The sequence below is a fragment of the Pleurodeles waltl genome, chromosome 7, assembly GCF_031143425.1.
Source record: "Pleurodeles waltl isolate 20211129_DDA chromosome 7, aPleWal1.hap1.20221129, whole genome shotgun sequence".
NCBI lineage: Eukaryota > Metazoa > Chordata > Amphibia > Caudata > Salamandridae > Pleurodeles > Pleurodeles waltl.
The window spans coordinates 1,384,760,579-1,384,904,757 of record NC_090446.1 but is presented as its reverse complement, the minus strand read 5'-3'; the positions used below and the strand labels follow the sequence as shown (position 1 = coordinate 1,384,904,757).

Below are 144,179 nucleotides of genomic sequence, written 5' to 3'. Positions count from 1 at the left end.
TGGGGTGGGAGTCGCCACGAGAATGCCGGGGAAGGACCCCCAGGAAGTAACAACCTCAGCATACAGGGTGCATGGTCGGACAGTGTACGGGGCATGTGCTCTATCCGCGACGTCCACAGTGCAACATCTTGCGACACAAGCCAGAAGTCCAGACGGGACCACGCGGCGCTATAAGTCGATATACAGGTGCCCTCCCTCAGGTCCCCATGCCTACCTCGCCATACATCAACCAGAGCGCCATCCAGCATTATTTCCCGTAGGGCGGAACCCGCCAACGGATTCAATGTGCGAGCTGCCCCCTTCCTATCTACTTTGTCATCCAGTACTGCGTTGAAATCACCTCCCCATACAATTGTATCGCATCCAGTGGCTTTCACCTGCCCCCAAAGCTTATGGAAGAAACCTGGAGAGTCTGCATTAGGCCCATACACAGCCACGAATACTACCGAAACACCGCACACAATGCCCTGTACCCAAACATATCTCCCTTCTGGGTCACATTGAACTGCGCCCTCCCGCCAGTCCAACCCACGTCGTATCAGTATCGCCACCCCTCGGGCATAGTTGGAGTAGATAGCTGAATAAACATGTCCCCATCTAGTGTGACGCAGTCTTTGGGCAGGGGCGGTGTTCAAATGCGTTTCCTGCAATAGGCAGACATCCACCCCATGCCGCACCAGATATGCATGTACCAACCTAGCCTTCCTGTGGTCGTTGAGCCCCCTAACATTCCAGGTGAGACAGTTCAAGGTTTTATCCACTCTTGGCATTTCTCTAACACATCATGTAAAGTGCAGTAAGACATGTTGACCATGACCAGGCTGTACGTTCAGGACACCACACAGGTAGCATACAATAGATATTGGCAATAAACAACAAAATAATAACCCCAACTAACCTCCCCCCACCCACTCCAACCCCCCAACCGGGTCGTAGATTAACCTTCCCCATACTGTCCCCAAATAGACATTTTAATAAGCAAGGGAACATTCCCGAGGGGGTGTGGCAATGCCGGCTTCTTCCCCGTGCGAAACGGGGTGGCCGGAAGATCTGCAGGGGATCCTCACCGCTCAAAACCTAATAATTAGATCTATCTAGAATAGCAGATGACAAGGTTGAACAACAGGCAACACAAGTGCGTCTCCCTCTCTTGCGGGTAGAAGACACTTTTAACTAGGAGCAGTTCCCCACAGGGGATATTAGGTTGGATCAACGTTCACTCATTGTCGCAGAGTCTGCTATCCCCTGTCTCTGCAGCGCCCCTGGAGCGTTTTGCGGATTTGTGTCCCACATGTTTAGCGAACTTCATCGCCTCCTTGGCATCAGTGAATATGTGGGCAGACCCCTCGAAGGACACCTTCAATTTAGCCGGGTAGAGGAGGGAGTACGGGACCTGCGCCTGCAGAAGAAGTCGTTTTGCAGGCAGAAACTCTCGGCGGGCGACCTGGACAGCCGGGGTGAAGTCAGGGTAAAAGGAGATGTTGTTTCCCTTGTGCGTGATGGATCCTCTCTCACTTGCCATCTTAAGGATCAAATCTCTGTCTTGGTAGTTCAGGATTCTCGCAATTATTGGTCGGGGCGGCGCATCCACAGGGGGCCTCTGGCCCAGCGACCTATGCGCCCTCTCCACCGCAAATACCGCCGAGAGGCTGGGATCAAACAGTTCGTGTAGGAGTTCAGTGATATATGTTTCCATCTTAATTATGGCAGTGGTCTCAGGGATTCCTGTGATGCGTAGATTATTGCGCCGGGACCGTGCTTCCAAGTCCTCATTCTTTGCATGGATTATTCCTAATAATTTGTCCATGTGCAGGAGTTGGTCCCTTGTTTCCACTTGAAACTCATGACATTCAGACTGGCGAGCCTCAAGCGTGTCCAACCTCGTCTCGTGTGTGGCCACCTGGGTTTTCACAGAGTCTAACTGACTGGCGAGATTGTCCAGTTTAGTATCAATATTACGGAGGCTGGAGCGCATCTCAAGCATCAACGTGCGCAAATCTTCGCCCTGGTCGTCTGCGGCCAGGTCGCGCCCCTCCGCCGCCCGGGGCCCCTGCTCCAACTCTCCCTGACGCGTCGAGCGCTTATGATCAAAGTTCAGCTTCGGCTGTATAGCATCGTGCTTCCCCATGGCAGAGAGATCCACCCGGTCCTACCACGAGCTATCAGCTGAGTCCCACAGCCACCTCCGTTCCCGCGTAGCCGCAGTTGGGTACCCCTACCTCCTTCACGGCGCTAACACTGACTGATTCCGTTTTAGCAAGCCACGTTGTCGCCGCTAGCACCTCCACTGGGTTCCCTTAGATTGACTCTCCTCATCTGACCAAAACTGTTGCCAGGGTGTAAGCCGATGTCCATTCAGTCATTAACTAGCGCAGGTCGGCGGGGGGGGGGACCTTCCGTTCACCCCCCCGCACTCACGAGGCAATCGGACAGGTCCACACAGCCCCTGTCCCCACTATCCACCTACCGCCTTTTGCCCAGCTGTGCTTGCTCACAGGTCCTCAGGCGCCTCACCTCTGCTTCTTCGATGCACGCTACTTATGGCGCCGGGCAGACCAAACTCCTCCACCTTCTCAAAAGTTCCAATTTCCTCCACAGGGCGCCCCAGGCATCCGCAAGATTCACGCCGATGCTCAGCCTCTCTCCAGTCCACGCGCCACCTTACTCTGTTTTCAGCACTTTTGGCCCCAAAATGGCGGCCGCCACCTCTGAAATCCGCCACATCAATTTTCGCCGCAGGCCCAGCACTGATGTTCTTCAAGCCGCCTCCGTCCGACGGAGCGCAGCTCAAATGTCACCTATATAGTTGCCATCTGGGGGCCCGCGTCTTGTTGGCGTCGTCTGCACTCTCGAGCAGCACCCCGGGCCCAGAGCCGCCGCTCAGCCGCGCGGCCCCGCAAGCTTACATCCCAGGCAGCCCGGGGGCCGCCCCAGCACCACAGCTCCGGCAGGATCCCCCGGGCAGCCTTTAACAATGCCGGGGCCCTCCGCGCCCCGGCGCCGCCACAGCTCAGGCCTCGCCGCCGGTACACGCCCCCGGCTCGAGACAGGGCTCCTCCGCCAGTGAGCTCCGTCAGACGCCACTGCCAGTTCCGCACACAGGCCGCACTGTCCCCCAACTCCTCACAGGCGATTAAAAAAAAACAAGTCTCATGCCGCCACCGGCATCGCACCGTCATCCGCACATTTACACATGTTTTGGCAGTTTGGGCTCGCCCCGATGTTAAGGATTATTAAAGGATTTCAATCCGGCCGGCGGAGCACACTCAAAGAGCGGCCATCTCGCTGCTCAGCAGGCCACGCCCCCCACAAGTCACCTTCTTAAACGTGACTTCTTTCAGCTAGGAGTGAGTGATCTGCAAAAGTAGGCATACTCAACTGCTAAATGTGCAACGTATATAGCCCACACGCGTCAAAACAGAAAGAACTCACCAAAACCTAAAGACACGTTCAGTAAACAGATTCCACCTTGCTGAAACCAGACTTTACAGCTGGAAGTAACATATATCTGTATTTTTAAAGACCAATTCACTCAATCAGTGAATTGCAGCTCATTACACATACTTGTGTTCCTTTTGAGCGTCACTCCCACATATGTTGTTATTTGCATTTGGACAACACACGGTCTGCCATTAGTATGGCCGCCTTGTTCTCTCCACATCGTCTATGTGGTCTATACCAACTCTTTCTTCACCCCGGCTTTTCAGCACAGTATCTGGGAAAGCAGCGATATTTCAATGCTTTCCTATTTTAGCACTTTTGAAAACTATGGGCCAGATGTATCAAAGAGCTTTACCCATTCTGTGTCTATGGGAAAATGTGTTCGTACATATGGCCCGATACCTCTAGTGCACCATAGCCAACAAGAACCTTTGTGTAATCACTGCTACCATTGATTTTCTGGGATCCCCAACAAGTTCTTCCTTTAAAGTATCCCACACCTGCTCCTACGCTGTTGCTCTGGATTCTATTTTCTCTTTCAATTTCCAGATACACCAATATTCAATTTAGTAGCTGAGTCATCTCCTTAAATGCGCTCCATCCAAAACAGCTTCAACCACCTCCTGTGAACAAGCTTGGTGTTCACTTCTGCACTGCTTTTGAGCACGTACTGGTAAATGGCATGTTTTGTAGTGCAGTATCTCTTGCCTATGATTTATTAACCAGCATTGCCTTTGCCCCTCAGTCTTTACTCTGCAGGTAAGCATAATGCAGGTAAGCATATGTAATAGGCTTTTAACTTTACCACTCATCCTTTACCTAACAGTACCTTAGCATGCATATAAGTATGCACATGTTTTATATAACATCATTCGTACGTTATTTACAGAAAACGGGGTTTAGTTGTGAGCAGAGGTAAAGGAAAGTAAGGGTAATTTTACAGTTAAGGGTGACTGGAGGTAAAATGAGGAAATGTTGATTTCAGGGTTAAGGAGTGGGTAGAGATAAAGGGAGGCAAGGGTGATTTTAAGATTTAGTGGTGGGTAGAGGCAAAGGGAGGTAATGTCCATTTTGTGGTTTAGGGATAGCTAGAGGTAAATGGAATTTAAGGGCATTTTAGGTTTTAGGGGTGGGTAGAGGTAAAGGAAGGTGAGGGTGTTTTTACAGAATAGTCTCCATCGCTGACAAACTAAAGTTCCACACAACTCTAAATGAGGCGGACAGAACTTCAATTTGGCGTAGAGGGTGCTCCGTCACCTTTGCGATGGAGTCCCCTCTCGCCAAACTCTAAAACATACACTAAAATACTAATACTGTATTTCAGGAATGGGCCAGATAGACACATAATTACACATTTATTTTTAATAGTTATTAATAATCCAATCAATGGTGAAGCTGGATCGTTAATAAATGTTAAGGAAAAGTAAGTGTTGGAAAGTTTCCTTCTCCGTACCTGAAGTTCCTAGAGCAGCATTTCCCAAACTGTGAGTTGCGACCCATTGCTGGGTCGCAAGCTGATTTATGGAGGGTTGTGAAAGTCCAAGCAATATATAAAGACGCATTTGACTTCTGTATTTATCTTGTCATATTTGCTGTGCGTCAAGGAAATATGTCAAATGTCAGGCAATGTCTTCTGGCCTGCTTATTTTTTTAACATGGGGGTTGGAGTTTACAAACTCCTCTCACTTTGCAGTCAGAGAAAGAAAAGTGAATTATGTGACAGTCTTGGTGGGGTACAAGGAGTAGTCAAGGAAAGGAGTAGGATGTAATTTTTTTGTAACACACAACAAAATGTAAAGATGTGTAAATGAACTGTACACATTCAGCAGTTAGGAAAGCACAAATGAAGCACTTTTTTGTCATTTTAAAGTATGTTCGAAACAAAGATTTGAATAGGATCATAACAAATCAAGACACTTTACTTGGTCATGCACAAATGATAAACATTGTGAGAAACCGGATTTTTGATTGAGGAGTGTGATAGCCCTTTTTAAACAACAACCACAGTCCTTGTCAGGGTGAACTTGTCAGGATAACTAAATAAACCTGTCCTTAACCCCCTGGTAGTGTGGCAAAAGAGCAGTCAGGCTTAACTTAGAGGATCTGTGTTAAGTATTTATGTAGCACACAGATGGTAATAAAGTGAAAATGCACCTAAGAAAACTCCCACGTGAATTTAGAAACATACAGTAAACTTTCGTAAATAAAATGGGACCAAAAATGACAAAAATCCAATCAGTAGAACTGAAGATATTTAATTTCAAATTGCACCGTGAAGCAGAAAGTGCTAACTGTGGGTATCTTGTTAAGCTAGACTGGAGCAAAGTCTCAATTTCAGGCCGACCCCAATGAAGTGCACGTCAGATACAGGGAGTTAGTCCCACTGAAAAAGTTACCTTCTGAAAGTGCGGGACACAGAGTTAAAAACTTCAGGATTTCACTGGAGGAGCTCAACTGATGCCAACCAAGTATCCAACCAGGGAGGCACCTGCTGGTAGCATCAGGGCAGTCCTCTGAGATGCAAGGCAAGCCTCAAGCAGCAGGCCAGTCCTCTGAGAAACAAGGTAGGCCTCAAGCAGCAGGCTAGTCCTCTGAGAAACAATGCATGCCTTAAACAGCAGGGCAGTCCTCTGTAGTACAAGACAGCCATTCTGTAGTCTTCCCCACATCCAGGGGTGTACCAAACAGTAGGTTTGAGGGTCCACTAATTATACCTGGTGCCAGGTTTGAAGTGTAACAAACATATAGAATGTCCCCCCACAGATGGTTCTGGAGTTTCCTTCCTCCCTACCAAGGTCCCAAAGTGTCTGGGGTGGCAAAAACCTAGTGTAAGCTCTATGTTAGTGTGCTAAGGTAGCTCCTCCGAAATGGAAGTGGGGCATGGAACAGCTCTGCCCCTACCATTCTGGGAAGACAGCCTTCTCCCTGCTATACCCAGGTTCTATTGTTCACTGTCTGGGCCCAAGAAGCATTCCTGATGAAGGAGCAATTAACAGGCTTAGGCTCCTAGAAGGCCTCAGGAAATTTAGGGCAGGGAAATGCCAACTTTTTAAAAGTGGCATTTTCCAAATTATAACCTAAAATCCAACTTTACTATTAAAGAGGATTTAAAATTACAATTCATTTGAGTCCAAACATGATATTTCAACTTGTTCCCAATCACAAGGCATTGCAGTAGGGAAAATGTATTCAGAAAGTTTTTTACAATCAGAACATGTAAAACCTAAAAATGCATGTCCGACTTTTTAAATACAATGCACTCTGCCCTATGGCTACTTAAGGGCCTACCCTAGAGGTGACATATATGTATTAAAAAGGGGGGTTTAGGCCTGGCGAAAGGAATATTTTGCCAGATTTAACTGTCAGTTTAAAACTGCACACAGGCTGCAATTGCAGGCCTGAGACATGTTTTTAAAGGACTACTTAAGTGGGTGGCACAATAAATGCTGCAGGCCCACCAGTAGATTTACTTTAAGGGCTCTGGGTACATATATTACTACTTTACCAGGAACTTAGAAGTAAATTAATTATGCCACTTGGTTGTAAGCTACTTTTACCATGTTTTAAGGAGAGAGCACAAGCACTTTATCAATGATTAGCTGTGATAAATTGACCAGAGTCCTAAAAGCTAACAAAAATGGGTTACGAAAGCAGAAGAAGTAAAAGCAAAACATTTGAGGGAGAACCTGCAGAGAGGGCCAAGTCCAACTTTCACTGAAACCTGATTTCCCCTCTTTATCATTTATGTACAATACAGGTCTATTACTAAAACTGCATGTCTGTGCAAATTTGGAGGCCATTTCTGTGGATAATGTACTGCCTTTAAATAACAGTGTGCTACCACATGATGCTTTAGTTACATTAAAAAACTGTCTGCCTCATGTCCATTAAAGCTAGGTGTGTCACAAAAGTTTTTCATTCTACAAATGGGGCCATGGTTCTAAAAAGTTTGGGAAGGGCTTTCCTAGAAGATCATTTGCATTGGCTCTAGTTTCTCCCAACCAGTATTTAGACTTGAATAGATGTGAAACGCCTCTCAAACTAACAGCTGACCTGAATGGGAGAGATGACTCATCTGAACCCCCCAGAATACGCAGGATTCTGTGGGTACCCTAGTGGACATTACACTGCCAAAGTCTGTGGGAGAACACTAAGATTAACATAGTGTGTTGCCCACACACACTCCAGCCCTCAGAGCCCAAGTGGGCTTTTGCCATCTTGAAAAAGTAGGCAAGGTTGGTCCCTGGAACGTTTACTCAGCTGGTTAGGGCGTGCCCAGGAGTCATTTCCATCTACTAACTAGTGGCAGGTATACATGTGGCACCCTCAGCCTCCCATTTGAGAACACTTCTTTGAAGAGGACTAGACCTGCTGTGTGTGAACAGAGAGAAACACTGAAGGACTGAACCTGCTGCCTCTTGTACCAAGACAAAGAAGTGGACTCCAAGGGTCATAAGGTGGCCTTCTGTTGAAGCTACAGGGATACAACAATCTACGAGAGGCATTTTCCTGGAAGTACCCAGGTGCTTTGTGTTTTTGGTGCTATTTCTACTTAAAATTGTAAAAATGCATAACTCTGGTTCCCCGTATTGGACTTTTGTCATTTTAGTGTCATTTTGTTCATAACATTTTACTACGTTTTTCTAATTCAGTTTGGGATCTTTATTGGTTTGAACTTTATCACTGTTTTGGTACTGCATAAATACTTTACACATTTCCCTAAATTAAGCCTGTCTGTTCTGTGCCATAGTCTTCAGGGTGTTGAGCTCAGGTTTAGTGACTTTTACCGTGTCAACGTTTGTGATTATTTTGTTAGGTGGGTAGTCACTTGTCGTAAATAATAAAGCAATTTCTTACATGTCTGCAGCAGAAAGGGAACCAAAAAGGTGATTTGCCAAAGGCCACACAATTTGGGCAAGTGAGGAAGCTCTTTATTCTGAGGTGTGCAGTTTCACCACACAATACCACATTCCCTCCTCTTTGAGTTGTTATATTCCTTTCCCTGGTGAAGTGAAAAGGATGAACATATTGTCTGGTGTATTTGTATGATAGGTTAGAAGTGGCCAGGTCAGTATCAATTATTATTCCAGTGTGCACATTATCATGATGGGCACTGCTTCTTCTATCACAAGATTAATGTTTGTAAAGTGTTTTTAAATTCTTTTTGTTAGATTAATACATTTGTTCAGACGTATATAACTAGTGAGAAACTAAATTGTAATTTCTGTTGCACTTGAATTAAATATTGAGGTATTTAATCAACATTTGAAGTGCCTCTTTATTGGTCTATAAAATGTATTACTTTGTACAACAACACAGTTTTCATAAGCACTTTTCAATGTACTATTTGGACGTGCTTTTGAATAAAAGTGTTTAGGGTCACATTCATCCAATAGAGTGATTTGTTTACAATGTAGCACACTATTTGTGGGTAGATACCATACATGTAAAATGTGTTTAGTCAAGCGCATCGACAAACACAGATAATGCTTTGACACACATACACAGACACAAATGCACACCTGCCAAATATATGTGCATAGAAGCTCCAAACTATGGCCCTCATTCTGACCCTGGCGGTCCATGACCGCCAGAGCGGAGGGCAGCGGAAGCACCGCCAACATGCTGGCGGTGCTTCCGGGGCAATTCTGACCGCGGCCGTAAAGCCGCGGTCAGAAAAGGGGAACCGGCGGTTTCCCGCCGGTTTTCCCCTGCCCCAGGGAATCCTCCATGGCGGCGCTGCATGCAGCGCCGCCATGGGAATTCCGACCCCCTTCCCGCCATCCTGATCCTGGCGGTAAAAACCGCCAGGAACAGGATGGCGGGAACGGGTGTCGTGGGGCCCCTTGGGGCCCCTGCACTGCCCATGCCACAGGCATGGGCAGTGCAGGGGCCCCCTAATAGGGCCCCATAATGATTTTCAGTGTCTGCCTAGCAGACACTAAAAATCGCGACGGGTGCCACTGCACCCGTCGCACACCAGCAACTCCGCCGGCTCCATTCAGAGCCGGCTTCATCGTTGCTGGGGCTTTCCTGCTGGGCGGGCGGGCGGCCTTTTGGCGGTCGCCCGCCCGCCCAGCGGGAAAGTCAGAATGACCGCCGCGGTCATTTGACCGCGGTGCGGTCTTCTGGCGGTCTCCACCTGGCGGGCGGCGCACGCCGGGGTCGGAATGACCCCCTATATGTGATGCTATTAGCCAATATTGTGTTTTTGGCCAACAGCAATTCATGTGCTAGGATTTTTAAGCTTATACCTATTATGTTAAAAGTAAAACTACAAATCTAAGATTACAGAATCTGGGACAAAGAAACTAGAACAGGCTGAAAGTATAACACATGTAATGAGGCATGTGTCTTGCATTCTGACCAATAAAAATGTCTTAAGTAAGAATGTTATTTTTTTTAATTTACCCTGCTCCTCTTGAACAATTGCATAACCTGCGTTTACGTTTTACTGAACCATAGAGCATCCCAGGCAATAAATCACTGCAATGGGATGTGCAAAAGATGAGCGGCTATCTGAAACAAAATTACACAATCCACGCTCTGGCTCAAACTGTTTCTCTAAATGGTTCTATTTCTTTCTATTACTGGACAAATGAAAACATGAAATGCCAAAGGAATGATATTGTGCAGAAACAAAATCTCAATTCCAAAAGCATAAAGCTGTCAGCTTATTCAATTGCTTCACTGTCATTGCTTCACACATATGAAAGGGATTTCTCTTCAACCGGCGCATCTACCAGCAACCATGTTTTTTTTTGCATATTCTCAACACTTTTTTGTGGCCGATGTGGGAGGATTGTTCAATAAAGCTTTTAGTTTTAGTGCAATTATGGTGCATTATCTTCTGAGTAACAGCCCTTCTTCAAAGACTGCCAGCTCCTCCTGAGTACTGATAATAACGGTCAGATCCTTCCATGCACTGAAAGTGCAATGTCTGTTGTCTTTGGACATCTTCTTCTATTTCGTCTCTAAACATGCTGTGCTAATTATTTGGGGACACAGATCCTAAGTCATGGATGATGACCAGAATCTCCTCCACAATCCTGACTGCTTTGGGCAGAGCCCCTTTGACCACAAAGTTCCCAGTCTTATTAATTCTTACTGTCCGATTATGATCTGCTGTGGTGACAGGTCTTTCAGGCCAGGACATAAGGCGGGTACAATACTTCACCATGAATTGGTACTCTATTTACTGTCCACAATGTGGTACACAATGATTCTGGTCCACAATTAGATAGACTGTATTGCCACAGATATGAAAGTGGCAAGATCAACAGAGATCTGCAATGGCTTCCTTTTCTATCTGAGAATATCCCCACTCTTTGGCTATAAGAGCCCTGCTTTGATGATTAAGGCATGTAGACAACAAAGGGAAAGCTGGGTGAACAGTGGCAGCACCTACACAAGCAGTCTTGTACATCTGCAAACAGGCACAGGTAGGCTTGGCTAGAGACTGTGGAACATGGGCAGTTGGAGGCTGGGGCTAAGAAGGCACGTTCAGGCTCAACTGGGAAGAGAGTAAATCATAAATTGCTGGGCAAGATAAGGAGCAGCAGCAATATGGAACTGATGCCTTTAAACGACTTCAGTTACTGGGTTTGCATTGCCATAGTGTCTCACACTGAGCGTGTCCTTAGATCCTTGTTATTTCCCCCATTTATATCTATCTATGGGTTGATTCTCATCTTCTGAGATTCCTATGTATTTTTACAAGTTCTGTGACTTTGAAAGTAGAACACCAGTCGCTATTCACGGACCAGAGAAGAGCATCCAGGTGCTTCGAGAGTCCAGTCACAGTTTGTCTATTTGAACACTTGGGTAACACGAATGCCATCTTCTAAGGAAAGCATTATTGCCAATAATTACTTACCTGATTCGCTATCGCTGGTCACGTACTTGAGCTATTAAATGTTTACCTTATGTCAGATTTATGAGGTCCCAGCGTAGCTGTAATCTGTGTATTTTGTTGTTGCTGCTCAGGTTGCCAGAAATGATTGCTCTTCCACATCCTTTCTCCTTCATGTGGTGTATTTTGTTAATTAATAGACAGTATACAAATAAATAAATAATATGGAATTGTGCCTAGTTACTCCTTTTGTCACGAATTCTCATTCTTGCCATTTTTGTATCCATTTACTCATTAACAACACTCTGCCTGGCGCTATGTACCATAACACGATGACTGCACTTAGGTGGTCATCATGCATGACACGATACCACTTCCCATATAGACTCAAAACAGAAATAAAACCCTTCCACTCACACATCGTACACAGTGTAGCTTCCTATGTGTGTGGGTAAACAATTCAGTGCCTCTTAGTCGGGTAGTGAGTGCTACACAAATATCATAATACAACACAATACATGTACCATTCCTGTATTCCGCCCTGCTCGTTTTAATCCTGAGAGGTGAAAGCATTCCTGAAGACCAGACCACCCTGTGATGTACATTATTATCTACTTAAACAACATTCTGGGGTTTTTAGGTACTTCTGAAAAACATCTAACCCACACAAAAATTGTTTTAGGGATTGCGAAAGAACTCCTTGTATGTTAAATAAGTGTGTCTTGGAAACTGTTAGAAGTGGTGTTTCTGGTTGGCTAGGGTCTGCACCTAAGCCAGCCATCTCCTGCTGTGACTGGCAAGCTTTGGTTCGACTGTTATTTGTTGTTGCCGTCCAGCTGGTACATCATACTTTTCGTATGCCCTTGGCCTTCCAACTCATCAGATCTACCACCCATCATAACATTCAGACAAAATGATACTACACCTACAAACAGATGAAACCTCAGACACTGGGCTGGGTACCAGCACAGTTATCAAGGGACAGCAGGAGGCATTCAGTGGTTCTGCAGTGGTCCCCAGTGCTGAAACCTGACAGTTTGTGCAGCCTCAAAGTGGACCCATCTTAGAGTGGAATTCACGTGACGGCCGAAGCTGTTACTAACACCCATGGAGCTAGAGGTCTCTTGTCAGGAGCAAGCAATTTTGCTTATTAGATTGAACCAATAAACATCTAGGTCAAGTAACGTCACACCACTCGCCTTCCCACGAAACGACAACCCCTCAGCAAGTGCCTCATGGCAATGGATGAGGCCAGTAGTATGCTGGAGTGAATTCTAGTATTAGCCACTTCTGATTTGGCCTTAGCCCCTCTGGACACATTCTTCGGAGAGCCCCATAAGTTTCAAAATGTCCTGGCCTAATGTCAATTATATTCTTTTTAGCAAAACCTATAACAGTTCAGTAAAGATCCCAGTTAGATCACCCTTGTACTCTCGTACCTTGCTTAAGACAATTTGATGTAGGCTATGCCTTTTATTTTGATTGGTTGATTGAGACCCATTTTGTCCAGCTGGACACAATTCACAGCACTGTTTTTGGAAAGAGATGTACAATCTAATCTGCTCACACATTCATATTAATTCTCAAGCAAGGCAGCCAGGATCTAGTGAGCCACACCAGGGCATTTTCATCAACTGGTTTCAGAGGCGTCTTGGACAGACGAATCAGTGGCTGCAGCTTTTTATACGGGACTCCAAGGGGAGTAAGGATTCTTTATAGTTAGTAGTGAACAAACTGACCACATCCTCCTCCTTAATCGACATAGCACTGCAGATCGATGCCCAACAATGAGTCAAGAAACTACAGCGATAAAATTATCATTGTCGTATCAAACCACCTGAAAACACTGCAAATACTGATAATAATGAAGAACTCTTGAAAAAGGAGTATCATGAAAGACTTTGTACATTGAATAACGGGAACAACATAAAAAACAGGGCTTTGCTTTTACTCTGGAAAAATAGGACATTTGGTGAAAGCTTTCACACAGTTACAGGGAAATGAATCAGCTCGTCCCTGAATCATGGAGCTTGGACAGGTTCATGAATGACTGAAATGTCGGTTACAGACAGAGATCATTACTTTTTACAATTAATGATGACCACATCACAAGGGCCAGTCATGATTCTGCCTTTTGTGGACTCCGGGGCACCAGGATCATTTATGTACAATCTGTTCCAAACAAGTCAACATTTTTCATATTAATGCAAAAACAGAAAAGGAAGAAATTCAAGGAAACTGACAGGATTGTTCTCACATTGAGCTGTGTGTTTTAAGACTCTTCCTTTATACATTGCCACTCAGATGGAACGGTTAAACCAATCACTTGAACAGTATCTGCATTGTTTCCTATTGGATTGCATTAGCTACATTTTCCTAGATTAACTCCATGATTTCTTCTCTGGGCAGATCACTGTTTTTCTATTCAGATGGTTTTCATTCTCTGATGATCCTTCAGAGAGTGCCTCTGTTATCAGTGTCAGGAATAAGGGGATTTTGGGGACCTCTAAAAATGGTCACCATACAATCTATATTAGAAAGTTGGGAAGGCTATGACTGACCAGTTTATGGTGGCCTAGGAGTCAGGATCATCACTGGTGGGGATGGACAGGTGATTCCAGGTAATGAATGATAGCAGGGCTTCATTAAGCAGGCCAGTGCCTGGCAACTTTCCATGTTGTATTGGCTTTGTCACTATCACTATACCATTACTGCATCACTCGCCAGCTGTTTTGTTTCTCTTCTCAATTCCCTAACCTTCTTGCCTGAATTCTGACTTTATCTCTGGATTACAGTTTGATATTGTTTGCTTACTTGTTGCATGAACTCTGACTTGCCCAGGATTACGATTTGGTTACTGAACGATTGCATAAACTCTGACTTGCTGCTGGACAGTGTTTTAGTATCTGTTCCTGTGCTCCAGCTCCCTCCAAAAATTCCAGGTTCACTTTTGACTGAGGATTCCACTGTTGATGTTACCAGCTTTCTTCAAATGCGGCTTAGGTTCCCTGGTACCTGCCATTAGAAAGCCAATAAGCATTACCATTAATACCTTCTTTTCTAAGATCATTTCACAGTTTATGCACCATAGTAAGACTGTTTGTTTTTCATACCCTTAGTATAATCTGATATTCATTTTTGAAAACAACATTATGTAAGTGTTAGAAATAGGGTCTTTGATTGGCAGTCAGGTTACCCCCTGTCCAAGCAAGGACCCTCAATCTAGTCAGGGTAAGCCACACACACTCCAAATCATCCTGTGCCCACACTCTGATAGCTTGGCACTGAACAGTCAGGCTTAACTTAGAAGGCAATGTGTAAAGTATTAGTACAATAAATCAGGCAATAACACAGTAGAACACCACAAAAATACACCACACAGTGTTTAGAAAAATCTATCATATTTATCTGATAAGATGCAGGTCAAAACGATCAAGATTCAGTAAGTATACGTTGAAATATCACTGTAAAAATGATATAAAAGTGTCTTTGGTCTTTTAAAAAGCACAAGTGTCTCTTGCAAGCACAAAGTACCTGGTTTGTGTTCAAATTCTCCGCAAGGGACCGCAGAGGAGGAGTTGCGTGGAAAACGGGGAGGTGTGCGTCGATTTTTCCGGCACACACAGACGATGCGTCGTTGAGTTTTCACGCAGGGCAGGATTTGCGTCGATTTCCGGCACGTAGATTGGGATCCTCTTCGGGTTGTGGGGTATTCAGACGCCTGGGGACGATAAGTTGAAATCCTGGGCGTGCAGGACGAAGTCACAGGGGCTGCATTGATCCGGTGGGCGTTGGGTGGAAATTTCTGCCGCACAGCAGGTGCTGCATCGATTCCTCTCAGGAAGTTGGGCTGTGTTGTTCCAGCTCAGCTTTGCATCAATCCAGTGGGCTGTGCGGCGAATTTCCGGCTGCAACACTGGTGCTGCTTCGTTCTTCTCTTCGGGAAGTCAGGCTGCATCGATCCGGTTCAGCGTGCAGTGATTTTCTCACTGCGATGCAGGCTGTGCATCGTTTCTTGTAGGCTGTGCGTTGATTTTCGCTGCACAAGGAGTTCTTTTGCAGAAGTGAAGTCTTTTTGGTCCTGAGACTTCAGGGAACAGGAGGCAAGCTCTATCCAAGCCCTTGGAGAGCACTTCTCAGCAGGGCCAGAGGACAGCAAGACAGCGGGCAACAGCAGGACAGCAGTCCTTTGCAGAAAAGCAATCAGGTGATCCCTTTGTCCAGCCAGGCAGTTGCTCTTGGCAGGTTGCAGGTTCTAGTTCAGGGTTTGTTCTCCAGTGGTATCTTGTCCAGAGGTGTCTAAGTTGGTAGGGTCAGAGACCCTGCTTCAATGTCTAAATGTGCCTTTGAAGTGGGGGAGACTTCAAAGAGTGGCTTAGAAGTGCACAAGGTCTCCTTTCAGTTCCATCCTGTCTGCCAGGGTCCCAGTAAGGGGTGTGGCAGTCCTTTGTGTGAGGGAAGGCTACTGTCCTTTGACATGTAAGTGTGAGGCCCTCCACCCTCCCAGCCCAGGAAGACCCATTTAATATGCAGATGTATGCAAGTGTGACTGAGCATCCTGTGTTTGGGGTTGTCTGAGTGAATGCACGAGGGAGCTGTCAACTAAACCTAGCCAGACGTGGACTGGAAGGCACAGAAGGGTTTAAGTGTAGAGAAATGCCCACTTTCTAAAATTGGCATTTCTAGGATAGCAATATTAAATCCAACGTCACTAATAAGCAGGATTTTCTATTACCATTCTGGCCCTACTAAATATGACCTGGCTACTCCTTTCAGATCCGAATCTACCACTCAAACAGTGTATGAGGGTAGCCCTAATGCTATTCTATGAAAGGAACAGGCCTCACAGCAGTATAAAATTAATTTAGGAGTTTTACACTACCACGACATATAAAACACACATGTTCATGTCCTGCCTTTTATCTACATAGCACCCTGCTGTATGGGCTACGTAGGGCCTACCTTAGGGGTGACTTATATGTAGAAAAAGGGGAGTTTAAGACTTGGCAATTACTTTTAAATGCCAAGTCGAAGTGGCAGTGAGACTGCACACACAGGCCTTGCAATGGCAGGCCTGAGACATGGTTAGGGGGCTACTTATGTGGGTAGCACAACCAGTGCTGCAGCCCACTAACAGCGTTTAATTTACGGGCCCTGGGCACATGTAGCGCACTTGACTATGGACTTACAAGTAAATAAGTAAGCCAATTGGGTATGAGCCAATGTAACCATATTTTAAGGAGAGAGCACATGCACTTTAGCACTGATTAGCAGTGGTAAAGTGCACAGAGTCCTAAAGCCAGCAAAAATGAGGTCAGAAAATGAGAAGGAGGAAGGCAAAAAGTGTTGGGGTGATCCTGAAGAAAGGCCATTTCCAACAGTAAGTAAGAGAAACATGTGGTTGACAAGATCACAACACTCCAGCTGTCTCTTCTCTCACTTTCTCCCACCTCTTCTTCCCTCCACAGTTCAGTTCTGCTATTCATGTTTGCTCAGCACAGGCACAGCTTCATTTTGGGGAGTGGGACAGATAGCCTTCGGTTCCGATCAAGAGCTGCAAATCCTGCCAGGAAATTATACTCTTCTACATGCATTCTGAATACAGTCCCTTGCACATGCCATTACAGATATTCAGGAGGAATGATGGCTCGTTATAAACAAGCCTATTTATTTAGTCTTTGGAACCAACTTTCTCCCACCTCTGGAGATTCCAGGAATCCAGCTCTCAGTTCTGCCAGTTCCAATTTTACTGTAAAGACCATGTCAACTTCGGTATCCTGCCACTCCAAGGCATCAAATCTAGCATCAGCTGACAAATTTACAAGACACCCCTAAGGACTTCAGGCCTTTTTGGTTCAATGTAATTTGCATTTCCTAATATGTCCAAAATGACCAACTCAATCTTCTAAAAATGTCCTGGGTCATGAACCATTACAAATTCCAAAGTTCCTTCACACACTTCTCCTTAGGTTAATGGTGTGCCACCTATGCCCTTAATTGGTTCAGGAATGTATTTTATTCTTATTGAATTATCATGCACACACTACTTAAGGTCACTTTAATTTTATCATATTTGCCCAGGAAGTTTTAATGTGGACTACACTTTTAATCCTCAGTACCAAGTCCTTGTCTCCAGCAATGCACAAGCTTTTATAGACCAGTTTAAATCAGTGTTTGGAGGCAGATTACACAAGTAGCAAATTCTAGTTTATTAACTCTCTGACAGGGTTTGAAGGATATCATCACTTACATCAGCCAATCTATTCAATATTACAATCAGAATACGTGTGGATGGATGAGGCATTCGGCTGCTGCTTTTTATCAGAGGTTATGAGAAGAACGTAAGGATGCTCAGTTATTGGTAGTCATTGAACACATTAAAGGATTTTGTGTTTCAGACTGATCACAAGTAAGAAACGTGTGCTGTTGAAAGAAGCGGAAACTGGCATGGAGGGATTCCACATGCTTTAGCTGATTTTGTTCAAACTACTTCCACTGAAGAACCTGTACAGATCGACAAGCGTCTGTTAAAAGTAGAGAGTATTTTTTGCTGGAGGATAGTTTGGCCACTCCTTCCGGTCCAAAAGAGTGGTGGATATTACAATGCACGAGAATGGCACGCTGTTTTATGGATCTTCAAGTAATATCTGCATGATAATTCCATAAGAAGAAAAGTCCACACTGCCAAGATTTTCACTAAACCAAACGTAATGAGAGTTTATCATTTCCTCGGGATGAAGATGGGTGATAAAGGGAAAACTGCTTTCAATACTAAACACAAATATCTGGTCATGCCGTTTGTTTTCAATTTCTTTCAACATTTAGTAGATTACATCTTAAGAGATGTTTTGAACAGTTTTGTCATTATATACCAGGATGACACTCTAAGTTTCTCCCAAGATCTAAAAGTACATTGAAAATATGTACAAGAAGTACTATGACGTCTATTATCCCATTCCTTATATGTCAAACTATATAAATGCACCTTCAAAGTTCAATCAGTACATTTCATGGGCTTTGTCCTGTCAGATCCGTTTTAGGATCCGTATCAGTACGGATCCTAAAACAGTAGCTGTGGTGGCAGACTGGCCTAAACCTCACAATGTGAAGGAGCTACAGATGTTTTTACGGTTTGCTTATTTTTATCAACATTGTTGAGTGTCTGATCAATTGAAATCTACCTTCAATATGATTCCCATCCTAAGGCATGCTAATGAAAACCTACCATTTATCATTGAAAATGATGCCTTGGAGATCCAGGCCCTCATTACGAGTCTGGCGGTCCTAGACCCGCCAGACTCGGGGTGGTGGTTGGACCACCGCCAATGCGGCGGTCATGCCTCCACATTATGGCCATGGCGAACACGCCACGGTTGGACCGCCAGCACCACCACTTTTTTGCCAGCCGATGGCCGACTGTGCAGGTGGTCTTAATCCGCCGGGGCAGCACTGCCCTGGAGATTACGAGTCCCCTCTCTGTTGACTTTTACATGGTGCTTGCACTGCCATGCAAAAGCTGGCGCCAGGTAAAACGAGCCAGTGTCAATGTTGTAGGCTATTTCCCGCTGGCCCATCTTAGATTCATCATTCTAAGTTGAATAGGTGTCTGCGTTGACAGTTTTGCTATTCGCATCAACTTTATCTTACTCTGAGAGCTTGTATCAGGTTTTGCGGGACATTCAGCTTGTTAGGCTTCAGCAATGATTAAGCCTTTTAAAGGCTAAGTATTTGCTGTCCTTTGCTTGGCACACAATGACATATAACACGTCCACTATCCACAACCAGACTATTTTTGGATGTTCACTTTCCTCCCGTTCTTGACCTTGTGCCCTTACCCAAAATCCAATACCCTGTCCACAGGTTTCTGCTGATGGAGATGTTAGCAAAAGTTGGTTCCATGATCACCAACCTTGCAGGTAAGAGTTTGTGAGATCTCTTCACTTTCATACAACGCTTTCTATGATATTGCTAGTGTTCTGTAACATTTTAAAAAGCATAGGCTGCTCATTATCTGTACAATGCAGATATAACAACTGCCATCTGTCTCCTTCAAAGCTACAAAATACTTGTGATCCCAATACATTTATAGTTTCCATCATGACACCTTAGATGCAGGAACGATACAGACACAATGAAGGAGGAAGAGTGAGGTGATCTTCTTCAACCATTCCCGACATGGTGTTGTGCTGGGGTCTTTAATGTTCTACTCTTGCTGTCAGTTGCTAGACAGTATAAGAAGAGCCCTTAAAATGTAACCTTGGTGGAGTGGTTCCTTCACCTCTAAGAAAAGGTTTCTCTTAGGTTGGAACTGTCCCTGAAACACACAGAAATATATGCTATTGCTAATCAGAATTAGTAAACCCCCCCAAAAGGTGCAATGATTTATAAGCACACATGTTTCATCACACTCCCCAGTGTCTTCACTTGTATGTGTGCATGCCTGGTCATACAGCGAACGTACACATTAAATGTAAGTGTGCATGCATCTTTTTATTGCAGATTAAACATACAACAAACAAACTAAAAAATAAGGAAAACAGTAGGTCAATCTGTACATTAATAGAGGTCCAAGTTACATTGTCAATTGGGGATGTGTAACAATCACCGTGCCATAGCAGTCGCCAACGATCATTGTTTAGACTAGAGTAAAGTGGGGTCAGGATAATGTGCTGTGAGGGTGTAAAGGTCCGAATATAGGTTTTCTGTCCATACGGATGACTTATTTGCAGCAAAGCCAGTATAGGGTATACTATAAGTGAATGGAGACCTGAGAGTACACTGGTTATGTGAGCTATATTGTTCATGAGACAAAACACTAAGCATCTATCATCGCGTGTCAGGTGTCCCTTGTTAGGTGGTGTATCATCTAGTTGTTGTTCTAAGCATGGTGAGTTTTGCCAGGCCTAACCCTTTAAGGTGGGTGATGAATCTGTCAATAAAGAGGACTACAGTATGAACATAGCATGCCATGCATTTCTGCATGTAAGGAGTGTGTACAGGATTGATGTCAATGCAGGTTCAGTGTCTCCTACCCCCCATATCACATGCGATTGCCTCCGGAAGGCATAATAAGAAAGGAAATTACCTGGTCCAATGTTATAATTACTTCTAATACCTTGGAAAGATAATAATGGGCCATCATGATATAGGTCACACACACAGGTGAGCCCGCCTCATGCCAGGGCGTGATATTGTCTCTAAATTTCAGGTGGTTAATGCCCAATAATTGTTACAGGGGAATGAGTGGCAAGTATGGAGCTGGGAGGCCCTTCCTATTCATATATTGCTGGTAGAAGTGTCATGCCGTATGCATCAGGCCTGGTTCGTGTGAGTGGCAGTGTTAACCAGACAAGCCAAGTAAATATGTTAGTGGTGCCCTGTATGTTTCTGATTGAGGTCTGCTCCGGGCTAGCGGTCTCGGCAAGCCAGCGCATCGGCCATTGAAGTTGAACCACGGGGTAATATAATTCAAAATGGGGGACCCCTGATCCCCTTTCTGTTAATGCACATTGTATCGTCGTTAAGGCTACTCGTCGGCAGCTGGACCCCAAGATCTAGCAATATTCCATTAAGGTTGTGAAAGAGGGACCTGGGCAGCACTATGGGGAGTGCAGCAAAGAAATACAATAATCTCTGGAGTATTAACATGTTGGCAATCGCAGTGCGGCACAATAGAGACAGGGGTATCAAGCGCCAGAAGGGAAGGGATCCACTTATGGATCGGATCGCACGTCCTAAGTTGTCTTCTTGTAGGGCATCCTCAGTATGAGAAATATGAATGCAAAGATATTTAAATGTGTCATGGCACCATTTGAGGCATGGCCCAGGAGTACCTGCCTCTCTGCTCTGGTCGGGTGTGGAGGTTAGTAGAAATACACAGGACTTATTCCAATTGACCCGAAGGCCAGATATGAACCAAAGTCATCTAGTAGTTTCATCAGTTCTGGGAGGGACGACTCCACATCGCGTAAGAACACTAACACATCATCGGCAAACAGCGATATTATGTGATAGGTCGACAGGTTTAGAATCCCCCAGTCTTCCGCTCACCGGTGCAAGTGTGAGGCAAGGGGCTCCATGCAATAGCAAATAAAAGAGGTGACAATAGGCACTCCTGAAAAGTGCTGCGTTGGATGGGAAAGCCGTCTGAAATAAGGTGGCCCGTTTTAGCCTGAGCGGTTAGATTAGCATATAAAGTGCGTATCCACGCCACAAAAAGCTAAGACCAAAGCCCATGTGTTCTAATGTACACAATATATAATTCCACCTTAAGGTACTGATGCCTTTTCTATATCAAGGGACACTGCCACTTTGCCTCATGCTTCGGGGTGTGTGTCCTGGATCAAGTGTAGTAAACGGCTGATAATGATGAAGGTGTTCCATCCAGGTATAAAACCCTATTGGTCAGGATGTATAAGAGCGCTAATAAAAAGGAGTAATCTATTGGCCAGGATCCTTCCCAGTACCTTACAGTCAAGGTTTAATAAGACTAATGGATGATAGGACTGCATGTCTAGTGGGTCTTGACCTTGTTTATGGTGGGCTGCTATTTTGGCTTCCAGCATCGAGGTTGGTAGTTGGGTGTTTGAATGGGCCTCATGGTATACTTCTAACAAAAGAGGGGATAATATTGCAGTGAATGTAGCATAATATTTGATGGGCAAGCCATCGGAGCCCGGTGCTTTATTCCTGGCGATTTGTGCCAGTGCTAACTTGACTTCTTCTAATTGTATTGGGACGTCGAGTTCAGCACACTGAAGTGGGGATAGGCAAGTGAGTGATAAGTCGTGCAGGAATGTAGATGTGTTAACCGGTGTAGGATTGGGATCCGCCGCATAAGTGGTAGTAATCATGAAATTCGGCAGTTATGTCTTTTTGTGTGTAAGTATGCATACATAATGCTGAATGCATGTACGTACATCATAAGTCATTATATGGCTGCAATTTTTTAAACTTTAGCATTCCAAGAGGGCGGACTCATATCTTGGAGCAATAAATTAAAAACAAGAATTGGCAAATAGGTCTGACATTTTATGAGTATGTGCTTCTGTTGTAATGGCAGTATATTGTTGAGTGATAGGGTTGAATGCACCTAGTTGACAAGTATATGTTAAATCCTAGAGCTACGCAAAGGATTGAATCTACTCCTAATGACAAATTTACTCCTGATGACATGTTAGATATAAAAACATGTTAGCTAAAGATTATACTGTATACGTCTCTTTTTAAGATATGCACCCTACATTTTAAGCTTCACGAAACAATATCACAATGTAAAACTTTGCAGCCAGAATTACCTGTCTAGTGTCTATGTTTAGTGCTAATACATAGAATACATTTAATTCATACCTCCTGAATAACATCTCACTAATATTTTATCAAGCATTAAACATAACATGAGTACAACTTGGCTAGCAGCAGTAGAGATGCCCCTAACACAAACAGGTACATGCCAGGTACTTGCTCCACACACACACACACAAAACCACACACTTGGTGAAGTCAAGTAGAAGCAATATATCCATCATACAATAACACATAAGCATATGCAGCAGTTGTGCAAACATCCTTCACGTTCACAGAAGAGTAAGTGCAAATAGAATATAGACTGGAAGCGACCATTAGAGTGTGTGCACGTGTGAGAATGAGATTTGTTAAGTGGAGGGTGAATAATTTGTGATGCAATAATGCACTTGAGTTTATATTGGTGCAGGTGTGCAATAGTGATTGTGTGTGTGATATGTCATTCCATGTGATCTGTGTTGCTGGGGTTTTGTGTGCCATAGATGTATATGCAAATGTGTGTTTTCATGTGTGAGAGTGGGAGGGTCGTTATAAGGTAATGCATCAGAAGATTTTCCTTGCTCTGTGTACAGCATTCTGATGTCTCCAGAGCTAGGTATACATTTATATTAATATCCTAATGTGATTACATAAATCATCTATTGCATATCTATAAGAGACGTCCAACGTCTTTGAATGACAACGCTATTTTCAGTGAATATTAGAATGCATTAAAATGACATAATTCCGCACTTTTGCTTTGAATATTTTAAGGCAAATATTAAAAAATCCACATCTTCTGCTTGTGTTTTGGTAGGGCTAAATACTTGGATTCAGCTGATGAGGCCTCTGGGAAACTGTGGCAAAGTGGCAATGTCACTGGGAAACATTTTGTTTTGTTTAGATTGTCCGAATAAAAGGAGGAAAAAGGTGATACACACTTAGAGCTACTCTCACGTCACACAATGGAGACTGCTTTTTAATGTAAACCTCCACGCCACCTGAGTGTAGTTATTCAAACATGTAGCCTGCACAAACCTGTCGTTATATTTTCTGACCCACGTTATTTGGTCTTAAAGGCAAACACGCTCTTATGACCCCTGACAAAAACCGTTTGCACACTCTGGACTGCATCAAAAGGGCCCAAGATAGTCATCACTTTGGAATAAATGTATGGGGAACTCAATTGGACTCTTATTCTTCAAAGAACGCTGTGTTTTATTGCAGAACTTAACATCCATTTCCGTAACAATGCATACACATATCGTCACCTGATTAATTAGGATAGTAAAATGGACTTCAAAGGGGATGCACTGACACCATGCTTTATAGCATCCCAAATGTCTTTAGAAGCTGTCCAGGTATATCTAAAGGAGGAGCAACAGAGACACCTAGTCTAATTTTCACAGCAAACCGAATACCTCAAAGCAGTGTTTCCCTAAATAAAGATGTCTTTACATTTTCTGTTTATTTTGTAAAATTTGCTGGTATGTCTTCTAGCAAACTGCTTCTTATTGTTTTAACTTGTGGATTGCTGTCTACTTTCTGACTGCAAAGAGACTGAGTACCCTCTAGCTAAACTCTAGAACATGCAATGAAATACTAATAATGTACCTCAGGAATGGGATCAGCTAGAACAATAATTAAGGAACAATTTTTAACAATTATTAAAAATCAAATTCAATGGTGAAGCTAGATCTCCAATAAATATTACGGAAACTTAACTTTTAGAAGTTTCCCTTTCCCTGCCTGGCCTCCCTAGAGCAGCATTTCCCAAACTGTGGGTCACGACTCACTGGTGGTTTGCGAGTTGATTTTTAGTGGGTTGCGAGAGTCCAAGCAATGCAGATGCATTTGAAATCTTTATTTATCTTCTCACATTTGCAGTGTGTCAAGGACTTAGGTCAAATGTCATGCTATGTTTTTCTGACATGTTACACCTTACTTTTAAGAGTGTTTGCAAACTCCTCTTATAAACATAAGTGAATTATATGACAATCTTGCTGGAGTAGAGGGTTGGTGAAGGGAAAGGCTGTAGGGTGTCACACGGCATAATGTAAATAGCTGTAAATAACTATGCATTAAGAAGTTAGGAAAGAAAAAATAAGCACATTTCTTTTCGTAATTCTGAAGTGTGCTAGAAACAGAGATTTTAACGGGATCAAAACAAATCAAGACACTTTAGAAGGTGATACACAAATGCTAGATAGTCACAGAAATCCGATTTCCACACATTGTCATTTGTGTGCTAGATAGTTTTACCAATAAAACTGTATGCCTGCTAACATTTAGGGCCTGATTCTAACTTTGGAGGACGGTGTTAAACCGTCCCAAAAGTGGCGGATATACCACCTACCGTATTACGAGTCCATTATATCCTATGGAACTCGTAATACGGTAGGTGGTATATCCGCCACTTTTGGGACGGTTTAACACCGTCCTCCAAAGTTAGAATCAGGCCCTTAGTGGCCATTTCAATGGAAAGTGTGGTGTCTGTAAATGACAGTGCTCTACCACAGAACACTTTCATTACAATCAAATATCGCTCGCCTCATGTCCATTAAAGAGAGGTGGTTCACGAAAGTTTGTCTATCTATAAATTCTAAAAATAGGTTTGGGAAGCTCTGCCTCAGAACAATTGTAATTGGAAATAAAACACACAGCGCTGAGTCAGTATTGGGATAACAAGTTGGAATTGCTTTCGAACCCACTGTATTAAAGAGGTTCAAGAGAAAAGAAAATGTTCATAGTTGAGGGAACATGTACCCACCTTGCTGAAGGGCTGTTTTTGCACAGCAAAAATCTCCACCGTATTACAAATACTGCTGTAAACTCTGTTAGTGTGGACATGTGAATAAAGACCTGATGCTTACTTAACACTGCAGTTTGTGGATAATTTTAACATTGTTTTTCTTGACTAGATTTCTTTCATTTCAATCAGTAGTACAACAGATGGCGAAAGGCTGACTCAAAACACTAGAAACAACCATTGAAAAAGTCATTATGTCTGGTGTTGATTGCCACTCTTTTGGCTTTGTCAATTCTTGTTTTGTCATTTTTAGGTTTTGCCTACATAGCACTTGCAAAATAATTTCTAAAGCAAAATAAAACTTATAAAGGGCTTGAAGCCCGCCCATTACTTACCTTTACTTACCACTGTCTGGCTTCCACATTGCTGCTATGTCGTGCCTCCTACATCACTTTACTTACCCATTGGTTGGCTTCCCCATGGTCTAGTTTGCTTGGTTCTCCTGGGCTTATGTCTTTCTTCCTGCAGTGGAGCCTGGACCAAGTACTGCTTCCTGTGGCCAGTGACTTTCCAATGGCCTGCAGGCTCCTGCAGGTACTCTTTTTCTTTAGTTTTCGGTATGCACTCAGAGTGCATGCCTCTGCAATCCCTCTCCTTCATCCCGACCTTCTCCCACTCTTCCCTTGCCTATTCTTTCATTATCGTATCTTTGTTTTCTCTCTCTTCATTCCTTTTTCTTCCCCTTCTCTTTCATCCTGTGTCCTCCTCCTTACCTTCTTTCTCGCTGCCTTTTACACCACTGCCATTCACCCCACCCCAGCTTTAAGTACTACATTTCTTTCTTGAATTCCCCTTCATTCTTTTCAGTAGTTGTGAAAACAGGTGCCTTAATTAGGCATGATTCGGCAGAGAGATGGTGAAGGTGACTGTCGCATCCACTGTCATGTTTTATTACAAAGCTCTGAGGCAGAGGAACCTTTCTACACAGGAGACTGAAACCATACCTAAACAAAAACATGTGCCCGATAATTGTTTTCTAAGCGAAGTGAAGCTCTGAGCTCACAAGCCTAGAGCAAACTGCTGATACTCCTTTCCCGTAAGCAAGTGTTAACAGTCAGCCTTTTCTGCTAGTGTTGTTGTAAACAGACGTAACAGCCACTTGTGTTCCAGTATAAAACTTGCCCAGCCCCCAGCGTGCAGTTGTTAGTGGTGGCACTGTGCGTGCAGCCCTTATTAGTGACCCCATCGCATGCATGTAGTGTTAAGTGGCTTGTCTCCTCTGTGTAGCTGCTGTTTTCATCCCTCCCATGCTGGATGTATCCCGGCCCCTGGAAGCAGCAGCTCCACGTCCTCACTGCGACCGATAAGCATGGGCAACTACTATGACCCACTTCACCCTACTGAGGAAGAATTTGCAGGGGCTGGCGCTTTCTGTCCCTTCCCCGATTGGTTTACTAACCCTTCGCAGTCTATAAAACCAAACACACTATGTTCCTGGTCCTTCTCTCTCTTTCAAAGTAACACACATGCAGGGGAGACACCCCCGCCAGCAGAAGTTGCAAAACTTTTACAAGAAAACAATAATAAAAACACCGCCAGCAGAAGCTGCAAAACTTTTACAAGAAAACGATAATAAACTATGTTTATTATCGTTTTCTTGTAAAAGGGGAAGGGCCACAGGCGATGACAGGGGCCAAGGGAGAGTGCACACCACTCCCCCCCTCAGTGAGCACGTATGTTTGGCCGGCTGTCTTGGACCAGCCAAACACACATGCTCACTAGGCTCTCTCCATCCCAGAAACGCAGGCACTGCGTTGCCAGGTTGGAGACAGCAGGCAGAGACTTCCACTCTGCCTTGGAGCACCCTGGCTGGACACTCAGTCCATGCCTGATGCTGCTTTCATGCTGCCAGTGTTAGGATTGGACGCAGGGCAGGCTGGAGGCCTGTGCCTGCAGTTGAGGAGCGGAGCGGAGTGGCGCGCCGTGGCAAGAAAGGTACGTTTAAAAAAAAAAAAGATATATTTTTTTGGATCGTGCCGTTCCCCCAGCCGCCCCTTTTCCCTACTGCCACTGTATACATGTGTGTTTTTGCCGTGTGAGGGCTTCATGCACACAGTGCATTTGGCTTGAGTAAAACGTGTCACAATATTAACACCTCGCAGTGTTGTTCCTTGTGAAGCTGTTTAGCGAGGATCATTGTTATGCTTAAAAGCGTTATTAAAGAGCTTTTTAAATTGACATTTGCTTTGATGGTAGTACCTATTTTAGTGGTACTAAACACCCGATCCCACACATACCTCCTTATCAAGAAAACCCACAATAGTGGCACTTTATTTTGTGGTGTTTTTAAAGGAACCGTCAAACTTGGGGTTTCATTTTCTTCTCTTCTTAAGCCATCCATTTTTATCCTCACTTCGTCTGTTTTGTTCCCATATAGCCCCCGCCTCCACCCTCGTGCTGCTTAACAACATCTGGATGCACTTTTTACACATATTGCACAACAGCATGAACTGTTGTGTAACATGTTTTACAAAGAAAACAAAGCGCTACGGCTTGGGCTGTTGTGCAACATGTCTAAAAAATACTGATAAAACCAATAGATTTCGCAGAGGCGAAACATATTGGCTTTGCAAATGCTTGTTTTGAACAAGCAATGAGTGTTTGCCTTTGCTAACATTTCATAGCGTCTTTGTTTATAGTGACCCTAAAGACCAAGTTTTGTCATGGAATGTACTAACACTCCTGGAATGAGTAAAAGAGTGGAAACTATTTGTCTATCAGTAAGCTCTATCATCTAGTTATAGGAAACCAAACTTACCATGAGTATCTGATCTCCAACTATGTCCTGTTTGCCACACATCCAATACCCCTGGAATCTTACTTTTATGTCTATCTAATGGATGTCGTGATATGTGCAAATCCCTAACTTGATGGTAATTCCTGAAAGTAACTTCCTCCACATGGGTGCCCACTTGGTTTATTAAAGTGACAGTCATATAATAGTGGACCAAAGATAGAGCATGGAAAAATGAAACAGGTCCTCAAGACCTCTTTTCAAGATCACAACCTTTCCAGTTTATCACGACTTGAAGTTACCCTTTAAAAAACAGTAATTCAATATCTCCTCAACCTCATACCCAAGGTTTTCATTCACAACTACCAGACAGAAATAAAAAAAGAGTGTAAAGTTTCATAGGGATATGGTCAAAGTAGGGAAATATAAAGGACAATGTATATACCAATAGCCAGGTAACTGAAGTTGAACAGCCACGGTATAAACTACAGCTTTGTAAGAAACTGGATTATTATTTGGGTTGGGTGACAGACTATTTCAATGAACAATCACCACTCTTGTCAGGGTGAATCACTAAATTAACCGGGGCTCAGCCTCCTGGTAGTTATGGCACACAGCAGACAGGCTCAATTTAGGGCAATGTGTAGAGTTTTTATGCAATGCTAAAACAGTAATAAAGTCAAAAGACAAATAAAAATCCTAAACTGAATTGGAAATAATAGAATAAAATGTAATAAACAACATGACATTAAAATGACTACAAGCATTGGAAAAGCCAACAGGTCTTGCCTATACAAGAGCTATTGGCTCTGGCAATGTGTTTGCCATGTTGTACACCAGTGTGGCTGCTTTTCAGCATGGCTAAAAACTAGTGGTGTGGGGTATCAGAGTGGAGTGGGGGAGCAGAGTGTCATCGAGTGAATTTGCTGGAGTGGAGTAGAGTGGAGTAGGGGAAGTAGAGTGGCGCAGAGGAGAATAGAATTCAGTGACAGAGACTGTTGTAGAGTGGAGTGGGGGTAGTACATTGGAGTGAGTTGGAGTGAATTGAAGTAGTGGATGGGATTGGAGTAGAGAGGGGTGAACTGGATTGGAGTAGAGTGGGGTGGAGTGGATTGGGGTGGATTTGAGTGGGTTAGATTAGATTTGATTGGGCTGGATGGTTTAGATTGGATTGATAGGGCTGGGGTGGTGTGTATTGGATTGGAGTGGGGTGGATTATATGGAACTGGAGTTCGGTGGATTGGAGCAGGGTGGACTGGATTCACCGGACTGAAGTAAGGTGGATTGGACTTGATTGAGGTGGACTGGATTGGAGTGGGGTGGTGTGGACTGGGGTAGAGTGTGGTGGATTGGAGTGAGTGTGGGGTGGATTGGAGGGAGTGGATTGAAATGGGATGGGGCGGATTGGATTGGGGTGTGGTGTGCTGCAGTTGGATGGATAGTGGTGGGCTGCATTGAGGTGGGGTGGATTGTAGTGGGGTAGACTAAACTGGGATGTGGTGGGTACGGTGGATTGGAGTGGGATGGGGTAGACTGGATAGGTGAGGGGTGGATTGGAGTGGGGTAGGCTGGATGGATTGGAGTGGAGTGTGGTGGACTAAACTAAGATGGGGTGGGGTGGTTTGGGATAGAGTGGGGTGGATTGGAGAAGAGTAGCATGGATTGGAGTGAGGTGGATTGAAATGGGGTGGGGTGGACTGGAAGGAGTGTAATGGATTAGAGTGGGGGTTGGTGTAGGGTGAATTGGAGTGGGGTGGATTGGAGTGGGAGATCGGATTTGAGTTAGATTAGATTGAGTGAGTTGGATTGGACTGAGTGAGGTGGATTGGGGTGGGATAGGGTGGATGGAAGTGGGTTGGGTTGCACTGGACTAGTGGGGGGTTGAAGGGATTGGAGTGGGTTGGATTGGATTATAGTGGGTGGATTGGATTGGTGTAGAGTGGTTCGAAGTGAGCTGGATTGGCCTTGAGTAGGGTGGATTAATGTGGACTGGATTAAAGTGGATTGTATTGGAGTGGGATGGATTAGGGTAGTGTGGATGGAGTGAGGTGGTCCGAGTAGGGGTGGACTTGACTAGAGTGGGGTGGATAGGAGTGAGGTGGATTGGACTGGAGTGGGGTGGGGTGGAGACTGGAGTGGATTGGGGTGGACTGGGGATAGGTGTAATGGAGTGGGGTAGACTGGACTGGAGTGGGGTGGATTGGATTGTAGTGGGTGGACTGGAGTTGGGTGAATTGGGATGGATTGGATTGGAGTGGGGCAGATTGTTTTAGATTGGAGTGGGTTGTTTGAAATTGGTGTGGGGCAGATTGTTTTGGATTAAAGTGTGGTAGATTTGAGTGGGGCATATTGAAATGGATTGAAGTGGGGCAATTTTGTTTGGATTGAAGTGGGGCAGATTGGAGTGGGGTAGATTGTTTTGGATTGGAGTGGGGCAGATCGTCTTGGATTGGAGTGGGGCAGACTACAATGGGTCATATTATTTTTGATTGGCATAGGGCAAATTGGAGTGGGACAGATTGTTATGGATTGGAGTGGGGCAAAATGAATAAAGGTGGATTGGATTGTAGTTGGGGTGATTGGGTTGGTGTGGGGTAGACTGGATGGGAGTGGGGTTGATTGCAGTGGGGTACACTGGGATGGAGTTGGGTGCACTGGAATGAAGAGCGACAGATTGGACTGGAGTGGAGCGTATTGTTTTGGACTGGAGTGGAGCAGACTGGAGTGGGGCAGATTGGAGTGGGGCTGATTGTTTTGGATTGGAGTGGGGCAGATTGGAGTGGGACAGATTGTTTTGGATTGCGGTGGGGCAGATTTGAGTGTGGCAGATTGTTTTGGATTAAAGTGGGGAAATTGGAGTGAGGCGGATTGGATAGGGGCAGATTGTTTTGGATTGGAGTGGGGCAGACTGGAGTGGGGTAGATAGGAGTGGGCCATATTGTTTTGGACTGGAGTGGGGCATATAGTTTTGGATTGGAGTGGGGTACATTGTTTTGAATTGGAGTGCAGCAGATTGCAGTGTGGCAGATTTATTTGGATTAGGGCAGATGTGCATTGGAATGGGGCACATTGGAGTGTGGTAGATGGGAGTGAGCATACTGGTTTGGATCGGAGTGGGGCAGATTGTTTTGGAGTGGTGCAGATTATTTTGGATTGGATTGGGGCGAACTGGATCGGGGTGCATTGGAAAGAGTGGGTTGGGTTGGAGTAGATTGGATTGAGGTGAGTGGTTTGGATTAGAGTGGGGTGGACTGGTGTGGGATGAGGTGGGGTGGACTGTAGTGGGGCAGATTGGAGTGGGGTGGAGTCTGGTGTACTGCATGATTATGTGTTAAAGCATCATTACAGAAATTACACATAATAAAAAAACAATGTCGCTTAGAACAAGATAATCGCCATCTTTTGAGAACATCACACACGAGCAAAAAAAACATGAGTGCAAAGTGTGAAAAGATGAGTTGGCAAAATGAAAGAAAGTTAGCTATAAAAACATAAAACTTTGCAATTTTGTTTCTCCTGCTGGGCACGTTTTTGTCAGTTACAAGCATCCTGTTTGCATGGCACTAGAAGTTAAAAATAACCCAAAATAGTACCTCAATCAAGTCAGGAGCAGCGGACGGGCACTGATTAAGTGGAATCAATCAGTGCTCAGTCCCTACTTCACACAGAGAATTGGAAATGATGCTTTGCATGCAGTGTTGAATTACGAGGCTGGAAAAAAGAGTGCCATGCAAGCCAACAAATGGTAAGCGACAGGCGGGCTCTAAGCCCTTTACTGTTCATAACAGAGCCTCACAAGTTAGAAGCATGCGCTACCGCATGCACTCACAGGCCCAACCCTAAAAATCCAACAAGCATTTGCAATGCGATGGGTCTTGCGTTTGCTCAAGTTAGAGCTATTAGCATTGTCAATTCCTAACTAGACTATTCTTGCCACTTATGTTGAAAATGAAAAGTAAAACAGTTGACATAAGTGACCCAATTCAAAGTGTCATGGCCGCCATGAGCATGAGCGCGAAGGAGAGACCCAAAAGGAAAAAGAAGTTTGCTCGCAGTCAAACGTATTGCAAATCGTGCAATTATCCATGTAAGAGTGGCAGTCTGCAAGGCAGTAACAAAACCACCCAGAGGAAGGTTAAACGTAAAGCACTTACCAATGATAACAAAGGATTTTTGAAAGGTAGCCCACGAACGAGTGAAACGTATGGGAGTGTGGTGGGGGTAGTTAAAAGCCCACATTTCTTACAACAGTTCAAAGTGCTTGTGCGCTCAACCTAAAAAGGGGAACTGGGATATGAATTTTTAAAGTTTTAAGTAACAATAGTGCCAAAAATCACAAACCGCCAATGATAGTCAATGGTCACAGTAAACCAGGACCTTGTGAAGATTTCAGGCCAACAGTGATAGAGCACTGGTTGGATACACCAACAAGGTTCACCCTGGTCAATGATTATACCTTCTGACTTAGGCCCTTAGTCCGCGTTTGTCAGAATGAATGTGCTAATTATCGCATCTGATAAAGTAACTATACCCCGGGTTTGTTGTTGATTGCCTATGCCCGTCACCTATCAGAAGTTTTTGGGGAATAATTTTGGTGCGTACCGCACCAAAATCCATATCCTAAAGTAGATACTGTATACTTTCCCGTGAAATTCCAGCACGTTTGACCTGCTGAAATTTAGCAAAGGGTGGGATATTTAACACACCTACTGATTACTGGGAGTGTTTAATAACACCTGATTCATAATTGCTACCCCTGTCAAAACAGGTGTTTGTGCAGGAGGTGGTAAACACTGACCCACTAATAATCAGGGCCATAGTATTTTAAGTCCCATCATCCAAAAAAGGACACTTCTAAGGCCTCCGGGGCCTAAGGAGAGGCACTTATAAGCTCACAATGTGTCAGGTAAAGCCAAACAGTAGGGTTCAGTCCAGGTCCATTTACCACTGGTTTGCTGGGTACTTTGAGGAAAAGGCCTCTTATAGCTTGTTGTCTTCCTATTGCCACACAGGAGGTGAGCCAGCTGACAACTGTAGTCCACTTCTTGACCTGGATATAAGGTCCAGTCCTTCACAACTCCTCCCAGGTCACAGACAGGTCTAGTCCTCATCTGAACTTCCACAGGTCCAGAAAGTGTTCTGAAATAGGAATCTGGAAGCTCCACATGTATGTCTGGCACAAGCTATTGAGTGGAGGTGGAATAAAAACTTCCTGGGGCCACCCTACCCACTTTTTCATTAGTTTCTAATTGCCTTATTACAAACAGGCCCAAAATGCCATGCCAGGGAATTTTTCAAGAGGGTGAAAGTCTTTGGCTACACTAAACGTGGTCCCTGGGGGCTTGGAGTGTGATTTGGAAATCACCAGTTTCCACACACATCTAACACTAAAATCCAGTTTGAGGCAGGCATTATACCCACAAAAAAAGAGAAACGTCTGTTAGGATAACAAGGTCCTTCAGCAACCAGACAGGCGATCTACAAGAATGGTCTTGGCATCCTGTTCTCACCCTTTGAAGTGTGCCACAGGTGTTACCTGTGGACCCGAGGACATGTAAAGCAGGATTTGATATTGTGGGGTCATAAGATGTCCACAGCCCCTACTACTAATATTCTTTGGAGTAGGCCTTTCTGCCAATTCAGGCAGATTATGGGGGCATTTCACACCTTGTGAACATCTATTCAAGGCTGAGAAGTGGCTGAGAGAAGCTGGAGAGCCAACGTAGATTAGCCACCAGGAACTTCAGGCAGGGAAATGGTGACTTTTTAAAAGTTACATTCCCTTAATAGTTATACAAAATCCAACACCACTGCTGAATTGGATTTTTAATAACTATTTAAAATAGTAGTTTATTTATTTTTTCTAGCTGGTTCTTTTACCAATTAAGCTTTATTATTGATTTAGAGTTTTTGCTGTATGGCAGCAGCACCAGAATTCCTATAACGTGTTTCTAGGAATCATTTACTTTGCACAGTTAAACTCAAATCACATATTTGGAAGCAGACTTAAAGGGCACATAGGAACCATGCAGCTCTCTTGCTCCATCACTCCATACTGCAACTCTTACTCCTTATAAAGTTGCTGCGATTTTTTAATCCTGTGTGTGCCAGCCCTGCCAATTTGTTAAATGGGAACTTTCAAAATGCTGCTTCTTCAGTTCCAAGTGAAGCACAAGTAGCATATCTTACAGAAAAACACTTACATATCAAAGCGTACTGGATAGGTTCACAGTGCTGCTTGCGTTACAGAATACTTTGGATGATTCTATGGTCACAAAATAGAACAAATGAGTCAGAATGCAGGGCTCCTGTCTTTTAAGGTGTTACAAAACGTAAATGTCCAAAGACAGAAGTCAGACTAAAGAAATACATTGCTTGCATATGGACACACTCCCACTGTAGTGTACACACCTCGAAAGGCACCCTTTCTAAGTTAAAATGCAAACAAGCAAAGCACACATTCTTTTAGATATTGGGCACTGTTTCACTAGGGCACTTCTAAATACAGAGCAGTTGGCTGCGCGACATCAACATTTACACATGGCAATAATATTATTAATCACACTGTATGTATGCATTTTGAAAATACATCAGTGATAAAGTGCAATACAAAGCATACCTTCTTCCCATCATAAACGTCAGTCTAATCACACAATTCAAAGCACTGCATAAAGACTACTATTTGCAGCTTGCTCAACTCACCCCTATTTTGGAGTGCCACTGTTTCTAAACTCCAGGTGAGTTGAGTTGGAAAGGCTGGCTAGGAATGCATCACTTTTTTAAACCCAAAATCACAGTGAAGCACATTTTTCTTAAGTGTTGAGAAAGTATAATACATTGTATATATGTATTTTGAAAACTTACATTGATTAGCGCTATTAGAAAACTTTAAAGGCTTGGGGTATATGATACGTACTAGAACAAATGAATAATTACATACTACCAATGTAAGAACAAGAGAGCATGATGAAAGCCACGCTCACAAGAACAAACACCATGCTATTATTTATATACTCCATCTTCTGTTTCAGTGATCTTGATTTGTCTTTAAAATGTACCATGTTGTGTTGCGTTTTTTGATAAACAAATTTTACTGAGTTTATTGAAGAAAAACATCAGCAGCACAGACAGCTGCAATGAACAACACAGCAGTATAGTCATGCAAGAGTAGTGCCCACTCCACGAGTAGACATCAAACATGTAGCACCAAGCTATACATTTCACCCAGCTCAGAGCCCAGAGGTATTAAAAAAATCTGACCCAACCATTTCCCCCACACCCGCACATGCTCATCGGGGCAGCTCTGGGCCTCATAAACCAGCTGTTCTTGCCTTGCACACCAGTCCACTCCGTGGCGCCACTTCTAGAGAGTGGAGGGCGCAGGTGATCTCCAGCTGGTCGCAATGTCTCTTTTGGCCACCAACAAGGCTGTACCCAGGAAGGTGCAATCAGCTCAGGTGTTTCCAACCCCATCCATCACACCAAAAAGGATCACCAAGGGGGACAATGGGACCTCCCACCCAAGTGTCTCGGTGAGCTCACTCATTATCGCCGACCAGTATATCTGGATCTGGAGGCAAGCCCAAGTCATGTCGTAGAAGTCAGCGGGAGGTTCAGCACATCTGGAGCATGCAGGGGGTGGTAAGAGCCCTGCTTAGTGCAATCTGGATGTGAAAGGTAAGCTCCATTAAAATAGAACGTCTGTATCAATCATAAGTGGGAGGACATAGTGATAATCCTAGGGGCAATCAAGGCATCCCGCCAATCAGCATCTTCAATGGGGCCTAGCCATTATCCCCATCAGGTTCTAACAGAGTTCAGCTCCCCTGAGGTGTTAATTATCAATGATTTGTATATCTGATATACTCTAACTTCCCCCAGTGCTCCTATCAGAAGTTTAGCTTCAATCAGACTATACTCCAGCAGTGAGTCTACCTGCGTGAGATGCATATGGACGGCATGACGCAGCTGGAGATATTTATAGAACTGGGTGTGTGATATTGGTATTCTGTATGGAGATCCTTGAAAGGACCGCATGTGCGAACCAGCCCACAAATCTCCAAGCTGGGGTATGCGCACCAGATCCCATTTGCCAAACCCTTGCAAGTTAGCCACTTCACGTAACCATGTACCATGCCAAAGGAGCATAGGTTGGGTACGGGTGTGAGCCCAGTGTGTGTGCCTTAAGGCTGCCTTCCAGGCCAGGAAAACCATCCTAGTCACTGTGGCCATGCTGTTAGAGAGTGGGCAGGCATAGAGCAGAGCCAAGATGCGGGAGAATGACAGTTGGGCGAGTTTGAGTCAGTAAGCCGGGTCAGACCACCCCCGTTAAACCAATCATGTGTGACCAGAAGTTGGGAGGCCAGGAAGAAGAAATAGAGGTTGGACATGCCCAACCCCCCAGTCATAAGGGCCTTGCTGGTAGTAGTGGAGTGCTATGCAGTGTCGAGCCCCACGCCACAGGAATGCTGATCTGTCCAGGGCCATGAACCAGGCATACAGCAGAGGGACTGGGATGTTTTTGAACACATATAGGAAGCGTGGCAGAACTGTCATTTTGTATAGAGCTATTCAACCCAAAACCTTGAGGGGGAGGGTCCGTCATTGCGTTAAGTCTGCGTTCGCTTTCTGCGTCAGAGGCCTGAGATTCAGAGGCCACGTGAGGTCGGGGAGAAGGGAAACCCAGATACTTAAAGTTAAGATGGCAAATAGGTACTTCTTGCCAATCAAAGCAGTATTGGGATGGGGCCAGAGGCACTAGAATCGAGTTGGATGGGTTAATACGGAGTCAGGAGGTGGCCTCAGTGGAGGAAGTGTAATCACCTGGGGCGGCTGATGGCCGGATTTGCCAAATATAAGAGGACGTCATCAGCATAGAGAGCTATGCGATCCTCGTGTCCCTAGTCCCATTGCCATCCATGTGTGCCACTGGCTCGATTGCTAAAGCAAAAAGTAGGGGGCGTAAGGGGCAACCCTGTCGGGTGCCTCGCCGGATAGAGAATGGTTGTGAAAGGGTGCTATTGACCTGGACCCGGGCTGTAGGGTTGGTGTGCAAGGCCTGTACCAGTCTGCAAAGCGAGGCCACACACCAGCCTGTCGTAACACCAACAACAAATAGTCCTGGGCCACTGTATCAAATCCCTTCTCAACGTTGATGAGTAACAGCACTAGTTCGGAAGGCAGGCAGTGAGCTAGGGCCACATGAAGGCAACGAATACAATGCCTCGTTCCTCGTGTGGGCATGAATCCACACTGGTTGGGGTGAATAAGGTGTGGAGCACTCTTTTGAGTCAGGCCGACAAGATTGTTGCATAGATCTTCACGTCTCCGCTGGTGAGGGAGATTGGTCAGTAGTCGGAACATGACCGAGAGGGAGGATGAGTTTTGGGAATAACCACTAAGGTGGCCGTGTCCATGTGGGACGGGAAGCTGCCCAATCGATCGACCTCTCCATATAGGGCTAGAAGGTAAAGGAGCAACCCCTCCCGAAGTGTCACATAGTATTCGGTAGGGAAGCCGTCCGGGTCAGGGTCTTTCCGGCAGCCACAGTGGATATTGCTGAGGCTATTTCTGTTCTGTACTGGGTTCACCCAGTACCTGGGTGTCCACAGGGGACAATCTGGGGGAGAGGTACCTCTTCAAGAAATTGAGCAGAGTGGGTGTGCTCGACCATCTGCGAGGCAGCATACAGCGTTTGATAATATTGGGCAAAAGCACCTGCCACCCCTGAGAGCGTAGTTAATTTTTACCCCTTCCTCATCAATAATTTCGGGAACTATCCTAGAAGTTTGGTGGTGGGACACTAGCCAGTAGCTTCTCATTTTTATCACCCCAAAAACACATTCGCGCCGTGGATGCCCACCATATATGTCTGGCGGCCTTCATAGCCTGGTAGCATATATTTTCCCTCAGCAGTGAAAGCTGACGGGAAGCCGCTTCCCCTGGAGTAAGGGCCAGGGTACCCTCTAGGGACAGAGCCTGGGCTTCTAGCCAGGTAACGCCTCTGACCTGGCCCGCTCTTGAGACTGGAAATAGAGTTTGGCGTGGCCTCACATTACTGCCTTTCTGGCTGCCCAAAGGGTGCCCACAGAGGCAACAGTGCCATTGTTTATGGTAAAGTAGTCCTGGGACTTCTGCAGAAACTAAACACCGCCCCTGTCTTTTAAGTACCACGCATTCAGCCGCCACATGGACCGCATACCCGTTCGGTTGGGGCCACTATGGAGAGCCAAAGGTGCATGGTCGTATATGCCCATTGGAAGGATCTCTAATTCCACAACAGTCTGGGGCAGGCATGAAAAGAAAGTCTATACAGGACTGCGTGTGGTGTGCTGCTGAAGTGTGTTTGAATTGTCTACGTCTTGGGTGCCAGATCTGCCATACATCGCAAAGTCCCAGGGAGGCAAGCCAGTCAGAGAGGCATTGGGCCATGGTGCGTCTAGCTGCAGAGGGGGGCTAGAAGTGTACAATTCTGGATAAGGCACCGTGTTAAAGTCGCCCCTATCAGTGTTATACCCTGCGGGAGGTCCAGGATAAATTTGGTGAGTTTACCCAAAAAGGATCCTTCACCACTCGGGTGACTGTCAAGGGGAAGGAACGATGCAGAAGTATGCCCACTCCTCTAGAGCCTCGGGTGAACCCTGCATGGTATACCCTGTCATACCCTTTATACGCTAAAAAGGGGCAGCTGTCACCCAAAAGGTAGGTCTCTTGAAGCAGTAGCATGTCAGAGTGGTGTCGCTGGGCAAAGGTCAATACCGCTGTACGCTTTATTCTGTCCAGGAGCCAACTGACATTCTTTATATGCACCACCATGGGTGCCTGTTAAGATAGGTAAGTGTGTCAGAGGGCAGGTCCCCCCTTCCCATAGGGACCCCTGGAGGGAAGACCAAAGGAGCATGTCATTTGTTCCTGGCCAGGAGTCTGTGCCATTACCTGCAAAACGTTTCAGACTGAAACAGAAACAAATATCCAAACCATCAACAGTGGAACGCAAAAACCCCAGAACCACCCATCCCCCAACTTCTCCCTAGAAGCATCTGTCGCCCCCATAAAGCAATTCCAACCACAGAACAAGACAGAGAATGATGGTTCGTAGTGGACCCCTCCATTAAGTAGGATATGACATAGCTATCAGATCAGAATAAATGTGTTCAAGTGTGTTCTTTCACATGAGTTTAGGCCAGGGGGGCTCTGGGAGCGGTCCGTGTCACTGGGCATCTGTAGCCGATCCAAAGATGGCCCCTCCAGGCGGGTTACTTGGGTTGGGTCGGAGACGGACCCCTCATCTGCCCCTCCTGCATTCATTTGCAGCACCACTGCTGTTCGACACATCCAACAAACAGAAATTTGGTGACAGGTGTACTGCGGGGACTGAAACATTTGACAACTTCTTGACATGCTAGACAAAGAAGATGATAAGAAAATCATTAAATATTTGAAAATCTTTGCAGGTGACGGAGTTAATTACTAAAGAAGGTTTCACAGACTGATGGAACATTGTACCAAAAGGTGAAAGAAGCAATGGAAGCCAAGTTCTATCCAATACGGAATGGTGATTCTTCAACAAAGTATGACAACAGACTGGTGAAAGAATGGATAAGTTTGTTGAGAGACTTGATGCACTTACTAAACGTTTCAAGTTCTGTCACTTTACCGATTAAGAAGCCATGTGCCTCAAAATTATCGATGGCTGCCTTTCAGATTCTTTTTAGGAGGAGCATGTTGAGAGAGACAGTCTAGAGAAAATGCTGATGGTCACGAAAGCAGAGGAACTAGCAAAACGACATGCTGCTGACATGGAAGCAGGGACAGCACACAATGAATCAGCGTTGACCATGAAAGGCAAGCACAAGCACAAAACAGATGCACATAAGTCGACGTCACCGAAGAAAATAAAACTATGCTCTGATGTGGATTTTTGTTTCCCCATGGAGGCAAATGTCCAGTCCTAGGACAAATGTGTAAGGGTTGTGGGAAAGAGAACCACTTCATGACTGTGTGTTCTGCTACGGAGAAATCAAGTGCGTCACAAGGAAAGGAAAAGATGGATGTGAGAACGTACCACAGACACTCTCACCATGCCCACAAAACTAAAAAGCAACATGTTATGACAAGTAGAGGCCAAGCAAAATCAGTCGTTATCAAGTCTGTCGTACAAAGTGTATTCAATGTCGCTATCGAGTACCAGCAAAGACGATGGGTACGTGCTGATGATGTTCACCAAACGACTGCGTGCACATGTGGAGTTAGCTGCCTGGGAGGAAGACCAAAGTCTGAAGACAACTCACCAAACAAAGCGCCGATCTTTTTTCAGAGACTATCACAGAATTACACTGAAGGTGAACGATCACCCCATATCCTTCATCATCGACAGTGTGGCATTGATTAATATGCCAGTAGAAAAATTCAAGTCTCTCACCCATGCCACGCCTCACTCCTTCATACACTAAGGTATACACCTGGGCAGCTTCTAAATCGCTACAAAGACAAGGGTTGTCCACAGTGGCAATACAACACAAAACGATGCCAGTACGAGCCACCATTCATGTCCTACAAAGGACCTTGTTCTGTGCATGTTGCTCAGTTTTGCCACAGCGCCTGATATGGGGTTAATGTCTCTCGAGTACAACCTCTGTGCTCGCCTAGGATTATGAGCTAATTCCCATTGTTGTTTCATGGTTTGGGAAAACTCAAGAAAATTAAAGTACAGCTTCATATCAACAAAGATGTTTGTCCGGTTGCCCAGCAGCACTGTAGAGTTGCTCTTCATCTGCAAGAAGATGTAGAGAACGAGTTGGCAACACTTTTGAAACATGACATCATTGAACATTTCGCAAGCGCCAGGCGATGGGTTTCACCTATAGTAGTTGTACCAAAAAAAGGACAGTAGTGGAGTAGTGAGCATTTGTGTTGATATGCGTCCGCCTAACAGAGCCAATGACAGGGAGAGACACCCTGGTCCCCATACAGTAGACATGCTTATACAACAGAACGGAGCTAAAGTATTTTCCCGTCTTCGCTTAAACAAAGGATACCACCAACTTGAGTTAGAAGAGAACTGCAGATAATGTACCACTTTTTCCCACTCATGTTGGTTTGTTCAGATACAAGAGATTGAGTTTTGGAGTATCTGCGGCTGCTGAGATAATTTATGATGTTATTTGCAGAGTAAACCCAACCTATTGCACATACTTTCAATTACAGTGACGACGTACTGGTCTTTGAAAGAACCCAGAAATAACACAAGGCCCTCATTCATACTTGCTGATGCAGATGTCACTTTGAATGCAGCGAAATGGGAATTTCACAAAACCAAACTTACGTTTTTTGGGCATATATTCTCTGATGGGGGAATGACTCCAGATCTAGACAAGGTGCAAGTACTGTCATCCACTTGCCCCACCCCCAAAAGATGTTACTGCTCAAGATACATTCACAATTTTGACACAGTGAGTGCCCCATTGAAAGTCCTGACAAAGCAGAATGTCCCTTTTCAGTCGTCTCCTGAATGTGATCAGAGTTTTTTTTAAAGAAATAAAACAGGCAATTGAGAATGCAACTGCAACTGAAATGGCCTTCTTCAACCTCAAGCTCCATCCCAAGGTCACGGTACAAGGAAGCCCGTTGGCACCTGAGGCGCAATCCTTGCTCAACACGGCCATCCAAATGCTCAAAAACACACTGTGGCCTATGCCAGTCGAAGCCTGTCTGAAACAGAATGTGTCTCATCTGGTGAAATAGAGCCTCTGGCTGTGGTTTGGGCCTGCGAACATTTTAATGTATTCCTCTATGAGAAACGATTTACTATCATCACAGACCACCCTGGTCCCCATACAGCCGACATACTTACGCAATTGAATGGAGCTAAAGTATTTTCCTGTCTTGGCCTAAACAAAGGGTACAACCAACTTGACCTAGAAGAGAACTGCAGATAATTTACCACTTTTTTCCACTCACGTTGGTTTGTTCAGATACAAGAGACTGAGTTTTGGAGTATCTGCAGCTGCTGAGATATTTCAGGATGCTATCTGCAGAGTAATCCAACCTATTGCAAATGCTTTCAATTACAGCGACAACATACTGGTCTTTGGAAGAACCCAGAAATAACACAACAAGGCCCTCATTCATGTGTGCGAGTTACTTGCTGATTCAGATGTCATTTTGAATGCAGCAAAATGTGAATTTCACAAAACCAAACTTAAGGGTTTTGGGAACATATTCTCTGATGGGGGAATGACTCCAGGTCCAGATAAGGTCAGGGCTCGAAAAATCATAAAATTGTTACTAGACCTGCTGGTCGGGTAACTTAAATAAGCTACTCAACCTAACTGTAATGTATTTGACCTGTAAACGGGTCTCAAATTGTGTGATCCTACGCAAATAGTTTACAGGTTGCCTTTTTCTTCACTCTCACATATGACTGCACCTTCAAATATGTGAGCTCAGCATTTTTGCAGTACAAAGAAACCTCTTTTGTTTGATTAAGTAGACTAAGGTATGCTACATGCATCACAATAATCTAGCCCACATACCCATGACACCTATCCCACATAACCTAGGACTTCTTTTAGTTTACTAACAACATTGCCATCATTGCCATCACGGCAGGAGTGTTTCTCAGTTTGCATAAACACTCAGTTTTAATAAATATATTACTAAACCATGATGTGGTAACATATTGTCATCTACACACGGTAACTTTCCAAGAAATGTCAAAAAACCTCTCCACTAACTTGCAGCTTTACTGATAAAACTATATAGTGTATTAACAATCTTTGAAAATTGGGTTCAGGAAACATATCCTTTGCACATCAACACATAAAGTATTCTGATTTGTTTTCATCTTACTAAAATATTTTTTCATCACACAGAAATATAAAAAAAGGGCTTTCACAACTACTGAAATATATTTTGAAATGTTTGCTCAGTTGACTTAGTCATTTAAATGTTGTATGTTAGGAAAAACCTGACACCCTATATCCTTTTATTTTGCATTCTAAGCAGCAGGTCACACAGTTTGCTTACAAAGTACTGGAACTCGCCAGTCAGACGGAAAATTAATTGTAAGAAAAACAGACTTGTGACCTCTGTTTCTGAACACAGAGCAAATGTGACATAAGAACAAGATTTAAGGGGTATCTTTTATTGCCCCTCCTCTTTTCAACTGAACAGAACACCTGTTCAGGGTCAACACGCCAGAAGGGACGAGTAAGTAGTAAAAAAGATCGACCTGATCAAATAAGACTTGTCAATGCGAGTGGTTGAGTGGATTTTTCGAGCCCTGAAGGTGCAAGCATTGTAATCCACTTACCCCTCCCAAAGATGATAATGCTCAAGATAAATTAAAAAAATGTCCACAGTGAGTGCCCCATTGAGAGAGTTGACAAAGCAGAATGTTCCTTTTCATTCGTCTCCTGAATGTGATGAGCGTTTCAAAGAAATAAAACAGGCAATTGAGAATGCAACTACCTCAAGCTTCATACCAAGGTCACGGTAGAAGGGAGCCCGGTGGCGCTTGAGGCACAGTCCTTGCTCAACACAACGGCCGTCCAAATGCTCAGAGACACATTGTGGCCTATGCCAGTCGAAGCCTGTCTGGAACAGAACATGTCTCAGCTGGAAAAGGAGTCTGGCTGTGGTGTGGGCCTGTGAGCATTTTCATGTATTCCTCTATGAGAAACGATTTACTGTCATCACAGACCACCAGGCGTTGCTCACTATTCTTGGAAATCAGAAGCCCTAGATGCCTCCTTGCATCGAAGGTTCAGGGTTGATGCTTCAAGAGTATGCCTATGAGACTGTACATGAACCAGGGAAGGATCAGAACCCAGCAGATTAGTTTTCATGACCACTGCTACATCTTCTTAGTTTGACATCCAGGACGGCTGAAGAATATGTCAAATTTATTGTGGGGTCCATCATACTAGCAGTTCTGTCTGTGGACCAAATCATTGCTGCCACAAACACAGACCAAGACATGACTATTGTCAAGGAACTCATTGAGACCCAATCAAGGAGGGGACACGCATGGCCTTTGGCTGATGATACTGAATTCTAAAACGTACAGGATGAGTTGGCCATCACATGAGAAGGCATACTACTGAGAGGCTCAAGAATCATCATACCTGAGAACTGAAGGCAACGGGTCATGGGTTGGCTCATGAATTACATCATGGAATTGTAGCCATCAAAAAACTTTGAGAGACAGCATGTGGTTCCCTTGACTAGAAGTTTGAGTACAAAAGGAATTGAAAGCATGCCACATTTGCAATTGCCTGTCCCCCCAAGCACCCAGTGACTATGTCTGACCTTCTTGCCCATGCCTGAGAGAGAGTCGCACTTGACTTCTTCAAACCATAAGGAAAAAGGCAACATTTCATGGTAGACAAATATTCATGTTTTCCTTTGGTAGAAACACTGTTCTCAACAACTTATGATAAAGTCAGAGAAAGGCTTGATGACAGCTTTGCAACTTGGGGTATCCCTGAGATCCTCAAATCCGATAATGGCCCACTCTTCAACAAGAGTTCAAAGAGTTTCTTGTACGACTCAACGTCAAACACCAAAATAGTACAACCCTCTGGCCCCAAGCCAATGGTGTAGTTGAACGATTTATGACCACCCTCAAGAAGGTAGTTCAACAAGCATTCCCGGAAGGAATCAATTTGAGCCAAGCTGTGTGCCAGGCCCACCAGGCCTATCAATCAACTTCTCACTCTACAATGGGTGAGAGTCTAGCTAACTTGTTGTTTGTGAGAGCTATCAGAACAAAACTACCTGGATGGACATCCAGATCGATCAGTGAATCCTGACAAACTTCGTAACAGACGCTACTCAAATGAGCAAAATGAAAGCGTATGCTGAGCAGCACCGACACAACCAGATAATAGTCTTGAACAAAAAGAGACTGGGTACTGGTAAAGGTGAAACAAACAAAAGATTGAGACTCCTTTTACCACTAACCCGTTACAGGTGGTGGCATGCAAGGGACACATGGTGACAGCACATTATCCTAGGAAGTCCATCACTCGGGGGGACACACTCTAAACACCTACCTCAACACTAGCCAGCTCCTGCAACTATGATGTGGGCGACCACACCCACAGGTCCGGCTCCTGAGCCTGTGCCACTGTTGCCTCGATACTGGTGGACCTCGGCTCACACGAGCAGACAGACAAGTGCGGGCTCCGCGATGGATTGAGATGTGATTTAAAATGATGCCTGCCATCTTTTGTTTAACAAAGGGAGAGACGTTTCACATTGATGAGATACACACTAGGATCCCTGTGGTTCTGGGCTGACTCTGAACAGGAACTCTGTGACATGCAGGGAGGAACATGGGGAGAGGGTGTGTCACGGTGTGTTTTTGGAAAGTATGGGCTAATGAGCAGTGTGTGAGTGGATTCTGGCGAATAAAGACATGCTCAACTGCAGCACCCGTGTGTGGCGGAATCTACTTGCATGCTCCGGGACTGGGGAAGACTCTACGCTTACTATGGCGGCTTGAACTTTCAGATATCTGGATACGTTTACTTTGTGAAATAAAATTAAAGTTCCGCACAGAGGCTGCTATATCAATGGATAGGTGGCTATCGACCTACTGCTGAAAATCGACCTCTTAGACACGTCGAAGTCGTTGACTTTGCTTTTCCTTTCATAACGAATTGGTCAGAGTATTACTTAGAGCGTGCTCTGAACAATGCGCTGTGGCCCAGCCCACATCAGCCGTGCTCAATTTATAAAACACAGAAGCTACGAAAACCTACATAGAGCAACAGAAAGAAACCGTTCAACCACGACTAAGTTCGAAAATCGAGACAAGAGTGAAGAACCCCAGGAGCTGCGCCTCTAGAGCATCATGGCCCGGTGACGCAGGGTACAGACCGGGTGGCTCCTGGCGGCGGATGTCTACAAAGCTGGTCCGCGGTGCACAGGAAAGAGTGCTGGAGGGCCACAGGAAGCGACGCGTGCGTACTGGCCGTGTGGCTCCCGTGAGCTGAAGTCTACCCACAACACCGGTCCCGTTTGCCTGGGTCTTCGTGATCTTCCATCCGCCTGAAGCCCGGATGCCGCTCACTGAGACGGAGTGGCAAAAGTCATCCAGTAAAACGTCGTGAACCTATTGACAGACGGGAGGTGCGAAGCAGAGAAGGTGTGTTTTTGTGCTGTAGGTACCTGTGTTAGGCAGGGAGGAACCAGGCGTCCTGATTGAATCCTGTGCACGCTTGTAACGGAAAGCAGCAGCTTCTCGCTGACTGACACAATAAAGCAAGCCCGTCTTGTCAGTCTTCTAGTATGTGTAACTCTTCATCCAATTTCCATACAGAAATAGCGCGTTTGTAGTGAAATTAGGACTAATTAACATTTTAGTATTTTTCCACGACGGCCTTCTGTTGTTGCATGGTTTCACTGTCGATCCTGATCTTAAACCTCCTCATATTTTTGTATAAGTAATAATGGTAATGGCATAATTCCCATCGTTCTGTGACCAAACAAGTCTGATCTCCCCCCCCCCCCCCCCTCAGGTTCTAAAATCACTAATTAATATAATGATTTAATTCTCCCCCCCCCCCCCCCACACACACACACGTTTTCATTCTGCGCATTAATGATCAGATGCGGTACTGTACGTTATACTTTACTGTTTTAGTTTGAAGCATTCTCCTATATAAAGCAAAATTAGGACCTTGTTCACGTGTATTGCCTACTCCCCCCCCCGTTTGAAGATTTCTCTAAGAATTGATTCTAGGGCGAAAGGTCCCTTTCAGAGGCATGGTTTGCATGAAATCTGCGCAGCTCCCTCTGTGCCTGCTCGTCACAAAGCCAAAAACAGTGTCTTTCTTTCCCCCCCGCTGCATGTTTAAGCTTTCAACTCTTATTTCTAATGTCTGACCTCTCGCAACTTTCATTTAAGCACACATCGGATTGCTCAGAGCAGTGGTGGCCCTAAGCCTTTTGAACCGGCGCAACACCGAAGTGGGTGTGCGCGGTAGCTGCTGTGCATGTATTCAGAATCCTTGTTGAACAGATTGCACCCAGCAGGGTGCCTGTCTAGAGTATAGCTACTTAGGAAATGGCTCTGCTGCTCCAAATAAAATGACCGGCTAGGTATTGGCTATTTCTCAAATCGTGACAAACCCACGAATCCGAGCACGCTGGTCTGCGAGTGACCGGACTTTCAAGATGATCCCGTTCTCATCCAAGAGAGAATGGTGGCAGAACTCTCATCGTTACTCCCTCATCCACCTGCTTATTCATCTCAGTGAGCTAAGCTTCTGCTCCAAAGATCTGGCTCTAATCTGTATGTCACTCATTCTTAACTATACATGTTCTCCAAGAGATGAGAGTTTACACAAGTATGTCCTGCTGAATTTATTCTGTGTGAAATGGAAGATTGCGCATGCTGGTTTCTTTGCGAGAGGGACGCTTGCTTTCCAACTGCCATGCTGTACCTGCTCTTTGCGGAAGCAAAACTTGCACTGCTGCTGCCCAATTTCTACTTTTCCTGTGATTGGAAATTTTGCACTGCTACTGCTCTAGCTGTACCTGTCCTCTGAGGGAGGGAAACTTGCACTGTTTATGCTCAAGGTGTTTCAGTTTTATGAAGCAGTGATTCCGGTGCTATTGCCTCATTTTATGAAAAACAAAGGATACATTTCCATTACATGCCCTGCTTAGCAGAGACTGTTTTATAATATTTGATGTGAGATATTTATATCCGTAAGGAAAGAGTGATCCTATAAGAACAGTATTGACTGAAAGAAGCAGAGTCCTTTGCTCAACCCTCCAGTGTTTAGTCTTGTGGAGGAGACCTAGCTGTAAAATATTTTTAGGTCACCCAAGCACAGTTTAGCAAAGGGAGAATGTAACTGTCACTATAAGGGCCATGTATTCACCCAAACTACATAATCCATAGCTAAGAGAATATATAACGAGTGAACAACAGTTTTCTTTAAAGCTTCCTAGTGCTAGATGTTGAACCTGCTGATGAAGCATGTCGCACTAAGTAGATGAGGGCTCATTATCTTGTATGAGTATATTAATATATGGTAATTTCATAAGAGGCTTGGCATTATGCTCCAGGAGTTTTGCACTTCTTGCATGTTTTGTGTGCTTAGAGTGTACAACAGATCTTTAACTCTGCTCTTTTTAATGTGTTGGGCTACTGATGTACTTGTCCTCTGCTTGTGAGAGAATTGCATGGTGTTCCTTCTGCTACTGCCTATCATCCTTCCCTTATTCTTTGTATTAGGGAAGGTTGTGTTCTGTAGCTTGGTATAAAACTTTCCACCACACAAGGTAAAAACGATTTTCATTGCCAATGTTTATTTTAATGTATGGTGTGAATGGAAGTGTGAACTTTTACAAAATATGTGAGCAGAGTTTACTTTTGCTTTTAAACCTTAAGGAGTTGTTTTAAATGGTATATTAAAATTTGTGAAAACTGAGCTGACCAGTTGCTCCGTGTTTAACACCTTTAGATAAATTCTGGCATTTTAGCCAACAGCACTTGGTATGCTGGGGTTTCAAGTTCGTAATGAGTGTTAAAACAATAGAACAAGCTGTTGGCTGAGAAGAAAGGACTGGTTGATAGTATCAAATGTCACAACGGTACTTCGCATGCTCGTGAATTAGAACATTTAGTTCAGAGACTTTTCTTGTAGATCATCACTGGTTAAACAGCCCATTTTGTGAGAGGGCAGAGGTAGCTTTTCAAATGCAGATGCTAGCATCTCTCGGCTAATGACCCAACATTAACAATCCTTCGAAAAACAGGTGGTTTAAAAAAAAAAAAAAAAAAGTTCTTCAACAGAACATGTGAACAGCGGCATCTTTTTCTGAGTCCGTCCTGGGCCTAGATGTTGGTGTGATTTGGGTGGCGCATCTGCATCAACATTGTAATACGCCCTGTTTTAAATGGGTGCTGGCCTGCGAGGGCAGCAAGTGCATCAAAGCCATGAGCTAGCCAAAAAGTTGCACCCAGGCTGAGTAGGGGGCAATTCCTATGCCACTAATCTTTCCCTAGATTCTTAGTCCCTTTTTAGGTCTCGCCCAGGCAGTGTATGTGCTGTCTCTTCGAAACATGCTGTTTCTTACTCTGTGGAGTAAGTGCACTCCCATTGCTGCCCTTTGCTTTTAATTGGTTCTTTGTAGTGCCTCTCATAAATGTGTGTTGTGTGTGGGGGGTGAGAGGGGGGAGAAGTGTTGTTTTTTTATATATATATATATAATATATATATATTTTTTTACTGGTCACTTAGTTGTATTTGTCCCTCCTCTCGTTGCTTGGTTTCCGCCCATGGATACTGCCCCCGTTACAAGTGTGATTACTTTATTCTTCATGCCAGCCGCTACAGCACTCCCCCATTCCCACTTCACTCCAGGCTTGTGGAACTCTGCATTCATTCTCAAGCAATGGCAAGACTTGGAACACAGAGTTGAACCACTGTTAGAAATACACCAGCCTTGAATTACAGCTTTGATTTTTGCCCGGGGACAAATAGTGTCCATCTTAGAAGTTCGCCTCGTTCTTTCTGCAATATTTTTAATTTACACCTGCCAAAAAAATATGCATTTTGTTAATTGCTTTAAAAAAAAAGTGTTCCATCATGGAGACGTGGCTTTTAGCCTGATCTTACTATGGCCACAGTTGGGACCAAAAAAAAAACAAGCTTTCCAACATGAAGGTGTAACCTTTCGCCTGATCTTACTATAACCAACGTTGGGACAGTGCTGTGCCCATATGCATTGTAGATTTGGAAATGTTTTTCTGGCCAGCTTCCCTGAATACGCCCAGAGAGAGCTGAGACAGTTCTGTCCCATACCTTTCCTCCTCTCTGTGGTTTCAAAGATCTAAAGTCGCCCAGTCCGACAGAGCAGGGGTCTGTACTGCCCTGTAGCTTTTCCTTTCGAGTTGTAACATCATGTGGGGACACCAAAGTTAGGTGGTCGGCTTGCAGGAGGGATAACAGTGGCGTGGAGGCAGTGATGGGGATGATAGTGCTTCAGCACTGCTTTTTCTGTCATTGTTGCAAGGGCGAGGTCAGCCCGAAGCTGCTGGTAAGAATATGTGGAGGAGGGATACTTATGATAGTTTATTTGTTAGTGTTGTGTGCAAGTAATAGCCATGGGTTAAAACCTCTGACTTCTCTAGGGGAGGAGACCGTGACTGGAAAAATATGTGTACAAGAGATAGTCTGATCCCACCAGGGTCCAATGCCACTTAGCTCGGTGGGTGAGTTCGACCGTTTCACAGAATACGGTTTAATCTTCAGGCCATAGGTTCAATATCCGCAGGGCTGACTCTTCATTCATCTTTGTCTCATAAAGGGAGTACCGTTCAACCGAGTGATTCTCTTCTAATAATTCCCAGTATTGATCGTACTAAGAACTACGTGTCTTTGGCACCTAGCGAACAAGTGCTTTAAAAAAAAAAAAAATACTCAGTCCTCCAAAACATCTGTTCTAAAACTGCGCTTATTTCAGAAGAACAAGAACTGGTTTGAAACTGCAGGTGATTAATATGTCTCTCTCCCAGATTGGGTATTATTACATTGTCAATGGCATTTTCTTTTATTAAACCTGGGGATCGCACAATTTTATCTTCCAGGTCGGTCGTCCTGTCTTGCTCATGTTATTGCTTTTGAATGTGTACACTGCAAGCAGACACTTAAATTGTCCATCTATACATGCCAGATGCAGTGTGGGTCATCTTAATAGTACTAGTGCAATAGCTTAACTTTGATGCCAATATCCAGGCATACCCGCAGGTCACATTTATATTTAGCCCGAAGATGTTCTGGTTGGCAGGTTTATGTCCCAGAACAGCTTAATTTGTTTAATAAAATCATAGAAAATTGCCATAATGTTCGTTACTCTTGGCTCTCTGGATACTCTGTGATAGTGTGTATTTGATCCTTTTGTGTATTCCACCACGGTCTCCTTGTGGTGTTCCGCAACACTGTGGTACAGTGTAGATATAAATAAGAAATTGAAAAGAACTTGATATACCAATCGTTTCGTAAAATACTGATGTGTGCAGTGATGTTCTGACAGCCCCACATTTTTTTGTAAAACAATAGCAAACTGATCCTTTGCTAATTTCGCAATTTTTCCCCCCCTCAATTCCAAATATTAAACTTAGCCCTCCAGCCATACAACAGTTTGGTGGAATAGGTGAAGACATTTTGAAAGGTCAAAGCATCAAGGAATTGCCATTTCAATAACCTTTTGAAAAACGGTTTTTTTCAAAGTTCTTTGCTTATGTATTCTAAAAGAAAGTATTTTTATTGCTGAGTTATGTTTACATAACACACTTTATTCATATCGGTCAAAACAATCGAAATTAAATATGGGGGAGAAAGGCCTTGAAGTCCGGGAAATGCTCAAGCATTTTTACTCATCAAAAATAATTATTACAGCTTCTTGGAACTTCAGTCAAGCACCTGTGTTGTGTCTTAATACTTTGACTAAACAGGGTCCCTAAATGTCCTCAATTACAGCAACCATTGTTATTATTTAAAGGGACAATGCATAACCTATTCGGCACACCCATTTATTTTACAAATCATAACAAAAAGGAGGAGGAAATTGAAGTTTAATCTATTTTGAAAAGCCTCCAGAATCCTAAAGTGGCACTTGGAATATCGGGCATTGCCACAAATTCCATTGCATCTGGTCCGCGTGGGCCCATTTCACTTGGACACATCGTTCTATGTTAATTGTGGACAAATTAAGCCACACTCGATCATTAGCAAAAGGGCTTAACTAACTGTCCTGCTTGGAGATGGGAATGGACAGCCGCCATTCTCATGCTTTGTGTTCCTGCATTCTTTCATAATAAGCCGCAAACATTGCAGTTGGTTATCGTGGTGTTTTTTTTTTTTTTTTTTTTTTTTTCTCTCTCTCCTCAACCATGCCACTATTTGGGGGAAAATAGGGTTTCGGGCAAAGCTTAACTTTATTGCTTTGTTTACATGCCCAGGACTAGTCATGTGCACTTTAGATTGCTGATATTGGTGCCAATGAGAGAACTGGGAATCGGATGGATTGTACTTCATGGAGGTGACGTGAAAGAACTTAGGTGATTGCCTTTGTATAATATTATTATTTGTTTTTTTATTACATAATTTACGTCATATTGTACTTGTCCCAGGATAAGGTGCTGCATATCTAAATACTTATAAGGTTCAAAAGGTGAGACCTATTGGCTATGCCAATGCTTGTTTTTCTCACTGCCATAATGGTACATTTTATGGATAGGTGACAAGTGGCCATTCCATATCATAGGATAATTTAAACCTGTTATGTTGTAAAATTTATAGAGCGCATAGCTACCCAAAGGCCTCCCAGTGCTTCCACAAATCTTCCACAACACTCTCATAGGGCAGAAATCAATACAGCCATGTTTTCAATCGCTGACTAAAGGATAATTCCTGGTCGGTTTGGCGTAAAGACAAAGGTAGTGAATTCCACAATTTGGTGCCAAGATAGGACATAGAGCTTCCGCCCCATCTGGCCTTTTTTACCGAGGGAATTGCTGCCAAGGTTGCTGAAGAGAACCTGAGAAGTCGAGTAGGCTTATAAATGGTGGCCAAGGTTCGCAGATATGGGGGTCCTTTAGCATACAGAGCTCTATGAATATAACCTAATGTCTTAAACTTTATTTGTTGTTCCAGTGGGAGCCAATGTAGAGCTGAAAGTGCTGACTTGGCTGATTCATGCCTTGGTATGTTAAAGAGAAGTCTGGCAGCAGTGTTTTGCACCACTTGCAATCTTTCACATAGTTTGGAGCCCCAAGGAATAGGGCGTTTCCATAATCTTGTCGTGAGCTAGTTAATGCCTGTATAATTAGTCTCTTCACAGTGAATGGAAGGATTTTAAACACTTTTCTGAGGAGTCTAAATATGCCAAAACAGATGGCTGATACTTTCTTCGCCTGCTGATCCATGGACAACCACGGGTCAAGCCAAACCCCAAGGCTCTTAATATATCCCTTGGGGGCTGGAAGATCTCCTAGTAAATGCAAAGCAGATGGACTGGCGTTTGATTGGGCCTGGTGAGCTTGAAACATAACCTGTTTTATCTCTATTCAGTTTAAGTTTGCAGTCAGGCATCCAGTTGGATATTGCCCGTAGACAGGGACCAAGTGCAGCTTCAAATGAGTTCTGTCCGGTGGACAGAGAAACCACCAGCTGGGTGTCGTCTGTGTATGATACTAAGGCAAGGCCATAAGGTTCTACTACCTTCGCCAAAGGCAGCATGTAGATATTAAACAACGTGGAGCTAAGAGATGACCCCTGTGGTACGCCCCAGCTGCTCTTAAAACAGCTTGAATAAAAAGATCGACTGAGTTCCTGGAACGATCTTGTTTTCAGAAACTCAGAAAACCAACTTAAGGCAGTCCCTGTGACTCCTATTTCCCCCATCCTATGGAGTAAGATACCATGATCCACTGTGTTGAAAGCAGCACTGAGATCAAGCAGCATGATTGCTGAGGTCCGACCTTGATCTAAGCACCTTCTGAGCTCTTCCGTTCCTCCGATCAGTGCTGATACTGTGCTATGCATGGGTGTAAAGCCCTTCTGAGAGGGATGAAGTATATTGTTGTCTTCCAGGTAAGTGGACAGCTGAGTGTTTACATGCTTTTTCCCGTATTTTGGCAAAGGCTGGTAACATGGAAATTGGTCTGTAATTATTTAGAATGGAAGGGTCTAAGTTAGACTTCTTGAGCAAGGGTTTCACAATCACATGTTTCCACTGTGAAGGAATAGTGCTGTTATCTAATGACTGATTCAACAGATCAGTCAAAATGGGCATTGTTATTGCCGATCCTTGTGCTAAGATCAATGGAGGTGACGGATCAAGAGAAGATCCAGATTTAAGGGTACTTATGGCTGTTAACTTTTTCAGGGTATAGAGGCGGAATTCGTGATAGTGTTGCTGAGCTTTGGAACATTGTCCCTCCATGTTTGGGGGACTATTAGGGTCTGTCGGAAAGGCTGAATAGATGTCAGAGATTTTTGTCTGAAAAAAGGAGCCTGCATTATTACTATGTGTATAGGAGGCTTCTACCTCTTCACTTTGTGGATGAGGGAAAGCAATCTCCATGCAGCTGAAAGATTTCTTTGGGGGTGTTGGCACTCTTTTCTATTTTGGCCGTGTAATAGGTTCTTTGTGCAGCTTTGATTTCCATATGAAACCGTCTGATAGCCTTCCTATGTGTCTTTTTTTTTTCTCCCCTCCCCACACCTCCATGAGATGTGTATATTCTCCATCAGTCATGCACAGTGTCTTTGCTCTCCATTGCATCAGTCTCCCGCATGTAGCCTTTCCCCACCCTGTTCTTTCTGCTTCTCTGTTCGTGCACCGTGCTGCTCTTCTGCTCTATCATTCTCCTCACCCGGTGTGGTCATTTTTCTCCTCCCTGTGAGCACATGTGCGCACGATGATAGATGAAGCCTACTCACTCGGTCACAAGGCTCTAGTCAACCCCCAGATGGCCTCTCATTTGCTGGACTGGACACACTAAAAGAGCGGCATGCTATGCTGTCTCTTGCATATTTGGCTGCCCTGCAAATTATTTTACTTATCACCCCCTAACCCTCACCTCCAGTGCATGTGTATGGCCAAGCCTACTCTTTAGATAAGTGGGAAGCGATAATCCTAAAAAACAGCAGTAGTCTACCACCTCAATCAGCAGGGTTTAGAAGTATGGAATGTGTGTCCTGCCTTTCCATTGTCACCCGTTTCCAGGTTATAACCATTGTTGGTTATTTCATAGTTGAAGTAGAGCAGCAATGCCTGGCTTTCCTTAAGGTAATGACTTATTTGTAAATGTTACAACAAAAATCCTCAAGTATCGCATGCAGCTTTTCAGATCGCTGTTAAATTTATCTAGCAATATTAGAAAAGATTTGACCTATTTCTGTATAGTCCAATGCACAGAACCATAATATTGCAATAAATATATATATATATATATATATATATATATATATATATATATATATTTATTTATTTAGGTTGCACACCAACTCAACACACACGGAATCCCATAATTAGAAACACATTACCAATTGACTCGAAAGAAGAGCATAGTTGATCTGCACTCCTTACCTAAGATGAAGAGCCCTTCACAATACTGTAGCAGCCCCTGTGCATAACCTAAAGTCTTTCTTCTAAATCTTGAGACCTGTAACTGATGAATGGCATGAATCTGAGAGTTTCACCTACAATATGCCCCCTCTCCCATCTTAATTCCCACGTGAGAATAAAAGGAAAATCAGACTGAGTAAATCCGTACCCATAATTTATGCTTATAAAACTTGAATAGAGAAATCTTTTAAAAAAGAAAATAGAAGCTCATCCTTACCATGATTAATAAAGACCTCACCAGACTTGTATAGAAAATTACCAAAGGATACATATATTAGGTTCATCTTCTAGTTTAATTTTTTTTACAACCTGAACAAAATACTACAGTACATTTAGAAAACAACATCTGCATTAATTCATAAATTAACATTCAGGTCAACCCCATAAAAATGTTCAGAACATCTTGGTAAGCAATGCTCAAGTGGGATTAGATGACAGGTGCTCATAGGCCTTACAGATGTTAAATAAAAACCTAGCCTATGAGTGACATTGGAGTAAGCTAAAACGCGGTCCAGCTGCTCCGTCTTGCACACCTCTTACCGAGTTGAGAAGTGTGCCTTTTAAGGAACACTTTATAGACCTGTTGACTCATGCAACCACATTTTCTACACCCAGTTTTAAAGGCACTAAAGCCCACACTAGTGTTCTGAAACCTGTTCAGGAAATGAATCTGCTCTTCTGCTTTACACTGGGGATATGAACATCTTGACATGTTTTAATGAGCCTGTGTAGTTAATCTGGTATTCAGCTGGGGATCTGCCAGCCACTAATGGATGGGAAAAGTGTGGGTAAAGAGGAGGAAAATGGTAGGATTGCTCAGCTTCTCAGAATGAGGACCGAAGATCGCACTATAAGTTGGGAAACCATAGCTTAGATTCCCCCCCTCCCCACCACCTTCTGTTTGGAACCTGTCATCCAGCAGTCGGTGTGTGACACATTGAAGATGGTGTAAAGGCTGATGCCTGTTCCAACAACGCAAACATCACCAGTTGATAAATGGGACTGGCTGGTCATGTCTGTCCCCACCCCCCAAAAAGTCTCTTTAGTTACAGATCCTATTGATAGTACAATACAAATTGAAATTTATGACTGAGTTTAGATCAAAGGTTGTCAGTCTATAACAACTTTATTTATTTTTGTTAAACAAATATGAGGGGGTTAGTTTTACACCTCAATATTATCTGGAGATAGCAAATAACTCATTGCACACTCCACATTAAAAAATACATAAAGGGCTTGTGGGAGGGTTATGGCTTCCTACTCAGAAGCCATGTAGTCTGGGTACCTCTATTATGGATGGAGCCTAAGGTGCATCGACTTCCTATCAAGGTACTGTGATGGCTATAGACTCAGAGAGGCTGTTAGTAGTTCTGTTGGCAGTCTGGATTGCCACGTGGTGGCCAGGAGGTCAGATCATTGGTGTGCAGGTGTCTGGAAGGCTTGTTCACAATCCTATGGCACTCCTGTTTTGTTGCGGTTTCCAGTTGGTCCGTTTACTCTGTAGCTCAGTTTTCCTGTAGACCTGGGCTGTTTCGTCGCTTTTAGCACGGTTTCTTTAGGATTGATGTTGCATTTTTCTTTTAGAGGTTCTTGAAGGTTGGTAGATGGCGGTCAGCATACAGGACCTGTTGAAGCTAGTTAACATCACGACTGATCAGCATGCTAGAGTTTGGTGATAGACAATTTGCTTAAAAGGCTCTAGAAGACCAGTATTTACCTAGGTCTGTGCAGGTGTGGAAGCAAACTCCAAACAATCATTATTCAAAGTCTTTTGCCATTTCGGGAATTTGTCATTTTCGCATGCTTCTTCCAAGGCAAACTGAAAAGCTTATATTAGCTGCCAGGCTTATGTTTCAGGCAGCTGCTCTAAATGACACCTGGTGGAGGTAATGCTTACCCCATACCCTGGTAGGAGACCCGATGATGAAGCTATCTGCTAGGAGTACACTAGTGGAGATAATATACACCACTGGTACACTGATGGATGAGGGTCTCTAAAAATCTTTTTGGTGAGACTGGATTCTAGCATGGCGAGGTTTCACTGTCCTTTGATTTTTCTAATACACATTTGTGTCTGATATGATGTAGCTTGTGCTACATGGTGCATCACTATATGTGAATGGTTGTGTACTGTTTTAACTTTAAAACTAAATAGGAGAGCTCTCAAAACAAAGGAAAAACTAAGACTGTTTGGGAGCTGCTAGTTTAAGAATTGTGGCATCAGCACATATTGGTAAAATGAATGGATTTGGCAATTTCATTTTATTTTTTGTTTCTATAGGTTGCCAACAAGCAAAGATGAATAATATGGCAGATAACCACAAAGAGTGCTGGGACTCTCTTGTCCATGCTGCAGAGCAGTACCGCCGGCAAACAGGCAATGACTTTGTTCTAATTACTGCCTACAAGCCCAAGCTTCAGCCTACCTTTGAATATACATCCCATGGCAGTGGTGCTCTTTCTGATGCAGCACAACGCTACATAGAGGACATCGCTGTTGTGCACAAGACCACAGTCCTCACAAACCCGGTGTCCATCCGGCAGGTGAACAAAGAGGCAGCAGCAACAGACAAAGACTCCTACTCCAAGAGTTACCCTTCAATCTACGGCAGATCTGGCTTCTCCTCTGAAGATGAGCATCTCAAGCCTGATACCTGGCTTTGTGGCAAAACTGTGGAGCCCGAAGCTAGACTGGATGAATCTGACGAAGATGATGTGAATGAAACGAAACACTCAAAGACTGGAGAGCTGGAAAATCCCAGTGATTCAACCGGTGAGTTCTGACACAGCATTGCTTTCCCTAAGTTATCAGGATTGTTTTTGTAAGGCTGTGGAATCTATCTATCTTAAAGTTGACAAACCTGGTATGCTTTCTTTTGTATCTTGTGTTCCCTTGTAGTTGGTAAACTTTATTATAGGCATTATTATGGCCTCTAACTATAGCTTTGTGTCTCTTAATACCCTCTCCTGGGGTCTGCATTAGTCTCACTAATAAGCATGGCAAGCTAATACTTTCTTTTCTACACTGAGCTCTGTTTCTGCATTTTAGCTCTGACCTAGTTTTAAAAGCGATGTTTGGTTACAGACACAAGTGAATATTTAGTATGAGGCGATCTGGTGAGTGCTGTTGTGGAGGCTTCACTTACTTGGTCATTGAATGTGAGGCTTTATAGTATGTTCACCCCCCCCCCCCCCCCCCCCCCCCCAACCCGGGATGCGAAGGTTACCACTTCATCCTTACCATTGCGTGTCTGCAAAAGTACAGCCCAATCCATATGGACTGCACCTGTGACTGAAGAATCCTGTGTGCCAAATGACCTCAAAGGAATAGCATTTGCTACATCCCTTTTGATAACTTCAAATTTATTTTCTTCCTCCTTGCTCCACACACATCTTCATTCTTTTTGAGCAAATTCTTCAAATTGCAAGTTCTTTCAGCACTTTGAAAATAAAGCAGGAATAAAATTCTACGATGCGGAAAATTAACCGAACCTGATCCATTTTGGTGGGAGTGGGAAATTCAGATATTACCCTTACTAAACTTTCTTTTGGTTCTACACCTTTCTTGAGAATCTTATAGTCCACACATTCAACTTCAAATTTGCACTTGTCTGCCCTTAATGTCATGGCTTTTTTTTTTCTCAAGACAGATAAGACCATTTCTATTGACTTGTTGTGGGAGGATACATCATGACCGAAAATTAGGTTGTCCTCCTGGAAACATCAAATGTTAGATCTACCCTTTCACACTGCCTCCACTGCTCTCTGAAAAGCTGAGGCAGCTAAGCCAAACCAAATGGCATTTGTTTGAATGTAAAATGTTTTTACACTACGGCATCATGAACAATGTTAAATGCCCCAACTCATATTTTAATGAAATCTGGGTGTGGGCAGCAGTCTTATCTAAAATCGTGAAAACCTTGGCACCATTTAAGGAGGCCAGCATCTGTTAACTTTGGCAAGGGATGCCTTCCCACCCAAATTATTTCATTGACATCCTTTGAGTCGATGGGCACCCTCAATGACCCATAAGCCTTCCTTGTTGGTACAACTGCAAGTAGCCACTCTGAACTTTCGATCGCCTCACTAATGCCCCGATCAAACACACATTCTTAAGTTCTTTCTTGAGCTCCTTTCTCATGGTTAAACGCACATGCCTCACTATGTGCCCCACAGGGACAGAACCTGATTTTAACACAATCCGATGAGAAAAGCCTTTGAGTCACCCAAGTTTCTCTTGGAAAACGTCCGGGAATGCTTTCACCCATACACTCACAACTGCCATACACGCTTCCTTCAACACCTGCTCAGGAATGTTTAGGTTGAGGATTATCCCCAGTGTACTTTGCTCTAGGCACCCTAATATTCATGACCCCTCCATACACAGTAGCCTGCGCCTTGTTCCTTTGAACTCCAGCACAGTATTAAATTCCCCCACTAAGTCTACGTATCTTCCTCCATACGCAACTGGTCTCACACCAGACTTTTTCAATGTAGTGTCTTTAAAGCTCTTCCATTTCTTCATGCCAATCAAAGTGAAAAAGGATCCGGAGTCAGCCATCATAGCGAAAGGAACATCATCACATTCACAAAGTAAAATGGCCTTTTTACATTCCTAGACCCAATCTGCAATACATCATCTTCTAGATGTTTCTCTTGTTGTCTGTGGATTCAGTCACATTAATTTGTTCAGAACATTGTTGTCACTGCTAGATTTGCACACTTTGGTAAAATGTCCCTTCTTTTTACAAGTCATACACCTCCCTTTTTTTTTTTTTTTTTTTTTTTTAAATCCACAGCAGGACAGATGAACATTTCCCAAATGATTCCAATTTCGAAACTTTTTTTTTATTTTTATATATATATTTTTTAATAAATGTATTAACTTCTGTGACATCGTAAAGTTCTAAATATGTCATGGGAACGGGTGGAATGCTGTGGGTGGCAGTTGGAGAATCAAAGGGCTGGACGAGATAAAGAAACCTCTTACCTGTATTCTCGTTGGAGTGATCATTGCTACAGACATCACATTTTGGCGACAGGAGATGGGATCCGAAGGAGTCACTGCAACAGACCAAGAGGTGCATTGAGAAACTTCTGGTCTCAAGGTGACAGCGGATGGAAGGTGTTGGATTTTGAGGCTGAAGGAGAAAGCCCTAAGTCACACTTTTTTTTTTTTTTTTTTTTTTTTTTTTTTTTTTTTCTTTTCCTGTCAACATATACTGGCAATATCATTAGCTGTTATGTTTAATTTTTTTAAAAATCAGGTGGTTGGGATTTGTTTATTTTTAAATTTTTTTAAAATTTTTTTTTCTTGTCAACATATACTACCGGCAATATCGTTAGCTGTTATGTTTTGTTTGGGATTATTATTATTATTTTTTTTTTTCATTATTGATTTTTTTACGTGCTATTTAAAAAACAAAAAAAACAAATGGAGGTTGATTAAAATTTTTTTTTTTTTTTTTTTTTTGGGGTTGAATATGCAAAATGTTACTTGCCCTCCATTTTTCCTGGTTAGTCCAGGGGAACCTCCAGTGAAGTGGCAAATTTTTTGCAACACTATGCAATAGTGTGTGGGGCGAATCTAGGTGCAGAGCAGAAAAACGCTTTACTTTGTCTGGGAGGGGAAGGTCAAGAGGTATTGGAGAGTTTACCTGATTTAGTTGGTAATGATAAGAATTCTCTAAATGAATATGAAATTTGTATTATAAAATTAGATCAACATTGCTTACCCATATTAAGCACTATAATGGAAAGATACTATTTTGGGATGAAAGAACAATAAAAAGACAAATCTGTAGAGGATTTTATAACTTCTCTAAAAGTTGGCTTCTAGTTGCAAACTTGGAGCTCTTACTGAAGAGAGAATTACAGATCAATTTGTGATGTAGTGTGTTCATGATAAAATAAGAGAAGAGTTGGGGTTGAAGGCTGAATCACCATTTGAGGAAGTGATAGCTATTGCCAAGTGTGTTGAACATATGATGAAATGTGTGGGAGAATTGAGCAAAAAAAAAAGGTGTTAAAAAAAAAATTGGAGGAGAAAGCGAATGAGGTGGTTTGTATGGTGCAACACAAACACAATACCTTAAAGAATAAAGTTGAATCTAATCATCTACAAATGATGGGTGTCTTTAAAGGCACTTGTTTTAGATGTGGAAGAGTAGGACGCAAGTGCAAGTGTGTGTCCGGCGTTTCAGGTGGTGTGTAATCGGTGTTGTAAGAAAGGGCACTTTGCCAGATGTTGTAAAGGAAGAGTGTAATATGTGACTATTTTATATCTTTTGCTTAACTGTGTACTTATTAGTGTAGTGGGACTTGTTCAATGTTAAACGCGTTCTCTGTATGACTCCTTATTGTTTTCTGCTTTAGTATTTATGAATTCTAAGTTCCATGTGACATCGGTGCCCTCTGGTTCTGGAGCCTGGTGTGAAGGCAGTTGGAGTTTGGCTCTGGACCTGTGAGGGTGTCGATGTCTGTCATGGATCCAACAAATAAACTTCAACTATATAATTTAAACTGGAGTGTGAGTGGAATCTCCTCCTTCCATTACTGACCCTCCATACTACATTTTCGTACCAGGAGTGGGGTGAGCTTTGGTTGGATCCACTGACCTACCGGACGCGTACACATCGGCTATTTCCTGTGTTCCTGATTCTGGGCAAAATTTTGACGTCGACGCTGTCTTACTTGTCCCTTCCGTTCCATGTTTTGATAAGGTGAGCCTTATTGTGAAGAGAAAACTGCAATAGCGCTCGAGCGTTTTTGGGATCTTGGCGCGTGTGACATTCCATGTGAGAGTCGAGCGCACTTCAAAAGAGATCGATTAAATGAAAAAATAAAAAGAGGAAGTGCGCGATTAAGCCCGCGTGCACTCGTGCGCAACGACGGCATGCACTCGTGCGCACTCTTTAAAAAAAAAAAAAAAAAAAATCTCAATTTGAGACACGTGCGAGCTGTGTGAGCGTGCCACGCCCATTTGACGCCACTCGCGCTGCCCAGAAACCAGATCTTGGAGTCACGCTATTTTTCCGGAGACGCTTTTGTTTCGTAGCAACTTCCTGTGCTCAAAGCGTCTGTTTTGGCGACAGCTCCGTGTTTAAAGATTTTGACAAATTGGTTGCAGCTTACACAGCCTAACGCAAGGAAGTGCCACTGACATTAAGAATGCAACATTTATAACGATCTAAGAGTATTAAAAAAAATGTATATTTTCCTAACGTGAATGAAATATATTTGAAATTCATACTTTTTTTTTTTTTTTTTTTTTTAATCTGCAAATTAAGCGTCTTTATTTCCAAGAGCATGTCAACGAGCCAACTGGTAGTGCAACCGCCTCCTTTCCTACAAAAAGCTGGGAAGCCGGAAATAAAGTGGAATGAGTGGCTTAGAATTTTTGAAAATTATCTATTGGCGATAGATGCTATGAGATATCCACCAACTAGAAAACTGACACTTCTTTTTAACCATCTTGGAACTGCTGGTCAGCGTGTGTTTGACAACCCGCCAACTATTCCGCCACCCGTGGGCGAGGACATAGTTTGGGACGTCTACATTGAAGGAAAGGAGAGACTCAAAAAACAATACTCAGATGACTCAAATGTCCTGCTTGAGAGGTTTAATTTTGCTATGTGCAGACAATCTGCTGATGAGTCGGTTGATGAATACTTGGCTAATTTACGGGTGCTTGCAGCAAGGTGTGATTTTTGGCAACATAGTAGATACGTATTTGAGAGACCAATTCGTTTTTCATTGCCATTCAAAGAAGATACAAGAACGTCTTTTGGCTTGTCGCAACCCATCTTTAGATGAAGTTGTGGACTTAGCGAAGGCCATCAGGAGATCTATTCTTACTTCTAGAGTAGTGAGTGGACAGGGAGCATTGTGCGTGCCAAATGATCAAATGAATGTTGGAAAGATAAGTGAAGAACTAGGAGTAAATTATGTTAAAGAAAGATCGTTTAAACAAAAGAAACCTCTCTCTCAAACAGTTAGGTTTTGTTACCATTGTGGTTCCCATAATCACATTTGTAACAACCCTACCTGTCCTGCAACAGGAAAAAGGTGTTTGAAGTGTCAAAAAATAGGCCACTTTCAGGCAGTCTGTAGACAGATGAGCCATAATGTTAATTCTGGGAACAAGGTGAGAATCAGTAATGTTTACACGCCTGACTGACGAATTAGCCCATTGTTCAGGCAGACTATCCAACATGATTCTCAGTCAATTTTCCAAGTGATGATAATATAAATTGTGACATGGGACATGTCAAGGGTCCATTTTGTGAAGCTGTAATAGACTCTAAGGAAGTGCTGGTTATGGCTGATTCTGGAGCACCAGTTACTATTTTAGGTGATCAAACTTTCTTTCATTTGTGGGAAGGTAAACAAAATTTGGAAACTGCGGACATTGCACCTAAAGCGTTTGGGGATCAAGACATTGATTTTGTTAGGATTTTTTCCATGCTTCTTTAGAGATTTTGAGAAAGAACGGTGTATACAAAGATTTATGTAGCTGTGAAAGGGAGGAACATTGTGGGGTGGAAAGACCTAGGACTGTTGGGAATTATATTATGCCCTCGTCAAGAGAATCCCATTATCTTAGGTCAGAGGTCTAACCACAGTGATGGTAATTCGGTCTTACATATCACACCCAACAAGGGAGTTCCTGAACACTTTACTTTGAAGTTCCCAGATATCTTTGCTGATAAAGTGGGTACAGTTAAGGGGTTTGAACACACCATTAGACTCCAAGATGGAGCTATCCCAGTTTCACATAAGGTTAGACCAGTTCCTTTATCTATCAGAGATCAACTTAAAGCATTGCTTGATAAATTAGTTTCAGACAGTATCATTGCCCCTACAAATGCCTCATAGTGGGTTTCTCCTATTGTTACGAAAAAAGAAAATGGTGGTCTTAGGCTATGTGTTGATTTTGAGATCAGTTAATAAGAACATTCTGGTAGATTGCCATCCTCTACCCCACATACAGGAACTCATAACCACTTTGGGAAATTCTAAATTCTTTTCTACCATAGACTTGCATTCATCTTACCATCAAATTCCCCTTAGTGAAGAATCTCAGGAATTGACTACATTCATTACCCCTTATGGAGCTTTTAAGTTCCTCAGATTACCTTTTGGCCTAGCTTCCGCTGCTAGCGTATTACAGAAAATGATGGATACATTACTTGGTCAAATGAAAGATGTTTGTGCATTCCAGTACTATATTTTAATACACACTGAAACCATTGAAAAGCACGAAGAAGTACTAGATAAAGTGTTTAGCATCCTTCAAAGTTGTGGCCTGACTATCAAAACTGAGACATTTAAATTATTGGTTGACAGTGTGGACTATCTTGGTCATTCTATTTCAGCTGAGGGCATTAAACCCAAAATGTGTAATTTGGAAGCCATAAAGAAGGCTCCTCCTCCGTCCAACAAAGATGAACTACGTTCCTTTCTTGGACTCTGAGTATTATTCGAGGTTCGTGTCTGGTTTTGCTTTATTAGTACAACCCCTTAGATCACTGTTAAAGAAGGGTAGTAAATATGTTTGGTACAAACAGTTAGATGATTCCTTTGAGCACATCAAATAAGTGGTGTTGTCTGCACCCACATTGAAATCTTTCATCCCCACTGCCCTGTCATTTATCACAGTGGATGCTAGTCTTAAAGGACTAGGAGCGGTGTTTGGACAGTGGCTTAACGGCCAAGAACATACAGTTGCATTCGCTTCCAGGACACTTTCTCATGCTGAAAGCAACTACAGCACTATTGAGATGGAAGCCCTGGCTTGTGTCTGGGCTGTCCAAAAGTTTAGAACATACATATGGGGAACCCATTTTGAGATTTACACCGATCACAAACCACTAGTGTATTTAATGAGTGGTAATGGTCTCGGTAAAGCTTCTGCCCGACTTGTAAGATTGCTATCCAAATTACAAGAGTATAACCTTGAGGTGAAGTATGTACAAGGTGGAAAAAATATTAGAGCATATTGTTTATCCAGACTACCCCTACCACACTCTACTGATTCAAATGACGACCAAGACACAGAATGTGCAGTGGGTGCTTTAGATCTTGTCTCTGCATCTGATGGTTTGTTTACACAGGAAGAATGGAAATTAGCCATGTCAAATGACAACTTACTATCTCAGGTTTTACATTACATTAGACATGGTTGGCCTAATAATAAAAAAATACTGTGGTGAAATGAACACAGACAAACAGATAGCCATTGAATTATCTTGTGACAATGGATTCTGTATGAGAGGTTCTGTCTGTGTTCCACCTAGTGTATTGAGATCGAAATTGATTAAAATTGCGCATGAGGGTCACCTGGGTGTTTCTGCCACTTGTAAGACTTTAAAAGAAAAATATTGGTGGCCCAACATTGATAAACAAGTGGCAGACTTTATTGATCCATGCCCAATGTGTGTAGTGTCAGATAAACACTGGAAAAGCAGTGTCAAACCTTTATACAGTGTTCCTTTGCCATGTAAACCATGGGAAAAAATTGCCATGGATTTTTCTGGACCTTTCAACATGCTGACAAGAGAGATGAGCTATCTAATTGTTGTAATTGACTACTTTTCAAAGTGGATTTATTTTGCCTTTGTTGAAAATGCTGATACTGACACTGCAATACAATTCTTGTCAAATTTGTTTATGCTGGAGGGAGCTCCGTCGGTAATTGTCACCGATAATGGAGTACATTTCACTTCGAAGAAAATGAGAAGTTTCATGGAGAAATTCAATGTTCATCACTTACAGGTAGCCCAATATAGTCCAGATTCTAATGGCCTAGTAGAGAGGGCCAATAGAATTTTTAAAGGAAGGCATCCAAACAGCTTTAGCTAATAATTACAATGTTCATGATTTTCTCAGAGAGGGTTTGGGCTTACTCCAATACTCCTCACTCCACCACAGGGGTTTCCCCTTTTACTCTTCTTAGAGGGAGGGAGTCGAGGTCTAAACTAGTGCCAGCATGGTTGACCGACTCCTTAACTAACAAATTGGGCAAATCGGATGTAACATTGAATGATTTGAGAACCCAAGTATTAAGGAAACAACTTAAGGAGAATTTTAATTCCAGGAACAAGGTTAAGGAAACGGAGTTAAATATTCATGATTGGGTGTTAATTAAAAAACCTCAGAGTCTCTAAAGGAGAATCTATATACTCTCTACCTGTCAAAGTTCTGAAAGTAACTAAGGCTTTGGTTCTATTGGATGGCAGAGGGTGGTGGAACAGAAACAGTGTCCTTCCTATTTCTGCCAAACAAGCAGACATTTTCAACGAGGTGTATGCGAACATGGAGGTAGACATCTCTACTCATGCCTTGTTTCATGAGGTTCCATATACAAATTTGACCAAGTCAAGTAGTGAAGACCGATCACAAGCTAATGCTCCGAATGTCACTGGTGAGTGAAGTGTTCCCTCAACTTATCCACGGTGATTGCAGCAGGGATGTTCTTAGCTCTTCTGGTTTGGAAAGTAAACAGAGTAAAAGAATTAAGATGCCTTCCAAATTTGACGATTTTGTTTTGGAATAGTTTTGGAATAGTTTTGTGTTTTTATTTAATTTCTTTACTATGTTATTGTTGTGAAGGGGGAAGATGATGTAATATGTGACTATTTTATATCTTTCGCTTAACTGTGTACTTATTAGTGTAGTGGGACTTGTTCAATGTTAAACGCATTCTCTGTATGGCTCCTTATTGTTTTCTGCTTTAGTATTTATGAATTCTAAGTTCCATGTGACATCGGTGCCCTCAGGTTCTGGAGCCTGGTGTGAAGGCAGTTGGAGGTTGGCTCTGGACCTGTGAGGGTGTCTGTCTGTCGTGGATCCAACAAATAAACTTTAACTATATAATTTACACTTGAGTGTGAGTGGAATCTCTTCCTTCCATTACTGCCCCTCCATACTACAAAGAGGTAAGAATGACCAGCGGCAAGAGATAGTTTTGCAAGTGAATAATGTTACTAATGGGCATCCTTCATACTTGGTTAAAGTGGAAAATTATAAAATAAAAATGAAGTTTGATTCATGTTCACAATTAACTATCATATCCAAAAAGGAGTTTGATAACCATTTTGCTGGTAAGATAGAGCTACACAGAGCAGATGTGAGACCAGCAGCATATGAACTAACGCCTATAAGGTTATTTTCTTGGCTTGTTAGAGTACAATGGGAGGTTCACCGATGCTAAAATATATGTAGGAGATAACTTATTGAGTTAGCCACATCAAGGGAGTCTAGGAGTCATGCTCAATCCCTATGCAGATCCACCGGTACAAGTTCAGGAGGTTGTAGGTGTTGAGTACAAGTTTGTCGGAAGGTTTGCTGACTTACTTAGTGACAAATTAGGCAGTTGACCTGGTTACAAACATCATATTAAACTGCGAACAGGTGCTAAGCCCACTGCAGCTAAAGTGAGGAGAATGCCTATTAACCTACATGAGTTCAAGAGGAAATTACAAAACTTTCAGAAAAAGGCACTATTGAAGCTGCAGAGGCTACGGAATGGTTGGCTGCCATTGTGATAGCGAAGAAACCTAATAACTAAATTTTGGTTATGTTGACTTGAGAGCACTTAATAAGGAGATTATTGTTGACCGATTTCCTCTACCTAACATTGAGAAGATATCAACTTTAGGTGGAGCTAAATATTTTACAACATTGGCTTTAGCGTCGGGCTATCATCAGCTGCCTCAGTATTTCAGAGAATAATGACAAATATCTTGAAAGGCGTGTTAAGAGTTGTGTTATCAGGGTGATGTACTGATCTTAGGTAAAACTATAGAAGAACATGAAACTAGAGTTGTGTGTTTTGATGAGATTACAAAAGGGAGGTTTGACGTTCAGAAAGGACAAATGTAAGTTTTGTGTAACTGAAGTTCATTATTTGGGACAACCGATCTCAGGTCAAGGTATACAACCAAAGAAGGAGTTAGTTGAAACAATTTTGAATCTTAAAAAAACAAAAACCTGAATCTAAAGAAGAATTGACATCCTTTTTAGGAATGGCTGACTTCTATAATAGTTTGTAAAAAATATTTTGCAAGTAAGACTAATTATCTAAGGAAATTGTTGGCTAAGAAAGAAGAATTTGTATGGTGTGTGTGATTAATTTATGCAAGTAAAATTATCTTGCAAATGCACCCAGTGTACAAGCATTTAACCCAGGTGGTGACACTGTGGTAATAACTGATGCTAGCAATAAGGTTTTAGGAGCAGCATTAATTCAGATTAAAAATGGGGGGGGGGGGAAAAGTCTTATAGCATGGGCATCAAGTTGTTTGAAAGGTGCAGAGGCTAATTATATGGTGATTGGAAAAAGAAGCTTTGGCCATATTTTGTGCTCTGAAGAAGTTTAGGAATGTGATCTGGGGTTCACATTTTAGAGCGGTCTGACCATAAACAATTGAAGGAGGTGTTTGACAAAAAAGGTTTGGATTCTATATCTTCGAGAATTAGAAGATGGGTGGTTGCTCTTCAGGAATTTGACTTCACAAGGAATGTATTTCCAGTGTGAATTTTTTTTTTTTTATTTTTTTTTTTTACAGCAGATTGCTTATCACGTCTAATTGGGAGTATTGACTCCCAAGACGCACAGGAGGAATGGGATGAATTAGTTGCACAAGATTTTACAGTGTGTGAGGACGTTGGGAGCTATACAAGAAAATGAGTGAAAAAGTGAGAGATTCTAGGACTCTCCTTCTCAAGGTTATGGAGTTGATAAGGACAGGGGATGTTGATAAACTAAATAAACCTTGGGCAATTCTCAAAGAAGAGTTGTCAGTGAAGGAAGGCGTATTGATGCCTGGCACAACATTGGTTCCACCAGAGTCTATATAGCCCATGAAGGACATTTGGGTATTGATAAAACAAAAGAACGCAAACGTTCGGATTTCTGGTGGTCTGGGTTAGATCTAATGGTGGAACGGGCTGTGATGAGTTGTATTCCTTGCAGTAGAAGTGATAAGGTACATAAAACTAGTAATGTACCCATGGTTTGTAGAGCATTACCTAAGTATCCATGATATGAAGCAGCAATTGATATTGTGGGACCATTACATGGAGAGCATCATACTCCATATCGGATTGTGCTCTTAGATCTGTACTCAAGGTGGGTGGAGGTAACTTGTGTATGTGATATTTCAACATTTACTGCAAAGAAGTTGTTTTTTTTTTGTAATATTTATTTATATATATGTATATATATATGTTTTCCACGTTATATTCTGTTGGATAATGGGACACAGTTTTGTTCACAGGAAATGGAACATTGTTTGAATAGTTGTGGTATTATTCACAAAAAGAGCTCCGTGTATCATCCACAAACTAATGGTGCCATTGAGAGACACAACAAGACATTTAAAGGAGGTATTCAAATGGCAGGAGTAAATAATTTAGATTGGAAAAATGAACTACAAAAGAGAATTAATGCCTATAGGACCATTACATGGAGACACAACGGGAAGAACTCCTTGTTGAGCTATTTAAAGGAAGAGCAGCAAAATCAAAATTTTTTGTCCTGGATGGATTTCTTTTGAGAAAGGGTTAAAAAGTAATGAAATTGGTGAATGGAGGGAAATAAATTTTTCATTCGCAAAAAAGGAAGATTTGATTATGATACTCATAAACATGTCGAGTATTGTATTTAGAACTGGAGATTGGGTGAAAATCAAAGCACCAGTAGGATGCCAACAATGGTCGAAATTCACTAAATCAAAACTGGTTATAAAGGTATTTAAAAATGGAGTTAAAACAGATGATGGTAGGATTTGGAATTTGACTCGAGTGGTTTCCTCACAGAAATATGCAAAGTTGAAAGACACAATGCTTCTGCGGAAGGAAAACATGAGGTCAGTAGGAAGAGTTCAAAAACACGAACCTTTCCAGAGTATTTAAATAATGACATTAAAAGTTTAAAATTCTGATGGCTTAGTAGGGTGTACAACTAGATAACTAAAAGTATGTATTCCCATAGGTTTATTATCTCTATATATTTAAATATAGACTTTGGTTCTGTAGTTTTTTCATTTAAGTTATGTTAAGGTAATTGTGGAAAATATAAGCTGCTGATGTAAAAGAGTGCTGTGTAAAGAGGGAGAAGTGTCACATGGTAATGTTCTAAATATGTAATGGGAAGGGTTCTAAAAATGTCATGGGAACGGGTGGGAGGCAGTTGGAAAAGCGAAAGGCTGGATGAGGTAAATAAAGAAACCTCCTACCAGTATTTTCGTTAGTCATCATTTCTTCAGACATCACAACTTCTTTTAAGTTTGCAGAGTCCCCTCCCTGAATAGCATGTACCAGAGAACTCATGACATTTGTTCCATTAGTAGTTGCATCTATACTTCTGGCAATAGCCTTGCTTGGGGGTTAGGGCATTTGTGGTCAACAATTTTTCTTGGATATTTTTGTTATTTTCCTACAATCTGGTCCCTGATTACCTACTCCTCAAATGCTCCATAACCATATGTGGCTGCCAAAATTCTCAGTGCTCCAACATAAGATTCGATGGATGCATCAGGCAGCTGGTTTTTAGCATAAAATGTGTGCCTTTCCATTATAGAATATATTTTTTTCTTAAGTCTGAAATCTAAAGTCTTGATGGTGGTTGCATATTCATCTGCTGCTTTACCCTCCCTCTCACATGAACATTAGGAAGATGTTTTAGCACTTTCCTGCCTTCAGAACCCAGGGAATGCGCTAAAATGATCATATTTTTTTTTTTTTTCTTATTTTCTTTTTTCTTGTGTGTAAATATCGCTCCTCCTACAGCTTCCAAATAAGCCTCACCTTCTTTCCACTATTCCCATTCAATTTGGGGAGACCCTGGGGTTGACAAGAGGCAGGAGTAGGAACAATGTTCGGCTGCATATCGCCACAAATACTACTTACTCTCCACACTAACTGGGGTGTAGACAAATGAAAAAATTATCTTGAAACTCTAATAAATTTGAAAAAGCATAAAAGGTGCTCAACTTTTTATGTGTAAGGCATGCGACTCACTGAGAATTAAGGACCTGCACAAGGATACTATAGTGTGCTAATCATCGTGGTTCACAGATATCTAAAAATAAGTGTTAGTTGAACTGTTGCTAAATAGTCAGTAAAAGTGTGAGGCGGAAATTTTCTTGTGAAGGGGTGCGGATCAACACAATACTCTGTAAACAAGGAGTCGCACTTTTTGTATTTTTTTTTTTTTTTTATTATTATTTTTTTTTTTTTTTATTCAAAGGTGAGTGAATCTCCACAATCTGCCTCTTGAGCAAGGAGCCACAATTTACTAAAAGGTGAGCGGCTCACCACGGTCCACATTAATTATAATTACTGGCATGCATGAGGACTGCAGTGCCAGGAAGGTGTTGCCAGGTGAATAAGACACAGATTAGCAGGGTCCAGGTCATCAAGAAAACTCCGGCAAGAAGCGTCCTTCTTGTCCCGGAAACTCTACCAAAATAGGCACGTCTCACACAGGTCATGTGATGTGCATGTGCAGAAATGAAAGCGTGAGCACTGCCAAAAACCGGGCTGGAATTCAACTTACCCGTTTGTCGAGTCCTACTCCGCAGTGCCACCAGGTGGGAGCCTTCGCTTGTGACCTGTGCTTTGGCTTTGCAGTCAGCAATATGGAAATCATGGCAATTTGGAAATCAGGTGTGCTTAGGCAGAGGAGTTTTAAGTGCGAAGGGTCTGCGTGGTGAGCCTAATTTTCTGTGGTGGCCATCACCTCTCCAACTCAGCTGGAATCCAGCCCGGTTTTTGGCAGTGCTCTCGCTTTCATCTCTGCACATGCACGTCACATGACCTGTGTGAGATGGGATAGCTGCACTCTGAGAATTGAATACTGGTATAGAGTGGTATGTAATGAGGTAAAGCAGAACTGAGTTTCCCATCTTTTCAGACTAGTGGATGAAACCTTGTGTGATGCATCTGTTATGTTATAGTGACTTGTATAGTGCCATTGGTGTGAATTTGTGGCCATGCCAGTGCATCTTTAAGCTTGGACTTATTATCCGTGCCACAGGAAGCAAAATAACCTTGTTGTAGACAAGCTCCAGTAAAAAACTAACTGAAGGCAAGCCACTTTAATCCAGGCGTGATGACACCAACTGGCTGCAATAGCACGGGCCAAGCTGGAGTCACTTACTTGCTTTATTGCTTTAACAGGCTTTTCCTACTACCATTTGATACTTCAGACAAATAATATTGTAATCACATGTGGATATATATAAAGTGAGATCTAAAGCTTTTCAGAAAGTAATAGGGTCCTATTTTTAATTAGAGGTGGAAAACCGAGGATAAGTTGAATATTCTTTAGAATGGATCGAATAATGACTTGGATACTTAACGTATACTGCACAACACCACCTGTCTGCATACAGCCCCCTCACTGGAGCAAGTTAGGGAGACATAAGTGATGGTGATAACCCCACTAGTGGGGGGGGGGGGGGGGATACATTTCAAGATCTTGCCTGGAGATTGTGAGGAGTTTGAATAATTTGGAACCATTCCTTCCTTCCTCTCAAAGGACTATTGTTTGTTGCAGACTACCTTTCTTTTCAGCACTGTTCTTCAGTGACACGGTTGCATAACAAACTGCCTCGGCCTGATAGTTGACTTGCTAGTCAGATGACAGACTTTTTTTCACTGTCAAGTTGCCTCGCACGAATACTCTGGGCTTACTCAGTGGGGTATGAATGTATGTATATTTTATTTTGTATTCTTTAAAATGCAATGTGTGTTGTGTATATCAACTTGACCTTTTCTTGGACAATGAAGAACTTGAAAATATGTTTCCTTTTGAGAAATCAGTATTGCTGCTCTATTAGCACAACGTCCTGCTATCCATTAGTAGATTAAATATGGGCCTTGCTCCTTCAACCTGCTGTATGTCCATTTGTGGACTTCATAGACCGGTACTGTGACAGTGGTTCAGAGGGGGTGGGGCGTGCGCGTGTGTGTGTGTGTGTATGTATGTGTGTGTGTGTGTATATGTGTGTATATATATATATATATATATATATATATATATATATATATATATATATATACCAGTGTCAAAACTTGGGTTAGGTTTTAGTGGGTTGATGGTAAAACAAAGACACTGATACATTTTTTTTAACGTGCCAGTTTTAGATATCTAAAACACTCTGGCCTGCTGCATTCTTACCCAGTTAACAACTCAAGCCAGAAAATCTGGTGGATTGTAACCCAAACGAAACCAATGTTTTACTTGAGGATGGTGTGTACTGGGCAACAGGAGACCAGAGGACTATTTGTATCAGTGAGTTTCTAAAGTCTTTTATGATTGCCTAATCTAGGGAAGATTGTATTAATAATGCAACTATAAAAACAAAACTGTTCTAATGAAAGATTGATAAACAAAATATTTAGAAAATTGCAACATTGTTGATAGTGTTCATTGAATATTAAATGATGTAACCAGTTTATGCTAACCAACCCATCCTTTCTAGCCAATTGTAAAAATGTTCTTGGCATCAAGGCGCTCATCTGAATTTCTTAGTTGACATCCAACTTGCATACCTTAGCTGCGTAACTAAGTTTTCAGTTGACTGCGGTGTTGAGAAGGTTGTTTTGTCCCATGTATGGAGTGCTCGAGCCGTGAAATGTGCATATAAGGCCCCGACTGGGAGCCAATTGCCTTCACCCGACTTGCTTGAATCTCTTAAGCAAGTTGATGTTTTAGGGGCAGTCTTTGACTATGTCGGACTTAAACTCTTTACTGGTGAATGATTATAAATTTCAAGAATTACAATATGAACAGCATTGCATATATACTAAAATATATTCTACATTATAAATTGTACTAGTGCAAATTATGTGCAATGAAACTATAATAATGCAATATTTTATGACATACTTGTGCTATTATCACTAAATGAAGCATGTTTATAAATGCACTAGAATGTATGTGTGTGTATGTATGTATATAATGCATTGCAGGAGCACATAAGCAGAAAATGCAAAATGCACGTCCTCCCCGGAATGATAGAGCAACAATTCCAGTGAATGCGTTTGTATATAAATCTGTGTTCGTTGCTAAACGAACATCAGACAAAAGCATTGTGCCTAATTTAACTTTGCGGCATGGTACAAAAATTAATTCAAAAGGGTTTAAAAGGCCAAAAAAGGTTGCTTAAAACTGAAATGCAAGCAGCAGCAGCCTCCTGATTTTGTAACTTTTTTTTTTTCTTTATTTATTATTTTTTTTTTTTTTGGTTTCGTTCAATTAATTTTGAAACTGATGGAGACTTTCAAGTCTGCAGTGTTGCAGAGCGAATTCACAGGCCGAGTCAATAATATTCACTGAGTCTTACTTGCATCAGGAAAGTTGGAGATGTTGGAACCAGTTTCAGTGATACTGGTACTCTCTAGCTGTAGATGGTGATGCTGGAATGCAACTGAAGATTGAGGCTGTGGAAGTTGAGTATGGCAGCAAAGGAGCAGCTACAGCAGTTGGATCGTTCTGTGAAGTTGCACTGGACGCATCAGAAAATGGTGGGATGGGTAGTCCCACACACATCGGTTACGGCACATGTTAGTACAAACAAAGATTCATGGAAGTCAGTTTGACTGTAGTCTATTGCACTGCAAAATTCCTGGTGCTCTGATTGGTCAAGTTAGTGTTTGGCATGATCACAGGAAGCACCCCTTGTTCCAACTGAATGTCTAGGATGACTGAAAACCATTAAAGCATGGAAACATAGGTCTCACGTGAGGAGGTTAAGGGTTCCGAAAGTACTGAGTCCAGTATGTACTAGATTAGCAAACAGTTCTCCTCCCAAATAGAATGTAATAATTTTGTGGCACTAATATTCAGTAGGATACAGTGAGTCGCTCCTCATTTTGTTCTTGTTTGATTCTATAGAATTATAAAAATGCATACTGACAATAAGGATTGTCTTTGATATTCCACCAAATACGCTTGAAAGCAAAAAACAAAAAAGGCACAAATTGTACCAAAAATACATTTAAAGCCAGTCAGCTAGCTAGTTCAAATCGCTGGAAAATAGATTGCGTAAGTTGCCTCGTTTCCGAAGCTGAGTGGGTGGTTGGAACTGCAAATGTCTCTGCTGCAGAGGTCGGGGTTACCACTTTTTAGTTCAACAGCTCTTTGCTTAAGAAACCGTCACACTACGTGTTTATCATGTCAGTTTTCAGCCACTAAAGAATATAGACGTCTTTTATGGGAAGATGATAACATGTAATTCCGCAGCATTTCACCTAGTTATTTGTTTTTATTTTTGTCTGTCAATAGATAACCTACAGTTACATTCAACTCACTGCAGTGGTCATTTGTCCAAAGTATATAGGTATCCATATTTAAGTGTGTGCTAGGAAGGAATGAAAGGCAGGTGTCGCAAGGAGATTATAAGTAATGCAAGGGCTTTAATTGAGATGATGGGCTTAAATGGAGCGTAGTCTAAAAAGCGTAGTTGGTCTGAAAAGCGTAGTTATGAATCCTTTCCAAGAGGCGTTTTCTTTTATAAAGAAGGGTGTGCCTTAAGCATTTAAACTACACTCCATTAGAGCCTTAAACATTGACAACCTATATCTACAATATATTTAATTTCATTTGTTATTTTGTAACCTTTTGTATATTAGTTTACTTCACAATGTGCAAAACATCCCCAGAATATATCTTGCCACATTATTATGTCATTGTTTTGATAAAATAACACAATCTTTACAAACACCACACTGATCACACATTCAAAGTAAATACTCAAATTCGCACATACTGTCAAGCATCTCAACTCCCCAGAAGTCTTCTTAATAAGTGACCGTTACTTGGGCCCTCTGGCTAAGTCACAATGATGGAAGACTGGAAAAATAATGATCTCCTTGTTGGGTTGTTAGACTTCTGGGGCGGGGTTGATGCTTTGTGATTCTGAGTATTTGGTTTGAAAGTGTGATAGTTGTGGAGTTTTTAGAGAGGAGTTTTTTTTTTGTTTTTTTTTTTTTTTATATCAAAACCATTAAATAAAAAGGTGGCAAGATGTATACTGATGTTTTGTGCATACAAATGAAATAATAATGATGATGTAAGGTACATATTCTGATTGTCAGTCACTCCCATTCATCCTTTTGCACCACTTTCCTCTGCAGGTTCTCACTGTTAGACACTTGTGCCTTTTTCTCTTCCACATCTTTCTGAAGACCTCCCAGCTGTATGTTTCACACAAGGAATAATCGCATCTCTTTCCTCTTCTGCATGCTCTTGTCAGTCTCTCATGCGTGTACTGTGCTTCCTTCAGTGGTGTGTAATAAAATAGCTACTTGTCCATGGGACACGTTGCTTCATACCTCTTCTTGTCCTGTAAAACAAATCTACTTGTCTTTTTGGTGCCATGTAGCGTGGCAACAAATTATGGCAGCAATCTTATGATATGATATAAGAGCTCTGACTATAGCTTCTTTGATTATGCCAGGGCTAATATTATAGTAGGACTTTAATATTAGGAATGTCCTTATTTTGCCACCTTTCCGCAGATCTACTTACTGGGGCTGGAGGTAACAGCAAACAGTTCCAAGGTTGAATGCCCTTTTGAATCTCTGCAAACCTACTGACTTGCTTGTTTGGAAATTTTACTCCTGACAAGGGCAGAAGTAAAGCTTTTTCCTCTGTTTGGTGGGGGGGGGGGGGGAGTGGTTGGCAGGAAAGTGAACTTGTAAACGCTAAACGGACTTTCACAAGTAAATCTACACATGCATATTTGCTCATGCTAATTCATAAATATTTTCTACAAGTAAGATTTCCTGGTCTACTTCTGTAAATTCTTGTGAGTTAATGAAATATGATGATCTGCACTAATGCAAAGACCTATACCCTGGGTGCACTTTTGTGATTTTCTTTAAGAATTGGGCTTCTAATTATGCCTGGCGTTAACCAAGACCTTTTTTTGTTTTGATTAAAATGCTATTTCTTTTTCTCTATGCATGTATCGGCTGGCTTCACTGAGAGTGATAGCAATCTCTTCATTCACAAGGAGCATAATCCGCACAAAAAGTAATTTTGTTCCGTGCCAGGAACTAATTTGTTAATGTGTGCTTTTTGAGACCCAAAAATATTTTTACTGTTTGCCAATGTTTGATATAATGGAGCGGGCTCAGCAGCTCGCGCAACAATAAAGTTTTACAAAAGCCATGTCAAAACAAGACCCGCTTTGACAAAATCGAGACTTACCACCAGTGTCAGATCTATTGGCTGTGCCAATGCTGGTTTATTTTCATATTTGTTGAAACTGATTATTAATTTATTTTTTTCCCCTCTGAATATTTTTTTTTAAGTACTAGCATGCATCAATATATTTTACTAAATAATTGCTTCAAAGAAATGGCACCTAAAATTTCACATTAGTTTAGCAGTTTAAAAGTTTTTTTTATTTTGTTTGCTTTTTGTTTTTCTCGTTTGTTTTTGTGAACCTTTATTTTTAAAGTAAAGAGTCCTCAATCTTGCTTTCAAGCTTTTGCTAATATTTGCAGCATTCTGGGAGCATTATACATAGCCTCATATTGTTATGCCTTGCAAACATGTGTACACTTTTTAATATTTTTTTTTATTTTTATTTATTTTTTTAACTGGAACCAGTCAGTAGCTCAGTCTGAGCTTAGATTTATATAGCGCGTTCATTCTATTAATAAAGGCTTTGCATAATTGAACCTTAAATACAAGCTCAAACTTGTAACGTATAGAGACACAAATATGACCAACTGCAGACAGTTCCCTTCCCTGCTCCATAATGTGGTACTGTAAACTCTCAGCCAAAGGGTTGTGATGCAGGAGGTTGAGCCTCTTTGTCCTAAGGGCAAAGTAAACAAGATTTCATGTTGTCATTGACCTCAAACAATATGTCCTGGGCGTCGGGCTGTTGGAATTCCACATCCCTGTTTGTTGAATTTCCTTCACTTCATGATCCCCACACATACATGCAACATACCTCCTCACCTGTTGGCGTTTTCCTTTTATTTGAGCCTTCTCAATATTTCCACAGTGTTTGTACCTCCTTCACACACACCTTTGCATAGAATAACAAATAGAGCTGTCACAAATGACTGTTGCGTTGCAGAGAGACCAAGGTTTGAATAAGCATGTGTTCAGAACACCTGAATGACCAGCACTTTGATAAAATTGGACTGACTTCAGCCTAATTCCTAAAGGTCTCATTTGTGATCCTTTGTAAATACCCATGCACAACATGCATTCACACAGGCACCTGGAGGTGACCATATGGTGTACAAGAGATTACAGGTGCTTTCAGTTGCTTACGGTGTGGTGTCTGTCTGATTTCACCCAGAATGTTTGCATGCACACACAGACTAATACTTTCTCACTCACACTTCCCTGTTTTGAAGTTCTTAAAAATGTTGGTTATGTTACAAAATATTTTGTTTTAAGTACAGCTAACTACACTGTTCTCACTTTCCACTGCCCCAAAGTCCTCCTCTCCTACTTCTCGAATAATGTATTTTACTTTGATATGCCAGCGTGATTTTTGGGCCATCTGAAGCTCCCACTCCTTAGTCTTACTGACCATGCTAAGCACCAACCCTGTGAAAAGCAAACATTTTTTTGGGGAAAGCAAGATTAGGTTTAAAAAAAAAAATTAAAAAAAATGAAATGCTCACGGAAACTTGATAGCTGACATGGACCACCTTAAATTTTATGATTGTCATTCAGAAATCAATTGTTTTTTATATATAAAGCTAGATTCTTGACGTAGAGGCCCTGATTTCAAGTCTCTTTTTAATTACTGCTAGGGCTGAGGCCCGGAGGGACCTACCCCGCTTAGAGCCATGAGTAAGACAGGACTTCAAAGAATTACAAGTGTCATGAATTCTCATGACCTCACAAAGCATTAGGTGTCTTAAAGGTTTATTGCATAAAGATATGTTCATGTTAGCAGGTTTGCCTTTAGCCAAGAAATTACATTCAAAAGGGACACTAAGCTTGTTCTCGGAATGTGTATGACTTCACGTCATCCATGAGATGTGCATTTCTGCATATAAGTGAAAAGCAGTGATAGGCCAGTACATGACTCCATGGAATAGCCACATGAGTTGTGGATGTTCAGCCACAGAAAAAAGGCTTCTTCTCGGTTTCATCAAAAGAAGGCTGTAGATGTCTCTTTATGAATGAACAGTCTTGCTGGAAGATTGTAAGTGTAAATGGATTGTTATTTGGGGTGGTAGACTGCCCGCTTCAAGGAATAATCACAGTTGTTGTCATGGAGAACCCTCTAAACCACTAAATTAACCTGAGCTCAACCCCTTCGTATCTATGGCACATGGCAGAAAGGTTTAATTTAGGGCAGTGTGTAAAGTATTTATGCAGTAGCAGAACAGTAATAGTCACAAAACAATAAAAAACCCATACAAAATTAGAAAAATGGAGCAAAATGTAACAATGACAAACTAGAACTGGGGGAGGTGTTTTATTAAAAAAAAAAAGTGCCAAAGAGCACACAGTCCCAGTGATGATCACAATTTAGGTCTGATTTGAGGCTGTCCATGATGGAGCGCAGGTCAGACAAACCAATCTGCTTCGCCCTTATCATAGACCAGTGTGTTGGGCAGAGGCCGACTCCGGGTTGCCACTAGTAGTGGGGACCTCTGGAAAAAGACCTCTTGCAGCTTGTAGTGTCACTGTAGCCATGCAGGAGTGTAGTGATTTTACCCTTGGAGTCCACTCCTTTGGCCTAGGTACAAAATGCAGCAGGTTCAGTTCTTCAGGGCTCCTCTCACGTCACCGACAGCAGGTCTAGTCCTCTTCTGAGATTCTACAGGTCCAAAAAATGTTCTTAAGAGGGTTCCTCAGATGTCACCATTATCCCTCGCAACAGGTAAAGGGTGGCTCCTCCCTAACCAATGGTTTAAATGTTCCCAGGGGTAACCCTATCCACTTTTGTAGACGTTCCCGTTTGCCTTACTGCAAACTGGCCCAAAACGCTGTGTCTGGCCATTTCCAAGAAGGACAAAGTCTTCTGCCACAATTATTTTGGACTCTGAGGGCTGGGTGTATGTGGGGGGTAGCCTACTATGATAATCCTAGTGTCCGCCCCCATCTAAAACTAAAATTCAGTTTGAACTAGGTACTGTACTCACAGCAAACCCAGAGAAACAGGTCAGATAGGGCAAAAGCAGGGTCCTTTAGCAACCAGACGAGGGCTTTACAAGAATGGTCTTTTGTATTCTGTTCTCTCCCTTTTAAAGTATGCCCCAAGTGTTACATGTGGCTCAACATACCTGAAAAGCAGGAGTTGACTGTGCAGTGTTGCAGGATGTCCACAGCTCTCACTTTGAATATTCTGTGGAGTTTAGAAGAGCTGTGCCATCTGATTCAGGTCAACCTATTGTTTGTTCCTGCGAGGCATTTCACACCTCTTTAACACCTCCTTGGCGCTTACCACAGGATAAGAGGTAGCAGAGGCTTATGTTAATTAGTCTTCTGATTGTTCCAACAGGTAAAGTGTAACATTCTAAAAGTTACTTTTCCTTTTTCATAGTTTCATTGATCAGACTTCACTATTGAATTGAGTTTTAAAATAACTGTTTCAGTATGGGTGTCATTATTTTTCTACTGGTCCCAGTCCTGATATACATTATTAGTAATTTAAACCATACTCTGGTTTTCTGCATAGGATAACTAGGCCTGCCACAGGGAGATATAGCTTTTTCGGCCTTCTGATTTTTGGGACATGCTAAAATTAATTTTCTACATGTCCCACTTTTATACACCATGCACCCTACCTTGTAGGCTACAAGGCTACATTGGGATAATTACTATTTAAAAGTGAGGTTCTTACCTGTCAAATGAGAACTCTGTTTTTCTACCAAAGGTTTTAAAGGAGTAGACGTGATAGAAAAGAGATGTGTTTAGATAAAGTTTAAAAGCAATAACTTTGAAAGTAGTTTGCATCATTTCTCTTTCACCTTTCCAGTTTTCCTGTAGTCTTTCTATCAGTAGGCTTGTTATTCTGATATACTTTACTGTTGTAGCTCTGAGCCTTCTATTCTTCACAGGATGTGGGCCTAAAAGAAGATAGTTGTAATAAATATCTGCCATTGCTTTCATCATGTATTTTTCCACAGGAAAGAAAGTGAACGAGTAAGGAAAAGTGTAGAGTGCATTTGGTTTACAACCCAGATCTGACTGGGTGTCATACTTTACAAAAGGTAATTTAGAAATTATAGGACTAAATGGTCTGCAGTCCTAGCTACTCTTCAGAGGCAGCTTAAGACCAGACAGGCATGCAGGCAATACAAAACAACATATTAATAGCAGGGAAAGTATTCCCTAAGTAAATTCATGGAACACCAAAATTATACACCACCTGTTTGAGCATTGCATTGTCATTATTTTGTTGAATGATTCAATTCCTTATTGGCACAGAGACAACAAATACACAGGAGGCTTACAGAACGAGGTTGGCTACCTCGCTGAAAGACCTGCAGAATTTCTGGAAGTTCAAAGGTTCACTTCCAATGGCAAAAGTAATGTATCTGCCTCACTGGTCAGGTAAAAAGATCAAACCACTTGATGTTCCGTTAATAGTAGGATCCACTGCCAATGTGCAATGTGCGAGACAATGCTAATCCTTCTCCATCATAATGCTAACCAAACTAGTAACCTTGAGTGTTCAGTAAAACAAAAGCCTAATCGCATTTAGGAAGGAATCTACATTTTGAATGCGATGCTATATTTCAAATAGACTATTAGTGTAAAAGGGGAATTATCAATCTGTGTGAATTATGTGTAATACATATAGTACTGTTATTTATGCAGTGAGCTGGTGTCGAAAGCTTTTGTGAAACTCTGCCGCTGCCATCCTCTCGAGTTAATTTAACTCCAGCATAGCACCAGTGCCTCTTTCAGAGGACTGTAGAGCCATTCTTAATGCTAAGGTTTTTTTTTTTTTCTTTTTTTTTTACCACCATATTTTATTGTGATTTTTAATTTTCAATCAGACAATAGGCAAGTATACAAAACATCTCCCCAAAATACAAATAGTTGGCCTACATCTGCAGTTCCATTGGCCTACATCTGCAGAATATCTGACCTTAAGGGTCATACACAGTAAATCCCTAAATTTGTACTAATCATTAACCTCCCTCCCGTGTCCTGCCCCTGTTCCTCCCCTCCACCCCCCAGATGAGCACTGTGACGTGTTGCAATTCTTTTAAAGGAGCTGCGCATGTCATGACAATCTGTGGTCAGGTACCTAAAGCTAAGGGAAGTGCACTATTTCTTATTCTACCCTACCGAGCCCATATTTCATGCCCCAGGGAAGGTCACCCACAGCCAGAATTTCCTGCTTCATTCTTGCCCCTTGGCCCGTGAGTTCATTAGGAGGATGATCCAAGCTGGGTTTCGGCCTTAAGAATTTCAAGTAACATCTCCCAGCCCTCTGCAACCTCTGGGGGTCTGATTCCTCTCTTGGCCTCTCGATGGAGAATATTCCCCTCGCTACCTGTCCATTTAGACAACTCACATTTCTACTGGGACGTTCTGGGTCCCCTTTGGGTTTTTCCAAGACATCAAATCAAATCAAATCATTAACATTTATAAAGCGCGCTACTCACCCGTGCGGGTCTCAAGGCGCTAGGGGGGAAAGGGGGGGGTTATCGCTGCTCGAACAGCCAAGTCTTTAGGAGTCTCCGGAAAGCGGAGTGGTCCTGGGTGGTCCTGAGGCTGGTGGGGAGGGAGTTCCAGGTCTTGGCCGCCAGGAAGGAGAAAGATCTCCCACCTGCCGTGGAGCGGCGGGTGCGAGGGACGGCAGCAAGTGCGAGGCCAGCGGAGCGGAGGGGGCGGGTGGGGAAGTAGAAGCTGAGGCGTCTGTTGAGGTATTCCGGTCCCTTGTTGTGGAGGGCTTTGTGTGCGTGGGTGAGAAGACGGAAGGTGATCCTTTTGCTGACTGGGAGCCAATGCAGGTGTCTCAGGTGTGCGGAGATGTGGCTGTTGCGGGGTACGTCGAGGATGAGGCGGGCCGAGGCGTTTTGGATGCGTTGCAGGCGGTTTTGGAGTTTGGCGGTGGTCCCGGCGTAGAGGGTGTTGCCGTAGTCCAGGCGACTCGTGACAAGGGCGTGGGTCACGGTTTTTCTGGTGTCGGCGGGGATCCAGCGGAAGATCTTGCGGAGCATGCGGAGAGTGAGGAAGCAGGCGGAGGACGCGGCGTTGACTTGCTTGGTCATGGTGAGAAGAGGGTCCAAGATGAAGCCGAGGTTGCGGGCGTGGTCTGCGGGGGTCGGTGCGGTGCCGAGGGCCGTGGGCCACCAGGAGTCGTCCCAGGCGGACGGGGTGTTGCCGAGGATGAGGACTTCGCAATCTCTCGCCTAGCTAAAGAAAAGGCCAAGTCCTGAAATCTATCGGAGACTTTATTTTTAGTGGAATGTGGAAACCAGCCTAATAGGCAGTGACCCATAGTACCAGGGATCTCTTTCTATGAGCCGCATCAAGGTTTGGCGTACCTCTGTCCAGAATGTTTCTAGCTGGGGACAGTCCCAGAACATGTTTGAATTCTACCCCCAACGAGCCACATCGGGGGCAACTCTCGCTCTCTTTCCCAAAGTTTTTTTTGTTGATTTGTGCAGGTGTCAAGTATGCTTGGTGGAGCACATAAAAATGTATGAGCTTGAATCTGTCATTTTAGGGAGACCCCTCAGAATACGCCCCCATTCTTTGGAGATATCCTGGTTTAGATCTTTCTCCCAAGTTTGTTTAAGAAGGGTCAGGGGGACAGTCCTGTCTGCTCGCATCAAACCATAAAGGGTTGAGACTGCTTTATGTTTGCCAGTTGCGGAAGCCAGATATGAGCATGCCGCCTGTATTGGAGGTTCTCCCCCGCCAATGCCTACGAATACTGTCCGCTAGTGCCCCATGTATTAAAAAGTGCCCCCTTCCCCGGTAGTCAAAATTACACCCGGAGAGTCTCAAAGGACATCAATGCTCAATCCTTGAATATTGCACCCACTCTGAGGATCCCGGCCTCCACCCAGGTCTTGAGTTCATTCCAAGTACCCCAATGCGGTAAGGCCCGTAAAGATAATGGGGGAGTTATGGCGAGTAGGGGGTCCCTATTTTAATTTTACACAGAAAAGCTTTCCAACACGGAGTCAGGATTTTTAATTCAGGAGGGTCATGTTTCCCATCCCCGGTAGTTCTTAATAAAACCTCGAACAGCCTGGGCCCTGGCGGGGTGAACGCCAGGGCCTGTTTCTACTCTGCTCGATATCCATTGTGTTAACCATTGGAGTTGAGCCGCCAAATAGTAGGTTTCAAAATCTGGGACTGCAAGCCCTCCGTCTGTGGATTGTCTTTGGAGTTTAGCCAGGGCTACTCTCCTCCGCCCTTCGCCCCATATGAATGACACTACCATTGTTTCTAATTCTTTAAAGATGGCTCTGGGAATCCAGATTGGGAGCACTGTGAAATGGTATAGTAGTTGTGGGAGCACGATCATTTTGAGAATCGCTGTTCTCCCTGCTAATGATAATAGCAAGGTCTGCCAAAAGGACGTACAGGACCTTATAGAACTTATGGAGCAACCAATGTTGCCCTCTAGGATGTCTTGGGGGATCATGATAAATTTTTAATCCCAGATGAGAGATCGCTCGGGACTCCTCTGACCAGGTCTAGGTTTGGTGGGGGTGTCCTGGACACTCCCAGAGGGAACAAACCGGTTTTGTCCCAGTTTACCTTCAGGCCTGAGTATCCCCCAAACCGAGACAGCATTTGTTGCGCTCAGGATAAATCTTTTGGACATCCTCCAGAAATATTAAGAAGTCATCAGCTAAAATTCCCGGACCACCCTCTCCTGCTCTTGCCGCGGCAGCCAATGGTTCCATTGCCAAGGCAAATAAAAGTGGTGATAAATGGCAACCCTGCCTGGTACCCCGCTCAACCATGTAGCTTCTGGATATTGTCCGTCCCGTGCGCGCTCTGGCTGTGGGCTTGGTATACAAGAGTTTCACCCAGGAGAGGTCCCTCGTTTAAGCCTGGCCATCACAGTATAAAGGAACTCCCGTTCCAAGCTGTCAAAAGCCTTCTCTGTCTACCGCCAGGTCTACAGTGGGAGTGGCTGTGGATGACGGATGTCTCATGATTGCCAGTAGTCTACGAATGTTGCCTGCTGTGTTTCGCCCAGGAATGAAACCAGCTTGATCTGGGTGTATCAGTGTAGTCATAAGTGGGAAGAGTCTGGTTGCCAAGATCTTACTGAGGATTTTGTAGTCCAGGTTTAACATGGACAATGGTCTATAGGACCCCATTTCCGTTGGGTTTTTACCAGGTTTCAGGAGTGGAATTATGACCACTTCCCGGGCTGTTGCAGGTAATTCGCCCTGCTCTTTGGAAAGCCTATACAAAACTGCCAATCTCATTGAGAGTATGTCTACGTAAAGTCCGTCTGTCCCCGGGGTTTTCCCTCTAGCCAGGCTTTTTATGGCCTCCCTGATTTCTGTCTGTGTGATGGTGAACCCCAGGTGAAAGTGAACCTAGTTGCAGCTCGGATAGGAAACCCTCAGTGGCTTCCCTGACTTGATTGAGTCTACTCTTATATAGGCATCCATAGAAGGTTGTGAAGTGTGAGTTGATTTGTTCTTGCCTGTATATGTGAACCCCCTTGTCAGTGGCGAAGTCCAATATATCTGGGGACCTGTGTGACTGAGATACAACCCATGCAAGCAATAGGCCGCTTTGTCTCTCTCTCTCCATGTGCTTGAGTGAGGTAATTTCTATAATCAAGGCACCGGAGGCGTTCTGTACAATCTGCCACTTCTGCTCTAAAGTCTAGTATAGAGTTCTGTAGGTCTGGATTCCCGGGTCTACTTTTAGCCTCCCGCAACTTGTCCTCAGCCCGTTATGTGTCCCCGAGTAGAGTCTTACGCACCCCCACTGCCCCTGCTATACACTTCCCTCCTACCACTGCCTTAAAGGCATCCCATTCACTCAGGGGGTTAATAGCGGATGCTTCGTTATCTTAAAAAAACGGAGTGATATGTTGCCGCAACTCTCCACGGAAAAGCGAGTCCTCCAGAATTTTGGGTTTGAGCCTGCAAGTGGGGATGCAGGGGAGAGGGGACCCCCACCTCCATGTCAACAAACGGGGGTTGTGATCATTGTAGTAAAGTACCATCTTGCCTGGCATCTTACCCCCATATTTCACTGTATATATGTTGTTTTGGTCTGTGTCACTGGGACCCTGTCAGGCAGAGCCCCAGTGCTCATACGTATGTGCCCTGTATGTGTTCCCTGTATGATGCCCAACTGTCTCACTGAGGCTCTGCTAACCAGAACCTCAGTGGTTATGCTCCCTCTGCTTTCCAAATTTGTCACTAACCGGCTAGTGACTAAATTTACCAATTCACATTGGCATACTGGTACACCCATATAATTCCCTAGTATATGGTACTGAGGTACCCAGGGTATTGGGGTTCCAGGAGATCCCTATGGGCTGCAGCATTTCTTTTGCCACCCATAGGGAGCTCTGACAATTCTTACACAGGCCTGCCAGTGCAGCCTGAGTGAAATAACGTCCACATTTATTTCACAGCCATTTACTACTGCACTTAGGTAACTTATAAGTCACCTATATGTCTAACCTTCACCTAGTTAAGGTTGGGTGCAAGGTTACTTAGTGTGTGGGCACCCTGGCACTAGCCAAGGTGCCCCCACATCGTTCAGGGCAAATTTCCCAGACTTTGTGAGTGTGGGGACACCATTACACGCGTGCACTGTACATAGGTCACTACCTATGTACAGCGTCACAATGGTAACTCCGAACATGGCCATGTAACATGTCTAAGATCATTCTGGCATTGGGGGACAATTCCATGACCCCCCCTCCCCGGGTCTCTAGCACAGAACCCGGGTACTGCCAAACTGCCTTTCCGGGGTCTCCACTGCAGCTGCTGCCAACCCCTCAGACAGGTTTCTGCCCTCCTGGGGTCCAGGCACCCCTGGCCCAGGAACGCAGAACAAAGGACTTCCTCTGAGAGACGGTGTAACACCCTCTCCCTTTGGAAATAGGTGTGAGGGCTGGGGGAGGAGTAGCCTCCCCCAGCCTCTGGAAATGCTTTGATGGGCACAGATGGTGCCCATCTCTGCATAAGCCAGTCTACACCAGTTCAGGGAGCCCCCAGCCCTGCTCTGGCACGAAACTGGACAAAGGAAAGGGGAGTGACCACTCCCCTGACCTGCACCTCCCAGGGGAGGTGCCCAGAGCTACTCCAGTGTGTCCCAGACCTCTGCCATCTTGGAAACAGAGGTGTCTGTGGCACACTGGACTGCTCTGAGTGGCCAGTGCCAGCAGGTGACGTCAGAGGCTCCTTTTGATAGGCTCTTACCTCTCTTGGTAGCCAATCCTCCTTCCTAGGTAGCCAAACCTCCTTTTCTGGCTATTTAGGGTCTCTGCTTTGGGGATCTTACCAGATAACGAATGCAAGAGCTCATCAGAGTTCCTCTGCATCTCCCTCTTCACCTTCTGCCAAAGGATTAACCGCTGACTGCTCAGGACGCCTGCAAAACCGCAACAAAGTAGCAAGACGACTACTAGCAACCTTGTATCGCTTCATCCTGCCGGCTTTCTCGACTGTTTCCAGGTGGTGCATGCTCTGGGGGTAGCCTGCCTCCTCTCTGCACCAGGAGCGCTGAAGAAATCTACTGTGGGTCGACAGAATCTTCGCCCTGCAACCACAGGCACCAAAAGACTGCATCACTGGTCCCCTGGGTCCCCTCTCAGCACGACGAGTGTGCTCCCTGGAAATCAGCAACTCTGTCCAAGTGACTCCCACAGTCCATTGACTCTTCAGTCCAAGTTTGGTGGAGGTAAGTCCTTGCCTCCCCACGCTAGACTGCATTGCTGGGTACCGCGTGATTTGCAGCTGCTCCGGCTCCTGTGCACTGTTCCAGGATTTCCTTCATGCACAGCCAAGCCTGGGTCCCCAACACTCTAACCTGCAGTGCACAACATTATGAGTTGTCCTCCGGCGTTGTGGGACTCCCTTTTGTGACTTAGCGGACTCCGGTTCCCTCTTCTTCCAAGTGCCTATGCAGGTACTTCTGCGGGTGCTGCCTGCTTCTGTGAGGGCTCCCTGACTTGCTGGGCGCCCCCTCTGTCTCCTCCTCCAAGTGGTGACATCCTGGTCCCTCCTGGGCCACAGCAGCACCCAAAAACCTCTACCGCGACCCTTGCAGCTAGCAAGGCTTGTTTGCGGTCTTTCTGTGTGGGACACCTCTGCAAGCTTCATCGCGACGTGGGCCATCCATCCTCCAAAGGAGAAGTTCCTAGTCCTCTTCTTTCTTGCAGAACTCCAAGCTTCTTCCAACAGGTGGCAGCTTCCTTGCACCCTCAGCTGGCATTTCCTGGGCTCCTGCTCCCTCTCGACACTTTCGCGACTATTGAACTTGGTCCCTCTGTCTTACAGGTACTCAGGTCCGGAAATCCACTGTTGTTGCATTGCTGGTGTTTGTTCTTTCTGCAGAATCCCCCTATCACGACTTCTGTGCTCTCTGGGGGTAGTAGGTGCACTTTACACCTACCTTTCAGGGTCTTTGGGTGGGCTATTTTTCCAACCCTCACTGTTTTCTTACAGTCCCAGCGACCCTCTACAAGCTCACATAGGTTTGGGGTCCATTCGTGGTTCGCATTCCACTTTTGGAGTATATGGTTTGTGTTGCCCCTATACCTATGTGCTCCTATTGCAATCTACTGTAACTTTACGTTGCTTGCATTACTTTTCTTGCTATTACCTGCATAATTTTGCTTTGTGTACATATATCTTGTGTGTGTGTATATATCTTATCCTCATACTGAGGGTACTCACTGAGATACTTTTGGCATATTGTCATAAAAATAAAGTACCTTTATTTTTAGTACTTCTGTGTTTTCTTATGATATTGTGCATATGACACCAGTGGTATAGTAGGAGCTTTACATGTCTCCTAGTTCAGCCTAAGCTGCTTTGCCATAGCTACCTTCTCTCAGCCTTAGCTGCTAGAAACACCTCTTCTACACTAATAAGAGATAACTGGACCGGGCACAAGGTGTAAGTACCTCTGGTACCCACTACAAGCCAGGCCAGCCTCCTACAATCAAAGTGTGCAGGTTAAATATTCTGCATTGTGTACCTGCGGGTAGACCTCTGGCGTGCAGAAGAACGCACCCAATCTAACCTGCAACTCGTGTAAGTGAGAAAAGAAAGAGTAGTCTCTTTCATCTGGGTGTAATCTGCGCCAGGCATTAATCAGCCCCCAGTTATTTTGCCAGGTTGAGAACTGCCGAGCCACCCTCACTAGGGGAGAATCATTCAGCCGCGGGTGTGATCTGTCCATAGTAGGGTCTCCCACACAGTTGAAGTTGCCTTCCCCCCCCCCCCCCCCCCCCCCCCCCCCAAACGCCACTGAGGATTGCAAATATGGGGCTAATAGACCAGATATGCGCGTGAAAAACTCTCCCTGGTCCGAGTTTGGTCCATACACATTAATCAACGCCATCTCTCTGCCCCCCCAACCTGCCCCGAACCGCCCCAACTTGGCCCTCTGGGTCTATGAGGTTATGTAACCCCTGGAAGGGGACCCCGGCCCGAAGCCAAATTTGGGTACCTCTTGCGGAATATGAGGTGTAATATGCCTGGCCTCCATCGCTTTTGGAGCGCTTTTCCTTCTGCTTTTGTCAAATGTGTTTCTTGGAGCATTGCTATCTGAATTCCCCTTCGCGGTAAATAAGAGAAAATCCTGTATCTCTTAACCATAGAGTGCATGCCCCTTCTGTTCCACGTGAGGCACTTATAGGAGTTTAGCATTACCATTTCGGAATTTCCCCTCCTCCCCTCTTGGCTAGATACCTCTTTGTCTATGCCAACACACACTCCACCCATATTAGTAGTCTCAGATGTCGGCTCCAATTTCCTTGTGAATTCTTTTAGTGGCTCACCTATCCCCATAAATGTTACTCAACCGGTAACAACCCAACTCCCCATCCCTGGGACAAAAGTAGGAACACGTCTCATCCAAACTAGAAGGAATTTAACCAGTCTATTAGAGTAGGGGTGCTCTTAGATCAAACAAAAAATACCGTAACACCATCTCCCGCCTCAGGGGAGAGTAGTACATGGGGATTTTGTAGTCCCTGTTCTCCCACAAGCTCAGCAGTTCTCTTGTCACAGGACTAGATAGCGATCTCGATGCAGGCCGCTATGGTCGCGGTAGTCACGCCAGTTTTCCATCCTGGAACTTTTTGTTTTTGTTTTTTCAGTGGGTGAGTCTAGGAGGGATTCTTTCAGATGATAGTCTGAGGTGCCCGGCGTCACGTCAGGGCCGGGCTTGTCTGAGTGTGAAAGTTCTGATTCCTGTTGCGATTCTAATTCTTCTTGAGTTTGCTTATGAGACAGGGTCAGAGCCACTCAAGGAAGCCGCAGCCTCCATCGCTTTTTGTCTCTTTCAGCATTTCAATAGAAGACGGGCTACCCATCCTACCGGCTTTACTGTCTGCTTTTCCTCTTTCGTTCGAGGCGGGAGCCCCCTGATATGTATGCACCCTCCTCTGGTGCCTGCTTATCGATCCATTGCCAGGCCTTTTCTGCCATACTGAAAAATTGGATGCCAGTTTTAGTCACCACTCTCAATTTGTCAGGGAACAGCATTCCATATTAGATTCCCATTTTGCGGAGTTTTTGTTTGGTGTCCCTGAAGGAGGCTCTTTGCTTCTGTACTTTGGATAAGTCTGGGAAGATACGGTTCACATGGTTGTTCAGCATACTGTCTCCTCTTTTCCTGCTTTGGTTCAGCAGATAGTCTCTATCCCTATAGTGGAGTAGTATGACTATTATCGGTCTTAGGGGGGCGCCCCCGGAGGAGGGGGGCGGGCTGGGACCCTGTCCGCTCTTTCAATTGCAAAGGGAAACAATCCATCCTCTCTCAGCCAGCGTTCAAGAAATTCCACCAGGTTGGATTTTTCAGTGCGTTCGGGTAGGCCAATCATGCGGATATTATTTCGTTGTGATCTGTTTTCCACGTCTTCTCGCAGTTCCAACTCTCAAATCCATTTTTCCATTTGTTGTCATCTTGGCCGTGTCTTTAATTTCAGGTCGCAGTTCCTCCAACTGCCTGCCCGTGGCCGTCCCTTTTTCAACCAGACGGCGGTGGTCGTCTCTGAGCACCGTAAGGTCAGTGGCCAATGCGTCAATTTTTCCGTCTAGTGCCACCCGGGAAGCCGTTATGACCTGCAGTACGTCCTGAAGGGTAGGATCTCCTCTCCTTTCTTTGGGGTGGGATTCAGGGCATCTCCCTGGTCTGTCATCTCTCTCTCGAGGTGGGCCCATTTCTGGGTTCTGTTTCCCTTTTCCGGCCCATTTTGCCCATCTTGTGCGCCATCCAGCGTGCTCACCATGGGTGACTTTGCCTCTGTCCACCCAGACCCACCCGTGCAATAGATCAGGGCGAACTGCAGAGGGATCTGTCCCTCTCCTCCTGGCGAGCCACCCTCGCTTGAAACTACAGGAGGGGCCCAGAAACCGTTCCGGCGTATCTACGCTCCACACTTAGTGCCGTCTAGCTCTGACAGAGCTCCCGGTCAACTCCGCTCCAGCTCCACCCCCTATCGTCAGAGGGGTTCTATCTCGGGAAAGGAGAGAGGGGGGGCCCTCCCCACCGTCCTCTGCTGGCACCATTCTGCAGGCAGGGCCCTCACAGCAAGAGGGGCTGCCCTGGGGCCCCCAGGGGCTGTAGATGGGCGAGAGCCCTCTCACCAGGACGTCTTTGTTCAAGGATGGCTCCTCCCGGGGCTCCGATCATACCCCGGCCCCACGGAGCAGCCACCTCGCTCAGGATGGTCCCAGGACCCCTCACCTCGGTGCCGTGGAGGAAAAGCACCTTCCCGCAGTTTCAGGCGGTGTCTACATCAGTATTAATATGGCGGCCACCATCTTGGTTTTTTCACGGCTCCGAGCCGCTCCGTTTTGCTGCCTCAAACTCGGGCCGTGGGTTGTAAGGCCGTCGGCAGCTCGACCGCCAGCCCCCTCGCACCCTTAGCCCCACTGCAGGCTGGGTTGTGGGACCACCGAACTTCAGGATTCCTTGAGATGGGGAAACGAGGACGGGAGCCTCACAGAGGCTGCTACCGTCAAGGCGTCCAGCCACGCCCCTCCCCTTAATGCTCAGTATGTTAAGCGAATGATGGTAACCGCAAGAATATCCGTTCCACTCCCATTGTTGGTTTGAATGTGTTTCCCTTTCATGCCAAGGCTCATTTCTCCTTCATTGTGTTTGAGTGGGAAAGTCAACCTTTCAGATGCCAGTTCATATACCCTTTTTTTTTTTTTATACAATCCGTTCAAGGAGTAAGATTTAATTCCCAACATTAGACATGGGTGGCTTAAAATGCATACTGTCCAAGAACAAAAGCTATTTCTAAACAGGAAGTTTATTACCATGCTAGATTTGCTATAGGAAAATAATTTTAAAGGGTTAATCACTACTTGATAGTCCGATAAAATTAGAAGCGGATTGATCATTCTGGTCTGCTGCAGTTTACACTTGCTTGTCTGTTCCTGGCCACCTAAACTCTCCTTTAATTTATTCTGTAGACCCAACTGTCCGTTTTCAATCGCCATAGTTCTTGCCCATTACTAACTCAAGTGATTTTGATTTCTTTACACACCAGCAGGTCTACCTCCTCTCACATATTTGCCACCCAATATTTTAAAGCACTTCTTTATGCTATCATTGTTTATTGACCGTCCTTCTCAGATTTTAATACTCCATCTGCGAACAAAGATTTGCCCCATCAGTCTTCCCAGCAGCTGAATTGTCAGGTGTATGAAAGTATTGCATTTGCACAGAATTCCACAAATAGTCTGACAGAATTGTCTTCCCCAGACAGAGCCTTCATGCCTATCCTCTGCATATACAGTTGGATTATTTGCCTAGAGCTTTGATAACGCTTGTCCCCTTATTGTGAGACTGTTTTTCAGTATTCTAGGTTCAATCACTGTTTTAGATTTGTAATACCCTCACTTTGCACATGACTACTGCTCTGATCTTTCTTTGTTTTTGATGCCTATGTAGTGATTTTGTTCCTGGGATGCAACTGTCTGCTTTAAGAATAATTAAAGCCCATACTTACTCCTAAGCATCCTTTAGTTTAATTGTTTAACCAGTTGGACACATTTCCATTTATTACAGATTGAAACACCTCAGAGAGAAGGCTTTGTTCTTCTGTGGCTGGCTGTGTGTTCCCTCATTTGACAGTAAAGGAGACTAGCTCCTTCCCTCAGTCTGAGGCAACTCAACGTTTGCATTAAGCATTCATGTTTTAAGCATTCCAGTCTTAAAGTATAGAAAATGTTTTGGTAAAATTGTTGGTGACGCGCCAAAGTCAAGACTGTGTTTATCCGCGATTGGCCGAGTGCAGGGAACAAAGCTCCCCACTATGGAACAGTGTACCTATTTATAGTGTGATTAGCCATTTTGGGAGATCGTACACTGGACCAACAATCTCCCTAATCCTCGCTTTGTTGATACGAAAGACCATGGCCACAGGTTTAAAAAAAAAAAAAAAAATGTCTAAAGTAGCTAACAAAGCAAAATTCTGAGACCTTAACTGTGTGCTTTACCATGCCTTAACTGTAATAGTGTAGGGAAGAGAGTTGTTTTGGTTAGTCTGTATATTAAATTTACATTTTGTAGCAGTGGTGAGCTTTCTTTTTTATTTGTATTTTACTTTTAACGGATTCCCTTCTCTTATACCTGATGCTTCAGCCCTTTAATCATTTATTCCATACCTGCTAGAGCAAATCCAATACTTCTGGGATGCCTGTACCTAATGCATTGCCTGTTGGCACAAGAGTGATGAAAGGCCTTCTAAATTGTCAATGTAATAGTGGCTTGCTGGCCTTTTTTCTATTTATTATTATAATTATTTTTTTAATATAGTTATTCCACCAGCTGCAACTACTGGTTAAACAGAAGAGCTGGCTAGTTAAAAAGGGTGGAAAGCTTGACTTTAGGCACTTGCTGACCCAGACCCGTCTTTGTTTTAGGAATGTTTGTTATGGATGAAGATTCCACTAGTCAGGAGTGTGAGCCCTTCTTCGAGTCTGACCAAGAGGAAAGCACAGACGGTAAGTGGAAGATATGCTTATTCTGGAGTGATTTTGGATTGGTTAACAGCAGCTTTAGAAGCATGTGATGTTATGCTATTGAGTCTTCCTCTTTTCTTGTTTCTAAGATGGCAGCCTGAGTGAGGAAGTCCCTGGTAACCCACCCCCTCAGCCTTCATTTCAGCAGTATGCCAAGTCACTGCCAGTGTCTGTGCCAATCTGGGGATTTAAAGAACAGAGCAATAACCATAAGTCCTCGGATGAAGAGAGTGGGAAGGTAAAGATTCATTCTCTATTTGGTAGTGTTGAAAGGGGCCAGTAGGTACCTCTAGGACATTAGAGAGGTTAACAACGTAACATTCCCTAGATTTCGTAACTGAACATTTAAATTATGTTAGGACACACAGGTGAAGAGTGTGCTTTTTTTTTTTTTTTTTTTTTTTCTCCCTCCAGCAACCTTAAACAGAAAACTAACTTTCCCTAGAACTATCAGCAAAGGAACAAGAAACCACTTCAACCGGTCAATTGTGTATTATATAGTCTGTCTTCCTCCACTGCACCCCATCTTTCTTTGTGTGACAGTGGCCATACTTTTTGCAGTCTTCACTCCTGTTAGGATAATAAACGTGTCACCAATCTACACTTATAATCTGTGTTGCATGCAGTACTGAAATTAATTCATTTGCAAACCTCTAAATTCTAATAACACAATTCATTAACATCATAAAAAGATACCTATAATTTGCAAGTCCTCCACCTGCACCCTGTGTGCGTAACCTGTACCAGTCCCTTTATTGTGGGTAAGATCCAATCCCTGTGATTGTCTGGTGGGAATAATCCTCTTCTCTGAGTTTTTAATAGATCTTAAACTTTGTTACAAAAGGCAGGTAAGTTTACATTCTATGCCTCCACCACTAAGGATGCCATATCGAAGACTGGCTTGAAATAAAACCTCTTGAACAGAGTCTGAGGACCGGTCCGCAGCATTGATTAGATCTTCCAGTCGCCCAGATCTTACAATCTTTGGTGCACAGTCAGAGGAGCAATGGCGGCCATTGCTCCTCTGACTGTGCACCAAAGATTGTGCTATCTAGGCCTGCATTATCCATCGTACCCGCCTGGCTATTTTTTTTGGGGGGGAAACCGCCTTGAAGGCCTTTCAAATAGAAATTAGAGTTAGAATTGTTGCCACAACTCTAATATGTTCTGATAAGCCTTAAAGGCATCTTGCCCCACCATTTGGGCGTTTCCTCCAAAAGGTGAATATGAAATTGTTCTGGAGTGTCACTTCGTCCTCCTGGAGATATGAAAGGTTACCCCTTCGGGGGTAAAAACTCTACCTGACCTGTCTAGATCTCAAACATCGGATACCTTCTGGTATGACACCAACATAATAACATGCAAATCTTTCCAGATAATTCCTTTCTGGAGGCATACTAGTAATTTTGCAGTGACAGAAAGAGATTGAGTACTGTGTTGACAACTCACAGGAGACTTGGACAATTTAATGCCCCTCATCAATTTACTTAACAAATAGTTGTTGTTTAGCCTTCCCCCCCCCACCCCCCTCCAGAGAACTGTCCTTTGTAAGGTGGCCTGCAGAAATAGCTGACCTGAAGTTATTAATGGCCCTATAGGCCATGCCATGTGTGACCAAAGATAAGGTTAGAACTTGGACAATGTCGGGACCCCCAAGGGATCCTTACACTTTTGCAGTTACGAACTTACCCATCACATCCAGGCTGATCTGTAGCATTTGACTGTGCTGTCTGCATATGCTTTAGTCGGTAATCGCTTAGCCTTTTGAGAAAGTTGTGGGATTCTCTTTCCCAGCAGTCCTCCATGCCATGAGCTGTAATTGTCCCTGCAACACCAAATGGTGATGGCTCCCAAGAGGCTCTCTGAGACTAGGGTAGACAAACTAGAGAAACCCAGGAAAGTTCCATCAGAACTGGGAACCAAACTTGCCATCTCCATATCTGCATGACTGGCACTAGGACGGCCCCTTGTCTCTGCACTTATGTCGATAGTTGCATAATCATTGCAAAAGAGGAAAGTATAATACCTTTTCTGAGCTCTTCCTTGTAGGAAGGCATCCGTTGCTGCAGCGTGCGGATCCAGTCTCCAATTGAGATACCTGTGTATCTGATGATCCAGTCTCGACACAGAGGTCCACCATGAGGGCCCCCATGTGTGAGCTATCACTGAAAAGACAACTGGATCCAGTTTCCGTAGGCTCATGTTGTGCTAATTTCTGGAACAGCCTATCAATTTGCTGGCTTTGACTGGGGAGATATTCTGCATTGGCTGCCACATTGTAGTCCAGGCAGAAGATACAAATGTCTCTGGCTAGGTGTGCTAGGATCTTCGATTTAGCGTTCCCCCGTCAACAACCACCCAACTCCCCACCCGGCCAAAACCTCTCCGCTGCTGATCGAGATGGTTGATATAACAAGGACTCCTGGTTTTATGATGTCAAAAAAATATATATATTTTGTATTTGCTGTAAACAGATGGCCTTCTTATTGGTATTTATACATAACTGTTTTGAGAATAAATAGTCATAATATGATATATTTCCACATTTATTTAACTCTTAGACATGCACTTGTGGATGCCTGTCGCGTTTTAGTAAATTAAGCCGCAAATATATAACAAAACCCTACACCCACCGGTACATATTAGTGGTATCCTACAAATATGTGTTGACATATGCCTGTATTTAAGGCAATCTCATCCTGTTTTTCTCTCAAAAGAAGCACAATGTTAAGTATTTTTCTGCTTTTGAAATAGACAGGAAACGCTTTTTTTTTTTTTTTTGGCCTGTATTTCGTTGTAAAAAATGAAAACTGGGAGCCTTAGATAAACCGCACTACCAAGATGTTGTCCATCTTCAGCAGGGTGCAGCATTGCACCTTCTGTCTGGTCCAGCATGTATGGCGAAAGAACCAACCATGAGTTCCAAACAGTTTATATGTAACTGGTGCTCTTTGGCTGACCACATTTCTCCTTTGTAGGACTCTCTATCCTGCACCCCAACCTATTTCACTGGCATTTGACTCGATCACAATGCCGGAGTCTGAACCGGAGGTTGCTTTTCTGTTTTACGCCTTAATATGAGTCTGCCATCATCTCATTTTCTCCTTGACTTCCTCAGTCAGAGGAACCATCTCAGAGTATGTTAATCCTTTGCTGTGGTGTGGTGATGGGCCTGGAGTCATTGCAGAGCCCTGTAATGGAGCATGTACAGAAATATTGCTTGTATCGAACAACAGCAGACCTTACCAGGCAGGAGATCGGTCTCAATTCTGTAGAGTGCTTTGAGAGTGTTTTGCGTAGCGCCTGTCTAATCTTCCTGGAGGATAAGCTCAACATCTTTTCTTTGGGTCGATGACAAACTATAAATATAATTTGCTGAGTTGGCATGGGAAGCCACTTCTTGTTGATGGCAAATTCTAGGTCTTCCAGCAACTTTACCGTCATCTGAAGGTGTTCTGAAATTCTCTCAGGGTTACGGGTCCATAAGATGTCGTTTAGGTAGACTATTAGGCAGATTCCCTGGTATTTCAAATGTACTACTACTGTTTTCAGTAGTTTCATAAAAAATACAGCACTGAAGACAGGCCGAGTGATACTGTCATGAATTTGAACACTTAACCTATGCAAAGGAATTGCAGAAATCGGAATTGTATTTATTTTTATATTTTATTTAAATACTTATAATAGGGGCCTATGACATATAACAATTTTTATCCTGACACAACCGCCAAGAGTGATTGATACTTTTGTTTTTTGGGAACCTGTATTTACTTCCCCCAAGTAAGCAGCCGTACTAGCAAAGATTTCTGGGGTCATGACGACCTTGCCTGTCAAGGAAGAGTGCAGACATTGTGCTCTGAGGCTTGCTCTTGCCGCCTTCTCTAAGGCTTTACGGAGATGGTTAGCCACTCAGGTGGCCACCTTGTCTGTCGGCAACTGTTCGGAGGAGCTTGGGTTTAGTAGGTCCTCCAAGTCTAACATGTCTGAGTTGGAGGTACTAGGTCTCTAAGGGTTAGACTGTGGCGCCTCGGGTTGTGTGCGCCTTGAGACCTCTCCCTCTGAATCCCCTTGGGAGTTGTCATTATCAAGATCGAAGAGGTGTACCTCGTAGAGCCTGTTTTGCACAGTTATTCCTGGAACCTACAGAGTTTGGGCACTGTCCTCGTCTGTGCCCAGAGTTGGGCAATAGTGTGATAAGAAATGTAGTCTTTCGAAGGTCCCCAGGTCAATCCCTTGCTCACTTTTCTTCTTTGCTTTACATTGGCAGTTTAGCATGCTGCCACATAAGCAGTGGGGAGCCGGGGGGGGGGTGTAAGGGAATGCCCAAGGTTTAAGTACAGGGGTTCTGGGAAAATCTAGGCTAGCTGCATGAGCTTCCTCTCAAGGAGCTCAATGGTGGATACTACTGCTTGGTGAAAAGGGGTGTCGCCCACCTCGCAGAACTCCTCATTAAAAGGGAGGATGGAAACGGATTCCTCCTCTTTGTGGGCGTCCTCTGCTTCTTGCAGCACGATTGCCTTACAGCACTTATGTTTCAGGACCTGCAGGGTCTCATACGCTTACAAGTATGAGGTGCTGGAGCGAGCCGGCTAATGTAGTTAGTCCGCAGGACACTTGAGGTTCTAGCCCTCGGAGTATTCACATTTTGGATTACTTTGGGCAGGCCTGGGTTTCGTCCCAGCAGTGCTGTGCTACGTGGGGGGGGGGGGGGCTAGAAATTGACCTAAGCTCTTCGAGCCTCGACACCCCAAAGTCACGCGAGGACGGACCCCTGGGGGCGTTTGGCCTCCAGGCTGCGTGGAGAGGTCCAGGGCTCCATGGCGGATGCTGCGTTCTCTTGAAAATCCGGCGCTCTGGCTACGGAGCATAGAGACTCCATCTACGGGAGGCGCGGGCCCGACTGCAGTCCTCGGCCCCGCTGAACCCGGAGTTTCCAGCAATGCGTTTGGAGCACTGAGTGCCCTCCTATGTGCCCTGGCTGTGTAGGAAAAAAAACCTCTGTTTGGCGCAAACTGAAATAAACATTTATTCTACAGCAATTACCGTCAAGTAACAGCGCTCCAATACTCGTCTTAGGGCTGCTGGAGCACCGGGGGGGGGGGGGGGGTTAGGGGTTAGGGCGTAGAGGTGAAAGACAGTCTATAGAATACACAGTGGGCTCTGATTGGCTGAAGGTTTTTTTTTGTTGTTTTTTTTCTTGTTCCTTTCCTGGTGGTTCATGGGAAAGGTAGGTTTCTCTTATGTTAAAGAAAAGTAGATTTGAGAAAGAGCATAAATCACTGCCTCTGGTCCTGGCACGGGGGGGGGGGGGGGGGCGGAGAGGGGCGGTTAGGGGTCGAAGGAATCTGCCCATATTAACACAGTGTATGATCGCATCACTCCCAGGCAACCTCTCAAAAATCCAGTACTTACAGAGCGCTACTCTAAAGCCCCTTAACGTCTCCAGTGATTTCAGATGATCACCGGGCACTGTACTAACCGTCTCGAACGCGATGTGAGACAGTTGCTACCCCTGTTTGAGCGAAGTAAATCTGTGTAAGGTGTACTTCCGATAACGGCTCTTTATTCCTGTTGCGGTGCTCCGAGGATCCGTTGCAATTTCATTTTATTCTTAACAAACCTGAATCACCATTACCAGATCCTAATCACAGTATAAAGAGATCTGTTTCTGACAGTCTATGCAAGAACTACTATAACATTTGAGAAGATTAAAATGCGTATATGCATTTCTATTTTAATCTTTTCTGTGTTATTAATTACGTAAGCAGATTCCTTGCATCATTATTAATTCAATCACTTGCTGAAAACATGCGGATCTATAGTGGATATTCACGGTGGAAGGAAACTGCACAGTGATATCACAATGTAGTGATCTTACCAGATCATCCAGATTCACCCTATCCTTTACTTTAGTCTCTGTTTCTGAGCTTCAGTAATATTTCACATCTGAGCACTCTACTGCTAGAAGTATGGAACCGGCCTACGCTGCTTATCCCCTTGGGCATGTACGTGGCAGGTCTATGTAAAGTTTTCACAGGTGTCAAAAGTGGCTAAATATGTTTAGTGAAGATAGTGGAGTCTGATAGATTTGAAATATGCTATTCTGGATACACTGGCCATAAATCCTCAATCTCTCCTTTTTCTGTTTTTGGGGGGGGGAGAGAGAGGTGCTGGCTGCATCTAGAGAGGTAGCAATCCATGCAGGATTCACGAGGGTGCTGCTGGCAAGGACTGGCTGCGCAGAGACCGATCGATGCTTGCTCAGTTGTGGCCTAAAGGGTACCTTCTTGAACACACTCTGGGCCTGCCAGGGACTTGGCCCTTTTGGCTGGTGGTAAACGTGCTATACAGACATAGCAGTCTTACAGGACCCTCTCGTAGAAAAACTGGAAGCTCTTTATTTGGGGTGAAGTGACGTTGCAAAGATATTTTACAGGGTGAGTTTCACGGTTGCCAGGAGAGAAAATGTTTGAGTAGGACTCACTGCACCCTCTGGACTGGTGTTCACTGATGGAGAAACACATATTTACCTTAGTAGAGGGTGCCCCACATAAGGTGTGTCTGGTAGATACGGAATCACGTGAGGGATGGTCTCTGACTGTACAATGGAGATGGAACATGCCGAGATAGTCGCACGGGCCGGGCACACCAGCTACGTAAACCTGCACTACTATTATGTCTGGCAAAGTGGGGGAAGTTCATTAAAAAGAATATTTAAAAAATTGCATAACCATTGGCAGGCAGGTGGGGTGGCAGTCCGTCCAGATTGTCCTTGCATGGGGTGTGGGGGCTTTGGGAGGTGTCCTAAGGTAACGATCTCATACCCCCGCCATGTACTGCTAATAACTTCAGATATCAGTGTTCGTGAAATCTTTTATAATATCATTACATTTATCAGTTTAACGTTAGCAGTCTCATTGATAAAGTTGTGCATGGTGGGGGTGCGAGTAATAGTTACTTTAGGGCATGAGTTAGTTACTTGAGATAACCGTAACTACTGAATTTCTGTGGTTTTGTGCGAGTAAATTCAGAACCAAACTAGAAGGTCCCTGTAGCTTTTTTTTTTTTTTTTTTTTTTTTTTTTTTAAAGGGAATTTTGATGGTTTTAGTGTTGTTGTTTTTTCAGCAGGGGGAGGATCTGTGCATTCTTGAGGCTGTCCTGGAAGGTGCCATGGATTGGGGTGGTGACAATGTGGAGAAGGGGTGTGAGGACTTCTGTTTGCAGAGACTTTGTGATGAAGTAGGGAAGCTGGTCTTCTTTGTACGATGTGGCTTTAAATACTTTCAGACTGTTTGAGAGGTCTGTGTGGGATATAGTGTGACTAGTTAGTGGCTTGCTGGCTGGTTTTAGACTATGGTACGGGTGACTGAGGAACTGGCGGTGATGCATCTGATTCAGCTGATTACTCTCTCTGAAGAAGAGGTTTGCATCTGTAGACTGATGGTAGGGTAGTAGGTACAGCGATAGTCTTCGCATACTGTTTGACCGCTTTAAAGACTGCTTTGCATATGTGCACAATGCCAAAAAACCCACCTTTTGAGAGGTCTATTATATCAGATTGCTTTCGTGTATTAAGATATCTATCCACAACTCGACATTCGAACTAGTTTGACATTTCTGAGGAACCCCAGTGCAGTGTGTCAAAATTATCCTTTGTGGCTCATTTGGTGAGTTCTCCTTTCTTTAAATATTTTGGGTGGTTGGAGGGGTGGGGAGTTGGTTGTCCATCGCATGCTGACTGCAGAGTTTGACAATCAAAAGTACAAATAATGTTGTAACTCATACTGCTCCCGAGGCTTCCGGCACTTTTCCCATGCTGCTCCCCCGCTCCATTGCACACAGGCTCCTCTGCAGCTTCCTTAGATCCATGCATCCCTCAGTGTTTTCCTGCAGTTGCCCAGTATCAGTATTTGGAGTAGTGCTCCCTAGACTTGCTGTTGCTGCTCAAATCAGTGTGCTTGGGGTTGAGTGTAACTGCCTCAGTGTTTTCTTATGGCCAGAATCCTATTGACCAATTCTGAAGAAGGTGAGGCAGGACCATCCTACTTGTTTTTGTTTTGTCTGTGAAAATTACAGCCATCAGTGTCCCCATATCTGCACAGTAGATTTAGAGCTTCGTGGCCAACAGTGACACTGATATAATGAATGTAAGGAATGGGGTCAACAGAGGACACCAAGATGGGTCCTGTCCACAAACGTGGCATGTCAGCCCCACCTGGTGGTCATGTCGGCCCCACCTGTCGATGTTTAGTAGTCTTGGTTGAAGATTGTGCTTGGTTATGGTCAGTGTTCTGTGCACCGTTTATGGGCCCTGCTTAACACTGGCTGGAAGTGTGAATCCTGTTGATGCACTTTTAGACTGAGTTTGTTCATTGTCCAAGTGTAGTCTGATCCTTCCTGCAGACAGCCACAAAGCTGGCCTGTCACACTAGATCGTTGCAATACAAATTCATGTTTGGAACGCTGTAAATGCTTGAGTTGTCGTGGAGTGCGTGTTAGAGATTTTCATGTGCAAGACTTCAGTTACACCACAGGTTTTCATGGCTTCTCTTACATGGGCAGCATTGGCACCCTAAATGTTTAGTCTATTTCTAGGTAGCAGCTTCAGCTGTGGGTGAATAGCAGTCACTTCGAAAGCTAGAAGTCACCCCGACTGACTTGTCCTTGGAGCAAAAACTGTTAGAACTTTCTGTAGTTCAAGCTGTATGTGTAGTGACCAGAGCACAACTCCTGTCTTCTAGGTTCCATCCCCAGACTTGGAACGGATTGCTGCCAGCATGCGTGCCCTGGCTGTTGACAATACTCAGCTGTTTGGTGACCTCCCACGACCTCGGCTTAACACTGGTGACCTCGCACGACCTCGGCTGAGTACTGCTGACCGCCCACGACCTCGTGTGAACACTGGTGACTTCCAGAAGAAAGCCTATTGGAAGATTTAAGAACTCCATGACTCTCCAGTACACTACAGTCCTTTAACCTTTGCCTCTTCCCTCCAGTCCTTACTCTCCCAAATGTACCCTGAAAGATTCTCAGCAGATGAAGCTCAGTGTCTGGCTAGGCTTGCTGTTAAAGGGTCGGGAACCCTGTCTTTGTTTGCTTTTTTAAATTTGTTAGTTGTTACAACTTTTTTTGTGTTTCCCCCCCCCCCCCCCCCCCCCCCCCCCCCCCCCCTATTCTCACTTCAGCCCCCTTTTTAAATTCTATTCCGAAACCAGTGTTAACACACTTCTTCGTGTGGTTAGAAGCCCCTATTGAGTTTGAGAAATTAGTATGACTTTTCTTTAATCGCTATCCCTCAATAAAAAGAGGTAAGGAATGTAGTTTGTCAGTTATTTCACTGTGATGGTCCCATCCTTTGAATGCTGCTTTGCACTGTGGCACCTGGTCAGTTCAGTACTCCACACTGCACTCCTGGTGGCCTGATTTGTTGGCCACCTGATAAGCTGCTCTCCCAAAGATTGTCCTGTGCCTCCATAGACCCTGACTTTATTTAGACCCCATGTTGTGTAGCGCCTGTACTCGGAGGCTGAGAAAACGGCTGCGGTCCCCTCCTACCCACCCGGGCTGGACTCTGCCACATTTGAGTGCCTCTAATTTTTTATGACTGGATGGTGGTTGCTTCCTTCAGCCACCTGTGGCTTTTAAGGGGTTGGAGAGAGCAAAACTAAATATGTAGTAAGTTCTTAGAACTGGGAACGTTGTACTGCTAAGTTCATGCTAAGTCAGAATTCACTGTCTTAGTCTGTCAAACAATCAGGGCTTGACTGGGTTATCCCCTTTAATAACTGTTTTTATGACTGTATGAAAAACTGTACTTTGCTTTTGGAAAAAATGTGTGATCCATTCCTAGTTCAGAGTTGGACTCGGTGAACTCAAAGCACCAGCATACTGCAATATAAGCAGTACTTTTGGAAAAGGACTAGTTATCTTTCCCAACCAGTGTCTTCTAGGTCTTGCCTGCTGGTTGATGTCTGCAGGGGAAATTAAGGCTTAGCTATTGCCCAGAGTTTATTTGTTCTGAATTCCATAAACCTAGTTCTCCAACAGTGGCTATTACTGACTTTGACATCTGTGTCAATCCCCAGCCTTTTCCTAGAAAGTGCACTCCCACTAGTACAATCTGTTTTATGTCTGGACGAAGGCTTTTACAGTACCAACTCATTTGGGCCCATTTTATTGCGCCCGGTTCGTCAGCTTTTAATTCTGGTTCTTTAGATTGAGAACCCACTTGGTAGCTTGACCCCACCACGCCCAGCACTCCCTTCCTCACATAACGTTGTACCCTGCTGCCACTGGTGCAGTGGTTGTTTCTCCTCTGTCACGTACCGGAGTGTGCTTTGGGGTCTAGTGTTTAGCCCATCAGTTTATTTTGCGATCCGATATCAAGGCTGCCCCTCGGTCCTGGCCCACTCCCTTCAGTCCTCACCTCCACCCCTGCCCCACCACTGTTGTAGGTAGCACCCATCTCACACCTTCAATTCTCTCTTCAGGAGTCTTTAAGACATGAACAATACCCAATCCCAACCTTGAGCGACATATTTGATGCAAACCTTGTCAAGCGCCTGTGGAATATTAATAAAGATGTGTTCATAACAAACGCGTTTTTGCTTTCTTTGGAGTGGTGCGTGAGGATGAAGCTGAATGTGTGATTTATTAGAAATTGCAGAAGTCGTGAACTATTTTCGATGCTCTGAAATGAGCTTCATTCAGAGCAGACTTGCTTTGTCTGACATTTCAGTGTGATTTTTGATAAGTGTTCGACAAGTACTAAAATGACAATTATTTCGTGTCTGATGCAGTCGGAAAGCTGGACGCAGGTGAGTTACTAGGTGTTGGAGCTGGGGACCGTACAAGAACTACATACAGTGCATATTTACTTAGGAATATTTTTGGAACTCTGCCCTACCAAGTCTGACCCTTCCCCAAACGCACACCCCACTCTGCCTTTAGAAGGTGTTGACGTGTTCTTGTAAACATGCTTATCTATTCGTTATTTTCTTGATGGAAAGTTTGCACGTCAAACAGGCAATCCTTCTCAGAAAGATCGTCAGCACTGTCTGCAAGAGTGAATCTGCTGACTCCTCGTGGGAGTTTGTTCAGATTGCTGAAAGCCCAAACCGTTGTTACTTCCGGAGTAGTGGGACTTCCATCTTGCTGTTCCATGGACTGTACCGCAGCATCTGAGCATTGGTCGGACCTCTTCAAAATCAGAGGCACAGCTCGTCAGGGATGGTACCTGATCAGAACTGAAGTGGCCTTTAACCTTGTAGGAAAATCTGTTTTATAAAAATCTCTTTCCACAGTCTACAGTTTCTGATGAGTTTCTGCACGAGGCTTGAGTTGCTTTGTATTTATTACTTTGCTGATTGTCTAAATTACTTTACGGAAATCTAAATAGCATGCTCTGATGTAGCATGTTATTTCCAGAGTGTACACCTGAGCCATATACAGTTTGAACTAGCTTACTTCCACTCGGCCTGTTCCGCATCCGATCCCTTCCAGAGACCTAGAGGAATCCTCTCTGGTTAACAGTTGGTCAGTCAGAGGATGGCTTTAGTTTTCTCTGCAGTTTTCAGTTGTCAAATGGCTGCCTCTCCTTCCGAGGTGAAAACTGGGCACCCCCTGAAATCTCTCTTGATTTCACAATCACAGGCAATGGGTACTGCCAGAAGGCAGAAAGAACCCACTCTTAAGTGTAGCACACAATTGTGTATAACGTTATACAGTGAATGCAAAGCTCCCAATTCATTCATAGATCCTCCAGACATCTGTTGCTCCTGAGTGGATTCCATAAACTATTCTCCTTCTTGATGGACTCCATATAGCTTTTCTATGCATACCTATTCCTATCCCTAGGTTTTGGGCTTCTCTCACACCTAGTTGACCCATTTGGTATATTAATTGAAGCCCCACAGAAACACATCGGTGTTGGTTTATACTCTTATGATCCATACAAGCGTAAAGGTGCTAAGCTTACTGCGTTTATTCTGCACCTACGTCCATTCTTACTGTTTGGAACATTACAACTACAACCAACTTACTTTTCAATCATGCAGTCCGAAAGTGCGGCCTTAAACCTGATGCAAATCTGAGAACTTTGTAGACCTGTTATAGTTTTATTGTACAGTAATCATATGTAACGGTTTATAACCCTATCTGGTATAATTTTAAGTACTTTTCAATTGTTGTGACTATTAAACTCTTGTCCAACAGATACAGGTGTACTTATCTTCCCCAATCATAACTGGAAAGTCATGGTTTGGTTGGCTAGCTACCAGATTCTTGCAGAAACGGCACCCAGGAATCCATTGTTCGCTCTTTGCTGTCCTTGAGCTTTATATTAACTCATGGCTAAAAAAATGGTTTGCAGCCAGTTAGACTAGATGTTTAACTCCTAATTTAAAGCGCAGACATTGCAAGGAATGCTTTTGATTTTTATGAATAAATCGGGAAGTTTTAGAATTCAATCTCAAGGAGGTCCTACAAATCTTTAGCGCCGAGCAATCGGAATAAAAAAAAAAAATTCTGTCCTAAATGTAGAACAAATCACGTGGGCCACTAATCAAGCTTAAACTGTTTGCTCTGTAATCTGGGTAAAATGTATCGCGGTACGGTGTTGTGGAACCCTTCTAACTGACTTGTCGCTGGAACCACACAAAGTACTAATAGTAGTCCATAAGTCATCTTGAATATTTTTGTCGAACAGCTGCCATTCCAAGTGCATGAAGCTGGCAATACCCAAATTAAAGGTACATCGAATGTTCAAAAAGCATACCTTCACTGGACTTCAGTCTTTGACGATAATGCAACTCTTTAGAAGGACCTGCTTATTAGAAAATGCAGAGTTCCGTGTTGTAGGACATTGAAGTCTTGAATTTGTCTCGTTTTGTAGTACACTAGAAGTCCATCATTAGCAGCTCACTCCATGATAATATACCTACCCTTAGTGCTGCAGTTATTCTAATGCATATGATACGTCTGTCACTTTGGCATTAATAGTTCATTTGGTTGGCAGAAGAGCAAGCGCACTAATCGGGCTGTTCCTCCTGGTGTCCTGTCCTCCCTACCCCCTTGTACAAATCTATTCTTCTGATAGATGGTTCAAACCGCAGATTCCTCCCCTTGTGAATATTCCCCCAGCATTAGATTGGTTCCAGAAACTCAAAAGCAGCCCTCCAACCTGCAGGTGGTCGGTGTCTTGCAGCTTTGAACCTATGTTGTTCTGCTGGGGAAGTGATGAGCAGGGCTGCATTTAAGTGCATCCCGCACGTGCGGACATCAGTTCTTTCCATGGCTTCATACTGTGATCAGAGTATACCACTCTCACCTGACAAGTACTTTTCTCCTTTATGTTCTTTTTCCAGTGTACCATAGGCCATGTCACCTCTCAAAATGATGGGGTTAACCTTGTAGTGACTGTCGCAAACATGTCTGGCAGATCCCCCACAGGGTGTGTCTGTAGTACCTGGGGGTCTGAGTACGATTCCAGGGCCTGAAACTGGGCCCGGATGAACCTGAAGTCCGTAGAGGGTGCGAGGAGAAGCTCTCCCTTGCCAAGCTTCAGAAGACTTCATGCAGTGACCAGTCGAAGTCCAAAGGAACATCCTTTTACCGAAGCTGTTCCGAAGCATTTCTTCACCACAGTCTAATTCTTTGTTAAAGGTGGGAAAAAAAAAGAATAAAATCGCAAGAAATCAAAGTGGGCATCTGCCCCTTGCTGCCATTCTTGAATTTCAGAGAGGGCACAAGGTTGTCGGTGTGCCTCCCAGTCTCTCTTCCAAACTCCTGAGGAGCGGGTTCAGAGTTTGGTCCTGATGCAACCTGACTTTCTAAGTCTGTAAATACAATATTTTAGGGAGGCCATGCTGTGCATATTTGGCATGCTTCTGGCTGATGCATCTTTGGGGCAAGGATCCGCAGAGACCTTCAGTCAGGATCCCACCTGTGTGTTGGCCATTGGCTTAATCTGTGCCTTTTGGACCTGCATTTTGTTCCACATTCGCTTTAATGGCAACTTTGTACAAGCATCACTTACTGCGCCAGTTCTTTTTCCATCAACTGAGACATTGCCAGAAGATGATCCATACCTATGGTGGGCTCAGTCTGCTTCGATCCGACAGAGGTCACACTTCGATCCTATGGAGGCACAGCTTATTCTCAGTCCTTCAGACTCTGATACCGTGCCTTTACTAAATGGCACAGATCATATGTTACATCAGCTCTTCAACTCTGACAATGTTTACTGTGAAGGGTACACATTCTCCCCTCAGTGTGATGGGGACAATTGGTATGCTTGGCTACAATATGCCAGTAGTCTGGACCCGTCTCCCAGACTCTGGGTTTGTCTCTTCCCCGAAGGTCCTGCTAGTGAAGAGTGCCTCTTTTGCGACACTCACGAGGCGAGCTTGCAGAGCCTTTGACTTTCAGCTCCCTACAATGGAGGTCAAAACTAATGTCTTGACTGATGCTTTTCTGCCTAGCCAGGCATCTACTGAACCTTTACCACAATTTAATAAAGCCTTAACAGATACCTTCTTAGGCACTTGGTCAAGCCTTGTTTTGGACGTCCAGTTAATAGAAAGGTAGCTCATCACCACAGACTGGCACTGGGCGATCCTGACTCTTTGACCCAACACCCAGTACCTGACAGCCTGGTAGTGCAGGCATTCACCAGCAGAGTCAACCGGAACACCTTTCTTATGACGACTCCTGACCAACTAAACTTTTTTTGGAGCTAAAGCAGCCTGTTCCCTGGAGCACTTGAAGGAGAGTCGTGTCACAGCTCGTTTCCAGGGACTATCTACTAAGAAATGCCCTCAGCAGTTTTGCTGCTTTCATAGCTATACTAGACGTTTTCAATAATGCCTACGCCAAATCCCACTGCTGGCACAACGGACCATTCATCCTTTTTGTGGCTGAGGCAGCAGTACCCAGGGACTATATTCGGGCACCAGGGACAATTTGCTGCACTCGCCTTGCCAATCAACGTGACTGACCGAGGAACTTAATACCACACCAGAGTAGGGCAAAACTATGATAAACCACCTAATTGGGGAGTTTCAAATCTTTACTAACCCTAATCTCTTCTTACATTCCAAAGACACCTATTGCTTATGGACAGAAAGGCCTCACCCACATTATTGTGGCATGCTTCATCTTTGGCCAGTCCGAACCGTCTGGGTAAGATGATACTAACCTGGCAGACTCAACCTTGACCTGAGAACTTCTCTGGGAAAAGGGAGCTCAGAATAAAGTATGTGCTAGTAATTATGGGGATCCATATACTAAGTCCATAAAACTGCCTCTTTGTGTACTGGGAGTAATGCCTTTATTAATGAGGCCACACAGGGTATGGTTAAAATGATTGTTCCACTGTCCGGGACAACCATGATAGGATGTCTAGAAGTATTAAAGACTCACTGTACCTTTACATCCACTAACATGTTTCGGCCATTCATGGGGACACCCACCTAGGCAAATCAAGCTGTAGGTGAAGGGTCCTGGGCCTTTCTCAGGGCAAAATAAAAAAAAAACTCTTTACTGTCTTTAGAGCACGCCTAAGTAACCCAAAAATGGTAAGAGTAAGTGTTACCTATTAACAAAATGTTGCAAGTGCACCTTTGGAAACAAAACAACAAACATGATAATCCTATGACCAGTGTATGGAATAAAGGGGGGGAAAAAAATGAAGTGTTAACAGTGTTTGCAGTGTAAATGTGTCCAAACACACACACAGTGGAAAACGTGCGTGGTTTACTTCTAAGTAGATAATATAATATTCAATATGTGCAAACCTAATGTGAACATGCAACACTCTTGTCTTACGATTTATCCTGTTATCGTCTGGGTTGTGCACCATCAGTAACTATGCAGGGGGACATCATGTGTAGTCACTCTAACTACAAAAAAATAATAAATGTAGTAATACTTGGTTGCTTTTCTTTGAATATATCCGCATCACTTTCAGTCTAAGTAGGAGCCACCAGACCCCATCAAGCAGCGTCCTCGGTTACTGTCCCAGACAAAAACACAGTAAAGGAAACTGGATTCTTGTTCTTCCATATATTGAGGTTTCTTTTGGTATGCTGCATCCTTTGGGGGAGGTTTGGGTTGAGGGGGGGGGGGCGGTGGCGGCACAAAGGGAACCATTACACCCATATAGCTCACCTCCTAAATTCAATGAGCAGGACTATGTCGCAGGATATTACAAGTAAGCATCTAGAGGAAGAGTCCCACCTAGTCATCTAATGTGTGGGATACTGTTTCCCCCACCCCCAATATGGTGTTAAAACATGCATCACCAAGGCCCCTAAATGGTATCTGGGTCTACTCCGCCTCTGGAACAGTTGAGTAATAGTCGAAATTGTAAACCGGTAATGATGCGCTCTATTACACGCATCTGTAGCCTAGAAATAAGGGGCATGACTGTTATATTCAGGCCTTGAAACATCTACTTGCCCACTCGCTATGACGAGTCATTTCATCAGCACTAGCTATTTTTGGGACCTACTCACCCTTTCTGCCGAGTTTGAACAGAACACCTTTTTAGTCAGAAAGTGAAGGAGCAATAAATGTGCCTTTAAACCTTCTTATCTTGTCACATTTGCTCTGTGTTTGGAGACAGAGGTTGTCAGTTTTGTCATCCTACATTTACCTTTCATTCTGACTGCAGAGTTCCAGAATATTGTAAGGTACAAAGAGTGTGAAATGAAAGGTTGTAGGGTGTCCGGTTTTCCTAATACATTTAAATAGCTAAGGCAACTGTGTAAGCATTTCAAAATATATTTCATTAGTTGTGAAAGATCATTTTTGTACTTCTGATTTGTTTTTCATTCTATTAATGTGTTTTTTCATCACACACAACACTTAACTTGGTAATGTGTAAATGATCAATGTTTTCTGAAACCCATTTTGCAGATTGTTAATACACAATATATAGTTAAATCACTAAAGCTGCAAGTTAGTTGGAAGGTTTTTGGACATATATTGGAAACGTACTGTCTGTAAATGACAGTGAGCTACCACATCCTTCTCTAGTAATATCCATTGTATCAAGTAAGAGGTTTTTTTGTGTACAGCAGAAATGCTAAACTTGCATATTTGAAGGTGCATTCATGTGAGAATGAAGAAAAAAGCGACTGTAAAATAAAATATTTTAAACCTGTTTACGGGTCAAGTACATTACAGTTAGGTCGAGTAGATAAGTAACATTTGTATGCTATTTCAAGGCCTGAAATATCTGTTCCAGTAATCCAAGCGGCTTCTGGGAGGATGGGGGGGGCGCATACAGTAGCGTATTATCAGTAAAATATAAAATAGGGTTAAAGAGTTATTTCCGAAGTGTTTTGTGTGGCTTTCCAATTATGTAATAAACATCTTAGTACCTCCATATATTTACTTTTCTCATTTGTTAATTCTGTTTTAAAGAAGAGCTGTTTTTATCAGAGGACTCCCAATGATCAATACCCACAAATATCAGTTTGAGACAAGCCAAAAACGTGCATAAAACCTTTTTTCCAAAACAAAACGCCTCGTTTGTCAGTCATGTGATGGATCACTCATGATTAACTGTAATATCAGTTGTAAAACTACACTGTGATCATTATCATAGCATGTTTCAGTGTGTAGTGTTATTTCAGAAATTGACGTAAAAGGTTGTAAACATTTGCAACATGCATTCCGATGTTGCGTTTTAGCTGCTAGTTTAACTGGTTAATACGAATAATAAAACAAAAAATATATTCCTACCTCTGCTAAGACAGCAAAGGCAAAAAAAAAAAAATGATGGTCAGAATGCAGAGCAAATCAAACATTCCCCCCCCCCCCCCCCCCCCCAAGTCACAGATCTGGGTTTAATCCATCAGGGTTTTTTTTTTTTTGCTTGTCATGCCATTCAAGTTTGGACCCAGCCATATGCAAATCAGTCTGGACTCTGTTCCCCATGGGAACAGTCCAGCCCGAACTACCTGGCTTGGCAGTTCAGGCTGGACTGTTCCCATGAGGAACAGGGTCAAGACTGATTTGCATAAGGCTGGGTCCAAACTGGGGTGGCGTGGTGAGCAAAAGAACGATGGATTAAACCCAGATCTGTGACCGGGGGCGAGTGTTTGCATTGTTCAGCAGTCTGTCCATCATCCTTTTGTGTCGCTAAAGACAGCGAAGGCGGCAATGTTCGAATCTTCTCTAGATGACTGTGATACGTTAATTCCACCTTGTACTTCTTTCTCCACCACGCTACTCTTCCTGTCTTATCTCACTCGCACATACGTTTTCCAACCTTGCTTTCTTTTTGTTTTTTCTTTCTCTTCCTCCTTTGTTTCTTTTCTCTGTCTTGCTCTGAGTGAAAATGTGTTGATGCGGACAAACCTGTTCTCTAAAGATTGCGCCACCCCTGCAACAACCTGTATAAAACACTGCTTCCTTTACAACTTTATAGAATGTTCTGAAAAGTGAATTAGCATAAGCAGTCATGCACTGAATGCTCTCAGTGCTATACCCTGAGACCGTGATCTAGCAAAATGTTGTAATCTTACTGCTTCATGAGTAGGGTAACTTTAACCTCTTGGGACTTTTGTCCCTATTTGAGTGACCCAGAGATCTGTTCAATCTTCTTCACCTGAAAGCTCTGCTAAATCGTCCTTAGTCCAAGGTGGGAGGTGGGCTACTAGGGAAGCGCGAAGGGCTTTAAGAGATTGATGCTGGACGTTTCCTTCAACTGTAGCTAACTAAAGCAGTTGCTAACAACTGAGATCCGGTTCTGATCTCCAGCAGTCAGAATTATTTTTTTTCAAAATAATCTACCTGTTTAGATCACATTTAAGCTACACACCATTTGTTTGCCTCAGTGCGAATACCACTGTGATCCTCCTGCAGTTCTGTAGCTCTTCTTCAATGGCATTAACACACACGCACCCACCCCCCTTCTTTACCTGCTTTGTTACAATCCATATGTATTGTACATTTGGGCTTTTTCTTGTTGTTCAGTGCTCTGCTGCTTCCCTGCAAAAGACCTGGGCCCTTCAGCATTCTTCCAAAAGTCTAGTGTTCCTTCAATTGTGCAGACCGAGGTTGTAGCCTATATAGACTGTGTGTGAGATCGCCATACCATCCAAATCTTGGATGAGATGTTAAAAAGGTAAGGTCAAGCCTCCGTACTGGATGCCTCGTAATGATCAGACCAATAAGTGTGGTTGATGGATGGGGGCCTAGTTGTGGAGTCCACAGCTGCCATCCCTACTGGTCTTGTAGAAATGAACAATTTGTGTCCACGATGAACACTTGTTATAGATTTATGAACACAATTCTGCAGGGCAGCAGCCCTAGACTGAAACTGACACACATAGCTCTGCCAATACATTTCAATCATGCCCCTTTGGTACCCTTGCAATACTGGGTTTTGCAGGATACAGCACGCTTGGCTTGCAGCACTACCTGCTATACCTGATTTGGATGGCTGACACCAATATGGCTCTAGTCTGCTGCTACTGATGTATCTCTGCTGAATGATTCACACAGCATGCAGAGCACCTCCGGCTTAGCCTTCAGCATTCACCACTACATTGGTTCTGGGCGACAGAAACGGCTCTTCAGTGCACCTCAAGCCTGGTCTGCAGCACTCGCTGATGCATCTGTATTCTGAGACATCCACAGCGCTGTCATAACCTGTAGCGCTGTTTGCTATTTCTGTATTAGGTGACTTACAGAGCTCTGCCAATGCATCAGTATTCTGACATGCAACAGACACCCTTATCTAGACATGTAAGTTCCGCCAGTGCACCTCCGGATTGGTCTTTTGGCATGGCTTTTTAGTTTAACCTTTGGATCACTGTCGCCCTAGGGCAGTGGTCTTCAAACTTTCTAATGCCGCGCCCCCCCCTCCCAGTTGAAAAATAAAAACCATTGCCCCCCCCCCCCCCCCCCCCCCAGAATTGTTCACAATTATTTTAGAAAGATGGCAATGTTTAAATAGGTCTAAACCTATTTAAACATTGCAGTTAAGTACTGTTACCTTTTTAAAACTACAATAACGTGCTTCTGCTTTAAACAAAGGCATGTTATCTGTATAATATTTCTTTTGGCCAGAGTTTGGCGCCCCCCCCCCCCCCCCCCCCCCCCCGGGATCACTTGAGGCCCCCCAGTTTGAAGACTTCTGCCCTAAGGTCCCCTGATGCTGACCCGGTTTTGCTCTCTTTATCCTATTACCACCACCATTTAATGGAAAAGCCAACGTTTAATGGAACTCCTCAATGATGGGTGGTTTGAGAACAATTAATGATCTCCATTTGTATGTTACAGGCAGAAGATGACTTGATGTAGGTTAGCATGGCTGATGTTTGTGCAATGAGGTGCCTGGTAGTAGTTTGGAGCCTAGAACCTAAGCCTGGTCATTACTAATGCATGCTATAGACAAACTTGAGATATGTCTTCAGGTGGCGCATATGGTGTGTATTTTTCAGTTGCTTCTGTAGCCATAGAAGAGATTTATTTTTCCACTGTATAACATTTACATTTCACAGTAGCTGGATATCTGCCCTTCATGTGTGAAACAATCTGTTTTGATTCCATATCAGAGGAACTTAAGGGATGCAATGGTAGTAGTGCTCCCTGAAATCTGGAAAGAAAACATTGTTTGCGGTCCTCTGCCACAAATACAGGAGTCAAGGACAAGCCCGACCCTTCGTGCTCCATAGACTACAATGTATGCAAAAGGTAGAACAGTCCAGTAATTGGAGCGGGCTAGGACTGATCGACCTGTTGCTAGGGGATGTTGAGAGATGGATCTTTGACTTTAGTCCTAATGGCATAAAGATATGCAGGGGCTTTACCTGACTCCGCATAGATCTTCCAAACTAACCAGGCTGTAAATTAGTGTATTACAGCCTAGATAAGGGATTAGACCGATTGGTTAGGCTTGTGTGATGAAATTAGATTATGGTGTTTTTAATGTAGACCACACTGTTAATATTTGGCTGAGTTTTTAACACGTATGGCAATTCTTGCACACAATATTTGAGAATAGCACAATAAATATTAATTTGTTGCAACAAATATCTATGGTTCTGTGTACAGCAGCTCCATGTGCAGATAGAGGTTCTCTGCCAGGTTTGTCTAACACTCCGCCACATGAGCATAGATGAATGGAAGTAGTAAGAGACAGGCCAGCTTTCCTTTTTTGTGAAAACGTTGCAGCCTCTTTTAGAGGCGTAGGAAGGGGAATGCAGCACATCCGTGTCCTCTGATGTACCTGTATTGCATCACTCGCACTCCTTTGCCAGTCAGGCCTGCAGCTCCCTCTGCTAGAGCTCTCTTGGGCCACTTGCAGCTCTGTCAGTAATCTCGGGCCTGACACGTAGCTGCTCTCGTGGCCTAGAACAGTGGTTACCAGCCTGGGGTCCGTGAAGCCTCCCCAGGGGCCCTCAACTGCTTAGAAAACTGAAAATGTTTAACAGATTGGGTCCCCTGGCTTTCAGTAATGACTAAGTGGGCGTCCCCGGATTCCAGCAATGATAAAGTGGGGGGTCCATAGAAGTCAAGGTTGGGAACCACTGGTCTAGAATATTAAAATCAGCTATGCCAGTGTGCTGAGGCCGACTGACAGCTCTGCCCCTCTGCCCTTCCCATGTCTCCGGTTCTTCCCCCACCACCAGACATGCGGCAGTTTCTACCACTGTCATGTTTTTATTTATTAAGTTCTACATTGTCTTGAACAAAGCCCCAGGGGGTGCCAGTGCACCTCAAAATATTGTTCACAACTCCTGATATATTTTCATGTATGCACACACATATTATACAGTGATCGCCACTGTGTAGTTAGTTAGGTCAGAGTTTCCACAGGAAGAGTCTTTTTGTTTCCCTACATCTTTGGTGCAGTTTGAATTTTCACAAACTTTACAAAAAAATAAAAAATCACCCACCTCGGCCCCTTCTTAGAAAGCTTCAGAGTGAGCCGTCAAACAAACGCAGAGAAAAGAGTGGAGTTCGTAAATCAGTTGACATATGCGAGCTGATTCAAAGCGACATGGCTGCCATGAGCGCAAAGAAGAGACACAAAAAAAGAAATACGTTTGCTCACAGTCAAACGTATCAGGAATTGTGCAATTATCCATGTAACACTGGCAGTCTGCAAGGCGGTAACAAAACCGCATCCAGGAGGGACGAACGTAAAGCATTTACCAATGATGAATAAAGGATTTTTGAAAGGCAAGTCAACGGACGAGTGAAAGTGATGGGCGTGAGGGGGGTGTGGTTAGAAGCCCACAATACTTACAAGTCAAAGCGCTTGCGGTCGACCTAAAAAAACGGCTGAATGGAATTACACAATACTTGACAGAAAAGGAGACCTTTACTCGGAAAGTGTGCTGTTTTAGGTCTCAACTGAGCCAGCGTGCATGTGCTGTCACTTGAAATGGTCTATTTTTTCCAGAAAAAAAAACTCTAAAAATGGGCTTTCAACCTGCCATTACTTACCATTGGTGTGCTTTGTTGTCACTTAATTTATTTCCTTTTTATTAGTGAGCGCAGCCTGGCCCGGCCCAGCCCCCCTGCCCCCTCTTTTTTTTTATTTATTTTTTATTATTATTATTTTTTATTATTATTATTTTTTATTATTATTATTTTTTATTATTATTTTTTTTTTTTTTTTTTTTATTTATTGGCTTTTTCCAACATCAAAAAAATGATCAATACAGTGATATCAGTGTAGATTCAAACCAAAAGAGGCGATATTCAGAATATCAGAACTATGCCTTCAGTTAAACAGAGCGGCGAGTTGCCTACTAAAGGATCCTGGTATTAACCAGTACCTGTTGTCAGTATAATTAACAGTGCTAAAGTACATCATAGTTGCCATTTTAAAAATGGATAAAGCAGAAAATGTTTTAGTTTCATTATTTCTTGTGTAACTAAATTTGAACAAAAAATAAATAAAGACCTCCCTACCCCTTCGCTTCCCTCAAATCTCTTAACCCTTATGCACAATCATAGGGCCAGTTAGTAAAGGAGCTGAACAAGTGAATCACAAGATAAATGGTTATTTCTATTTATGGGGTGTTGGGTGCCTTAGCGAGGTCTGATAGTATAGGTCGTACTTCTGATGAATCAGGGAGGATGCCAATGATCGGTCACAGATCCCACAATGAGCTGGTGGGCAACTGCCACCAAGTGTATAAGTTGGGCGGGTGGTCATCTTTTGCGTGTTCTGTGAAGTCATGGAGGATCAAATCTCAGTAGAGCACCAAAAAGTGTTTCTCTAGGCCACGCCCCTCTCCCGAGGGTTTATTTTCCACCTGTGCCTACCCAATCACTTCTGTCATCCACTGTGCTATCAAGGGAGGCACGTGTGACTTCTGCTATATTACAACTGCCCGTTTAGCCAGAAGCAAAGCAAGATTAATACATCTTTTTACTTTTGGAGCGGGGGAATAGGTCCACCAGGCAGTGCTGTGCTGTGGAGACCTCTGTGCGATCTGTGATGTGTGTGTGGTATCTGAGAGCAATGTCTCCCAGAATACTTGTAGTACCAGAACATGTCCAACCGGTGCCGAGGACACGTCTGCCGCTTTTGGATAAATGAGGTGTAGGTGTTGGGAGGGGGAGTGGTTAAGTATGCTGTTATAAAGTCGGAAGCGGGTTGATTTTTTTTTACAAGTCAGACTTTATTTCCATCTCCAATACTTCAATTGTCTCTTCCCTTCACACCGTTCACGTCCAGCCACCTCAACAGCCTCCTCTTCTCCTTCTCCTCACTTAACATTCCGAACCACCTAACCTTGGACCAGAAAAGGGGGGGAAAACAACGGGAACTACCATTTCTATTACATTGTATATTATAACAAATATTTACCTTATTATGACTTTATTACATAACTTAATTTATGAGAATTGTAATAAAATGTTTCTATGTTAAAATCTATAAGATAAGTAAATTATACCAATTAACTATATTACAACACATCTTCCCCTTTTTACAACTAAATGAAGATTATGCTTCATTACCACTTATATTATAATATACACAATACCATAGAAGGTAAGCCATTCCCAAAATTTCATAAATAAGCATACACTTTTGGTATATAAGGTCATCATCAAGTGGTAATGTCATAGTCCTTGTGCCATATTGGAGGGTTGACTTGTCGATGACTCAGCTCCCTTTGGAATTTGCTTCCAGGAGACTCCCTTGCCAATCCTTCCGAAATGGATCCTTCTATGTTTTTCCTTTCCTTTTCCATTGATTGTTGACATTTTAACAAGTCTGTCCATGCTCCAACATTGACCATTTTCCAATATTATTACATTTTTCTTTACCTTGTTAATACGTAAAGGACCCATGAATTTGGTGTTCTTCATGCCTGCTTGTACTCCACCCCTAGGTTTCTTTACATATACTTGATCACCGATATTCCAATCCTGTTTTCTTACACCCTGTGTAGTATCATACCTACTTTTATACTTGTCCTGATGTTTAGAGATTCTTATATTACTAAGATGGTTGGAATATTCACATTTATCCCCTCCTCCTAACCAGACAGGAAAGAGTTTTGTACACGGTTTTCTGCCTCTCAATGCTATAAATGGGGATACATTCGTGATGGAATTTGGGGTGGTGTGGTACGCCCATAACATATCTCTGATTGCATTTTCCACATTCAATTTATTTACACTGGCCAGTTGAATACAATCTTTAATCATACGATTTGTTCTCTCTGCTAATCCATTAGCTCTAGGACAATAAAGAGCTGTAGTAAGGTGTTTCACTCCTACAGAGTTAAGGAAGTTCTTCATCACCGAGGAGGTCAATTGAACTCCATTATCCGTGATGAGAGTTTCTGGAATACCCTCCGCAGCAAAAGCATCCTTGAGAAAATTGATAACTGCATCAGTAGTTATCTGATTGACCAATTTAGTAGAGATCCAATGTGATTGATAATCAATCAGAACTAATCCAAATCTTTTAGTAACACCCGGAAGATTGATGGGGCCAATTATATCAAATGCTACTTTTACCCAAGGTTTATCAGGTATCTTAACAGGAGATAAAGGGATTTTGTGAATAATTTTACTTTTGTCACTGAGTGCACATATCGAGCAAGTTTTGACTTCCTGCTCAACCATAGTATCCATATTGGGGAACCAAAACCTTTCTCTTAACCTAGCTTTGGTAAGACTTCTACCTAAGTGACCCTCATGGGATAACGTAATAATCTTGTGTCTCAGACTTTGCGGTGGTATGATCTTGTCATTTCTAAATACAAGATTATTATTCTCATTGATTTCGTACCTCACCTCCCAATAATTGCTGATGATAGTTTCTATGTCTTTCTTTGATGATGGCCAGCCCTCCTTTGCTTTGGTCCTAAGTAAGGATAATGCTTCGTCTTGTTCAGAAGCCGATATCCACTCCTCCTTACTGATTGAAGGAATGTTGATCAACATAATAGGGTGTTCGTCAATTTCAAAATCCTCTTTAATATCTAATGGGACTCTGGATAAGAAATCAGCAGCTGTATTCTTGTTGCCAGGAAGGTAATCAATTTTGAAATAAAAAATTTCTAAACCTAAAATCCACCTAGCAATTCTAGGTGTGCTGTTGGAAAATCCTTTGGATGAGAAAACATAAACCAAGGGTTTGTGATCAGTTCTCAAGTCAAACTGAATGCCCCATAAGAAAAATTTAAAATGTTTGATGGCCCAGTAACATGCTAACGCCTCCCTTTCAATAACAGAATAGTTGGATTCTGCCTTACTCAAAGCCCTGGAAGCAAATGCTACAATTCGTTCGTTCCCTTCCACTATCTGAGACAATGTTGCGCCTAAACCCAATTTGCTAGCATCGGTGGTGAGAATTGTTTTTCTTTTATGATCAAAATTGCACAGGCTTGGAGCATTAGCTATAGCTAATTTAATTTCTTTGAAAGCATTATCATGATGTTCAGTCCAATTATACGGTACGTGGCTTTTAAGTAATTCTCTGAGGCCAAACGATAATGAAGAAAAATTTCTAACATACTTTGCCATGAACTCTGCTAGGCCAAGAAAGGATCTTAACTCGTCCTTATTTTTGGGAGCCTCTGCTTTTTTTTACTGCATCCACCAGCGAGGTTTTGGGTTTAAATCCATCTTTAGAAATGATGTGCCCTAAATATTCTACTGAATTTACTCCAATGCGACACTTGTCTTTCTTTAAGGTAAGACCTGCTGTTCTCAATTTATTTATTACATTCATTAGATTTTTATTATGTTCTTCCTCATTGGCTCCATAAATCAGGATATCGTCCTGAAAACAGTGTATTCTTTGCGTCACCTAGGATATGTTGCATGATTTTTTGGAATACAGCTGCGGCCGAAGCTAGCCCAAAAGGCATCCTATTAAACATAAATGAGCCCAATGGAGTAGTAAAAGCAGTAAGCATTTTGGACTCAGGATGCAATTGGACTTGATGGTACGCACTTGAAAGATCGAGTACCGAGAGGTAACCAGCTTCACCCATTGTGCTTAATAACTCATTAATTCTAGGAAGAGGATGCCTTTCGACCCAAATGTTTCTGTTTAGGTCTCTAAGGTCTACACAGATCCTAATATCTTTGCTACTGTTTTTCCTAGCTATGACTATGGGGGCTAACCACTCTGAACATTCAATAGGTTGTATAATTCCTAGGGATTCCAATCTTTCAAGCTCTTTTTTGACTGCACCTTTCAATAAGTGGGGAATGGGTCTGGTTTTGTGTATTATAGGTTTGGCGTTAGGCTTCAATTTAATTTTATGTTGGAAATTTTTGAGCAAACCAAGTTTCTCACAAAAGATTTCAGGGAATTCATGAAAAATTCGATCATCAACAATAAAAGTGTCTATACTCAAAACTTGTTCAGGATCATTGGGGTCTAACTTTATTCCAAGTTCTCTCTGATGTTGCCATCCCAGTAAACTAGACCCTTCCTCCACTACGTAAATTTTCCCGACTGTAGAGCGACCTTTAAAAGAAATGACAGCTTTGAACATGCCCCTAAGGTGAATAGGATCCTTATTATATCCTTTAGGGTTAACATCAGGTTTTGTTAATTCAATATCATTGTCACTCTTCACATAGCTGAAATTAGTAGCATTTATAATAGTGAATGGCGAACATGAATCTGCAAATACCCTTATGTTTCTGTCATTGACCGAAATAGTGCATTCAGGATATTGCGCTAGCTTGGAATCTTTAGTTTTGACCTGAAGCTCAATTTTCTTAACTACTTGTGAGTTATCCTCCCATTTCTTATTGTCGGATTCCACTTTGGATAAGTTCTTGCATACCCTAGCAAAATGGCCTCTCTTGTTACATTCCCTACAAACTGCTGATTTTGCTTGGCAAGAAAGCGAATTAGCTAAATGATTACTACTCCCGCAACGGAAACACAATAGCCCCCCTTTGACACTCGATTGTTTGTGTGCTATCTTATCACTAGTTTTTACCTTTAGAACATTCTCAATAGTATCTGTGATCTCGTTCACATGCTCATTTGAAGAAGAAGAAGAAGACCTGATTTCTTGCAGACATATTGCAGTGTGCTCAATAGATTTCGCTATCTCAATGGCTTCTTGTAAATCAGGTTGCCTTTGGAGTAATTTGTGAGCGTCTGTCAACACAGTTTCCTTCTTTGGAGCATCAACCCATATAAACAAACTCGGTGTCAATTACACCGAGAACGAACGAAACCAACGCATTTTTTTCTTTCCAGTGTGTTTTCACAGATACTCGGTGAAAACATTCGATTCGGTTTGTCAGGTGCGAGCGTCGAGGAGAGGCATTTTCTTTTAATATCTTGGACTTTCCGATGTAATAAAAAGTGGAAAGTGGGCGAAACAACAGGTGTTAGATCTACAGTGGATAACACAATCTTCTTTGAAATACAATATGCCTTATATAACATTTTATGAAAGTTTCTGGAATCCCAATGCGATTATTCTAAGGCTTTAAGCCAGCTTGAGTTGTGAAGCACCTCTTCCTTCGTCCCAGGCAGACCTCCCACTTCATTCTCAGATGTGCAGAGGCCTTTTCTGGTTGGGTTGCACAGACACCCTGTATAACCAGGTAAATAGGCGTCTGCAATGTCCCAGTACTGCGATCCCGGGCCTCTGACGTCCCTCGGCATAAACATGACCGTCTGAGAGAGGAGGGCGGTCCCACAGTGTCAGTGGAAGCTAAAAAGGGTACCATGTAGGAAAATATCACTGATCATGTTAATGCCAGCCGCTTCCCATGTCTATAATGCATGACTTAGGAGGGTCCCCCTCACTAACGAGACACCCATAAAGGGCAAGAGTAGGGGCGTGGTGTATGGGAACCTCCATCTGAGTCCTCCCATTGCTGTGTGCCCGCAAGTGGTTGTGCCAGGAATTAAAACCCTGTGTAGGAATCCCTCTCAGAGCCGCAAGTAAACCAAGACGCCATACGATGATATCCCTCTAGCCAAAGGAACATCCCTTGCAACTGGACTGCGAGGTAGTATTGTGAGAAGTTTGTGGCAATAATGCTGTCTCTATCAGGTGGGAGTCTCAGCTTAGATAAGGCCATTGTTCTCCAGTCCTTTCCCCAGATCAAGTCAGTCAGACAGGGTGTCGAGCTCAGAAATGTTCGAGGGGGGGGGGGGGGGGGTTTCAATGACCTGGAGTTTAGTAAAGAAGGCGTGGCAGAATCACCATTTTAGACTGGGTGACTTGGCCCCCCATGAATAGCAGGAGGATGGTCTGAAAAGACACCTGGTACTGCAGAGATTGTATGTACCCATCAAGGTTACCCTCTTACAGGAGGGTTAAATCCCCCAAGTAGTTGGTGGGGGCCCCTCAGTAAAATGCCAGTACCAAACTGTATGTACTATTTGGTGAGCTGTTCTCAGGAAGCATGACTTCACAGTATTTCCAAGAGCTGAACGCAAGCAACTAGGTGACAGCCTGCAAATGTATCCAAGATTGTTTTAAGCAGGGTTAAGTTAGCATAGATTTCTTGAATATAGATAATCATGTCATAGGTGTAAAGAGAAATTACATATCTGATCGCCCAGCGGGATTCCTCCATCCTGGCTATGCACTGTCGGCATAGCTGCAAGTGGCTCCAGAGCCAGGATGAACAGTAAGGGGAACCAAGGGGCATCCCTGGCAGGTGCCTCTGGTCAAAGGGTAAGTATCTGAGAAATGGCTCCCATTCTTGTCACGAGCTGTGGGGTTAGTGTGGAGAAGGCAGATCCAACCTTGCAGTTGTGGGCCAAAGCACTGAAGAGCCCAAGAAAGGTATGCCCAGTTTAAGGAGTCGAATGCTTGCTCTACTTCAAGAGATAGACAAACCGAATTGGACCATTTTCGTGGGGCTCTTCTTTTACTTTGTAGAGGCGTCTGTTATTTGGGCAGGTGGTTTGATGCTGGATGAATCCATTCTGGTCCGGGTGGACCAGATCTGGCAGAAAGGGTAATATTCTGTCTGCTTTGATTTTGCTAAGGACTTTATAATCTGTGGCTAAAAGTGAAATCGGCCTATATGATGACCGGGAAGTAGGGTTTGGGCTGGGTTTCAATATGTGTACTACCTGGGACTTATGCAGGGAAAGCAGGATGGTTCTCAGTTCCTTGGCTTTGTTGAACATTTAGAGGTGTTGCCGAGCCAGAGTAGGTTTCTATGTCGCGGAGCCAGAGTAGGTTTCTGTCGCATTTGATCGACATGCTATTCCTCCCAGGAAAGTGGCCCCATGGGAGGATCTTCAGCTTCACTTTGTCTCCATATATTTTTCTTCTTCACTGGAATGTATACAGAGTACTGATTGATTTCTTGATTAGTGTTCTTCCGCCCTGCTTGCCCTCAAATTGTGGTATTTGGTTTTTTTTGGCTTTGCTTGCAAGACAACTTGAAACCCTCAAACATGAAATTAAGCTTGAGCCTCCCAGTATTTCCAAGAGCTGAACAAACAACTAGCAATAACAAAACGTTGTAGTATGTGTCCAATTTCCAAAACATACATTTTGGCTACCTGTCGCTTTTATTGATGATAAAGCTTACTCCCTTCATATAAGACTTGCTAGACAGTGTGTTTTTCTGAACCAACATGTGCCGCTGTGTCACATTTACTTATTTGCTGATGACCTCTTTTATAATTCAGAGGATTTTTTTTATTCGTCATCAAAGATACAGTGATTTCAAAAGGTTTGTTTCACCTTCACCTCTATCCACACCTGAACACTCAAGTCACTTTCTCCTTCAATTACCTCTATTCATTCCTAAAGTCTAAAATCACTTTTGTAAACATGAAAAGTATGTTAGTTAAAAAAAAAAAAAAAAGACTTACTCGTGTGGTAAAGATGCAAATGCCTGCACAATGCTTTATCAGTGTTGTAAAGACTCTGGTGGTCATTATGAGATTGGTGGTGACTGTTAAAGTGGCAGTAATACCACCAACAGGCTGGCAGTAATTACCACCAAATTATGACCATGGCGGTGATAACTCCCATAGACAGCCAATGTACCACACCATCCGCCAGGGCGTAAATACCACGCACCATGGCAGTAGCCATCAACAGCCAGGTGGAAGACAAGGTACCGCCCACCACATTATGACACACCACACTGCCATGTTTTCCGGGGCGGTACCAACGCCATCAAAAGCCTGGCAGAAACACATCACAGAAAATCAGACTCGCCAACGGAGAGACAGAAAATCAACGCCACCATGGAACTGGAACTGCAAGTCTTCCCGATGCTCTTCTATGCCATGCTCCACCTGTAACACCACTGCTGACGAAGGCTACGATGACTGCTGACGAAGGCTACGATGGTGAGTACAACCGCCTAGCACACGAGAGGGAGGAAAAGGAGAGTGACACACACACCACAACACACACATACACCATACACACAACCAGCTGCAGAGGAAAGCCAATGGCACACGGCATAATAATACAAGGACTAGAGGTCGAAAGTTCTGAAAATGTATTTGCATGGCAAAAGCCACCATATGAACCAATTTTGAACAGATAGACATAAACAAATGTCCAGAAAGGGCCAATGCCCAGTCCAAAGTACATAAGGGCCACAGGGCATAGGGCAAGCCCCAACTTGATCCTGACTAACTATGCACAAAACTGTGCAGGGGCATCATCACGGAAGTGGACAGGCACCTCAGTGGGAAGGGGGGCACCCCAGCTAAATTTGGGAATTTGCCCACTGGTTCTGGAGGGGGGGTGTGGGGGGCTCTATGCCCATTTCCCAATGCTGGGGAGTGCAAGGTCACAGTCACTAAGGTGGGGAACTTGCCCACTGATCCTGGAGGGGGCGCCATGCCAATTTCCCAATGCTGGGGAGTGAGGTGGGCATCTTGCCCACTGATCCTGGTGGGGGCTCCATGCCCATTTCCCAATGCTGGGGAGTGCAAGGTCACAGTCACTGAAATGGGGGCACGTGCCCACTGATCATGGAGGGTGCTCTTTGTACAACAGTCCCTGGAGTGTGGTCTACATGCCCTCTGCTGAAGGTGAGGGCTGTGGTGTCTTAATTGGAGTTGAGGGCTGCATTGTCCTTGCTGGGGGATGTCACCTGGGCAGCCTCTGCTGGAGGTGAGGGCTGCATTGTCTCACCTGGGGGAGGTGTTTCCTGGGCAGCCTCTGCTGAAAGTGAGGGCTGCTGTGTCCCAGCTGGAGGGGATGGCTTCTTGCCTGTTATTGGTGGTTGAGTGGGAAGCTTTTCTTGCATTGGTGGTTAAGTGGGAACCTTTTCTTGCATTGGTGGTTGAGTGGGAACCTTTTCTTGCATTGGTGGTTGAGTGGGAAGCTTTTCTTGCATTTGTGGTGGCGTGGGAACCTTTTCTTGCATTGGTGGTGACGTGGGAACCTTTTCTTGCATTGGTGGTGGGTGGGAACCTTACCTCTCCTGGCTGGTGGAGTGGGAACCTTCAGTTTCCTGGCTGGTGGAGTGGGAACCTTCAGTTTCCTGGCTGGTGAGGTGGGATCCTTCCCTGTCCTGGCTGGTGGGGTGGGATCCTTCCCTGTCCTGGCTGGTGGAGTGGGATCCTTCCCGGTCTTGCCTCCATGACTAGGAGGTTCCTCCACTGTCCCCGTGGACTGTTTGGCTGAGGTGCTGGGCTGGGTCATTGGGACCCTGCTCTTTTGTGCAGGACGGGGGGTGGGAGGGAAGAGGTCAAGATGTTGCAAAGAAAAGCTTCTTTGGGGCGTTGGTGCGGGATGTGGGAGGAGGGATGGGAGTGGAGTTTGAGGGAGTGGTTTTGGAGGAGTACGTCTGCTGGACTTGGGTGCATGGGCAGTGTGCTGATGTGAGGTCAAGCAATCAGGTATTTGTAAAGCGCACTACTCACCCGTGAGGGTCTCAAGGCGCTGAGGAGGGGAGGGGGAGAATATGGGGCGGGGTGCTGCTACTGCCCAAACAGCAAGGTCTTGAGAAGTTTCTTGAAGGTAAGGAGGTCTTTGGTTTGGCGCAGGTGGGTGGGAAGAGTGTTCCACGTTTTGGCGGCAAGGTGCGAGAATGATCTACCGCTGGTTGTAGTTCTGTGGACGCGTGGGACGGTTGCGAGGGCGAGGTCGGTGGAGCGGAGATGCCGGGTTAGGGTGTAGAAGGAGAATCATCTGTTGAGGTATGCTGGTCCGGTGTTGTGCAGTGCTTTGTGAGCGTGGGTGAGGAGTTTGAAGGTGATTCTCTTGTCAACTGGGAGCCGGTACAGTTTTTAAGGTGGTCTGTGATGTGGCAGTAGCGGGGATGTCCAGGATGAGGTGTGCAGAGGTGTTCTGGATGCGTTGCAGCCTCTTCTGGAGTTTGGCCTTGGTTTCTGTGTAGAGGGCATTGCCGTAGTCCAGTTTGCTGCTTACGAGGGTTTGGGTGACTGTTCTTCTGGTTTTGGTGGGTATCCATATGTAGATCTTTCGGAGCATGCGGAGGGTGGTGAAGCAGGAGGAGGAAATGGCGTTGACTTGCTGGGTCATGGATAGTGAGGGGTCCAGGATGAATCCTAGATTGCGTGTGTGGTCAGTGGGAGTCGGAGCAGTTCAGAGAGTGGCAGGCCACCAGGAGTCATCCCATGCGGAGGGGGTGGAGCCGAAGAGGAGGACTTCTGTCTTGTCGGAATTGAGTTTGAGGCAGCTGCTCTTCTTCCATTTGACTATGGCCTTCGTGGAGGTAGGTCTTGGCGGCGTCCTTGGTGAGGGAGAGGATCAGCTGGGTGTTGTTGGCGTATGAGATGATGTTAAGGTTGTGGGATCGGGTGATGTTAGCGAGCGGGCCATGTAGACGTTGAAGAGGGTCGGGCTGAGGGACGAACCCTGGGGTATGCCGCAGATGATTTCGGTGGCCTCCGAGCAGAATGGCAGATTCTCTGAGTTCTGCTGGTGAGAATGATGTGACCCGTATATAAAAAAGAGAGACGGAAGGGAAGATGGTTTATAGGAATAAGCGCTCACAATAAATCACCAAATTCACATAAGATCAAATTAATCGTAGGCACAGTGCTCCTGGCAGGAGGATCTTCCCCACTCCTCCTATGTTTCTCCACAGGAAAAACGAAACATAGACAACAGATGTCAAGGCACTCGTGAGTTTCTACTCACGAGTGCCTTGACATCTGTTGTCTAGAATGAGGTGACCCAGTCCAGGGTTCGGTCGCGGATTCCAGCATTGCTGAGGCATGAGCGTAGGGTGTGGTTGCAGACTGTGTTGTCACCTCCTGTCTCTGCCGTAGTGCTCCCCTTGCCCCCCCGTCCCACTGGTTCCCTTGGCGTTGGTGGACTCTGTCTCCTGGGTCCTGTAGGATGCAGCTCCCTCTGTCGCCGGTGCCCCTGCTCGTCTGCCAGATTATGCTAATGCACACATTGACAGGATGACAGAAGGAGAAAGGGGGATGGGGAGGGAGAGAAAGGGAGAACTGGGTCAATTACAGCACCAACACCACAGTTGGCATACACCGCACCATCACACACAGGGATCAGGAGTGAGCACTATACATTGCAATGGCATTGATTTGGCTAGTTGCCACAGCACAATGAGGGCCAAACACCTCCTAGGACCCACAAAGCACTGACTGACTAGCATGGAATGCATATGAGCTAGGTTCCCTGCCTTTGCCATACACCCATTACCCTTGAGCTGGATCATGCTGCAATGTCTGGCCTGGCATTAAGGGGCACCCACCAACTCACACCCACCACCTGGATCCCATGCCACCTACCAATTATTCTAGTAATGCCCACTGTACTCACCCCCTTGTGGATGCTGTGATGCCCTGGAGCGCCCATCCAGCTCTGGGTAGGCCACTGCCAGTATGTGGGCCATCAGGGGGGTCAGGTTCTGACGGGCACCCCTTCCTTGTTGGGAGGCCATCCCCAGCTGGGCCTCTGCGGTCTGCCATGCCCAGCGTCTCAGGTCCTCCCACAGTTTCCTGCAGTGGATGTTCCACCTGCTGTAGACCCAAAGGGTCCGCACATCCTTAGGGATGGAACGCCACAATCCCTTCTTTTGATGGCCGCTGACCTGCAGAGGGAATGCAAACAGGAGGACACCATTACCCATAAAATCCAGCCTGTCACACATATGGCCCACAAATCCCATTTCCAAATCGACTGGCACACACATTGCCCGGCACCCAACATATACACTACCTACAGACATCCTCCCTCCCCCCCCCCCCCCCCCCCCCCCCCCCAAATGACACAATGCCTGCACACACAGCTCCATGCAACCTTCCCACATGCATTGTGCCCAAGGTGTACTCACCTGTTGGGCTGGAAGCCCATACAGCTGTCCATACTTAGGTAGGACCCCATCCGCCAAGTGCTCCAGCTCCACCAAAGTGAAGGCAGGGGCCCTTTCCCTGGTCACACGGGCCATGGTAGTTTCCAGACACAGGTCACAGCAGCACACGCAGTGTGGGTGTTCTCCTGTGGAAAGTCAGGAATCAAGTGAGGTTATAGACAGAAAATGGTGGTTACGTCCACGGCGGTGTTCACCGCCGACGCTGATCGCCATTGGCCACTGTACTCCATAGAGACCCATATAAGCCAATGTGGAATTGCACAGCGTTGCAAGACCGCCTTCCGCCACGACGCCCAACGTCGGCGTAGTTACCTCACTTCCACCTGTCCCTAGGAACAGGACAGGTGTTCGCCATTTCATGGTGGTGGACTACATACAGATCTTCCATAACTGCGTCATTGCCGAAAATTGCACATACATTGCCATTCCCACTGTCCCATCACATTAATGCTATATGCACACTGAGCTGGTGGTTCCATTGTTCAAATTTTGACGGCCTACTCACTTGTGTGTCCCTTAGATACCTACCACTGCAGATGAATAGGAGGAGGAGGAGACAAACCCCCATGGACAGACCTCTTGTGGACCTGGCTACACTGGAGGACAGGCACATTATACTCACCTATAGACTGGACAGGGCCACAATCACAGAGCTGTATGCACAATTGGAGCCTGACCTGATATCAGCTATCGTCATCCCACTGGGATCCCCCCTCCTGTGCAGGTTCTATCAGTGCTCCATTTCCTAGCAACTGGTTCTTTCCAAGTGACAGTGGGCTTGGCAGCAGGAATGTCACAACCGATGTTCTCAGTCGTGCTGGCAGGGGTATTGTCTGCCTTGGTGAAACACGTGTGCAGCTACATTTCTTTCCCCCAGGCGGAAAATGTGGCCACTGTGAAGGCTGGATTCTATGCAATGGGACATATACCCAGTATTATTGGGGCGATGGAAGGTACACATATTGCGTTTGTCCCCCCCCCCCTCCCTACCAGAATGAACAGGTGTGAAGGAATCGCAAGAGTTTCCACTCACTGAATGTGCAAATGGTGTGCCTGGCGGACCAGTACATCTCCCACGTCACTGCCAAGTATCCTGAGTCAGTGCATGACGCCTTTGTTCTGAGGAATAGCAGCATCCCAAATGTGACGGCCCAACTACAGAGGCACAGGGTGTGGTAATAGGTGAGCCGGAGTCCCCACCCACTGTATGTCAGTGTACGTCTTCGAATGTTATCCCCATAGGATTGTGTAAGGCTAAATTTTGTCCCTCACTATTTGCAGGTGACGCGCTACCCAAACATATTGTGGCTCTTGACCCATGTGAGGAATGCCAGGTGCAGGGGCTGAGAACCGGTATAATGATGCACATGGGCGAATCAGGAGAATAATCGAGAGGACCTTTGGCCTCCTGAAGGCCAGATTCAGATGCCTGCATCTAACAGTAGCTGTGCTACTCACCTGAGAAGGTCTGCCAGATAGTAGTGGCATGCTGCATGTTGCACAACCTGGCCCTCCGATGACATGTGCCTTTTCTGCAGGAGGAGGGGACTGTAGATGCCCCTATGGCAGCAGTGTACCCTGAGGACAGTGAAGAGGAGGAGGCAGAGGATGAGGATGTCGACAACAGAACATCAGTTATACGTCAATACTTCCAATGACACACAGGTGACACAGTGCAACTGACCATTACTCTGACTATTGATGTTTTCTGTGTGGCTGTAGCATGAAGCCATTCACGTCTTTTGCATCTCAACTTACTGTCACCTATGGCTTGTCCTTCTGCAGATGTTGGTGATATGACAAGTGTCCTGATGTGTTTACTGCAGATAGCTACAGGTCATTATTTGTATGCTATCCCAGTGTGCAGATAATTTACACTAGATGTGACTGTTCCCATAAATGCACATTTTCAACACATAAAACAGTGTCACTCATATTGTGTTTAAGGGTGTTTATTGTAGTGAAAATAATTGACTTAAAAGTGCAATGGAATGGGGTGATGGTGGAGGAAAGTCCAGGGTATTGTTCCAGTCTGTTTGTAGCACAGGTCCAGTGTCCAATGGGCCATGGGAAGGGGAGCAAAGGCAGTTCAAAGTGGACAAGGTGACAGGGTGGGACACAAGGGGGACATTCAGGCGAGTCTCATTTCCTGGCAGTGGTCTTGGTCTTGGCAAGTGTCTCTGGCTTCTGTCTGGGTCGCGGGGAACATTTGCGGGGTTGTTCACCCTCTGCAGGGGGAGGGATGCTGATGGCCTGTTGGTCTTGTGGCAGGGCCTCCTGCCCACTAGCTGCAGTGGAAGTGGAGGGCTGGTCAATAGACTGGCTAGTTGTAGGGGTCCGCTGGTGTGCTGTCCATTCCCTCGTGATGTTGGCCATGTATGCCAGTACCCCTGCTATGGAGATCATGGTGTTGTTGAGAGCCTGCAAGTTCTCTCTGATCTCCTTTTGGTGTTTCTCCTGCAGCCATTTGTTCTTCTGCATGTTGGTAAGATCTGGCCTATCATGTCCTGGGATTGTTGGTAGGCCCCCAGGACATTGGTGAGTGCCTCCTGGAGAGTCAGTTCCCTGGGCCTGTCCTCCCCCTGGCGCACAGCGGTCCTCCCAGTGTCCCTGTCCCTGTGCCTATGTCCCCTGAACGGTGTGCCCACTGCCACTGACCCTGTCTTGGGTGTGAGATGTGGACTGGGGTCCCTGTACAGGTCGGCACACTGCTGATTGACTTGGCCTGGGGACAGAGGTGTGGGGACGCTGGGTGGGTGCTGTGGTGTTGGATACTAATGGGGGAGGCTCTGTGGTTGACTGGGAGTGGGCTGGGGTGACTGACTGACCAGTGGTCCCTGATGGGCCAGGTAGTTCATCCAGATCCTGAAGTCCAGAGTTACTATCATCACTGGGGGCATCTTCTGTTGGGGGACTGGTTAGTCGTGGCACCTCCTCTCCGCTGAGATTGGCTGGGGCACCTGTGGGGATGTAAGTAATGTATTATGCTTCATGTCTGTGACATAATGTACATCCCTAGCTTCCCCTCTATCGTTGCTGTTGCCTGCCACCTTTGTTTGTGTATGGTGATGTATTGTGGGATTGTTAGTTCCCCTATGATGTACATGCTTTTGTGATGGGTGTCCGTGCAGTGCTGGGAGGGCTGTTCATGCATTGGTATAGCATGCAGGGATTGGCATTGGGGTTAGTCATATGTGTAGGTGCAGTGTGTGGGATAGAGTGGAGTGAGGGTGAGAGGGTGAGATGGCATGCAGGTATGGGGGGGTGATAAGTAGTAAATGTTGAATCACCAGTGTCCAGTCCTCCGGCAACTCCAGGGAGTCCCTCAGGATGCAGTATTGCCAAGACTTTCTCCTCCCATGCTGTGAGCTGTGGGGGAGGAGGTGGGGGTCCACTGCCAGTCCTCTGTATGGCGAGCTGGTGCTTTGCTGCCACGGAACGTATCTTTCCCCGTAGGTCGTGCCACCTCTTCCTGATGTCGACCCTTGTACATTAATGTTGTCCCACGGCGTTCATCCTGTCCATGATTCTCCACCATAGCGCCATCTTCCTTGCAATGGATATTTGCTGTACCTGTGCTCCAAACAGATGTGGCTCTACCCTGACTATTTCCTCCACCATGACCCGCAACTCCTTATTTGTGAAATGGGGGTGCCTTTGTGGGGACATGTGTGTTGTGTGGGTGTTGGTTACTGTGGTTGGGTGTGCGAAGTGGGGTGCGTGAGGGAGGTATGTGTGTGTGTGTCTGGCTGTCGCAGTGGTTTTGGTCTCAGTCTGGTGGCAATAATTTGTATTTGTAAAGGGTCGTGGGTGTTTTATAGTGCTGTGGGTGGGTGTGGTGTGTGTGTATGAGTGTCAGGTTTGTGTATTTTGTATTGGCAATTGTGGTGTAGTTTAGTATTTGGGTGTCTATTTTGAGCGCGCCTGTGTGAACTGCTAATGGTTTACCGCCATTGAATGTCTGCCATGTGATTCGTGGGTCATGATGTGGTGGGTGTTGTTTTGTTGGCGTGACTGTATGGGTGTTGGTACCGACACTTTAGCACTGACTTGGGTTGGCGGATTTGTGTATGTGGCAGTATTCTGTCGGATTAGTGGGGGGAGGCGTGTGTGTGTGTCATAATATGCCGAACGGATATCCGTCACCACGGCGGTAAGTGGGATTAACCGCCAATGTCATAATGAGGGCCTATGTAGTCCATGTCCTGCGCATAAAGGCTGCGAGGCAAAGGGTTTTCCCCTCCGGCAATACACATCCTGCCCCTTCCTTAAACATTCTCCTGCCTTCACCCTGGAGCCCCTAAATGTGTGGAGCACTGTTGGTTGTTTTATGTTTGGCCAGCACGTCTGGCTCTTTGAACTTCAGCTTGGACATAAGATAATTAAACTTTTTTTTGTGTGTGAAGGCAGAGAATAATCCATACTAAGAAAACAGATCACTCCCCCTCTCAGTCAGCGCTGGCTAAATGATAGCAATTTTGTTTCTAACGTAAGCCATGCTGGACAGCAGCTGTGCTTTTACACAACATGGCTAAACGAAACTGGCAAAGCCAATAACTTTCCATAGGTGAGACCTGTTGGCCTTGACAGTACTTGTGGTTTGGTGTAAATATGAGCGTTCTTTGAGAAATTAAGCGTCAGAAGTTAGTGATATATTGATAATTAGTCCAGCTGTGCTGCAAATTAAGGAAATTATAACGTTCCTATTGACTGCTTCAGTCCCATAGGACCTAGAAATCTAATTGGCTGGCCGCACCGTAACTAGAAATGTGGAGGCTGCAACATTAGGGACTCGAGGACTCCAAAATAAATAAAGACTAAAAATAGTAATTTGGTGTGGGGGTCCGTTGGGGGGGATGGTTGCCTGTGAGGGGATTTGAGGATGCAGGGCCTGACCTATGGCTAGGCCCTGCAGCCATCCCCACACTGTGCACAGCTAAAGCAGAATTAGGAATTATGTGTAAATGTGAGGGGAACTGCAATTTGCAAGCTAAAAATTGTTTGTTTCCTTAGCTTAATTCGTTGGAGCAGCACATGTGCGAACAAAAACAGGATGTACTAGGAGCAAAAAAAAAAAAAAAAAGACAAATAATATGCTAAAGTCTAGCATGTTGCTTTGTCTTTTAGATATTAAAAGTAGGTTTTGAAAAGCTTCAATGTTCCCATAAAAATTTCGATTTTTGTATATTTTGTATTTGAGTTGCATACCATATTTTATTGTGTGTATTTGTATGATCTATTCTATTTTCTGTATTATTATATATTTTATGAGATTCAATCGTGCTAATTGCTTAGGCTGGGGTCCCCTGCTTCTAAAAGGTATGGGTCAGAGAAATCAAAAGTTAAGAATTACTGGTTTAAGCCATATTGTTTAAAAATATATATTTAATCAAAACCATGATGCAAGGTGCCACATTTGTGCAGTCAGGTAAAATCACATTGTGTGTAAAATTATTATAGCATACATTATGTGAGGCCGTAAACCATGTTTTTCTCTTGACAATTTCTTTCTAGTTTGGTAATAAATTAGAATTTGACGTTTGCACTGTATTAATGTGTGAATGTGCATTTATTAGTAGCTTTGCTCTAAGTAACGTGTTATTGGCCCACATTTATTTTCACTAACATGGCACATACACAGCGAGAGAGATATAAACCTGTATAAAGGGCTTACGTTATTGCTGCATCATGATTCAAAAAGTTATTTTAGCCAGCAATATTTTCAAATCAGTATTTTCAAATCAGTATAACAAAAGTTTGCATTTTGTATCCCTATGTAGTTGACTGGTCTTGAGGGTATGTTCTCGGCACTGATCCTTCAGTGGTGACATGGCCATCTCAAAACAAAGTAGACTTTAATTTATGAATTTATTTCTTGGGGTGGGCTTGTCCAGGGTCTCCCGTGGTGCATCTTTCAAGAAGAGTACCCCGGCTTGGAGCAGAAGCTTGCTTCCATGCGATGTAGGTCTCCATCAGTCAAAGTGCCGCACATGTCACCTCAAGCTCTATGCTCCCCGCCCCCCGTGTCCATGCTGCTCTAAATCAACCCCAGCAGATTGTAATTCCTTCTTGATCCGACGGTTTTAAATCTCCTGATTACTAGTTCTTTAATCTGCAGTAAAATGTTAAAAACAACAACGCCCACCGGTGGGAGGGCTCGGGGGAGCGAGCCACAAGAAAGCAGTGGGCGTGGTGCACATCTAGAGACCAGGCCCAGCTCGCGGCATCTGCTCAGGTTCTAGCTTTTAAGCATCCTTTGGCTGAGACGCGACCCCCTCAGATATTGACGATTTGGAATGGCACAGACTTGAGTGTATCTAGCACTGCCGGGGGAGGTAGGGTGACCACCCGTCCGTAAATTTCACGGACTGTCCGTAATTTCGCCCTGCCGTACGTTGTCCGTGATGGACGGCATTTGTCTGTAATTTTAGCCTTTGACCAACTGGACAAGGGAAGGTAGAGCAAAATTATTGGCAGATCAGTTTCCCCAGCTGGGAGTCTCCTGTGCCCTGAGGGAGGGAGGGGCAGACAGATAAGAATCAGACCTTCTTGCCAGGGGGTCTCCTTCCGTAAAGACATGCAAATGTGGACAACTGGTAAATCTGCAAATACAAAGGGGCTTGAAAACCTGCATTGACTTTACTAAAAGGAGTCACTTGAAGTTTTCTGGTGGCAAAGATATTTCTTTCAGAGAGGTATTGTAATGGTGTTCCAAGGTGAGCTGTGGAGTGTATGGTTTTAATGGAGTGTTATACATTTTTTTAGTACTAGGTATAAACCGTATATTATTCAAATCTGTATTTGAGAATCGCTTTTTTTTTATTTAACCGAAATGTATTTGCGCATTTTGTAGCAGCTTTTATTATGATGTAATTGTATTTTTCATAGTTCTTTCAGCGACCTCTGTACCTCATAGTACTAACAAAAATTGGCAAAGCCAACCGGTCTCGTCTACGAAAGAGTTATTGTCTTTGCTAATGTGTTTTAGCCATTAGCCATGTTATACACCAGAGTAGCTGCTGTTCAGCATGGCTTAAAGCTAGTGGCATAGATGTGTAGAGTGGAGTAGAGTAGCATAGGAGCAGTGGCGTAGAGCCCAGTGGTGCAAAGTACAGTGCAGTGGGGTACAGTGCAGTTGTTTAGAGTGCGTTAGCGTAGAGTGCAGTGGTTTCGAGTGCTTTGGCATGGAGTGGCGTGGGACAGAGTACAGTGGCATAGAGTGCAGTGGAGCAGAGTGGCATACAATAGAGTAGCAGAGAGAGCAGTAGTGTAGAGTGGTGCAGTGGCATAGATTGCAGAGTAGACTCACATTGCAGGGAGTGCAGTGGCGTAGTGTAGAGTGGTGCAGAGTAGAGTGCAGTGGCGCAGAGTGCAGTGGCGCAGAGTGCAACGCTGTAGAGTGTCAGTGCAGTGATGTAGAGTGGCACAGAGTGGCGTAGAGTCAGTGGTACAGAGTAGAGGGCAGTGGAGTACAGTGCAGTTGTTTAGAGTACATTGGCACAGAGTGCAGTGGCATAGAGTGGCATGGGGTAGAGTTACATAGAGTGCAGTGGAGTAGCAGAGACTGCAGTAATGCAGAGTGGTGCAGTGTCAGAGTGCAGAGTAGACTCATGTGGCATAGAGTGCAGTGGTGTAGAGTGGTGCAGAGAGGAGTATTGTAGAGTGGTGTAGAGTAGAGTATAGTGCCTATCGTTCAGTGGCATAGAGTAGAGTGGTGTAGAGTGCAGAGTTGTAGAGTAGAGTGTCAGTGCAGTGGTGTAGAGTGGTACAGAGAACAGTGGCATAGAGTACAGTGGTTCAGAGTAAAGGGCAGTGGCATACAGTGCAGTTGTTTAGAGTGCACTGGTGTAGAGTGCAGTTGCATAGAGTGGCATTGGGCAGGGTAGAGTGGCATAGAGTGCAGTAGAATAGAGTGTATTAGTGCAGAATGCAGTAGTACAGAGCAGAGTGGTGTAGAGTACAGTGGCGACCAGTGCAGTGTGCAGGTGGGAAGGCTTAGCAAAGGTAGTGCAGGAGCATAGGGTTTCTTCAGGTCAGTGAGTTTACAGGTTCTGGCAGGGCAAGAGAAAGCTGTGCATGATAACCCCAGATGGTGATCCATGGAATGGTCAGTAGGAAACAATGAGCAGTGTATTAAGCCTTCCTTAAATGTATTTACTGGTACACCCCATCTAATGCAGGGAGGTGGGCAGAAAGCCAGCGAGCCACCCATTGGACCTGTGCAGCTGAATAATAGCATTCTAAGTCCAGAAGACCTAATCCACCCGCAGTCACAGGTAACTTTAGAGTGGAAAGAGCTACCCGATGGCACCGCAGCAACCAAATCAGATGTGTGGCATGTCTGAAGAAGGAATGAAGGACGAGCAGAGGAAGGTTTGCAAAATAATACTATCATTGGGGTAGCACACCATCTTCACTAGTGCCACGTGGCCTCTACAGAAAGCAGAAGAGAAGACCAAAAAGCAAACTGGGCTTGGAGGGACCGTTCGCTCTGCCGAGATTTTCATCCTGGAAATCAGTGTAAGAATGGTAGATCTTAATCACTAGATATCAAAAGGTAACTGGTTCCTTGTTCAATCTGAGATCTAATTGTATATAAAGGGGAAAACAGTGCCATATTTTTAAGAAACACTAATTACATCTTAAAATTTGTACATTTTGTTTTTAAAATTTACATCCCAAATATTTTGAAGATTCTATGTGTACTTGACACTTAAGGATAACCCAGATCTCTAGTTTGGCTTTTGCTCAATTTCAAAACCATTTAAAGACATGGACAAAGCAGGCAATTGCCTTGCACAACCTTGCAAGGGGTCTGCCCCCTGCTCATCCTTCACAAGCACTAACAGCGGACCATTGCACCAGAAGAGTTTGCCAAGGTGGATGGGTGTTGCTTGTTCGACCACTTGACAGTGCCTCTTCTGTTTCGCTCCTGTGTGCAGAGACAACTCCCCAGGTACCCAATACCTTCGAATAGTCTTGGTGGACCCATCTTGTCTGATTTTAGGAATTGTCCCACCTTGTTCTTCTCTTCTTTATTTATCCAGTTATTAGCAACAACGCTTTGAATTACTTGCTGAGGATCTCCCATTTGATCTCAATTTCATCCTCCTCTCTTATCTTCGATTTGTAGTCCAGGCTCCCATTTCTGAGATAAATGTAGAGTCCCAGGCATACACTCTAGTGCAGTGAGACTACAGACAAGTTATGGGTGCCTCTCATCCTGACATTAGGTGTGAGACTGTCATCCACACCATCTGCCCAGCCTCTTTAAAAAAAAATTAGGTTGAAAGTCCATGGGCGGTTGGGGTAAGCCAGATGTTTTTGTTCAATTTGTTTAAATACGCATAAGGTTAATTACCTTAATGTTTCCCATACTGTTTGCCAGGGGTTTTAAAATGTTCAGAAACATAATCAAAATGTTGCTGTTACTTTCTCTTCAAGAAAGATCGGGTAGATTTGGGTAGGGGGGATGGGCTTTCCACAGTATGGAAAGGGCATTAATTTACTACTGAACAAGGACGTAAAGTGACACCTGAATGTAGCATACCAGGAGGCAATCACAAAAAGACCACAGTGAATAAATAGTGCTATGTTAAAAAAGAGTAAATAAATGCACTGACAACATAGTGAGGCATGGCCTCTCTTGCGTGTGTCTGTAAAACTGACGTTTGTTCTTGAATTTTTGTCCTGAATTTTGACCCTTTGTCCTGAATTTTTTACAGTCCTGTCCAGAATTTGCCTCAATCCCAGGTGGTCACCCTAGGGGGAGGGGGAGGGGGAGACTGCGGTGGTGATGTGTTGGGTGCAAATTCATGGAATGTCCTGGTGCTGCTGGGCCCAGGTGCCGGGCAAGTTTGATCAGAAGTTGAGGCAAATCTAGTTGCAGACTACACACATTACATTGGTTAAAATAAGTAATTTAAAAATAATTGCATCTTGCCTACAATCCGGCTACAGCCTACAGAAACCACTTCTGACCCTCGCAACACGTTAGCAAGAAGTGCTTAACTCCCAAAGCCACATAACCGACTGCCGTCTCTTTGCTGTTTTTTTTCTTCATGCCCACCCCTAGAGGAAAGGCCCGGGCGCTGCTCCCTGCACCAAGGGCGCAAAACAGGCCATTGGGGTGCAGGCGAGAGGCAACATTTCTCGTGAGAGAAGGGTTAGGGTGTTTCAGCCCAGGACCAATTGTAACTATTTATTTAGCGCTTCGAGGCATTGAAGTGCTTTATGGCGAGTAGCACAGCACTCTGGAACCCTTGGTTAGTGGTTAATCCAGTGGTTACTTTGATTAATCATGAGGCCTCAAAAAGTGCATGTGTTTACTCCAGTTACTTTGTGATAGATGATACTCCTATCAATGAATATGTGTGAGATATGGTAGACTCGGGGGCTCGTATCACAAGAGAGGGAAGGGTGGTGTTTTCGTTATGCCACTGCCCCCAGCTCGCGCTTTTCCAGGTCTTTCTCTCCTACGAAAAATGTATTTGTAAAGCAGAGCTGGCAAGCTCCAAAACAAACTCATTGTGTGTGAGAGGAGGGAAGCAGAAGGGGATGCGACCTGGTGAGGGGGGGGGGGGGGGGGGATAGAGCCTTGAGCACATTACCACCCCAGGCACAAAAGTGCATCTAAGGGGGCGCGAGGCAGGACCTTGTGCAGGTTGTCAATAAGCCATTCTAACACCCCTCCCCCCACCCCCAAAGAAAAACGAGGTTTCAGCGGATGCAGCTGTTGTCCTTGGGACCCAGATAGACATCGGCTGTGCTCAGCTCCACACAATATCAATTGGAACTGCTCTCTGCAGGGGTTTCCAGCTCACATTGTCTGCCTCTGTGTGCTGTAGGCTTCTCACCGGGAGACCGTGTGAAAGGAGCCGATATCACGTGACACCGTGGCGCCCTGTGATTTGGCTGGGTTGATAAAGTAAACAATCAGTCCTGGCATGTTTATTCATGATGAGGCCACATAGCAGCTGCGTCACGAGCTGGAGCTGCTTGATAAAGGTACTTACCTCCTTTCTCCAGAGAAAAAGCTCCATTCCTCCATAGAATAAGGTGCTCTGTGTATGAAAACCAGAGCAGGGCCCACTTCAAATGTTTAACCTGGTCTCCACAGAAGCTGCTGACAGACAAGTTCAGCACATTCATTCACTGCATGTTGTTGTGAGTCTCTGTTCTTGCTCTCCTGTGCTAGCTTGGCCTTGCTAGCACGCTGTGATCTAGCCCAGTGGTTCTTAACCTTTAGACTTCTATGGACTCCCGCTTTATCATTACTGAAATCTGGGGACCCCACTGAGTTATTGTAATCCGGGGATGCCTGGTCTAAGTAATTTAGATGACTTGAACTGCGAAACAATACACAAAAAGCAGAAACAAGCATCTATCAAAGAAATACACAGATGATGGCATTTAATTCACAAATACAAAAATAAATATTTTATTATAGTGGGAAGGTTGGCGCTTTTGTAAATCAGCTTGGGTCACTCGTCGTTCATTCTGTATTCTGGTTGATGCACTTGCTCTGCTCTGAGCAGGAGTCACAGACCCCCAACTAAAGATCCGCTGGTCCAGTTACTTGTGAGACTGTATCATTGTGTTTTATGTGAGACCCTCCTGTACCCCTAAAATGTGATGAGTTGCCCATGACAATCTGTTTGTCCAGTGGTGCTAGGCAAATGTTAGCCAAGGAAGGTCCTGCTCATTGGCAAGATCTGTTTCCTCCCTTCTTTGCTTTTATAGTGCGGGCACAACATGCAAGTCGCAGCCCCCACTGATCACCCCCCTCAGGAATGAAAATACAATTAGGATGGTTCAACCAAGGCGTAGACTTTTATTGGACAGTATCTTGGAGAAAAATAGTCCTTGTTCTGCAATCATGAAATCATAGAAATACAGGATGCAACACAGGAACAATACTTGCATAGAAATATTAAATATCAAATACCACATTTGTGACACTTCCCATTACATTGGTAAGCACAATCTGCTGAATACATTGTGCCAGAAGAAGGCCACGATCATGATACACCTCCCAGGCCGTCCACCTAGGGTATCTGAACTATTTAGCAAAGACAATATTTGGCTGGCAGACTTTAGTAACCATTTCACCATTTCCCCTCTATCCCAGAGGGGTACCATTGTAACACATACACCAAGGCACTGCATATCACGCCATCCCTGCTGGGGTACCTGTCCACAGGTGAAGCCCCCAAAAGTTCCACTCCAGACATCGTGGGGTAGGGCAGAAGGGTCCAGGACCACCAGCAGGTCACCCCTCCCTCCCCACCTCCTGCCAGCCTGGTGCCCAGCACAAATCATCACCCCACCATGGGGTCAGTCTAGTAAAAGAGTCCAATTCTTGGGTGCCCTCCGTTTCTCTGCTGCCAGTGACCCCACCACAGGGCGAATCATTCATTGCCCTACTGGGCACCCACCAGTTCCCCCGCCACCCCAGACTGACTACGGTATAACTACAGATCACTGAATCTCAGTATCTGGTAGCTGCTTCCTCACTTTAGAAAGGGCCGAGAACAATGCATTCCCCCTCCCCAGCGAGGCCATATCGTTTCCCCTTGCATGGATAACAAGAATATCAGGTGTGGGAAAACCTCCTTCCTCGAGTGCCATTTAGAGGCATCCAAAAAGGTACTCCAATCTGAGCCCCCCAATACCCACCCAATGATGTTTGACTCCTACAGCCAGTTGGGCCCTCCCGAGCCTGAATCCGTGAGACTGGTTGGCCGCTCTACGAACAAACACCAACCTTTGCTTGGACTGTGGAAAAAGACAAGAAACAACTGTTTCCGTTGCTGTCAGTCCCCTTGGTCAGGCATATGCCAAGTGGGGCCTGACCTAACACGAGGAGGAGGGAGAAGGGAGGAACCCCCCCTCCATGTCCCTCTTCTTAGTGGATCTGTCTTTAACCTCCTCACTCTCACCCGTCAGGAGATCCCTGACTATATTATATCAGAAACATCAATCCCCGTACCCTGCCGCTCCATGGAAGTCACTATCAATCTGAGATCCTGAACGCCCCCCAGGAAAGCAAGAGGGTAAGCCAGACTAAATAAACAAACTTCGTACTGAGGTGGGCAGACCCGGGGCATAATGCCAATAATACGCTCCCACCCTTTGATGGCCCTCTGCACTATAATGTCTTCTGTCAGATTCACAACACCCCATAGACCCGCGAAGAATGCAGACATCTGCCTTCTTACTAGTGGTAGTGACTTCCCAAGCCCTCTGCGTAGCCAAGAAATGCAAGACACCTTCCAGGGAAAACTGTTTGGAGCTGTCAGGTGAACTAAAGGACCCATCCTAAGCTCGCCATGCAGTCTCATACATGTTTTGTCCTGGGGCAAAGAATGCCTCAGTTAGTTTTGGTACAATGTGGCAGCTCTTCAAATCCTGCTCCAACCGTTGCTACCGCCCGCCGGTGATACGTCTGAAGGCGCCAGGGGACTTGCATCAGTCCTGGGGCAGCAAGCAAAGCCACAAGATGTTCAGCGGACTGCTGAGACCTTTTGATTCACAGAAGAGATGCCGCAGCCCAGAGAGATTTACCAGCTCCCATGTGTAATCGCGGCCCGATGTACCACAAATTCCCTTTCCGCAAATGATGCCGACAACATGCATGAAACTGCAGATACGAATGAAACATGCTGCAACGGGTGAGACTCACCAGCTCCCGGTTGTGATCTACAAGAAAACCAAACGATATCAACAGAAAAAGCACACAACTACAGTTACAAACAAAACAAAGTGAAAGGCTATGCAAAGGGCGGTCCCCTCCACTGCACCGTGCACCCCTCCTCTCCGGAACTCACCTTCACAAAGCTGATAGGAAGATCGAATCCAGCGATGACCAGTGAGCACAATTCTTGTGGTTCTGAGATGTGGTGCAGAGGAAAGAGACCAATCCTGGTGCCCCAAAGCTTTACATGCCACCTGACCCGAGGCGCTCTTTGGCAGTGTTGCCAGATTTTAAAAGCCTTCTGAAGCCCAAAGCTTTTGAACGACCAGCCCAAACGAACCTGTCCCATCCCAAAAAGTAGCCCAGACTTTTAATACTGAAATAATGCAATCGTCGGCTGAATTAAACATTTTGAAGCATAAATCAAATTTATATTGTAAGCAAATATGTGAAACTGCAAAAGAAATGGCAATCATTGTTCCTAGTTCACTGATAATCATGTGCAAAGCAATAACAAAATACTATCTAGTATTGCCAATGGTTATTGTAGGAGACCTCTACTTTAAGTGTCAAAGGGTGTCGTACTTATTTTGAGTTACAACACCAGTGATTTTAATCGAGATACAAAGTGGTGTCGACTCTGCACTGGGGCAAGTAATTTGTTTCAGGGCAGACAATTGACTCTTTGGATTTGTCATGTTTTGAAATGGAGAATGAGCCAAAGGATGGCTACTCCCTCGTATTCAAAGTTAAATAAGAGGTATGCTCTAGCTTTCAAGGTGGCAATCCTGTTTTCCCTTTGCATTTTATAGTTCAAGTCCTGTTAATTCCAATATAATGTCAGTCCCAACATGCAAAGATAACATTTGCTACATTAGTGCCATCATTAACCTATGATAATCAACAGCCCCACCAAATGGATTCAAAGCACAACCTTTGTTCTTTTCACTGCCTTTCAGATGCACACAGCAGATAAAGGTGACATGCAAGTGGCAATCTAGCATTCCCAGTGTGTATCTGTAGTCTGTTCTACTTTCTGCACTTTTCATTAAATGGGCAGCAGACCAGCATTTCACTCATTTCCTGCCTCCTTCAGACGTACTCAGGCACTAATCCTACACTTGTATTAGCGGGCTACCTCTACGCTGGATGTCAACAGGGCCCTGCAGAAAAATACATCCTTGTGTGAGGTGAAAAAGGCTGTTTGTGTGAGGTGATAGACACCCTTCTGCAAATATCTACCAGAGG

At 44.2% G+C, this 144,179-nt stretch overlaps 1 protein-coding gene across 1 annotated transcript; it reads left to right on the top strand.

The window, feature by feature from the left end:
* The first annotated feature begins 46,093 nt into the window (after positions 1 to 46,093).
* Positions 46,094 to 105,053, top strand: AKT1S1 (AKT1 substrate 1). Its single transcript, XM_069200944.1, has 5 exons — positions 46,094 to 46,273; positions 57,560 to 58,051; positions 94,357 to 94,437; positions 94,545 to 94,693; positions 103,198 to 105,053. Exons 2-5 carry the CDS (start codon positions 57,577 to 57,579, stop codon positions 103,393 to 103,395), a joined length of 903 nt encoding a protein of 300 aa, XP_069057045.1. The 5' UTR covers positions 46,094 to 46,273; positions 57,560 to 57,576; the 3' UTR covers positions 103,396 to 105,053.
* Positions 105,054 to 144,179: the final 39,126 nt, after the last annotated feature.

Coding starts and splice junctions, on each gene's coding strand:
- AKT1S1 (XM_069200944.1), top strand. CDS start 57,577: ATGAATAATATGGCAGATAACCACAAAGAGTGCTGGGACTCTCTTGTC. Junction 94,438..94,544: donor CCAAGAGGAAAGCACAGACG/GTAAGTGGAAGA, acceptor CTTGTTTCTAAG/ATGGCAGCCTGAGTGAGGAA. Junction 94,694..103,197: donor CGGATGAAGAGAGTGGGAAG/GTAAAGATTCAT, acceptor CCTGTCTTCTAG/GTTCCATCCCCAGACTTGGA.